Raw genomic sequence first — 105,603 nt, 5'->3', positions numbered from 1 at the left:
GACCTTGCTCGGCGGGGGCCTCGAGCGGCCCGCCGTTCCGTCGCCTGATCGGGGGCGCGCGGGCTGGCACGAGGACAGGACCAAAGACCCGGAATGAGTTTCCCCGCAGTTCCGCTGGGCCGTGCTGGGCTGTGCCGGGCCGGGCCGCATCAGGGCAGGCGCGGGGAAGGGTCGGCGCCTGAGTCGGCGGTGCCGGGAACAGGCGCTCGGGGCAGCCCGCACCGCTGAGGTCCCCGCCCCGTCCCGGCCGGGCCGGCTTGCCTGTCAGTCACTGGGGCGGAGGCAGCGGCGGTAGCGGGGCCGGAGCGGGCGGTGAGAAGAGCGCGGGCCAGGCCGAGCGGAGGGGCCCTCCCACAGCCCCTCAACATTACGGACTCTTCGCCCCCGAGTGTCGAAGCTGCACCCCCGCGCTTCGTTGGAACGCCTTCCGTAACCCGCTAAGGGCTCTCTCCCTCGTGACCTCCCACCCTAGTGACCTCCTGATAGGACCCAGGAGCGCACTCAGCCGAGGGTGTTGTGGGTACCGGCCATCGACCCTGTGACCCCTCACGGGCCAGGGGCTCGGTTTTCCCCACAGGCCTCCCTCCCCTATGACTCCCTCCTCACAGATTCTGAAAACAGAGCCGTGACCTACTACTAGGACCCCCGCCTGAGATCTCCTCACTGAAGGGTCCTCCTTGGAGCCCCCCCTCAGTGGGTTTCCTCCTAAGAGCACTCCTTTTGGTTTCCGGCAAGCCCTTCACCCCCAATCGAGGTGGGGAGGCCTTGGCAGCCATGCCCACCTTGGGTCCCCTGTCACCACACTACTTCCTGGGCACCCAAGCCGGGGTCTAGCAAGGCGGCCAGCAGCCAAGGGGCTGGGGCAGGAGACAGGTCAGGGTCCACCTCCCTGCTGGGGAGGGTGCAAAGATGGACCGGCGGGAGGAGCAGCCGGGGGCTGCAGGGGCTGGAGCAGCACCAGCCTTGGACTTCACTGTGGAGAACGTGGAGAAGGTATGAGGGCCCTGGGGTGGGCACTCCAGTGACAGAGCAGAAGTTCTGGGGACTGACACTAATGCCAGAGCCCAGGCCTGGGCTGGGTGCCCGCTGGGATGGTGCCCCCTGGACACCTGGCATTTGCTGTCTCTGGGCAGGCAGGACAGCAGTGTTACAGTGTCCTAATGGGCTATATTTGGCTTTCCTTAGACATGGGTCCTCTGTGGATAGATACTCTGGGGTCTTGGGATGGTCCCTCCAGGGTGCTGATGGCATATACCTCCAGCCAGATTGGCTATTCTCCAGCTCCGTGGGAACTGCATGAGCAGTGCAGTGAGAAACCAGGAACCCCAGGAACCATACTGATGCTGAACCATCCTGGACCCTTTTTGTTGAGCCAGGATCTCAGAAAATAATCTGGGTTATGTTTTCACTCTTTCTTAGAGAGGAGTCCTTCCTTTATTCGATGAAGGCAGACAGGAGTATGGCTGGCCCCCTTTGTTTTGTGCTGGGTCCAAAGGGCCTGGTTTTGCTGGCAGCCTCGGGGTTCTTTCCTACTCATCTGCCCATATAGCTTCCTGCCATGGTCTTCCCAGATTTCCCCACTGCTCAATCCATCTCTTTTGAAAACTACTTCTCTGGTTCTCTTCTGGGTTCTGCCTATACAGGCTTGGAATGCAGAAATGCTCCCTCTTCCCCCTGGAATTAATGGGGAGGTAGGGCTACCTTCATGGAAAATAAGGAGTACTTACAGATACTCTTGTTATTCTTGAGCCCTGTTTGCCATACCAAATGGTGAGGATGCATCCCTTCTGATTCTCTTCTCTGCCTGCCTCTGTATCCCCAAGCAGCCAAACAGGGGCACTGGCCATAACTGGCTGTCAGAGGGACAGAGAGAGCTAAGCCTACTTGGATGGAGACTACTTAGGTGGTCAGAGCCCTGGTCTCTTCCAGCCCCTGGGGCTGGGCAGTGTTGGCATGGTGGCGCACTGTTCTATGTGCTACCAGGGAGATAAATCTGTTTTCTTACTGTGTGAAGTCCCAGTGGAATTGGGACCCTGGGGATTTGTCTAGTTGAGAGCTCCAGGCTAGGCATTTACCAGGGCTGAAGGCTAAGACTTCTCTGGACCAGCTCTTTGGACCCTCCCATGTGCTCTCTGAGAGGTCTTCTTATCCCCTTCTCCAGTATGTCTCTGCACAAGGGCTGCCTGGCAAAGTCTTAATCCTTCTCAGATTTCACACTGACTTTGGTGCCAGCATCTGGAGTGACCTAGGGATGATCCTGGGGGAGCTGAATGGAGCTTTTGGAGTTGATGGGAACAGCTGTGCCTGGGAGGGTCAGGGCCCCTCAGGCTGTTTTATGCTCTTCTCAGGCTTAGCTTCATCCCTATGGAGCCATTCCTTCCACCTGGGCCTTGCCCTTTACCTCACAGGCATCCCCTTTGGTGTGTTCAGCCTCCTCTTCGTGTGGTTGCGTGTGTGCTTTCTTGTGAAGGTTCACTCTTTGAACCCATAATGTTTTGCTGTAAGGAGAAGAGGATAATGGTAGAGCATGGACAAAATTCAGGTTTTCAAGGTATCTGCAGGACCCCAGGCCCAGGAAACTACAGAACCCTGAGCTCTCCCTTTCTGCTCAGCTCCCCAGTCAGAAAGAGAGAGCAGTCCTGCAGGACCAAGTCACGCCCTCTTTTCTGGGCTCTGGCAGGATCCAGAGTGGCCAGCACCTGCTCAATCCTGTGCTGTCCTGCAGGCGCTGCACCAGCTCTACTACGACCCCAACATTGAGAACAAGAACCTGGCTCAGAAGTGGCTGATGCAGGCCCAGGTCTCTCCACAGGCCTGGCACTTCAGCTGGCAGTTACTACAGCCTGACAAGGTGCCTGAGATCCAGTACTTTGGGGCCAGTGCCCTGCACATCAAGATCTCTCGCTATTGGAGTGACATCCCCACTGACCAGTATGAAAGTCTAAAGGCACAGCTCTTCACCCAGATCACCCGCTTTGCCAGTGGTTCCAAGATCGTGCTGACTCGACTATGTGTGGCGCTGGCCTCGCTGGCTCTCAGTATGATGCCTGATGCTTGGCCTTGTGCTGTGGCAGATATGGTACGACTCTTCCAGGCTGACGACTCACCAGTGGATGGCCAGGGTCGCTGCCTGGCTCTGCTAGAGCTGCTGACAGTGCTGCCTGAGGAATTTCAGACCAGTCGCCTGCCCCAGTATCGCAAAGGCCTGGTGCGGGCCAGCCTAGCTGTGGAGTGTGGGGCTGTCTTCCCATTGCTGGAGCAACTGCTGCAGCAGCCCAGCTCACCCAGCTGTGTGCGTCAGAAGGTACTCAAGTGCTTTTCCAGCTGGGTGCAGCTGGAGGTGCCACTGCAGGACTGCGAGGCGCTCATTCAGGCTGCCTTCACTGCTCTGCAGGACTCGGAGCTCTTCGACAGCAGTGTGGAGGCCATTGTCAATGCCATCTCACAGCCTGATGCCCAGAGGTGAGCTGGTCCCCACCTTCCCAGAGAGGGACATTCTGCTTGGCCATCCATCCATCCATCCATCCATCCATCCATCCATCCATCCATCCAATAAACACTAACTGAGTGCCTACTGTGTGTGTGGTCCTATGCTGGAGATACAGCAAGGAACTAATCAAGACCTGGTCCCTGTCCCATGGTTCAGAGAGTGAGACAGACATTAAACAACTAACCATCCAATGAATTATTCAATTAAAATAGTTAACTCTTCTCTTTTTCTCAGCCAAGTTCTAGTTGTTCTGCCCCTGACCATATTGCAAATCTATTTTTTCCATTTCCACTGCCACCACTCCAGTTCAAGCTGTCAGCACGTCTTTCCAGATTGTTGTAAAGCTCTCTCACCAGTCCCCTGGTTTTTACTCTTGTACCCTTCATTGTCCACCCAGCAGCCAGTGTGATCTTTTCAAAATGAGTATCTTTCTTTTCTGCTCAGAACCCTTCAGTGACTTCTCACTGATTATAGGGTAAAGTTCGGAAGCCTTAACTGATTCACAGAGCTGCTGCACAATATGGCATCTCCAGCCTCATCTCAAGCCATGCTCCTTGCTTTCTTCACCCTCAGTCTTTTAATTTTTTGAATGCCCCATGCTCCTTCCAGGCTCTGAATCAATACATGTACTTGACATATCACCTCTGCCTCAGCTTAAACTTCATGTCCGTCATGATTTTTAAGACTAAGTTTGGTCTTCTCTATTATTTTATCTCAGAGCTCCCAGTGTTTTTCCTTCTTGGTGCATACACGATTTCATTATATATTAATGTATGTCTCCCCATTAGTCTCTGAGCTCTGTGAGGATAGGCACTCTGTCATTTTATTTTGTCACATTGTGCCTGGTAGCAGTTGGGTGGCATTCAGTATTTTTTGAATGGATGAAAAGTAGGAGTTGCTGAAGTGATGAGGTGGGAGCAGGCATGGAAGAGGTTGGAGGAGGAGGGAATGTTGCAGGCTTCAGAAACAACAGCAAGTACAAAGGCCTGTGTTGGGCAGCACCATGGTATATTCCAACACTCGAAAGAAGGTGAGTGTAGTAAGGTGTTCAGCAAACGTTTGTTGAGCACTTGTTTGTGTGTTGGGCCCTGTAGTGAGGACTAGGAGTATAAAGATGAATGGGTTGATCTCTGCAAATCAGGAGCTCATAACCTAGTAGCTACATGAATGGGCAAGTATAGTCAATGTGATGAATACCCTAATGGAGAGAGCAAGGGGACTGTAAGAGCCCAGAGGAGGCATTTACCCAGTCTGTGGGTTGTGAAAGGCTTCCCAGATGAAGTGACAACTGCGTTGTGCTTCGAAGACTGTGTAAGAGTTAGATGTAGGTGATGGATATGGCAAGGACATTTCAGATAGATGAAAGAGTCCAGGTAAGGGTATGAGAGAGTGAGTGGGTGTGATTAGACAGCAGGGTTTAAGGGCCAGTTGTAGTAGATCTGGGCCCCAATCATGTAGGACCTTGTCAACTACCTTAAGATTTTGGTCTTCATCCTGAGGGTGATATAAATATATTAAAGGATTTTGAGCAGAGAAAAATGGCATGATGAGATATTTGGAATAAGGTGGATTGGCCTGGGCAAGACTAGAGGCCTGACACTAACATTTTAGAGATAGAGCTTTGGGAACCCTTGGCAGAGTTGGAGGGGAATAAAAACACTAAAAGAGACAGCATGGGGGAGTGGTTGATGGTGCTAGCCTTGGCATTAATCACAGCTGAGCTTTAATCCCAGATGGTCCATTTACTAGATCTGAGAACTTGGGTAAGCCTCAGTTTCTTCATCAGTAAAATGGGTGTGATCATATTGACCTCACAGAGTTGTAATGATTTAATTAAGATAATATGCACCAGGGCCTGTCCCTGGTATTCTATAAAGAATATTTTGTTATGGGAATTAAATAAGAAAATGACTGTGAAAGCTTTAGCATGGTTCCTGTGCACTCCATAAAAAGCAGTTACTAGATTTCATATCCTAACTGCATTAACAGTTAGTATTATGCCTATCCCCTGGTTTCCCAGGTTTTCAACTTAAGATGGGTAGCAAGTCCTAGGTCAAGGCCTTTCTTGGCAGCCAGAAGCTCAGATAGTGGCTGGGCTCAGACAATTGGCCAGGGCCAGTGCGTGGGTGATGTGGGATGTCCTTGGATACACCCAGGATTACCCGCCCAGCCAGTCTCCAGGGCTTTGGCAGGTAATTGATGCCTCCTCTTTGAACGAATGAGCAAGCAAGAAGCCAGTGAGGAAACCCACAGCCTCCTGAGTGCCTATTGGCTGTAGCTCCCTTTGTTGCTTAGCAACACTCCCCATTTTCAGCTCTGCTCCTGGATCTCTAATTGCAGGTCTGAGCTGAGCTTGGTGTGAGTGACAGCTAAGGAGTCCCAGCAGCCCTGCCCCAGCAGCTCAAGCTGACCAACTGGAATCAGCCCTCTTGAACCCAGTTTCAGCCATGGCCCTAAAAACATCCATCCTCTCTTATCTTTCTCCCCAAACCTAGAAACTTCTGGGGGCCTTGGGTCTGTTTTCTTGTCTACTCACAGTTCTCAGACACAGGTGCCCAGGGGTAGGAAATCTATGCAAGAATTTACTCGATAGGTGGGCTGCACCCAGCCCAGAGTCAGAGTTCGGACCTTGCTCTACTGTAATCTAGTTTCCTAGCTTTGTCTTGAGAAAGTCTTCTTCAGTGGTTTTGACTTCTGGGTCATCCAGCCACTGTCTTACCCAGGTTTTCTGACATTGGCCCTCCCCTTGACTAAGCTTGCACTCATCACTCTTTTCCTTCTCCTCCACTGCTACTGCTGCTTGCCTGGCTCTCTCCTTTGAAAAAAATTTTCCCCCTCTGTAATATGGTTTTAATTCTGGAAAAGCTTTTCAGTGAGGGCTGGGGGAGGAGAGAAGGTGAATTAGACAGGTTCTTGGAGCTCTCTGTCAGTTAGGACTTGAGCCATGGGCTGAGATCAGCGTAGATCCTTTGGGGAAATTCGGGTTGGACCCTAAAAGAGAAGCAGACCTATAGCAGTATAAGGGCCTTTCTCAGCCCGGAACCTATTTGCTGTATGACCTTGAGTAATACTCTGATTCCTTCTGGGCTATATTGTCCTTGATTTATCTTATAAAGCTCAAATGAGGCAAATTAAGAAACTTCATTGAAGATCTATTGTATATATGAATTTTGGCAAGTGTGAGGCAGCTTTATAATGAATTGGAGGTACTATGGGGGTAGAGCACCACCCCTTGCCCCATCACAGTTGCTGGGGAACTCATGGGTCATGGCCTTGGCCCTGCCTCTGCTCTTTGTGCTAGTCTGGCCTGAAGGTGCCCATTGTCTGGTGGTACAGCCCGTGACAGGGTCATGAGACTAAAGCTATCCCAGCTGTCTCTAGGCAGCTCCCTCTGGATCTGTCTCTGGGCTGGGCATATCCTGGTATGGATGTCTTAATCTTACCAGAATGGAGATGTGCAGGCCAACATATTGAACTGGTTGCCTCTGTCTACATCTTACCCCTAAAGTTATGAAGCTACTTACCTAGCAACCTGCTTGGGGAAAGTCTAGATAGAACTCCTTCTGCACACTCAGTATCCCCCACCACCACCTCGCCACAGACTGGTATGGTGACACTATGATTGACAGTAGAGGGGTCCCAAGCACCTGATTCCCCCTTGAAGTGTCACTTCTGCTTAATCTCGTCTCCACAGAGCAGGCTACTGGGGAGGAGTCTGATGGGATGGAGCTAGTCTTCTCCTGGTCTCTTGTGTACTGTGCTTCCTCTGCTCCTCCTTTAGGGATCACTGTGCTTCAGGGCTCTGACCTGAACTGTCTTCTTTTCTCTCATTCAACAATTTCTTCCTGAGCAATCCTCATTTACTCCTATAACTCCAAATACCAACTGTTCTCTGATGACTCTGAAATCTGTGTCTCTTGCTCTAACCTCCCTGTTGGGTTTCATGTTTTTATATGCAACTCTGGACACTTCTACCTGCATATCTCACCAGGTACCTCTGATTCAACATGCCTAACACTAAACTTATCACCTTCCAGCCTCCCATTACATTTGTTACTGTCCCCCTCCACACCATCCCTCCAGGTCTCAGTAAATAGCCCTACTATCTACCTACTTGTTTAGCCAGTAACCTGAGAGTTGTCCCTGATTCTTTCCCATCTTCACATCCAATCAATCATCAAGTCCTGTTCACTTTGCCTCTTAGCTCTCTCTGAGTTCATCATCTACTTTCTTCCTACTGTCACCAGAGTAAATAGGAGTTAGGATTTGGTAGGGAGTGGAGTGAAAGGTGGGGATTGATGCTCTTAGGAGCTGTTGCTGCCTTTTAAAGTCTTTAACAGGGTTCCTGAGCCTTTGTTAACTCTTCAATCTCCCATCCTATTCAGTCTCCCCGAACAGTATCTGTGTTAGTTTCCTAGAGCTGCTATCATAAAATGCCAGACACTGGGTAGCTTTAAACAGCAGAAATTTACTGTCTCACAGTTGTGGAGACTAGAGGTCTGAAATCAAGGTGTCAGCTCCTCTGAAACCTATAGGAGATTCCTTCCTTGCCTCCTCCTAGCTTCTGGTGGTTTGCTGGCAATCTTTGGTGTTCCTTGGCATGCAGCTGTATAACTCCAATCTCTGCCTTTGTTGTCACATGTCATTCTCCCTGTAGGTCTCTGTCTTCATGTGGATGTCTTCTTATAAGGACACCAGTAATATTGTTAGGGGCCCCCTTACTCTATGACCTTATCTGCAATGACCCTATTTCCAAATAATATCACATTCTGGGGTGGGGGCAAGGGGAGGAGGGTGTCAATGGGGGAAAAATGAGAAACATCTGTAACAAAAACAAATTAATAAATTAAAAATAATATCAATTTTTTAAAAAATAAAAAAAATATATTTTTTAATCTAAAAAAATAAACTTGACTAAGTGAAAAAACAAACAAACAAATACTATCACATTCTGAGTTACTAGAGGATAAGACTTCAACATTTTTTTTTTAGGGGGACACAATTCAACCCATAACAGTCTGCCCTCTGGCCCCCAAATTTATGTCCTTCCCACATGCAAAATGCATTCACCTCATCCCAACCTCCCCCAAAGTCTTAATGTATTTCAGCATCAACTCTAAGTCTAATAAAAAGACACAGTTCAACCCATAATACTGACCTTATGCTTCCTTTCCAGAGTTCTCCCGGAGGTCTCTGATCTAAGGTTCTTCCCAACATGGGCAGCTGCTGTGTAGGCCCTGACCTTTTTTTTGCTTTGGATTTGATGTGGGGAGGGAGTCTTTAATGGAACACTGGGAGAATGTACCTTTCTTTCAAATCTAGTGAGGGATGGGCAGACAGTTCTGATGGGTCTTCTCTCATGCCTCCAGGTATGTGAACACACTCCTGAAACTCATCCCACTGGTGCTGGGACTGCAGGATCAACTACGTCAGGCAGTGCAGAATGGGGACATGGAGACCTCCCATGGCATCTGTCGCATTGCTGTGGCCCTGGGTGAGAACCACTCTCGGTAAGGAGTGGGAAAGTTACGGGTGGGATAGCAGGGCACCCTAAGGGGGGAAGGTTATAGAGCTCTCTTGGGGGCAGTGGAGTGACCTTACTGTATCTCCTCCTTCCAAGGGCCTTGCTGGACCAAGTGGAGCACTGGCAGAGCTTCCTGGCCCTTGTCAACATGATCATGTTCTGCACGGGTATCCCTGGTCACTATCCTGTCAATGAGACTACCAGCTCCCTAACCCTCACCTTCTGGTACACACTGCAGGTGAGTCTCTGTTACCTCCAGTAGGAGGGGGCCGTGATGGAAGAAGGTGGACAATGGGCTTCTCTGGCTGCTGGTGAGGTGGCTAATACTCTTCCCTGGCTCTCTCAGGATGACATTCTGTCCTTTGAGGCAGAGAAGCAGGCTGTGTACCAGCAGGTGTACCGGCCAGTCTACTTCCAACTGGTGGATGTGCTTCTGCACAAGGCCCAGTTCCCTTCTGATGAGGAATATGGATTCTGGTCCTCAGACGAGAAGGAGCAGTTCCGAATTTACAGGTGATGGTAGCAAGCCTATCTTAGCTCTAAATGGAGTTCTGAAATAATGATGGCAATGAGGGGAGGGGCACAAGTCCAGGCTTTTTGAATCCTGGGGCTTCTTTCTCTATTCTCTAGGCACTTTTACAGGGTTGTGAGGATACCAGGGTGGGTTTCTGGGCTTGGGGGCAGGATCCAGGCTGTGTATAAGCCCTTTATCTGCTTCTCAGGGTGGACATCTCAGACACGCTCATGTATGTTTATGAAATGCTGGGAGCCGAGCTGCTCAGCAACCTCTATGACAAGCTGGGCCGTTTGCTCACCAGCTCAGAGGAGCCCTACTCCTGGCAGGTACCCCTCAAGCCTGATTCCCTCAGCCCTCCCAGATCTGTCACACCCTGCTCTTCAGCCAAGCCAGTGGCACCCTCTTTCCCCAGCACACAGAAGCCCTGCTCTATGGCTTCCAATCCATCGCAGAAACCATTGATGTCAACTATTCTGATGTGGTACCTGGGCTCATTGGCCTCATCCCACGGATCAGCATCAGCAACGTGCAGCTGGCGGATACCGTCATGTTCACCATTGGTGAGACCTGGTACACACCCATGAGCACATTCTCAGAGCCTATAGGCACTCATCCTCAGCTATAGCCAATTCTATCCAAAATAAGAAAGACACACATGCCCACACACACAGTCAGTGTTGCAGCCAACTAAATGTCCTGGCACGTCTAAGGGTCCTTCCTGAGTATACTGAGCTGTAGTTTAATGAGGCCAGTTCACTGTCAATGGAATAGCAGTGTTGGGCCTCTACTGAGTAACTTCTTCCTGCTTCTCAGCTTTAAGGATCATGTTTGATCATGTGCATGCATATTGGCCCATTCAGTCCTTTAAATGATCAGTGCTCTGTACTAGGGCTGCAACTTGACCCTGCCCGGGAGCTCTGCCTACCTCCCAGGGGCATGGCCTGCCTCAGATGTCCTCTCCTCTCTCTCCCTTCTTCCTCCAGGAGCTCTTTCTGAATGGCTGGCTGACCACCCCGTCATGATCAACAGCGTTCTTCCCCTCGTACTACACGCCCTAGGCAATCCTGAGCTCTCTGTCTCTTCTGTGTCCACCCTCAAGAAGATCTGTCGAGAATGCAAGTATGATCTGCCGCCCTATGCTGCCAACATCGTGGCTGTCTCCCAGGTATGCGGGGCCCTGGGTGGAGCTGGGCCTCGGGCACACTCTGCACTGCTCTGATATCATACTTCTTTTTATCTCCAGGATGTGCTAATGAAACAGATCCACAAGGTAAGCTCAAAAGTTTCTAGGGAGCTCCCTGAGGATATTGTAGGAACTCACAGAAATCCTGTCTTTTGTCTTATTTCTTATTCTCTGTTCTTGAAAGCTTCCTCAGTTGGTTCATTTTTCCCACCCATAACCAAATGTGTCCAGGACTAACTCTCCATGTTCTGTCCCACAGACAAGTCAGTGCATGTGGCTGATGCAGGCACTGGGCTTCCTGCTGTCAGCCCTGCAGGTGGAGGAGATCCTTAAGAACCTGCACTCGCTCATCTCACCCTATATCCAGCAGCTGGAGAAGCTGGCAGAGGAGATAGTGAGTGAGCTGGGAGTGTGTGTGTGTGTGTGTGTGTGTGTGTGTGTGTGTGTGGCCAGGGAGGAGCAGGGGTGAGATTCTGGTGCTTCCTTTTGTGTGGACTGTGTTGCTGAGGAGTGGGGTTGGAGCTGGCAGTCAGGGATAGGGCCATGGGGCCCAGCTGGAGCTGGGAGATCCAGAACTTAGTTCACTTCTCCCCATAGCCTAATCCCTCCAACAAGCTGGCCATTGTCCATATCTTGGGGCTTCTCTCCAACCTCTTCACCACGCTGGACGTCAGTCATCATGAGGATGATCATGAAGGCTCTGAGCTCCGGAAGCTGCCAGTGCCACAGGGACCCAACCCCGTGGGTGATGTTGTCATTGCCATTGCCCCCACCCCCAACCCTGTGGGAATGTCATTGTCACCTCCAACTCTATGGGTAATATTGCCATTGTTCCCTGTGGCATGATGCATTTGGTCCTCTGACCCCGTGAATGATCTTATCATTGCCCCCCACCCTCTGGGGAGTGATGTCATTGTCTCACCCTGTGGGTGGTATCTTTGTCCCCAGCCCAACTGAGGTGATGTCATTGAGGTTCCTCCACCCCACAGGGGACACTGACCTTATCCTTCAACCCCTAAGTGATGTAATTATGGGCCTCTCTTTAACCCCCGTCTCTGGGGTCTTCTACTTCAGCATTCACTATTCTCTGTGGGCACTGAGGATGTTTACATGTTCCACATGTAATAGTTCTTACCAACGAGTTGTTCCCAGTCTAGAGGAAATACATGTAAACAGATTGTCACATAGCAGTGTGATAAGTGCTGTGATCAGCTCGGGCAGGCATGGGGTTGGTGACCACTTATAAGCTGTATGATCTGGGACAAGCCTCAGCTTCCCACTCAAACTACAAACATCAGAATATTGGCTTGCTCATCTCATAGAACTGCTGGGTAGCAGATGTGGTCTTGAGTGAAAGTACTTTGCATTCTATGCAGTTTTGTACAAATGTGAGGGACTGCTTTGATCATTGTTCCCACTACCTCCTTCAGTTTCTCCTGGAGAAAAGGAAGCCACAATGTCTTGATCTCTCTGCTCAACTCCCCACCCTAGTTTCAGTTACCCTTTGGCTCCAGACTAAATCTCTCCCACAGAGCCCCTTTTTCTGTGGTGGTCATCATCCTTCCTTCCCTTACCTCCCAGGACCTCATTCTGCTCTCTGGTCCTCAGTAAGCTGTTTGTATCTGTGCATACCCTGGGGCTGTCTACCCTAAGCCTATCTGGGGCTAGCCAGTAGCCTTTGGCACTAAGAGTTTTACGGGCAGAAATGGATAGGAAATGATTTTAAAGCTGCAATATTTTAGTAATTTTTATTTTTCTCTTTATTTTATTTTTTTCATCACCATTTATCCCCCATATACCTTCCTCCACCTCTACCTAGCCCCTTACCCCCCACAATTTAGTAATCTTATGAAGCCCTCGTAATTTCCCTGCTTTGCAATTTGAGGGTTCTTCTAAGAGGATTCTTAGAATTCTAAATATCCTTTTTCGTTCATGGAGCATTGAGCAAACAGTCCTTCCACTAGGATTCCATGCATTGAGTCTTCAATACACAGTCTGGGGTGATAGGTTTGAATTTGAACTCTTAGCCTACTTCCTACTATGAAGTCCTTCTCAGGTGGGTGACAGTGGTGGTGGGGGCATCTTACTTCTTCCTGTGTCTCCAGGTGGTAGTGGTGCTGCAGCAGGTCTTCCAGCTTATCCAGAAGGTGCTGAGCAAATGGCTGAATGATGCCCAGGTGGTGGAGGTGAGCCCCAACCCTTGCTCTCTGCCCAATGGTGTCTTTTCTCAAGTGGAGCAGAAGGAAGGTGTTGTTGCCCCATTTAAGCTTGCAGTGGTCTTGAGGAAATAAAGGAGGTGAATCCTGTCCCATAGATACAAGGAATCTTTTGGGAAGGCATTCAGAACTTCCCAGTATTACAGGAAGTGCTCTATCAAAGGACTATGATGTTGTGGCTGAGTGACAGTCAGGGATCCACTTTAGCATCAGAGACCTGCTTTTGGTCTCTTTTTAATTCAGGATTTTGTTGCTGTTGCTGCTCCCTGAGGGGAAATGGTGGAGATGTAAGTAGGAATAGTTGAGTTACAAAGTTCTATCCCATGCCCCTCTGAAAAGGGCCTTTTTGCCTCCTACCTTTCAGGGTGAGGGTCAGACTTGTTTACCTTCCTTGGTTTGCAGAGCCAGGCAAGGCTTATAGGTAAGGGCCCCTTCTTAGGCCTCCTCTGTGCCAGGCCTCCATTCTGTTCCAGGCAATTGTGACTTGCTGTCCAGGGCCCCTTTGCTTTTTTTCTTTTTTTTCAATTGAAATATATTTGCCATATAACAATGTGTAAATTTAAGGTCTACAACATGTTAATTTGATACATTTCTATATTATAACATGATACAATTGCCATTATACCCATAATTAGCGCCTCTATCATGTCACATAATTAGCATTTCTTTTTAGTGGATAGAATGATTAAGATCTAGTCTCTTAGCAAATTCGATGATCATAATACAATATTGTTTTCTCTTTCACGGACCCCTTTGCTTCCTCCCAAGGCGGTGTGCGCTATTTTCGAGAAGTCAGTTAAGACGCTGTTGGATGACTTTGCCCCCATGGTGCCACAGCTGTGTGAGATGCTGGGTCGGATGTACAGCACTATCCCCCAGGCCTCTGCTCTTGACCTCACTCGACAGGTGGGCCTTCTGATTGGGACAAGTGTTCTGGATTTCATTCTAGTTAGAGATCTGTCTGAACCAGGATGGGGTAGGTGGGTGGAAAGGGGTTGATGGTTGCCATGGCAGGGGTCCTCACCTGCATTCTAGGGATGCTGGCCTATCCTGGTGAGACAGAGCCTCAGCTGACCAGCATTCCCTGCTTTGTTGTAGCTGGTCCACATCTTTGCTCATGAGCCTGTCCACTTTCCCCCAATTGAGGCCCTCTTCCTGCTCGTCACCTCCGTCACACTCACTCTCTTCCAGCAAGGTAGGTCCTGACCAGGGTCTCTGCTGCTGCTGCCACTGCCACCGCCTCTGCTTCCCCGATTGGGGAGCCAAAGCTGCCCACTCTGTTCTCCTCTGTCCCCTGAGTTGCACATGGAACTTGATGGGAAACTTATGGGATCAAGCACAGCATAATTGTCACCTTACAAATAGTGGACACCTTAGGTTGAAGTGGATAAGAGAGTGAATGATGTCTTCTACTGGCCTGCTGGGCTAAGGGTCAGTCTGGATGATGGGTAAGGTGGGGCCAGAAGCTCTGAGGGGCTTGGGGTACCAGGCTGGCTCCTTTTCTTTGGGATATAATGAAAAGTAGAAAGAGTATGGGCTTTGAAATCAGGTACTCCTAGATTCTAAGCTCATCACCACCAACTAGTTGTGTGACCTTGGGCAAGTCACTTACCTTTGCAGAGCCTTTGTTTCCATATCTGTGAAATGGAGATTTCTTATACTTGATAGGATTGTTATAGGCATTAAAATAGCATCTCTTGGGCTCTTGGCTTGGGGTTTTTACACACAAAGGTACTCAGTGAGTACTGATTCCTTTCCCTGCATTGAGGTTTATTCCCTTCCAGGCCAAAAGCCTATGGCTGTGGTCCCATCCCCATCCCCATTCACTGTGGCCCTTAGCCTGAGAGAATTGGGAAAAGGGGGCTCCAGCCTTCCCCTACTGTCTCACCAGACTTCTAACTTGGAAATGAAATACACTGCTTTCCACCCGCCTCATGAATCTTTCCTGGACTCATGGTCGCAGGTTTGAGGCTCACCATGGGTCTCAGCTGAAGCCAGAGTGTTCTTGGCTTATGTTCTCAGAATCTGGTCACATGATGCTAGCCTATGCTCTAATGGGCTGTGCGGAGGTTCAAAGTGGGGAGAAACCTGAGCCAGAAACCCAGGTGTGGTCATCCTCAACTCTACTCCTTTCACTCCTCGTGTTCAGTTGGAGACAAGTCCTGGTCATCCTGGCTCCTGATTATCTCACAGTCTGCCTGCTGTCCCCACCTTCCATGTCCAAAGTTTCAGTATAGTGTGTCTGAATCACCTCAACAATTTTCTGACTGGTTTTCCTGACATCTGCCCTTCTCTCCAATCCATTCTACACCCTGCAGCTGTAATGTTCTTTATCAAACCAAATCTGAGCATTTTCCTTCCCTGGCTTAAAACCCTTTCATTACTCCTCATTGCCCTCAGGTTATCATCCCATTCCTACCCACATGATGTAGCTCCTGCATACCTCTCGACTTCCTCTCCTGCCAGCATCCCCATGACTCCAGCAGTCCAGCCACACTGACTTTTCCCTTACTATGTCCCATTTGATCCCTGTGCCTTGCTCCTCTGACTGGAATACCCTAAGCCCTTTACTGGGTGAGCTCTCACTCCTTCATGCCTTACCCATGCATCATTCCCCAGAAGCTTTTCCGAGACAGAATCTAACTTTGTGCTGAAACTGCATCATGTACACACTGCTGATACAGGACCAGTTACACTCAATAATCAGCCTTCATGTCTGTCTCTCTCCATAGACTAAGCCCCTCCAGGGCAGGGCTGGGTCTCTTCTCTCTGCATCCCCAGTGTACAAAATGAGGCCAGCATGGAACAGGCACCATTCACTGTTGAAGAAAGGAGGATGAGGGCTCCCTGCTCTTGGAACCTTTTTTCTTCACTGTCTGGCCCACCGCTAGCAGGGTGCTGTTGAATGTCAAACCTGTTGTCTGCAATGCGATCCAGGCACGGGGCACATTGGGCCCCACTTTCCAGGACTTGAGTACCTCAGGGCTCAGATGTGAAAAGGGCGGGCTTTATCAGTCGCTCCTCATAGCCTGGAGAAGGAAACAAGGAAAAGATTATTATCTGCTTTACAGTGGGGAAACTGAGTGTTTGTGGCTTGCGCAAGATCACACAGCTCCTTAGTGGTGTCTCAGGCAGGTGTTCCTGCAGTGCCTCCTTTTAAAAGTGGAGTGACCCGGCAGGAGCTCCAGGCGCATACCTTGTCCTTGCCACAGATAACATCAGAACTGGAAGCAGACTAGTGTCCAGCATCCTATTTGTTGGGCTTGTTGGTTGTCTTGCTGGACAGGATGGTCCCCTTACCTGTATGCTGTCCCAGTCTTGCCATCCCTTCCTCGGACTCTGCCCTCCCACTGCACCATAGGGCGACACATTAACTGGTTTCCCTCTTTCTTCGTGTGGGCTGATGGTAGGAGCTGGTCCTCAGCCCTGAGCCTGGCTCTCTGCTGAGTCTGTGTCCATGTGGGGGACTTTGGTGGGTGGGATTTTCATTTTTGGTCTCATAATATAGTTTCCTTCCCTAGGCCCTACCAGTGGGTTTCCTGGCCGTCCCCACTACATACTGGGCACTGCCCTACCCAAGAAGGCGTCCTCTGGTTTAAGTGGACCCAGTAGGTTCCCTTCCTTGGCCAGACCAAGAGCCCTAAAGCCCCCCTTGAAGTGAGGGTACCTGCTTAGGTCCTGATGCCCTGGCCATTTCAGGGCCTTCAGCCAGGCCTCCAAAGGAAGTAGCAAGAACCAACCATTCCTGCCTTCCTGTTCGATGGCTAGTGATGGGGAGGTATGTGCTAGGAAGCAGTGTAGGGCCTCCCCAGCCTGCCAGAGGCCAAAGCAAGAGTGCGGGGGCTGTATGTTCAGCTATGTGGAGTCCAGCATTGCTCAAGCACCACAGGATCACTTGGGGAACTCACCTAGGAGGAGTGGGGAGTAGGTGGAAGGCCCCTTGGGAGGGAGCTGGGGCAGGCCCGTCCTTCACTTTGCCGTCTCTTTCTGTTGGGCTTCTCCCAGTTCATGGTTTTTGTATGTTTTGTTTTTTTATCTTGCTTCCTGCTGCTCATGTGCCCCCACGCTGTCTCCCTGCAGGCTCTCAGTCCCACATAACTATATGAGGTTGAGTTGCTGTTTGTATAATTTTTTCTTAAGTTCCATCTTTATTATATTTTAGGGCCCAGGGATCATCCTGATATTGTTGATTCATTTATGCAACTCCTGGCACAGGTGTGTTTTAGTTTTATTCATTCACGTTCTGTTCTCTCTCTCTCTCTTTCTCTTATGTTGAAATTCAATTTAAGCCTATTTTTAGCTTTCTGTTGACAAATTTTTTTTCTGTTCAGTTGAATAGAGTTTCTTCATCTGTTTCCGTGGAAGTTGACAACCCAACATCCTCCTTTAGTGCCCCTTTGCCTCAGCTAGCTCAGTATTCTACAAAGACCAGGGAGAGGCTGATCCCAAAGGGAGGGAGTTGGGCTGGCCTGGTGGGGGTCGGGAAGGGAGGGGGTGGTAACTGCCCAGCAGCAGTGCGGCTGGGGTGCCCAAGAAGTTCAGGGGTAGAACTGGAGTTCAAGGGCCTGGGGTTCATTGTCCCCGTGCTCCTGCCGGGAACTGCCTGCCTCAGTACCCCCTGCTCTTGAGAGGTAGGCTGGGAGGAGCTCCAGAGGGAGAGGCTGAGATGAATGTGCTTCAGTGGAGCTCAGAGTTGGGCTGTTGGACAGGTTGTGCTGCTGCTGGGAGGCGGGTTGCTGGCTCCATTGTAAGACTGTGTTACGATGTGTGTGTGTTTAAGTGTGTTGAACTTTGTATGTTTTGAGTTTGGTGTGGGAGGAACCGAAATCATGTAAGTGCTGTAAGTAGTATGTGTATTATGTTGGATGTATAGTTGAAATGTGGACACGTGCATTGATGTGTGTTTTATGTTGATGTGTATTAGGCATTGATGGGTTTTGAATATTGATTTGTGTTGGAGGCGTGTGTGTGTTGGGCTGTGGGAATGTGTATTATGGAGGGTAGGCGTATATATTGTGGTGTTGGTATGTCTGTATTAGGGTATGTATGTTTTGGAAAAGATATGTATTGGGCTATGGGAATGTGGGTTTAGTATATGGGAGTTTTGTGTGTTAGGGGGTTCCTGCAGATTGGGGGGAGGGGTGGTCTGGTCCTGTGAGTTAAGGTAAATAATGTGGGGTTTTTTTGCTTAATCATTTCACAAATATTTGTAGAGTATGTAATACCTGCTTGGTACTCTGCTAGGTGCTGAGGATATAATGATGTGCAAAAGCAGGCATAGTTCTTACTCTCTTGTAACTTATAGTTTATTTGGGGAGCAGGGTGAAAGGAATGGGGAATAGGGAGAGTGTTTTGGATGTGTGTATGTGTGGGTATTGAGGATGTATCTTTGGGGGTGAGGGCATTTGAGTGTGTATCTGTGGATGGGTATGTGGGAGAGTACATGTGCTAGAAGTCTGGTAGATTGAGGGTGTGGGTGTGGAGCTGGTTTGGGGATGTGGGGGGGTTTGGGTGTTTGAATATGTAGTGAGGGTGTGCTGCAAGTGTGGGAGAGAGTGTGTGTGAGGAGTGTGATAGAAGTGTGTTTGAGGGTAAGTAGGGTGTTTCATTGAGGGTGCGTGTGGGTGAAGATGGCAGGCTGGAAGGCATGTGAGAGGCTGGAGAGTTAGGGGTCTATATGTTGTGCGTTGGGAGGCTGCTGGGGAATAGCAGCATTTGATCACTGTGGGAGCTGTGCAGAGCATCTCCTGTGACCTGAGGATGTGCCAGTCATGTCCTGGTACCACTTGGGGTGGGCTGTCTGCCCCCTGTACTTCATTCGTTCCCTGCAAATGGCAACATGGCTCCTGGGCTGGGTGTGGCTGAGAAGGCCCTGCCACAGGGTACCCTGGGTGAAAGGTAGGGCCATGACTCCAAGGCTCCTGCCCTGTTTTTCCTCTTCCTGATCTGAAGGGTATCTGCGGAATGACAGGACATGGGAGGGGGCTGTTGGACTGTGTTCCATGTCCAGTTGCCATCTCTTCTTCCTGCTGCTCTGTTAATAAATACAGGGGGTCTAAACTGCCTCTATGAATCAAAGCGAAATCACTGCTGGCTACCTGGAGTCTGCAGGAATCTGGCCTTGATGGAGGGAGAGGGGAAGGTGTCTGCTCAGGGAGTAACTTGGGACCCAAGCTGTCTGCATTCTCTCATATACACCTGTGCATTCATGTACACATACATGTACATAGCATTCCTTGACTGCTCCTCTCCTGGCCTATGGAACTCTGGAATGGTCTGGGTCACCCAGAGATGGCTGGGTAGCTGGTTTTGACAACCTCTACCTGTGGTGCGTGAAGTTGGGCCCTGGGGTGGCAGGTGAGTGGGCGGATGGGGATGGTCCTTGCAGCTGGCTGGGGCTGGGCTTACCAGCTCCACCCCCTGCAGGCTCTGAAGCGGAAGCCAGATTTGTTCCTGTGTGAACGGTTGGATGTCAAAGCTGTGTTCCAGTGTGGTAAGTGGAGCCAGTGGGAGAAGTGGGCCTGGGCCCTCCTCAGAAGGGTCCTTAGGCCCTATCTGATCTGCCTCTGCCTCTCCACAGCTGTGCTGGCCCTCAAGTTCCCTGAGGCACCTACTGTCAAGGCCTCCTGTGGATTCTTTGTGAGTCCCATGCTGATCCCTGAACCCCACCACCCCTGTACTCAGCCCTGCCCTGCCCAGCACTCCAGAGGGTAGGGGTATGGTGTACAGGTCTTGTCTCCACGATGAGGGGGGAAGTAGCTGGGGCTGACAGGCCTCTCTATCCTCTGCAGACAGAGCTACTGCCTCGATGTGGGGAGGTAGAACCCGTGGGAAAGGTAGTACAAGAGGATGGCCGTATGCTGCTCATAGCAGTGCTGGAGGTGAGAAGGAGCAGGTGGGGGCTTGATGGGGATACAGTGGCCCTCACTGCTATGGCAGCTGCCCTTTTGAGAATCTTGAGCCTTTGGTTCCCTAAACTCTGATTCTGTTTCCTCATTTAAGTATCTGAAAGTTGTCAGAGTTGCGGTGAGGATGACCTGGCTCTCAAAAAGCAGCACTCACTGGTTATCTGCAATTTGGCTGAGGAACTGTTGGAGGGGGGTGGGGAGTGACTCAGCACCCTTGCTGCAGAAGGGGCAAGGCGCTGGGATACTGAGAACTCGTCTTTCTCAGGCCATTGGGGGCCAGGCCTCCCGCAGCCTCATGGACTGCTTTGCCGACATCCTATTTGCTCTGAACAAACACTGCTTCAGCCTCCTGAGCATGTGGATCAAGGAGGCACTGCAACCTCCTGGTTTTCCTTCTGCCCGCCTCAGCCCTGAACAGAAGGACACCTTCAGCCAGCAGATCCTTCGGTGAGCAGAACTGGTGGGGCCTGGGCTCAGGTCTGGAAGAGGATGAGTTAGTGGTAGATGGTACTAACCTGCTCTCCCTTTTCTCCTTCAGCGAGCGAGTGAACAAGAGGCGGGTAAAGGAGATGGTGAAGGAGTTCACACTGCTGTGCCGGGGGCTACATGGCACAGACTACACAGCTGACTACTGAGGGGCGTTCCCGTCCCACCCACACCTCCTCCTCACTCCTTCCTATTCCCAAAGAGTAAACCTGGACCCTTACTGCACTGTTGTCTCTGCTTCCTTTCTACTGCCATCACCACCACTTACCCAGAAGGCCTAGGGTAAGGATAGGAGGATGCTTGGACCCAGCCCTTGGTAGGGAGTGGTGGAGCCAACCTCTAGCTCCTAGAGTGGAAAGGGTACTGCTGGAGCTGCTCCTAGGCTGGAGCCATTCCGAATACTGCCATTGCCCTTGGGTTGGAGCAGGGATTGCAGTAGTATCAGCACCACACCCCTTTAATTTGTCTCCAGTGTTCATGGATGCATATATTTATGTAATCAACAATGTTGAGCACTGGGTCCCTAGTTCTGCCTTGCTTTGTTCTGTTAAACAAAGGTTGATCTAGTGCATAGCTATCATGCTAAGCTGGGAAACTGGGACAAGTGAAGGAAGGCTGCATGGAGGAAGTTTATTTCTAATGGGAATGGGAGGCTTCTGAGGTGGAGGACCTGGGACTCGGGCTGGGTCCAGCTGGGAGCGAGAAATTGGAGATTGGCTTTGAGTTCCAGGATGGGTTTCTGGTGTGGAGTTATGGAGGCACCCAAACTTTCACATGCTTGGTGAGAGGTATAGAAAGTGGAACTGAGCATGTGTTGGAGGAGGCATTGCAGACCCCAGAGGAAGAGGAAGGCAGGACCTAGTGTTTGTGTACCCATAACTCCCCCACTCTATGGTACCTGACCATCTGGTGATGGTTATTTTTAGGGAGTGGGTGTTTCTGAAGGTGGGTAGTGGGCTGAGCCTGGAACCAGCGCGCGATGGTCAGGCCTTGGTCAGGACCAGGGACAGCTCCTGCCCTGTTGCTCTCCTCCCTTTGCCAGTTTCCCTTCCTTTCTGTCTCCTTGGTCACAGTTCCACCTGGGCTGTCTCTCAGGCACCCCAGGTTTCTCCTCAGTGAGGTCTGAGGAAGAGGCCTGGGTTCTTCCCACTCCTGCCTAAGAGCCTGAGTCTCCTTAGAGGTAGGACTGGTTACTTTTATAAATCGTCTCCTTCCCGTTTTTTTCCCCAATCTTTGCACAAATTCTATGTCCATTCTTCATTCTCATACAATCTCTTCCCATGTCAGCCTTTCATGTGCCATCCCTCGAGGCCACTCTGTCCCCCTGCCCCACTCTCATTGTACTCTTGATTTCTCACTTAGTTCTCTTATCCTGCTACCAGCTGTCCAGTGTCTTCCTCCTTTTCTCCCCTTCCCCCATGACCAATGTAGTGCAAATAAGCTAGGGGAATGAGAAGTCAAAAAGCCCAGCTTCTGAAATCAGACCTGGGTTTGATACTGATTGTGCCACTGACTTGGCATACCTTATTAGGCATACCTTATTAGGTAGTTAGCTTCTTTGAATCTCAGTCTCCTCACCTGTAAAATGAGACCATTCTTACTCTGAAGACTGTAAACTCTAAGAATGTAATGCCTGGTGAACAGTAAGTGCTCAGTGTTTGCCTGCCTGACCGATTGTGGGGGTAAAAGCAATGCTTTCAGTACATGTGACATGGAAAGGACAAAGGACTACTTTGTAAGGTTTTATGTCTAAACTGTTTTGACCCAACACTTCTATTAGGAGTACTATTGCTACAAGCCCCATTCTGCAGATTAGGAAACAACCATGGAGATGTTGGAGCTACTCGAACTGGAGTTATTTTTAGGGAGTGGATGTTTCTGAAGGGGGATAGTGGGCTGAACCTGAAAACTCCCAGCGCCTGAAGAGGAGAGCCAAAGGAACTACAACACCCACAAAGCTCTGCGTCTCTCCCTGAAGCACTTCCGATTGGCCCCTTGGCCTCTGAGGCCGACCATTGGTTGTGGGTGGTTTGGTGGCAAGGATTGGAGGGTGGGAGCTGTGCTGGTTTAAGATTGGTAAGATTGCTATCGGCCCGCCTCAAGAATCCGGAAGTAATCTCTCCGGTTGGTTCACGTGTAGTGAGGAAACGCAAGTTTGGATGCAAGGATGGCGGGTCCACGGGCTGCGGAGTTACTGACTCCCTAGCTCCCCGCCCTCACTATGTGACTGACCCATTGTGGGCCGCTTTTGAGGACGTGGGGACCGTGGGAGGTTCCCGCTGCTTCCTGCCACCTAAGCCGCGCCTCATGGAGTCTACATTTAGCAGCCCGGCAGAGGCGGCGCTGCAGCGGGAGGCGGGGACTGCGGGGCTGCTCACTCCTTTTGCCGACCTGGACCGAGTGTACGAGCTGCAGCGAGTCGTCGGATTTGTCCGTGACCTGGGGTGTCCGCAGGTGAGGGCAGGTTAGGGAGGAGTGGCTCGCCTCTCTGGGGATTGGTCTCCCAGAGGGTCGGGATCTTGGGGTAATTTTGTGAGCACTGGGGAGTGGGGCAGATGCTCCTCTGGGACGAGGGGCTTTGAAGGTTGGCTGGGTAGGGACTATGGGAAGGTTTTCCTTGAAGACACCTTCAGTGAAGGAGATGCCGTTCCTGACTCCATGATGTATGCTTACAGGTGGCCTTGCAGTTCCCTGACCAGCTATTAGGAGATGCTGGGATTGTGGCTGCACGACTGGAGGAGACCACGGGGTCAAAAATGTTCATTCTGGGGGACACAGCCTATGGCAGGTGTGAATTTGAGCTTAAGGATGGAGTGTAGGATAGGCCTAGGGATCCAGGGTTTGTAATGTTTCTCCTGTATGAGAGTGCCTGCCCCTAATGGCTGTGTTTCTCTTTGATGATGATTGATGACTGCCCTCCTGATACTATTCCTTTCAATAACAGTGTCTTTTCATAACATCATTTTCTTCACTGACCCTATTTCCTATTGATGACAGCAACTTTCTTCCTGATGAAACTCTTCTCACTAATGGTATCTCCCTTGCAGCTGCTGTGTGGATGTGCTGGGTGCTGAGCAAGCTGGAGCTCAGGCCCTTGTACATTTTGGCCCTGCCTGTTTAAGCCCTCCAGCCCGCCCACTGCCGGTGGCCTTCGTCTTTGGTCAGCGTTCTGTGGCCTTGGAGCTCTGTGCCAAAGCCTTCAAGGCCCAGAACCCAGACCCCACAGCCCCTGTGGTGCTGCTGAGTGAGCCAGCCTGCGCCCATGCCCTGGGTGAGGGATTTTGCCTGTGCATGCAGGGAGGGTGGGTCAACTACTTTGTGGCTTATTTCCCCGGTTCAGTACACTCCCGTAGAGTTCTCGATATGGGCTTAACCCCAGCCTTTGCTTCTGGGGCCCACTCAGTATTTGGGAATAGGGGAGCTCTTGCTTTGCCAGGCCCTAACTCTGACACCACCTCCTTCTTCCAGAGGCGTTGGCCACTCTCCTGCGCCCACGGTACCTGGACCTGCTTGTCTCCAGCCCAGCTCTTCCCCTGCCAGAGGGCTCCCTCAATCCAGAGCCTGAGCCCCTAGAACGTTTTGGGCGTCGCTTCCCCCTAGCCCCAGGGAGGTGTCTGGAAGAGTATGGTGCTTTCTATGTGGGAGGCTCTGGGACCAGCTCTAACTCTGACCTTGACCCTGACCTGAGCCGGCTGCTCTTAGGCTGGGCACCAGAGCGGCCCTTCTCTTCCTGCTGCCCAGATACAGGGCAGACTCATGATGAAGGTGCCCGGGCTGGGCGGCTAAGGGCACGTAGACACTATCTGGTAGAGAGGGCCAGAGATGCTCGTGTGGTGGGGCTGCTGGTAGGCACATTGGGTGTGGCCCGACACCGTGAAGCCCTGGCACACTTGCGGAACCTGACTCGGGCTGCCGGCAAGCATAGCTATGTGTTAGCTCTGGGGCGGCCCACACCTCCCAAGCTTGCCAACTTCCCTGAGGTGGATGTCTTTGTGCTGTTGGCCTGTCCTCTTGGTGCCCTAGCTCTCCAGCCTTCTGGTAGCTTCTTCCAACCTATATTGTCACCATGTGAGCTGGAGGCTGCCTGCAATCCTGCCTGGCCATCTCTGGGCTTGGCTCCCCACCTCACACACTACGCAGACTTATTGCCTGGTGAGTGGTGGGGGGCACTGCTTGAGCTGGAAACACTTGGGGCATGGAATCAGGGGGCCAGTATGGATCATCTTTTTCCCTTCTAGGCTCTCCCTTCCACGTGCCCCTCCCGCCTCCTGAATCGGAACTGTGGGACACCCCAGATGTGTCACTTATTACTGGTGAGCTTCGATCCCTATCTGCTTGGAAGCCATCAAATGATGCTGGATGCTCAGCCCTGACCCCGCGGCCTCAGCTGGATCTGGTTGAGAGCAGCCCTGCAGGTAAGTATGCCAAGTCTCCACTCCCATCTGAACTCTTCTCCCAGATTCAGCCTACTCAGCTTCAGTCCTTTCTCTTTGCAGCCTCCTTCCTTAGTTCCCGGAGCTGGCAAGGGCTGCAGCCTCACCTGGGTCAGACACCAGTGACAGGAGCTGTGAGTGGAAGACGAGGAATTGCCATCGCCTATGAGGATGAGGGAAACAGCTGATACCATGTGGGCCCAGAGACACAGATGGACTTAAGAATCACTGCTAACTCTTCTGGTTCCAGGGGCTTTGGGAGCTGTGGGCTTCAGTGCAGATATGGCCAAGTCCAGGAACCACACCATGCACAACCAGTTCCAAAAATGGCACACAAACAGCATCAAGAAGGAAGTAGACCCCAAATTCCTGAGAAACATGCTTTGAAAGAAGCACAATAAGAAGGGCCTGAAGAAGAGGCGGGTCATAACGTCAAGGCCATGAGCACACTTGTTGAGGCTATCAAGGCCCTTATAAAGCCTAACTAGGTCAAGTCCAAGATCTCAAAGGGCAGCAGCTGCAAGCTCAATCAACTTGCCTACATCACTCACCCCAAGCTTAGGAAACGTGCTTGTGTCCTCATCGCCAAGGGTCTCAGGCTCTGCCAGCCACAGTCTAAGGCCAAGGCAGGGCTCAGACCAACCTTCAGGCCGCAACTACAGCTACAACTCAGACTCATGCTCCCAAGGGTGCCCAGGCCCCCATGAAGGCTCCACAGTAGAGGCCTCTGTCTGCCAACGTAAAGACAGAAGGACTGGTTTGACCCCTGGACTGCTGTCTGCATGGAGCTGTTGTTTCCTGTGCTACTTGTACAAATAAACCTGAGACAGGATCTGAGAAAAAAAAAAATCACTGCTAAGACCTTTTAGTGCTCCCTGTATCAACTTCATCCTTCTGCCAGGATCCTTGAAAGAGCCTAGATGGAGGGAGGGCAGGCAGCCCCTCATGAAAGCTGCTAGGCCCATCTGTCCTGGGAGCAGCCCAGAACTTTTTGTCAGTCTCAGTTCTTGGTGTACAACTGAGAGTCTGCCCTTTTCAAAGGCTGGTTACAGACGGTCTAGACTAGGATTTCTCAGCCTTGGCACAAGGGGCCAGATGATCCTTTGTTGTGAGGGGCTGCTCTGTACATTGTAGCATGTTCAGCATCATCCCTAATTTCTGCACACTAAATGCCAGTAACATACCTTTTCCCAATTTTGATAATCAAAATATGTCTCAGACATTGACAAATGTGCCCTTTGTGGGCAATATTGCCCCCAGTTGAGAACCACTGGTCTGTACTTGTGCTGCCCAGTACACCAGCCACTAGACACATATGGCTATGTTATTTTATTTTATTTTATATTTTTATCCTCACTCGACATTTTTTCATTTTTTGTTCAAATAGAGTGGGAGAGAGGGAGAGGAAGAGAGAGAGAGAGAAACATTGACATGAAAGGGACACATCGAGTGGTTGCCACCCAACCAGGGCAGGGGACAAACTGCAACTGAGGTACGTGCCCTTAGCGGGAACCAAACTCGGATCTCTTGGGACTGCAGGCCAACACTCTAACCACTGAGCAAAACCGGCCAAGGCATATATGGCTATTTTAAACATAATTTAACTCAGTTTCCTGGTCAGACTAGTCATATTTCACTGTTCAGATAGCCAGGTAAGAGGACAGCACAGCTGTAGGACATTTCTGTCATCACAGAAAGTTCTGTTGGACAGTGCTGGTCTGGACTGACTGATTTGTTTCTCAGGGAGATCTGAATTGTATTTGATTGGATTCCTGTCCTCCCAGTTAATTGAGAAGAGAGGCAGTTAAGTAGGCAGTTACCACACAGTGAAACTTCTCTCTGTGAGGAGGGAAGCCCACAGGAGCAGCTGGAGCCTAAAAGAGGCTTCCCAGAAGGGGTGAAACTTAAGCAGAATCTCTTGGAGGAAAAAAAAAAAATCAAGAGAGGAGTTAAAAGGACATTTGGACAAAGGATACACCATGCTTAAACACACAGGCATGAACCAGCATGATGGGTACGTCAAGCAGAGTGGAGTTGCTGGACCCTAACGGTTGAGGGGTGAAGTGAATGAACTCACATCTTCATTCCACACATTTTCTGAGAATCTTGGCAGATTAGCATTGCCCAGGGTGTTGAAGAAACAGGTGAACAATGGAGATGTGGTCCCTACCCTTAGGGATTGCCCAGTCTACTGGTAGAGGCAGATCTGTAAACTTACCATGGTAACTGGGACACGGTAGGCACCAAACATGTATTCTACAAATATGTTTTTTTGTTTTGTAATCGAATTGTTAAATCTTTATGTAAGACACACCTCATAAATACCTGAAGAAAACAATGAAAAATGTAACTTCAATATTATTAAAATGCATATCACTATATAGCAAACCAATACATCAAAATTGGAAGGGCTCAACCAGTTGAGAAATAATATAGTGCAAATGTATAAACATCTTTAAAATATATATAAAATAAAAAGAAAAACATTTGAGTGCAAAAAGCAACACAAAATATGAACAAAGTAAGATATTTAGAAAATGATAAATGGGTATAAATATATAACTAACAAATACTTGTAAAATGGATAAGTTGTTTATAAATAGTAAATATGTAGAAATTAAACATTTTGGCCCAGCTGGGATGGCTCAGTGGTTGAGCATCGACCCATGCACCAGGAGGTCGCCAGTTCAATTCCAGGTCACGGCGCACGCCCAGGTTGTGGGCCAAATTTCCAGTGGGGGGCATGCAGGAGGCAGCCAAGAGATGTTCTCTGTCATTGATGTTTCCATCTCTCTCTCCTTCTCCCTTCATTTCTCTCTAAAATCAATAAAGATAAAAACTTTTAAAAAAATTAAACACTTTATAGATGCAAATTAAGTTAAAATACAAATTTTGTATATGAACTGGAAGAGTTTTTTATTTTTTGTTTTTTATCCTCACCCGAGGACATTTTTTTCATTTTTTGTTCAGATAGAGTGGGAGGGAGAGAGAGGAAGAGAGAGAGAGAAACATCGACATGAAAGGGACACATCGAGTGGTTGTCACCTGCATGACCCAACCAGGGCCGGGGACAAACTGCAACCGAGGTACTTGCCTTTAGCGGGAACCGAACCTGGGTCTCTGGACCACAGGCCAGTGCTCTAACTGCTGAGCCAAACTGGCCAGGGCTGAACTGGGAAGAGTTTAAAAGAATAGAAATATAGGTGATGAGTATGACTAGATATTTTATTTTGTAAATTTAAAATTTTTAAATATCAAAAACAATTTCAACATGTAATCAAAATAATTTTTTTCAATTACAGTTTACTTTTAATATTATTTTGTATTAGTTTCAGTTGTATAGCATAGTGTTTAGACAATCATACTTTACAGAGTGTTCCCCCCATACTTTCAGTACTCATGTGTCACCACACATAGTTATTACAATATTATTGACTATATTCCCTATGCTGTGCTTTACGTCCCCTTGACCATTTTGTAACTATGAATTACAAACATGTATTGAGCACCCACTGTGTGCCAGGCACTGGAAATACAACAGTGAGATCAATAGAAATCCTTTCATGGTGCTTACATTCTCAAGGGTGGGGAGAGATGGATAACCAAAACACTCAGTATGCTAAATGGTGATAAGTGTTATGGAAAAAGAAACCTGGGAAAGGCAGTGTAAGGGAGAGGGGGTGACAATATTAAACAGGATGTTCTCACAAAAGGCCTTTCGAAGGTGAAAGAAGACTGAAGAGGGGACATCTATAATACTGTCAATAATAAAATATATATATATTTTTTAGCCCTGGCCGGTTTGGCTCAGCATTAGAGCATTGGCCCACGGACAGAAGGGTCTCAGGTTTGATTCTTGATCAAGGGCATGTACCTGGGTTGCAGGTTTGATCCCTGGCTCTGGTTGGAGTTGTGTGGGAGGCAACCAATCCATGTGTGTGTCTCTCTCTCTGCCTGCCTCCCACTTCTCTAACAATCAATAGAAAAAATGTCCTCCGGCCATGGCTGGTTTGCTCGGCAGTTAAGAGTGTCAGCCCACGGACCAGAGAGTCCCCAGTTCGGTTCCCGCTAAGGGCATGTACCTCAGTTGCAGTTTGTCCCCTGCCCAGTTGGGGTTGTGTGGGTGGCAACCAGTTGACGTGTCTCTCTCACATCGATGTTTCTCTCTCTTCCTCTCTCTCTCCCTCCCACTCTATCTGAAGATAAATGCAAAAAAGTGTCCTTGGGTGAGGATAAAAAAAAAATTGTCCTCGGGTGAGGATTAACAAACAAAAAGATTGAAAGGAAGTTGTGGAGTGAGCCACATGGATAATTAGGAGAAGCAGAGAGAACAAGTGCAAGGCCAATGCGGTGAAGGTATGGCTGGTATGTTCAAGGAATACCAAGGATTCCAGTGCCAACAAGAAGAGTTAGTGGGGGAGAAATAGAGGTGAAGTCCAGAACCACACTGGTAGAGGCCTAGTAGGTCTTTAAAAGGACTATGGCTGGCCCATCGCTTCTCTGCCTTTTGGCTGAGATCAAGTGTAGGGTCTGTTATCAGTTTGGTGTCTTATGTGTCCTCTATCCGAGGACAATGTATTGAATGGATTTTTGGGATTGGGGGATGGAGTGGGAGCTTGTTCTGTCCGCTTCACGCATCGACCTGGTGTTGTGGTACCTCCAGGAACGGTACACTAAAGAATAATAAATAAATAAATAAATAAATAAATAAATAAATAAATAAACACTGTTTTTTTATTATTGATTTATTTTTGTTACAGATGTTTCTCCTTTTTCCTCCATTGACACCCTCGTCCCCACTCCCCCCAAAATTGTTGTCTATGTCCATTGCATATATGTATATAAGTTCTTTAGTTTATCTTTCCCCCACTCCTCTGAGGTTTGTCAGTCTGATCCCTACCTCTATGTCTCTGGGTCTATTTCGTTCATCAGCCCACCTTGTTCATTATATTCCACAAATAAGTGAGCTCATGTGATATTTGTCTTTCTCAGATTGGCTTATTTCACGTAGCATAATATTCTCCAGGTCCCTCCATGTTGTCTCAAAGGATAAGAGATCTTTCTTTCTTACAGCTGCATAGTACTCCATTGTGTATATGTACCACAGCTTTTTTATCCACTCATCCATTGATGGACACTTGGGCTGTTTCCAGATCGTAGCAACTGTAAATAGTGATAGGGGTACATATATTCTTTCTGATTGGTGTTTCGGGCTTCTTAGAGTATGTTCCTAAAAGTGGGATCACTTAGGTCAAATGGCAATTCAATTTTTAATTTCTTGAGGGAACACCGTAGTGTTTTCCATAGTGGCTGCACCAGTCAAAGGACTATGGCTTTTAGAGTGAAATGGGAGCCACCAGGGCATTTTAAACAGGATAGTGACTGGTGCGGCTGAAGTTTCATAAGGATGACCAGGGCAGGGGCACCACCTTGCCTCGGGGTTAGGGAAGGCTTCCTGGAAGAATGATTTCTGAGGACCAAGCACTAGGAAGCGTGCTTCAGGCAGAGGAAATGGCTGGAGGACTAGAGCAGACACCCGAGCGGAACTGGGTAGGCCGGCGAGGGGGAGGCCGTGGGGTCCGCAGCTCGGAGGCTGAGCCAGCGAGGCCCGCCCGGGCTCCGGTGTAAAGGAGGAGCCGCGAGACACCCGAGAGCTCGCGGTGCTTAGTGGGAAGGGCGCCAGGGCCTCTCCGAAGCCCGAGACCACAACCACCACAATCCTCCGCGCCTGCTGTTCCGGCGCCGCCGAGCCTGAGCCCAGCAGCGGCGCAGAGCCGGGCGGGTCACGTGGGGCTGGCGCGTCACGTGGGCGAGTCAGGTGACGGTGCGGGCCGGCCGACTGCGGGGCGGACGGCGGATACAGGGACGCGGTTTCAGCTCTGCCCCCCGACCCGTGCCCCGCCGTCCTGCCGCCATGACGGGGCTGGCGCTCCTCTACTCCGGGGTCTTCGTGGCCTTCTGGGCCTGCATGGTGGTCGTGGGTGAGGCCGGGCCCTGGCGGGCGGGCCGGCGTCCGGGTCGAGCTGGCCGGCCTGGAGCCCCGCGGGGGGCGTGGGGGCCACGGGGCTGCAGCGCGACTCTGCGCCCGGGCTCCGGGACTTGCCTCGGGCCTGTCGGGGCCTCTGACCCCGACTGAGGAGAACCGGGTGTCCGGCTGCTTGAGGAGGGGCGCGGGCGGGGCAGGTGGGGGCCGCAGGAGCGCCCTGGTCTCTTTCTGTCGGCGTCGGCGTCGGCGTCCCCTCCCCCGGCTCGCGCTGTCGCTCCTCTCGCTCCTGACCGGCCTGCTCGGGTCGGGGCCGGCTGCCCCAGTTCCTCTTTTCGGTCGTGTCCCCCCCCGCCCCCCGCCCCAGTGTGTTGGGTAAACAGCGGCGCGGACTGGGCTGGTGGGATCCGGTGGATCCTGGCCAGGGCGCTCCTGTCTCCCCTCCTCCGTGGTATTCAGGCCTGCGAGCTGCTGCCCAGCAAGGGCCTTGGTCTGGGAGGAGTGTCACCAGTGACATGTTGCTGAGGGAGTGGCGGAAAATGGAAGCTCGAGCAGAGGCTCTGTTGGCAGCCTGCTTTCGCGCGGGGGGCCGGTCCAGGGACTGTCCCTTGACTTGGGTGTAAGCAGACCTTTAAGGAGGTGGCCCATCAGCTGGGCAGCAACTTCCGGTCTCAGTTGGGGAGTTTCTCTCTAGAGAGCAGCCCCTAACCCCTTTTTTTTTCTCACTGCTGCAGGGATCTGCTACACCATTTTTGACTTGGGCTTCCGCTTTGATGTGGCATGGTAAGGGAGGGCAGGGAGAGGATCCCCTGGGAGCTGCTTCCCTGCAGCCCTCCTCTGGTTTGAGCCCGCTCCACCCGTCCCCAGCTGCCTGGGATGTGGACCTTTGTGAGATAGAAGTCTTTTCTTTTAGCAACCACTTCTGGTGGGGTTGGAGGTGTGGGGGAGTGAATTTTGTGCCCACTTCACCAAGGCTGAATTACTGTCCTCCCTGTCTCCACACCAGGTTCCTGACGGAGACTTCCCCCTTCATGTGGTCAAACCTGGGCATTGGCCTAGCTATCTCCCTGTCTGTGGTTGGGGCAGCCTGGTGAGTGTTGGGGTGGCGTGATTTAGGGGAAGGGGGATGAGTCATGGTGTTGGGTCCTTAGTCACCCTGGGGACAGGGGGTGCTGACAAACTTGGCCTGTGCTCATTGGTTTCTTATCCTTCCACCAGGGGCATCTATATTACTGGCTCATCCATCATTGGGGGAGGGGTGAAGGCCCCTAGGATCAAGACCAAGAACCTGGTCAGGTAAGTTAGGGCCCTTGGGAGGCTGTCAGAACCAGCTGCACTGGGAGCTGCCCAATTGTTTGACCTGACATTCTGCTCAGCTTCCTGATAGGGTGGGATGCTAGTGGGCAACTCTGTAAGGAGGAAGGTTGGTTTCTTCCTCATCTCTTTCTCCTCTCAACCCCCTTTGCTCACCACTACCACCACCAGCATCATCTTCTGTGAGGCTGTGGCTATCTACGGCATCATCATGGCAATTGTCATTAGCAACTTGGCTGAGGTATGGAGGACCAGGGTGGGTTGGGCATCCATTCCAGTGTGTTCTGTACATTACTTGGGGAATGGAGAGGGGTGTAAGGGTGCTTTCTGATTACTTCTCTGCCTTCCTCAGCCTTTCAGTGCCACTGACCCCAAAGCCATTGGCCATCGAAACTATCATGCAGGTAGGTGGGTATGTGAAGGCAAAAAGCTAGGGCACTTGCTTTCCCCTTCTCACCCCCAATTTAGACTCCTCATTTTGATATTCTGTCACCTACTTCGGCCTGGTTTGCACAGTTGGGCTGGTGATTGGCCTCAGTGCTCCCTTTCTATCCCTCCAGGCTACTCCCTTTTTGGAGCTGGCCTCACAGTGGGCCTGTCTAACCTCTTCTGTGGAGTCTGCGTGGGCATTGTGGGCAGTGGAGCCGCCCTGGCTGATGCACAGAACCCCAGCCTCTTTGTGAAGATTCTTATCGTGGAGATCTTTGGCAGTGCCATCGGGCTCTTTGGGGTCATTGTTGCGATCCTTCAGGTGCTGAATACTGGGGAGCCTCTGCACTTGTCCCTAACCCAGCCTCACCCTCCTTCCACAGAAGCTACAGTGCTCCCATCTCCACCTGTAACCATTGAACCCCTGAACAGCTTTCACCACTTCATTCCCATCTGGTTTTCTCCCTTTGAAGCTTTCAATTTAATTTTGTTTCTAATCTGGAAACACTAACAACTCTCTGCCCCCCCTCCCCCTTTGTGTCTGTATGTTTCATTTAGTCTCTCTCCTTTTGCTTGTCTGTATGGGTTGGGATCTTGTCTGTGTCCAGATCACTCTGTCTCAGCATGCTTGCCTGTTTAGCAGGGCCTGTGTGTATCTGTGCTGTCAGTTGGACAGCATGTCTGAATTGTGTGTGTCTTATTGGTCTAACAGTGTGTGAGTTTGTGGCTAATGATCAGCTGGGGGATCTGAGGGTGACTGTGGGTGCTTGACTGAGGTGACTCTTGGTGACTGGCACTGTCTATATGCCTTTTCTCTTCATCTATCTGTCCCACAGCCTAAGTGTGGTTGTCTGATTGTCCCTATTCTGTGTTATTCTGTCAGAATATCTGTGTTATTCTGTCATAGCATATCCATTTTGGTCCAGTCATTCATCTGTTGTCATCTGTTCATCTCACCATGAGTGTGATAGGTCTGATTTTCTGTTTTTTGTCACTGTCTTATTTGTTCTTCTGTCTCTAACTGATTTTTCCTGTTATTTTTTTTTGCAGACCTCAAGAGTGAAGATGGGTGACTAAATTATCTGAGTGGGTGGGGCCGTGCCCTACTCTTATTTATTTGTGGTTTTCCTGGGACAGCTGGAGCTGTGCCCCTTTCATAGGGCTTGGTGTTCTGGGCCCTCCCTGCCTGTCAACTTGGAGGCACTGCCTGGCTGGATCCTCCATGTGGGGAGTGGGCTGCTAATGACTGTGCAGCTGTGCACCTGTGTCCCACTTCCACCCCCCAACCTGTCTTCCCAGTGTTTGTGAAATAAATAATGTGATATTTGTCTGGGTCAGTGCCGCTTTTGTTGTCCTCATTCATCACCTTTCACAGAAGGGTAAACAGGCCCACGGGCCTCAACCTCATGCCACCCTCTTGCCACTCATACATACTGTCTCTGCTCTGGATAAAACTGGCTCCTGGGTGGGAGTAATACTGGGCTGAGGACTCTGTACCCCCTACTCTGTATTGAAGGGCATGAGGGTGGGGGGTATGGGCCCAAGTGTTTGTCTGCAGGAGAATGGGGAGTGCCCTAGTCCCAAGCTCTTGGGGCTCTGACTGCAAAATCCAAATTGGCCATATATACTTACTGGTTCTACCTTTAGGCATCCATCACTTCCTACCCTTTTGGGCTTGGAGCTCATTCATTTGCCTCCACCTACCCCAGCACCATCTGCCAGTGACTAGTTCGATCCCTTGTTCCTAGGGCCTTGTCCAGCTCCTCCCACTACTGTCCAGTCTAAGCCAACCTCCTGTGACTTTTGAAACCCAGCCACCTCTAGGCCCGAGCCACAAACTTTTGTCCATGCCTTTAAGGGTCCTGCCCAACTAGCGCACCCTCCGCTGGCCCCTGGCAGACCGTTAATAATGCTCCTATCAAGGAGTTGCTATATCGCTAACCTCCTTGCCCTAGTCAGCCCCTTCTTTGGCCAAGTTCTCGCTCCAACCAGACCCCGCTCCTCCGTGATGGGATTGACCTATCCACACCCTCTCTGGTCCGGACCTCGAATCCAACCCCTAGGATGAGCCTGACCGATTTCTTACGCCCCTCCTGGGTCCAGTGCCACCTACGTCCCCTCGCTTGGCCGCGGGCAGGAGCGGGAGTCAGAGGCGCGCAGCGGGTGCGGGCGCGCTGGAGGCGGGGGCCGCGGGTGCGCGCGCGCGGGTGCGCCGGCCGGGCCTGCCCCTCCGAGGCGCCGTAGCGCGGGAGGGAGGTGGCGGCACTGTGGTCCATCGGCCCGCGGGTCCGTGGGTCTGCCCGGCCGCCCGGCCCCGCCCTGTCCCCCGGGCAGCTCCTCACCATGGCCCGAGGTGGCGGCGGGAGGCGGCCCGGGGGCCGCGGGGGCCGCTGACCTGGCGGCGGGAGGCGGCGGGGCCCGGCCATGGGGGACGGAGCCGTCTGCAGCCGCCGGAGCCGGGAAGCCAGCCCCAGCCAGAACAGCGCCCCCTGCTGAGCGCCGGGTGAGAGGGGGGCGCGCGCAGCCCCCAGCGCCGGGGCCCGAGATTCCAGACCCGGCCCCGCGATCCCCGCCCAGGACCCGGTGAGAGAAGCGCTAGCGGCCAGATCCCGGCCTTAGCGTTACCCCACCCCACCCCCATCCCTCGGCTCTCCCCCGGGCTCCTCTGCCCGCCCCCAGCCAGCCTCCTTTATTGTCCCTGCTCACCCCGACCTCGTGGTGTGGTGAGGGGAGGCGCTCCACTCACATTTCCCCTTTGCCTCGGCCCCCCGCCCCACATCCACTCCCCCAGTCCACGCCCCCCCCCCAACCCCAGGCTCCACACCCTCCGGGTCTTTGCTGCCTCCCCCGTCCCGGGGTGCCACGTGTTCAGGCAGCTCAGCTTTCCAGCCCTGCACAAACGAATCTCGCTGGGTGGTCAGCCTGACCCAGAACCCCTGCCCGGAGGAGGGATGGGAATGTTTGCACGTGGGGCCAGGTGTTGTGCGACGCCCGGGAGCTTGTAGGTATGGCTGTGTAAGTGCAGGATCAGCGGCTTTGTTTGTGAGTGTGTAACTCGTTTACTGTCATCTGGGTGTGTCTGTATGTAGTTCTGTGTGTGTCTGAGTGCAGGTGACTATAGCTGGGACCAAGAGTGTCTGTATGGTTGTGTGATACTGTGTATCTGTGAGTGAGGCTCACCTTGCAACCTGAAGCACTGCTAGAAGTGGCCACAGAAGTCTTGCTGCTGTGTTAGAACCACAGCTGGAGCTGTGACCCAGGCAAGACCCTTTCCTGCCATGCCAAGTGCTGCACCTCTGTCTCCAGGGCTCAAGTGTTCCCCGTTCTGAGAATCAGAACCAGCAGTGATAGGCAGGCCCCAGAGAGTTCATACCCAGTCCTTGAGGTCTTATAGAGGGGTGTCCTGTGCCCCACCCTGTATTTTGACCTCTTGCTCCAGAAGGAAGGGATCCCATAAACATCCTGTATTTGGGCCATCTGGACGCTGAGGGCCACTTCCCAGCCTGGTTCCAGCTGGCCTGGCCTGCTTGCCACTGGGACGTGTTTGACCAAACCACTGCCCACCATGTTCCTGGGAGGACTAAGTGAAGTCATGAGTACAAAGCACTCCTGCATGGTAGGTGCTCAGTAAATGGTCTCCCTTCCCCAGACCACAAGTCCTGGGATGAGGATGCTGCCCTGTGGGGTGTCTGTTCTCTGGGGCACAGGTACACATGTGGTTCTGAAGGTACACGTGTTTCCATGTTTAGGTATGAACCAATGTGGTCACAGGTCACATGGCCAAGTTCCTGGGAATACATGGGTGTATGTGTGTATGTGAAGTTGTGCAATAAGGGCATGTACCTGAGTGTGAGGGTGTGTCTGAGGCTGTGCTTGCGTGTGTGTGTGCATGTGTGGGTAAGTACTCAGGTGTATGAAGATGTGTGAGTAGTGAGTTGCCAGGGATTGTGTCTGTGTCTGTTTGCAGGTAGAATGTGAGTCCATGAGTGTCAGAGGGTATAAGTAGGAAAGTGTGAGGATGCAGGTCCATGAGTGTGAGCGGCGGGCAGGGGGCGGGTGGGTTGCCTGGCCCATCCAGCCCTGACTGGCTGGGTCGGTTTCTTTCTACCTTTGCTCAGGCCGGCAGCCGGATGCCCGGGCCCATTGGGCGGGCCGGAGGCCGCCTGCGGGATGAGCAGACTGCTGGGGGGGACGCTGGAGCGCGTCTGCAAGGCCGTGCTCCTTCTCTGCCTGCTGCACTTTCTCGTGGCTGTCATCCTCTACTTTGACGTCTATGCCCAGCACCTGGCCTTCTTCAGCCGCTTCAGTGCCCGAGGCCCTGCCCGTGTCCTTCACCCAGCTGCCAGCAGCAGCACCAACTGCTCCCGGCTAAACACCACTGCCCCCAGCTCTGGACTTCCTGAGGCCCCCAGTGTCCGGCCTGGCTCCACAGCTCCCAACCTGCCGCCCTGTCCTGACTCGCCACCTGGTCTTGGTGAGCCTGCAGGGTAGGGCCTGCCTGTAGGGGTGGGCAGAGGACCTAACCATTTTGACTGGGGGAATGGAGTCTTGTCCAATGGGGTGCCAAGGGTCCAGGTCTGCTGTGAGAGGGCTATTCCTCGGGTTCCCTTGCCCACCCCCAGGCTGAGGGAGAGGGCTGGTGTCCCTGGATTCTGATGAAGGCCTGATTCCTGCCACCGTCCTGCCTGCAGTGGGCCGACTGCTGATTGAGTTCACCTCACCCATGCCACTGGAGCGGGTGCAGAGGGAGAACCCAGGTGTGCTCCTGGGTGGCCGCTATACACCGCCCGACTGCACCCCAGCCCAGACCGTGGCAGTCATCATCCCTTTTCGACACCGGGAGCACCACCTACGCTACTGGCTCCACTATCTGCACCCCATTCTGAGACGACAGCGGCTGCGCTATGGCATCTATGTCATCAACCAGGTGTGCTGTCTATGACCCCCCACGCTGGGTACTGGTCACCAGGGAACCCACAGGCTCCTGTGGGTGTGGAGCCCATGTGCCTGTTGGTGTATATGTAGGTTTGGGGGCATTTGTGGTCCTTGTTTGACGATGGTTGTGTGGATATGTGGATTACCTGCGGGGATGCATGTATGTCACTGTGCACACAGGAAGGTTTATGTACGTGTGAAGGGGAATACATGTGTGTGAATGTTGGTATGCACACCAGCAGGTGTGTGCATGGTCTTAATGGGGATGAGCCCCATTGTCTGCCTTCGGTGGGCCCCATTCTGTGGTGGTGGAGGCCTAGGGTCCGCTGGCTATGAGGAGATGTTGAGGGCCTGAGGAGAAAAATTAGCTCCTGAAAGAGGTATGAAGTCTACCCTAGGGCCAGTGCTGATCCCAGCTGAAGCCCAGGAACTCAGCTCAGTGTCAGCCCTGCCATGGGCCTGGCCAGGGCTGGCTACCGGAGCCTAGAGAGGATCTGACTTAGGCCCTCCTTCCCGCAGAGAACTCCCAGGCTTGGACTTGGATCCCTGGAGACTCCAGGACGATGCTGTGTGTCTGGAGTTGGAGCAGGGGGCTGTGGGAGCACAAGGGACCCCGTCTAGCCCTTGGCTTGGGAAGTGACAATGGAGATGGGTCTTGAGGGATGACTAGGCATCAGCTGGCAGAGGACTGGAGGAAGCAGGCATTCTGAGCAGAGGGACCTGGAGGTCCCAGCAAAGGAACTGGTCTCGTGTGTTCAGGAATTGTTGGCTGAGGTGTGGGGTCCAAAACGAAGGGTGGGTAACACATGTTTGGCTGGAGGAGCTGATGGAGGCCAGTTCCATAAGGGTCTTAGGAGGCATGTCAAGCACTTGAAACCCAGTCTAAAGGTGATGGGGCACCATTGTAAGGTTTTAAGCAGGGAGCAAAGTGTGTGTTTGCTTAAAGATCACTCCAATTGCATGTGGAGAACGAACTGGAAGTGGGAGACTAGAGGCAGGGTGACTAGTGGGAAGAGGCTGTAATGTTGAGGAGAGAAATGGGAGATGCACGTGAGTCGGGCATGTTGTGGGATTGAAGGGAAAGATGTGACATGGTGGTGGAGGGTAAGGAAAGGGAGGTGCCAGGACAGCTTGAGTGCTTCTGTCTTGGCTGTTTGCCGAATGGATGGCTGCACCTGGGAGCAGGGTGGAAACCCAGGAGCTGGACCAGGTCTGGGGGAGCGTGACTCTGAATTCTTTTCTGCGTGCAATGAGTCGAGTGCCTCGGGGAAGTGTGAGAGGAGCAGGCAGTTGGACAAATGAATTGACCTAGGAGTGAGGTCTGAGGTGGAGAGAGGGATCTGGGAGCCACCAGCATGTCGATGGTCCTTAAGACCAGTAATGCCCGACCTGCCCAGGAAGCATGGCACCTGAGAGGAGAAAGCCAGCGTAAGAGACGGGTGGAGAAAGAGAGAGGTCGCCACAGAGGCTGCTGAGGTCGGCAAGAAAGGGTTGAGGAGACCCAGGAGGGGGCAGTGTGCTGGAAGCCCAGAAATAAGTGTCAAGAAGGAAGTGTGGCAAGTGCGTGAGCACTGCCGGGGGAGGAAGGAAGGATGTGGCCCAAGAAGCGTCCAGTGGATTTAGCAACAAGGTGGGCCCAGCAAGAGCCATTTCAGGGGCATGGTGGGGGTGGAAGCAGATTGCAGTGGGTTGAAGAAAGAATCAGATTTGACAAAATGGAAATAGGCAATTGGAGACAACTCCTTAAAAAAACAAAACAAAACAAAAATCCCTCTGTCAACAAGGGAAGGCAAAAGGTAGGGCAGTGGCTAGAGGGAGGTTTTCTCTGCCAGGTGGGAGAGTTGAGGACGCTGTATGCCCTGTGGCAGGAACCTGGGCTCCTGGCTGGTGGGGTTGGGAAGGAGTTCTGATGAGCCGGGAGATAATGGACAGTTGCTGCAAGGGCTAAGGGGAGAAAAGGTGCAGGGGGAGAAAGGAAGAGAGCAAGTGTGGCTGGGCAGTTCAGGGTTCCAGGGCAGCAGCTTCCACCCCATCAGGCCCAAGCTGGCTGGTGGAGAGGAAGGGCTCCTATTCCTTCTCTCCCAGAAGGGCCCACTCAGAGACCCCCCTACAGGAGCCTCTCTGGGCTCCAGCCTGGGACCCCAGGCTCACTGGACCATGAGTGCCTTTATTTTTTTTATTTTTTAATCTTCACCTGAGGATATTTTTCCATTTATTGTCAGATGGAGTGGGAGAGAGGGAGAGAGAGGAAGAGAGAGAGAAACATCGATGTGAGAGAGACACATCGACTGGTTGCCTCCCACCCAGGGCTGCAGACAAAACGCAACCGAGGTACGTGCCCTTCACCGGAATTGAACCTGCGACTCATTGGTCCGTGGCTCTAACCGCTGAGCCAAACCGGCCAGTGCAACATGACTGCTTTTAGAGCCCGTGCTTGTCCTTTTGTTGGGAGACAAGAGAACCTGGCCCGGTTCTGTCCTGGTCTCGAGGCTCCTCAGGGAGCCAGAGGGGACAGGTGGCTGAGGCATGGTAGCTCAGTCCCCATGGTTTCTGGTCATTTGGGGCATCTGTTGTTCGTCTCGCTTGGTGACCGTGCTCAGCAGGGCTGCCGTGTGCTCAGGGCTGCTCATCTCCAGGATCCCCAGTGGCACAAAGAAGACGCCTGGCACAAAGACCAGGGCCACGGGGCACGTTTGAGTGAAGGGCTGATTGGAATAAGAGCTCTGAATCACAGTTTAAGTGGACACTGGCCTGCGTGAAGCGCACAGGAGGGAATGAGTAATGATACTGCGGCGGGGAGGTTTGGTCAGCGAGGCCTTCCAGACATGAGTTTGACAAGCAGAGGAGAGCATTCCAGGCAGGGGGAACTGCTGACACCAAGGCCAAGGCAAGAAAGTCTGGCTTGTTCTGGGGCCACTGAGGAGTGTAGTGTAGCTGGGCCTTGGCATCTGAGGGCAGTGGCCAGAGAGGAGACAAGCCAAATCATGGAAGGCCTTGGAAGGAACTTGACCCGATCCTTGGAGTTTGCAGGAGCCACGTGGGGTTGGAGGTGGGCAGTAGGTCAATGGGGAGCACTCTGGACAGCGCTAAACTGGCAGGTGCTTGCCAGTCCCAGGCCCAGAGCTGACCTGTCCCCTCCACCGACCCCAGCATGGTGAGGACACCTTCAACCGGGCCAAGCTGCTCAATGTGGGCTTCCTAGAGGCTCTGAAGGAAGATGCCACCTATGACTGCTTCATCTTCAGTGACGTGGACCTGGTCCCCATGGATGACCGCAACCTGTACCGCTGCGGTGACCAGCCCCGCCACTTCGCCATTGCCATGGACAAATTTGGCTTCCGGTGAGAGTTCCCCTTTCAGCTGGACCCGGAACTCCCCACACCCATTGTGCCCACTTTCCCCACCACGCCCAGGCCCTCACTCCCAGCCCCAGTGTCCCCCTTGCTCCTGTCCCTGGGCACACTCTCCTCCACCCCATCCCCACCCTCCATCTGGAATCCCCTCGGCCCCTCACTGACGCCTGCCATCCCACACAACAGGCTGCCCTATGCTGGCTACTTTGGAGGTGTGTCAGGTCTGAGCAAAGCCCAGTTTCTGAGGATCAATGGCTTCCCCAACGAGTACTGGGGCTGGGGTGGTGAGGATGACGACATCTTCAACCGGTGAGTAGGGGCGGGTTGGTGAATAGCCTGGGTACGTGAGAGGGCGTGGTGCAGACTGGGTGGGGCTCCTTGCCCTTCCTGGTGCCTGCTCCAGTCCATCTGTCCCTGTTCGCAGGATCTCCCTGACTGGGATGAAGATCTCACGCCCAGACATCCGCATAGGCCGCTACCGCATGATCAAGCACGACCGGGACAAGCATAACGAGCCCAACCCTCAGAGGTGACCCCCAGCGCTCCTGACCCCATGGGCCCCTAACCCCAGACTCCTTGGGATGACCCCCAGTGCTGTGGATCCCCAGAGGTGATCCCAAGGCCCCTAACCCTTGACACTTAGAGATGAATCTCCGCATCTCTGATCTCTGTTCCCCACCCCCCAGTTCAGCCTCAGCCCGGACAGCTCTCGCCCCTGGCCTGGTTTCCTAATGCAGACGGCAATGTAAAGGCAGGGCTCAAATCGTCACTGAGCAGATTGCATTCCCATCAGTGTCCTTGCAGATCTCACTTGTGCCGGAGCAGATAGGATGAGAGCTTGCTGGGCTCAGCTCCTGGGGTGCGGCCCAACAAAAGTGGCCTGAGCACTGGGCGTTGGGGTGGGGGTTGGAAAGAGAGTACTGACCCCTCTGAGATTGGAGTAGGCGGCTCTGTCTCTGAGGATATAGCAACATTTGGTGTCTGGTGCTGGCTGGGAGAAGTGCCTGAGAGCATGCGAAATGGAGATGAGGGCTTCCTGACACTGTTCAGGGACTGTCTGGTGCCAGACCTTGCGGGGGAGAAGGGCCCAGCGCTGAGTTTCCCACATGAAGCTCATTCTAGGGAGGCAGGCAGGCAGTTGCGGCACAAGGGGATCAGGGCAAGGTGCTGTCCTGCAGAGTGATGGTGGGAGGCTTCCTGGAGGATGAGATAGTAAACTGGAGTTTGACAGGAGCTATTCATTCAGTAAATATTTGTCACACATCTGCCTTGGGCACAGTGCTGTATTCACCAGGCTAATGGAGGAGGCCAGTTTGGATAAAAGGAAATAGCATGTGTAGGGGTCTGGAATGTGAACGTGCATGGTATATGCTGAGAGTCCGAAACTCATGGGTGTTAAAGCTTCTGAGGGCTGAGACTGATGATAGAGAGGGTCGTAGCTGGGTGTTCGGGGTCTCAAATCCCAGATTGGCAGTTTCACTTTTGTCCTGGGGCTTTGGGGAGTCATGGAAGGGCTTTACACAGAGAAGGAGCAAGATCAGATTTGGGCTTGGAAGAATCACCTTTGGAGCTTGAAGAAGGTGAAGGGCTGGCAGAGCTGTTGGGTGGAGCCAGAGGGAAGCTGACCAGGCCTGAGGGAATCGGGGGGCCCCAGGGGTATACTGGGCATGAGGCTGCTGTGCCCTAGCTGGAGCTCAGGGTATAAGAGTGGGGGAGTGCCACAGTAATGTAGGGGTGACGTTTGGCAGAAGCATGAAGCACCAGGTGCCCAGGGAGCTGATAAAAAAGCTGTTCAGATAAACATCATGGTGGGCAAGGAAGAGACAACAGACAGAGAACAGGGCTTCAGAGCATCCTATAGAGTGCTCAGTGTTGGGATGGCTGCAGAGAGGGATCCGAGGGATCTGAGCTGAGCTCAGAAGGACTGGCAGGACCCAACCAGTAGGGATGAGGATGGGAGTGGAGCGCTGCTGGAAGCACGTGCCAGGAGCCTTGTTCCCGGTTCAGGAATAGCCGTCATCAGTTAGTGATGTGCGCCTTGGGTGGGGAAGTGGCAAGACAGTAAGACATTCTGGTGAAAGGCACTCTGGAGGATGATTCCATCGACCTTGCTGCTTTTGCCTCAAATCTAGTTCTGAATTCTTCTTCCCCTCACCCTACATTTCCCAATCATCAGCAAGTCATATCAAAGCCACCTACAAACACATCTGAGCCCATCCACTTTTCCCTTTACTACCTCTTTGCCTGGACTACAGTGATTTCTCACTGGTTTCCCTGCTTCCCGCTTGCCCTTCTGTAGTTCGTGTCCCCCAAACGGATAAAAATGCCTCAGTGTCTTCTCACTCACAGAATAAATAAAACTACTTCCTCTGACAGAGACCTGCCCATGCATGCTGTAACCTCTGAGCTAATCTTACTGTGTTTCTTCCCTTGGCCCGTTAGGATCTAGCTACTCAGCTGTGCAAATTCCCATTCCCAGTTTAGGGTCAGCAGGTGCTGCTCCCTCTGCCTGGAATGCTGTCCCCTCTGCTGTCAGTTTGATGTCACATCCTCACCCCTTCTAAGTCAATCTTCTTGGTCTCCCTCTCCCATGTCCCTTAGCACTCTGATGTGTTTCTTGTCTGTTACCTGTCTCCCCTGGTGGCATAGACTTGCCACGAAAGGAAGGTCCTTGCTGTCCTGTTTATGGTTGTGTCTGGTACTTCTAGTAGAGCCTGGCACATGAGGACTGCTCAATAAATAAATAGTGGAGTGACTAAAGGATGAGGAACAGAGAAAACGGCACAGAGGTGATGGGTTTGGGGAGTAAAGATGACACATGTGATACAGGACACATTGCATTTGAGGTGTCTACAGGATGCCCCATGTCTGGGTCTAAAGCTTAGAAGGAAGGTCTGAGATGAAAGACTTGTGAGGATGTCACAATTCTGGACTCAAGGGGGTGAGATCCCCGTTTTGAGGGCAGATACAAGAGCAAAAAAGTTCCAGGCAGGTGGAGGGTGGATTGGTGGCAAGGAGAACCGAGTCACCCCTGGAAGAAGCCAGGATGACTTGACCCTTAGCCCCAGAAATATTGGGCTTGGCGGCTAGCCTTGAACTGGATTCAATTCCATCCTATCTAGGTTTACCAAGATTCAAAATACGAAGCTGACCATGAAGCGGGACGGCATCGGGTCAGTGCGGTATCAGGTCTTAGAGGTATCTCGTCAACCGCTCTTCACCAACATCACAGTGGACATTGGACGGCCCCCATCATGGCCCCCTCGGGGCTGACACTAAAGGACAAAGGCTCCTGTGCCAAGGATTGCCGGCCAGAGGACTGACCTACAGCCTGGCTGGCAGCTGCTCTGTTGGGGGATCCCCCAGGACTGAGACTGTGGGCTCTGTTTCTGAGGGTCTTCAGTAGGCCCCCCAGCTGCACCTGGAAGTTTCAGAACCTACTTTGGGGGGCTTCCATCCTGAGCAGGCCCCTCAAGTGTGGCCCTCTGGGGTCATCCCTCTTTGCCACTCCCTCCCCAGCCCAGCCCCCCTCACTGTCAGGATCGGGCCAGCCCCTGCACTGCCTCACCGAGTGGCCTGGGCTAGGTCACTCCACCTCTCTGTGCCTCAGTTTCCCCTCCCTTGAGTCCCCTAGGGCCTGGAAGAATGGGAGGTGTGACTAGGGTGTAGTGCCACTTCCAGGGGGGACTTCTCAGACCTGGGGATCCCCCCTGCTCCCAGGGGAGGGGAAACCTTTTTCATTCAACATTGTAGGGGGCAAACTCTGGTGGTCCGCTCCTGAGGAGCAGCCCCAGGAGGGGACCAGAGGGGGTGCTGTGCTACTGCCTGGGATTTGGGGGTTGGGCTTTGCATGGGTGGCAGGTGGGGCTTGGATCAGTCAGTCTGGTTCCCACCTCTCTGTCTCAGAGAGAAGGCAGTAGCCCCAGGGCCGGCTCGTGTTTGTATATTGCACAGAAACTTGTGTGGGTGCTTTAGTAAAAAACGTGAATGGAGCAGTCCCTTTGTCTGTTTGGGGATGAGAATCCGGGTCCCTGGATCTAGACCCTGGGTGTGTTGTGGGAGGGCGCCTGGTCCAACCTATGGGTCTGGCCGGGTCTACCCCGGGCTGTGCTGGCTCCCCAGGTTCCTCGAAGCCCAGTGTTCACTAGACTTCTGCCAGCTCTAAGGGGAAACGTTTCTCTGCGCTGCCTCTGAGCCAGAAGAGGCAACAAAGTAACAAACCCAGTGGGCTCAAATTTCTCTGTTCTTCCACCTGTCCCGAAGCCGAAAGTAGCCAGGGACGAGCCCAAGGTACTTAGGGTCAGGACCCTTCGGATAGTTCGGACTCCAAAACCAACCATCAGCTGTGGGCCGGACTCCCAGCGAGCGGGTGGGTGCTGCTTCCCAGACTAGGAAAAGGCGGGGGCGGGGCCTGGGGTAGCGGCCCAGTTTCCTGGGTGACGGCCACACGGAAGAGGCGGGACTAGGGCCCTGGTCACTGTCCGGCTCCTGGGGGCCGTGACTAGGACCCGCGATACTTGAGAGTCAGCCAGAGTAGGGTAGATGAGGGCGCCAGAGACGTGCGGCTCCGGACCGGGTAATTCAACTGTGGGTCCTGGCGGCAGAAGGAGGGTGGTGGCTGGAGGGGGCCGGCGAGCGTGGGGGCGTGGCCTGCGGGGCGTGGCCCGCGGGGCGTGGCCTGGAGGCCGGCGGTCCGTCCCGCAGGTCGGAGCGTAGGGCCGCGCGTCCGCGGGCGGCGCCGGCGCGCCATGTCTGGGGGTTCCCCGTCGCTCTGGGAACTGGTGGAGAAGCACGTTCCGCTCCCAGAGCAGCCCGAAGTGAAGAGGATTCTGGGGGAGACGACGGTGGACCTGAGCCTGGAGCTGCGGGCAGAGGTGGGGCGAGTGGGAAGGTGGGCTACGCCCAGGCGCGTCCCACGACTCAGGTGATTTCCCCACTTCCTCCGGGTTCCTAGCTCTGCCGGGTAACTCGAGGTCCTGTCCCATCTCACAGTCCGTCTGTCCCTCTTCTGTTTGACTCCCCGTTACCCCCTCAATCCTCCCAGCCGTTCTCACTTTCCTCCCCAGTCGCAAGGTGTCAGCTCTCCTTGCAGGTGGTGATGTTACGGTCACTGCTGCGGGAGGCTCGATCCTCCCAAGCCCCTGGCTCCCACTCCACCTCCGACCCCTTCTCCCTTCTGGCACCACCGCCCCTGCTAAGAGACCTCGTGCGCCAGGAACTGCGGCAGCTGCTCCAAGGTCTCCGCCAGAAAGCCATCTATGAGGGCAGGTGGGGAGCCTCAGACCGGGGGTTGGATCCTGTCCCCAGAACTCAGATGGGCCAGCCCTGCACCTGACAAGGGGCCAGAGTTGCCTTTCCTGTGGTTCCCTAGAAGGAGCCCCCGAGTTTCCTTCATGTTCACCTTCTTCAGGGACCAGACCCAAGCCTGGGCCCAGTATAGCCCCAGGGTCCTGCGCTTCGCCTTGGAGGAGCCCAGGTGTGATTTTCCAGAACAGGAGATATTCCAGATGAGAGCTAGTGAACCCAGGTAAAGTGGTGATGTGAGAGGAGGGATCTGTCCTTGCTTGGCAGAGAACCCCAGCTAACTGGTGGGTTCCTCCTGGCTCCATGCAGGAGCTCCTGGTCTGGGGCTGGACACTTCTGCAGCCACTTGTGGTAGGCATGGGCCCATGAGGGCTGCAGAAGGCCAGGGGACACCTGCCAAGTCTGGCGGCAGGCCAGGCTTCCTGGAGAAGATGACTGGTTTGATCTGGGTCTTGGAGTGCCAGGAGCAGATGAAAGAGAGAAGAGCTTTTCAGGAAGAGGGGGCACTATATGCAAACATGGATGGGAGGAAAAGAGTGTATGTCCAGTAATCACTTGTTCTTCAGGCTTACAAAACAGGAGTGAAGGCTGGGCTAGAGAGGGCTGCGGAATGAATGAGATAAATGAGCAGGGTCATGTTCACAAGAAGTGAGTGGCAGCAACTTCTTTTTAATTCTCACACAACCCTGTGAGGTGGGTGATATCCCCATTTTGTGTGAAGAAACTAAAGTTCGGAAAGAATCATCGATTTACCCAACAGTAACAGCCCATTTGCAAACCTACACTCCAGAACTCCTGTTTGCACTATATCATATTGCTTTTTGTGAGAAAAGACACAAAATTATCTAGAAGTGGCATTTGTGTCCTGAAGGCCTCTGGTGAAGCAACATGTAGTGATATTGACCTCATCTCCCAGCAGCAGTCACAGAAACCTCAGTGTCATCAAGGACCAACTGAACGTGTCCAACATTGACCAGGTTGCCCAGCACCTGCGGTGAGGCCCCTGAGTGTGCAGTGGGGATGGAAACAGGGAGGGGGCTGGATGGACCTTGCAGTACTGGGACTGTGAGAGGAGAGGCAGCACACCTGAGTGGAAGGGGAGCTGGGTGAGTACAGCTGAGGCAGAAAGGGCAGGCTGCTGCGGGGCTGGCGAGTCGTTGCCAGAAAAGTGGGAATGTCAGCAGGGGCCAAGGCCCGAGGATTTTTATCCTAAGTGAAGTGGGGGGAAACCACAGAAGTTTTAAGCGGGGAAAGGAAAGGGCTGTGATGTGGGAGAGGATGGAGGCAAGAGGGGTCGCAGGCCCGTGCAATGGTACAGAAGAAATAATGGTGCCTGTCAGGGTGGGCACTGCACGGTACTCGAGGAGAGGACACCTTCTGCCCAGGAAGAGACTTGGCAGGGGGTGGAAGGCTGTGCTGGGCAGCAGAGGGCAAGGTGGGCTGAGGAAGGAGGGCCTGGAGGTTGCGATTGTATGGAGAGTTCAGATGAGACCCGGTCCTGTGGCACTGGTTCTGGCTGCTGCACCCCCACGTGTCCCAGGGGCCTCCTGGAGGAAGAGTGTCGCACCTTGGAGAGGGAGATCCTCATCCTGCAGGTGAGCTGCAGCTCTGGGCCCCCATTACCTAACCTCCCCCCCCAAGCCTTTCTACTGACCGTAGACTCAGCACTTCTCACCTGATGTATGAGCCCATGTGCATGTGTCTGTGTGCGCACGTGCATGTAAAGGCTGTGTGAGTCCTGTATCCATTTCTCATGTGTGCACTTCTTGTGTGAATCCAGAAGCCTACAATTCTGGTTGAGCCTCTAAGGCCAAGGTCAGCACTTTTAGATGAACTTGGCTGGATTTGCTCCCTGGTCTTTTTTTGCCTTCTTCCCTTCCCTTCCCTAAGTCTGGGTCTAGGCAGGCCACCACCTCATCAAGCTGGGCTTTTCAGGGGGTGTTGCTCTCAGGTGGTTGAGATGAAGGTGCTGGCATGGGCTGGTTCTTGGCCCCTGCCAAGGAGAACTTGGCCTTTGCATCCTGCCCTGTCCTATCCCATCTCTACTGTGAGGCTGGGACACTGAGCCAGCTCTCCCTACAGCGCTGCTTGGAAGAGGAGTATAGAGGGGCACCCAAGCCCTCTGAAGCAACCCTAGAGCCCACCCTGGCAGGTGAGGAACCTGAGCAGGCCCCCGAGTACCCAGCCACCTCCCCACCCCTCTCCTAGGCATACCCTAGCAGAGCTGGCTACTGGGTCTCAGATATACCTCTCCCTCAGAGCTAAAGGAACAGAAGGCAGCCATGCAGCAGGAGCTACAGACAACTCTGAGGCCTTCCTGTGTGTCCCCGAGCCACAGGTAAACCAGAGCAGATGGATGGCTGCATAGGGGGTGCTAAGGGTTAGGCTGTGGCCCTCTAATGGCTATTTCTTGTTCAGGCAGCGGCCCTTGGGGTCCTCCAGCCAGGGCCTCAGACCCTTGCCTTGCCTCTGTGGAGCTGCTGGAGTTCAGGCCAGGCCTCTCCAGCGCTACCTACCTGCTCCTCCTCTGGAACGCAGGCCTCAAGGCCTAGCTGCCAACTGCCGTTGGGGCCGGAAGCTTCAGTGCAGCCCGGGGAAAAGGCCAGCTTCCGCCTCAGTGTCCAGTGCAGTGCCCCACGCCCCGACCTGATGGCTCATCATGAAGTAGGCTTTGGCTTCTGCTGGAACTTGCCCTACCTGCTACTGCCACCTCCCAGTTGCCATGGCCCCGCTTGCTTCAGTCCTCCTAGTCTTGGATAGGACCCAAAGGCTGTCTGTCTGCTGAGCCTTGTCCCACCCCCTTGCCAAATCCCTGGTATCTGGTCCTGACCATCACAGCCTTTGGCCTTTCTCCTCCCAGGCCTCCAGAAAAGCCGGATGAGTGTAGAACGTGCAGAGGTCTCATCCCAGCCCCAACTCTTGTCTCTGGAGGACCCAGACAAAGCACAGTAGCAGCTCGGAGACAGGAATAGAAATTTCATTAAAACCTATGGACTTTAAAATCCTAGTGGTGCACGGATGGGCAGGAGTGGGTGGCGCACCGTTATTGCTACAGAAAATTAGAGGCGGCTCTTCCGGGGCTGTCGCTGCACAGAGGGCACAGAGGATGGACAAATGGACACTGCAGGGTTTGGGGAGAGGAGCTCTGGCTCCAGAGAGGGGATGCACGCAGGCTGGAGCCATTTGGCACATGAACAAGGGCAGCCCAATTTGGGAAGGCTGGGCCTTTAGCCTGGTGGAGGGAGGGCAAGGGGGTGTCATGTAGGGTCCCTTCCCCAGGGCTCTGGGCTCAAACCTCCTGCTGAGCAGCACCCCCCCTGACCCCCAGGAACTAGTGCTTTGGGCAGGCTGCTGAGTCACGCCTCTGCTGGCTAGGCCTGGCAGCCAGGGCTGGAATGAGGTTCGGAAACCCCAGAGCAGCTGAGTGAGGTGCAGGCAGGCCTGGAAGACAGATTGGACCTGAGGCTGGGGGCAAGGGAGTGGCAACCACAGATAAGACAATTTTTACAAAAATAATTACACAGACAAACAGGGCTGGGTGGCACAGTCTGACAGGTAACACTGCACAGCCCCTATCTCCCCCCCCCCCCCCCAGGTAGGAAGATCCAAATATTCCTGGGCAGAGGCTGGGGTCTGCTCAGGGCAGGAACACTGGTAAGGAGGCTGAAGGTCCGAGGACAGGGAAAGGTAGGGGCCCACCCAGAACCTTAGCTCAGGGCAGAGTATGGCAGGCCTCTGGGGACCTGGCCACAGACCCCTTCAAAGTGCTTTAGCCCCGACCTGGCAACCCTGCCTTCTCCCTCCCCTGCTCCCCCAGCTTCCATCTTGGCATCCAAAGGACCTGTAAACACTGGGGATGTGAGCACAAATGACCGCACTAGCAGTGGTGGCCAAGGTGACGGCAGCCGCCCTGGTCAGGGCATGGTGGGGGCAGGCAGCGACACCTGTCCACTGCCTCCCCAGTCTCCATGGTGAGAGCACAGGGTGGGGCTGGGGCAGTCCCCGGCAGCTGTGCTCATATCCGGGAGTCCTGCAGGCGGCTGGAGCCATTACTGCCCACCATGGGGATCTGGGCCTTGTCCGGATGCAGTGGCTGGACCTCAAGCCCATCTTCAGGAGAGGGCAGTATGGTGGGGGCATAGCGCCCAGTCCGGTGCTCCAGGAGGGCGGGGCCCCAGTCTCTGCTTGGCTTTGTGGCATTTTTCAAACGCTACAGGAGAGGTGAGGGTGGGGCAAGGCATGTCAGAAGGGAGCCCTTAAACCCCACCCAGCCACCCCTTCCCATTTCATCTGGCTGTCCCCTCCCCCCACACCTCACCTGGAGGAGGGTGTCCCCATCTGTGCGGCAGAGCTGGAACAGGGCGTAGATTGGGATGCAAATGACGGAGGACAGAGCCATGAGGAAGCCGACAGCCACTGCCCAGCCTGGATACTGGTAGTGGTTATAGGTGATTGGCTGGTACTGGATCACCGTGAAGATGAGAATGAACTGCAGAGAGTGGGGGATGGGAGTGGGCATGAGACCCACCCAGCCCCACCCAGGCCTCCTATCAGCACCCCTCTCTTCTTCTCCAGTTTCACAAGGTACAAAGAGGCATTTGGGGGAGGGCAGGGCCAATGTCAACGTTTGGGTGGCGGAAGAAGCAGATGGAACCAGGGGTCCAGGACATGATGGGTAAGTGCACACCATGGAAGGGGACAGGGCTGGCTTCGCTATAATTCTAAACCAGCCAGGGAATAATCAAGCTGCTGTCACCTTTGGAAGTCAGTTCTGCTCAAAGACTTGAAATAGCTGCCTGTTACCTACTGAAGTAAGGCCAAGTTCCTGGCCTTTGGGGCTTTTCCGTCCTCACACTGAGACCTCAGCTATCTTTCTGGACACATTGCCCTTGTCTTAATGTCTCAGCTACGCCCAGCATTCTCCCCCCTTTTCATCTACTCTGGAGAACCCTCTGCTGGCAAGCCCTGTCTGTGCAAATGTACCTCCTTCACCAAGCCTCTCCAGCCGGGCCAGCTGGCGCAGTGGGGTGTCGTCCAGTATGCCGAAAGGTTTCGGGTTTGATCCCCAGTCGGGGTGCATGCAGGAAGCAACGGATCACTGTTTCTCCCTCACACTGATCTCTGTCACATCGATATCTCTCTCCCCTGCCCCCTTCCTCTCTCTAAAATCGGTAAAAAAGCATATCCTTGGGTGAGGATTTAAATAAAGGAAGAAATAAAAAGCCTCTCCAGATTTCCTGTCTCCTCCTCCTGAAACGCACTTTCCATCTGCTAAGCATTTGTTTAATGGCCCCATAGACTGGGAGCTCCAGGGATTGCATCAGCTCTGTTTCCAGTGCCCAGCACAGTGCCTGGCACAAGCTTATGTGCTGATTTGAACGTGTGCAGAGAGGTGGGAGCAGTGGGGGCGGGGGGGGAGTCCTGCCTGTCTATGGCTGGGGACAGCCTGGGGAGGCTCCAAAGGCTAGAAATGGTGAGTGTGGGCTGGGGATGCTCTCAAGAGCTGTTGCAGAAAGAGGTGAGATGGGAAACAGAGCCGGGCTGCCTCAGCGACAACAAAACTAGAGGAAGCAACAATACGCATGGTGTCAGGTGGGTACCAGGCTGGTCCGGGTGATCGTTTCGTAAGGTATGTAAATATCTAATTGCTATGTTGTACACATGAAACTAATATAATATTGTATGTCAACTATAATTTAAAAATAAAACTAAAGAGCCCTGGCCGGTTCGGCTCAGCGGTTAGAGCGTTGGCCTGCGGTCCCGAGAGACCGGGGTTTGGTTCCTGCTAAGGGCACGTACCTCGGTTGCAGTTTGTCCCCGGACCTGGTTGGGTCGTGCGGGTGGCGGCCACTTGATGTGTCCCTTTCACCTCTCTCTCTCTCTCTCTCTCTCTCTCTCTCCCCCTCTCTCCCTCTCATTCCATCTGAACAAAATATGGAAAAATGTCCTCAGGTGAGGATAAAAAAAATAAAACTAAAGAAGGCAGAAAGATGATGGGCAGGTGGCTCACAGGCCACCCAGAGGGCCTGGGTCTGTGTGCTGCTCCCAGTGGGGTTCGGCATTCGCCCCGGAGCCCTCAGGTGTGTCCTCAGCTCAGACTCCTCCAGCCTTCCCAAGGACCAAGTTCTGGAGGTCAAGACCCACATGCATTGTGGAGCTCCTCTGGGACACTGCACATAGTAGGAGCTTCTAAGAAGTTTCCCGAATGAACCTAGATCCTGACCTAGGTGTGGACAAATCCCTTATCTGAGCTGGCAAAAGGACAGAGTTTGTCAAAGAGCTTTTCAGAAATGTGAAAGCGTGTGCGCAGAGCCTGGACGCCCCCCTAAGGCTGGCACCGGCCTGCCTTCCTGCGCACAGACGGGGCACGGCCGCGTCGCCTTACTCTCCCAGACACTGGACCCAGGGCCACGCTGCTGCTGTGGATGCTCCTTTGCTCACCTCCTTCCTGCCCTGCCTGGGCTGGTGTCCCAGGTCTCACCCCAGGATGACAGCCTCAGGCAGGGCCGGGCCCCAGCACCCAGAGGGCACAGCACTCGGGGCACAGCCTGCCCTCCTGGCCTCTTGCCACTTACAGGGACTTCCGCGCCTCCTGTTTCAAAGCTAGGCCAGTGGCCAGAGCTCGTGCCTGTGCCAGGCTCGGGGAAAATCCCACACCCAGTGTGGTGGAGGCCTCAGCCCTCAGGGGCCTTTTGTTCAGAAACATGAGCCAAAGTGAAAACCTGATGCTGAGCTCCCGGTGGCACAGAGGAGTCGGGTGTGATGGGGCATGACTGTGGACATTACCCTCGCCATGGGCTGACTCCTCTGTCACTCAGAGATGGCCCTGCCTCTCCTCTGTGGAGTGGAGTGACTGGCACTGTCAAACCCTGTGCCCCTGCTTCCTACCCTGAACATAAAGGAGCACAGGCTAAAGGAAGTAATGACTCCTTCCTGTGGAGGTTTCTCAGGAGGCACCGGCCCATGCGCAGGCTCCAGGCTAGACCACCTGCTTTGGACAGTGGCACTGTCTCCTTTCAGCCGAGTAACCTTCGTTTCCTCATCTGTAAAGCGGGCATAAGAATGATACCTTGGAGAGTTGTGGTACCTGAGTTAATATATAAACCACGTACAGAAAGTGCCTGGTTCCGGCCACAGTGGGAGTCTGCACCACATTACAGCTCCCAGGTGGATTCCCCAGGTGCTGAATATTGGTGGCAACCAAGCCCAGCCCCTCCCAAGTCAGCCCACTTCAGTGCCTAAAAGGTTTATAGGTCGCCCTTGACCCTGAGCTGACACCGACGCGTACAGCCTGTTCCCGAACACTCATGCGGTCACGGCACAGACCGAGCACCCAGAGCATCCGGCTACAAAGGACGGGAGACGATGCTCAGAGAGGCTCACAGAGGCTGCCACCAATACCAACAATGGTTCCTGAGGCCCCTCTGGGGGTCCCAGGGACGGAGGGCTGACTCTCAGCAGCAATCTGCTTTCCCTTCCAGGCTGGGCACTGTCTTCAGTCAAATTCTGTGCTCCCTTCCTAACCCAAGGCCAGAGTCTCCACACGCCTGACTCTGTGCAACCTCCCCTGGCCAGCGCTGTGGCACTCCTTGGGAGCTCGGGCCAGACGGGTGGTTCCTGTTCTCCCTCTGCTGGTTCCTAAAAGAAGGACACTTGCCAAGAGGCAGCAGGGTAAGGGAGAGCCAGCCCAGGAACTTACGAAGATGATAGCTGGAGAGACAAAGCGCCAGCAGATCTGGAAGAAGAAGGGCGGTGGGAATCCCAGCATCATCTGGATGTCCTGAAAGTATTTCTGGTGCCCTGGAGAGAGGGGCATTAGTGGCTGGGCAGGACAGTGTGGGCAGCCCAGGGCTGGGGCTCGGGAGGCCATGGAAGGTTGGGCACTTACCGTAGATGTACATGATGGACACACACATGATGCAGGAGATGACAACCAAGGAGAAGCTGGCCGCATAGTTGTCCATTAGCAGTAGCCAGTAGATGCCTGCCTATGGGCCAGCAGACAGCTGAGTCTGGGGATGTGGCGAGGCCCCCAGACCCATTACCCCCTCAGACCCTGGCACCTCCAGCCCAGCCTTCCCCTCAGTTCTTACTTGGCTGGTGAGGGGAATGCCCAGCAGGAAGCCAGCCACAGCCACGCCCAAGGTCACATAGGTCTTTTTCTGCAGGATCCACTCATTCCCAACCTCATCCACAATGGCTGTCACCAGTGTCTCTAGAAGGCAGAACTGCAGGGTATGGCCATCAGAGCAGGGGCCTGAGCGCGGCGCCTTCCCCGCTCTCCCCAGTCCCGCGTCTCCTACCTGAGTGCCCAGGCCCAGCAAGATGAGCATGAAGAAGAAGAGAAGGGACCAGAGTGGGGAGATGGGCAGCAGTGTGAGGGCCTCTGGGTAAGCCACGAAGGCCAGGCCAGGGCCGTGGTCTGCCACACGGGACACGTCCACACCCAGGTGACTGGCCATGAAGCCCAGGATGGAGAAGATGACGAAGCCGGCATAGACGCTGGTGGCACAGTTAGTGATGCTGATGATGATGCTGTCGCTGGTGGGGGGGAAACAGGCCAAGTTCAGGCAGCTAGCTTGCTTCCCTCGGCCCGATTTCCCCACCGTCCCCACCTCTCTGTTTTCTCCTGCCAAGGTTCTCTCTCCATCCTCCGATGACTTGATCTAGACCCAGCATTCCCAGGACCTCAAGGGGCTGCACTGGACCTGGTGGAGCTGGAGGAGCTGGGGCCAGACCGAGGGGAGGGCAGGGAAGGGGGCAGCGCCAGGGCTGGCAGGAGAGGCTCACCGGTAGCAGTTGTTGTGGAACTTGTTGTAGGAGGCCATGGTGATGAGGCCTCCCCAGGCGCAGCCCAGGGAGTAGAAGATCTGGGAGGCAGCGTCCCCCCAGACCTGTGGAAGGGGAAGCCGGTGAGGAGCTGTGGTCAGAGGCAGGCACCTCTCTGCCCCTCCCCATCTCTTCCAGGCTGCCCTGCACATCCCACCTTGGCCTCCAGAATCTTGTCCCACTGTGGGGTCAGGTAGTACATGATGCCCGTGAAGGCTCCTTCCAGGGTCACGCCGCGGACAAACAGGATGGTCAGCACCACGTAGGGGAATGTGGCTGTGAAGTACACCACCTGCCAAGACAGGGCCCCTGGACTCCTCTGGGCTCTTCCTGCCTGCGTGCCACCCCCTCGCCCAACCACCACTCGTCCCCTCCCATGGCCCTTCATACCCTCTACACCACCCCCCCAGAGGCAGTACCTTCCTGGGTGGGCACAGACCCTGCCAGGGGAGGGGTACTTACTTTCCCTGAAGACTTGACCCCTCGGATGAGGCAGAGGAACACAACCACCCAGGAGACGCCGAGGCAGCCGAGGAGGGGCAGTCTCACCTCCCCAAAGTTCCCGATGTCGTTTGACAGCTTCAGCACGTAGAGCCTGGGGAAGGGGACCCTCTGTCATTGAGCGGCAGCCCCAATGCCCAGCAACAGATTCCCAAGGCCCAGGGCCCAGCCTGGCAGCTTCCTTCCTTCTCAAAAGGGAGCCCACTTGTGAGATGGACGCCACTGTGGGGCCCCAGCTCCCTCTCCCGGCTGCCCCCAGGGATCCACTGCTTTCGGCCTCTCCCAGGATCCCCAAAGGCTCCTGGTGGCTCCGCCCTAGGCCTGGGCCAGACCTGCTCAGCCCTGGGGTGTGGTCTCTCTGTCACACTCAGGCCCACTCCTGCTCGTACATTCCTCCTTTCAGGAGTCCCTCCAGACGGGACACATCCTATCAGGCATCACCTCCTCCAGGAAGCTTCCTGTGCGCTTTTACCCACATTAGTCTCCTCCATCTCTGAGGAACCAAGGGAGGCAGTGGATTGCTGAGTAAAGACTAGAGGCTCTGGCCTTGGCTGGGTTGGTTCAGCAGTTAGAGCGTCGGCCTGCGGACCAGAGACATGGGTTCGGTTCCCGCTAAGGGTATGTACCTCGGTTGCAGTTTGTCCCTGGCCCCGGTTGAGGTTGTGTGGGTGGCAGCCTGTTGATGTGTCTCTCTCACATCGATGTTTTTCTCTCTCTCCCTCCTGCTCTATCTGAAGATAAATGCAAAAATGTCCGCGGGTGAAGATTAAAAAAAAAAAAAAGACTAGAGGCTCTGGAGCCCGTGGGCCGAATGTCTCCCCTTCATATGCATGGCTCTATCTGCCTCTGTGCCACACCAGCTGAGTCTTTTCAATCACCTGGGCATTTATCCAGGCTCTGTGCTAGGTGCTGGACACACAGACCTGGATCAGGCTTGTGGGCACTGCCAGGAGGGGCATCTCAACCCCATGGAGAGGAGCACACCCCTTCTGGGTGAGGTTGAAGCTAAGGCTTGGGGATAGGAGGAGTGGAAGGGCATGCCAGGCTGAGGCAGAGCATATGGCAAGACAGGGGGTCACGAGACAGCACAGCCCAGCCTGGGCATGGTGGTAGCTCAGAAAGGCTGGAAGAGAAGGTGAGAGGAAGAGAGAATGACAAGGGATAGAAAGAAGCCAGGTCATATGAAGCCATGAAGTCAAGACTAAGTTTGAATTTATCCTGAGGGCAACGGGAAGCCTCTGAAAGGTTTTTATAAAAGCACTCTGAGTCTCTCCTCGGCTCAGAACCTGGCAGCAGCTCTCATCTCTGGCCGTGGAAAAGCCAAAGTCCTTACAGGGGCTATGAGGCCCTATGTGACCCATTGCCCCCTACGTAATCCATTGCCCCCTATCTGCCATCTCTCTGATCTCTTCGCCTACTCTCCACCTTGCTCACTGCTCGAGCTGCACTGGGCTCCTTTTCCTCAACCATGCCAGGCATGCTCCCACCTCAGGATCTTTGCACATGCTATTCTCTCTGTATAAAGTGCTCTTTCCCCAAATATCCATATGTACACATAGGTGTGTACATGTGCAGTAACACAGGACCCCACATTTAAAAAGGCCTAGTGCTTACTTTAATGTTCTGCCATTGCTATCTTGAAATTCTTAAAACATTTTAACAAGGGCCTCATATTTTCATTTTGCACTGGGCCCTCAAATTATGCAGCTGGGCTTGCCAACATGGCTTCCTCCTTGCTCACTTCCTTCAGGTCTTTTTTTAAATATGTATAATATGGTTTTTTGTTTGTTTTAGGAGAAAGGAAGGAAGAGGGAAAGAGAGAAACATTAATGAGAGAGAAACATCGATCAGCTGCCTCTTGCACACCCCCTACTAGGGATCAAGCCTGAAACCCAGGCTGGAATCAAAATGGTGACTTCCTGCTAGATGGGGCGACACTCAACCAACTGAGCCACAGCACCGGACAGTTCCTCCAGGTCTTTACTCAAGCGCCCTCTTTGCCAAGTGGCCTTTCCTAGCTACCCTGCCCAAAACTGCAGCCCTGGCCCCAGGCCAGTGCTCCTTATCCCTTTCTTTTCTATAATTTGTCTGCAGCACATCTCTTTCAATCCTACTACAAATTTTACTTATTTATTTTGTTTGTCACCTGTCCTCTCTGAAGGCAGGGGTTTTTGTCTGTTTTGTTCATTGATGTATCTCCCAGTGCTTAGCACAGTGCCCGGCACAGAGCACTGCTCAATAAATATTTGTTGAATGAATGAATGAACATTGTTGGGAAAGAACTGGTATGGCCTGGCTGGTTTGGCTCAGTGGTTAGAGAGTTGGCCCACAGACCAAAGGGTTGCAGTTTCAATTCCAGTCAAGGGCATGTACCTGGGTTGCAGGTTCAATCCCTGGCTCTGGTCAGGGTCGTGCAGAAGGCAATCAATTGATATGTCTCTCTCACATCAATGTTTTTCTCTCTCCCTCCCTCCCTCCTACTCTCTCTAGAAATCAATGGAAAAAATATCCTTGGGTGAGGCTTAACAAAAAAAAAAAAAGAAGAAGAATTGGGGGGTAAAAAGGGAAAACCTGGAGGGAGACCACTGTAGTTGGTACAAATGTCCAGGCTATAAATGATGAGCAAGAGATAAGCTCTTGAGCCTTGGTTTCCTCATCTGTAAAATGGACATATTAACACCAACCCAGAATAAACTGTAGATAAATTTAGGTAAATATAGGTTCCCTTCTTTCCCCTCTTACAGTTAGGACCTTTTAGCATAACTCATATTTTCTTTTTTTTTTTTATCCTCACCCAAGGACATTTTTACATTTTTTTGTTCAGGTAGAGTGGGAGGGAGAGAGAGGAACAGAGAGAGAGAGAGAAACATCGATGTGAAAGGAACACATCGAGTGGCTGCCACCTGCACAACCAACCAGGGCCGGGGACAAACTGCAACCGAGGCACGCGCCCTTAGCAGGAACCGAGCCCGGGTCTCTCAGGACCGCAGGCTGATGCTCTAACCGCTGAACCAAACCGGCCAGGGCATAACTCATATTTTCACCTTTTCCCCCCCAAATCAGATCTCAAACCTCATGACAAGATTTTTGATACCTTGTGATAAGATGTTACTCTGTACCTCATGGGACAATGTTGCCAGACCTGGGATTTGGTATTTGCTTGGCCAGTCTGCTGGTTTGACTTGCCTGTACTTGGGCCTACTTCTCTGTCAAATTTCCCCCCAGGGTGCCCTTCACATAGTGACCTGCAGAGGGCGTTGTCCAAACTTGCCTCTCCTGCCCAACGCCTGTCATTGCCGGCGTTCATTCAACAGGCATCTGAGCCAGGCCCTGGGCTAGGCCCTCTCCAGGTCCTTTTGTTGATGGAGGAACCAAAGACAAAGGGATGAGAGTTCAGGAGCTAGGGGATCACCAAGGAGAGGCTCCTAGTCCCTTTTAACAGTATTCCCCAATCATTTTTCCTTTGTGGCACATACAAAAAAATATGTTTGGCTCATTGGGGTAAAGAGACAAGGTCACTCAAACCTGAAGTCAACTGGGTTGAGGACTCTGGGCTGCCCAGGCCCTGCCCCCACGGAGGGCACATCTATATTGAAAGCTCTGCCCACCAGAACAGCCAGAGGGTCCTTCTGCTGCCAGTACTCAGAGTCATTTTACTTCAAACACCAGTATTCAAGGTAAAGAAATCATTGGTTCAAAAGATTTTTTTTTTTTTATCCTCACCAGAGGATATTTTTCTATTTATCTTAGATAGAGTGAGAGGGAGGAAGAGAGAGAGAAACATCACCTGGCTGCCCCCTGCTCAACCCCGACCAGGGCCAGGGACGAACCGCAACCAAGGTATGGTGCCCCTGACCGGAATCGAACCTGCAACTCTTTGGCCCGTGGGCCAACGCTGTAACTGCTGAACCAGACCGGCCAGGGCTCAAAAGATTTTTTAACATTAATTAAATTTTAAAATGATAGTGTTTTATACAATTATTTTATTGCAATACTAGGGATTACAATACTAGCAATATTACATTACATTAGCATTACAATACTAGGGATTAAAGAGTTTAGAAGAAACCTAAGAACTCTTGGAACTCAACATGTTTATAAGGTGGTTCTTGAAGCTGCACATACTGGAAGAATTCTAAATCAGTTTTAAATTTCCCAAACCACATGGTAAACACCTTGAGAACAGAGCCTTCTAGTCTACTTCTCTGCATCATTGTGCCTACTGTTCTTAGCGATTTACACTGCATTATCTCATTTCATCTTTATAACAATAGGTAGGTGCTGTAAGCATCTCCATTTAATGGATGAACAGCTAAGAGGTGTGATGACTTCTCAAAGCCACACAGCTGGTAGGCGGCAAAGCCAGGATTTGAATGGGGTCTGTGCGACGCCAGAGCTGCCATGAAGACACTGGGAGAGGGGTGTGGGGTGCTGTGCTGGGCGCTTCCGGGGTTGTAGGGGGAGGGCATGGTCATGAGCTCAGGGCCTATGAGCAGGAATCAGACCAGCACATAGAGGACTGTAAAACAAGACTAAATAGTTGGCGAGGGAGGGAGAACTGTGGGCCAGAAGGGGGAGCCAGAGGCCGCCATGGGTTCAGAAATCTGCCCTCGGGGCTTCCTCACTTTCGAGGTGTTTAATCTTTCTTTTGACTTGTTTCCTCCTTTATAAAATGGGAATCTTTTATAATATCTGCACAGGCTAGCTAATAAAGTTGTTGTGGGGCTCAAATGAGATTATGCAGCTTTCCAAGGGGTGTTGGAGAGTGTGGACCCAGAACACCTGCCGCGTAGTATCGGCCTAATTAATACCAGGCACCAGGCACAGAGGAGCCAGATGGGCCTGGAGCACATGTCCCGATGCAGCAATGCCACCAGTTCCTTAGCCTCCTAATGTCAGTCTCTGAATCGGAAAACTGAGATGATGATACTATCTGAAATAATATGTCTGGCACACAGTAGGTGCCCAAGAAAGGGGGGTGCTCACTCCTCCCTTTCAAAGCCAGCCTGGGCAGCCCTCTCAAGGGTCATTTTCCCAGGCTCTCCAGGAGGGGGCAGCAGGGAGCCATCCTGCAGGCAAGGACTCCTGCCTGGTACCGCAGCGAGATAGGCAGGCCTGGCTCTAGCCCTGGCTGAGTGGAGTTCATCCGGCCACCCAGTGGGCCCTCCACTCATGACCAGTTTTCTTCTTCCCCTCTGACTGCACTGGATAAACTCTCCAGAGCTTTGCTCTGGGGGCCCGACTGGTCTGGGAAAACCTGGCAGACAGCCCCATGGCACCATCTTCTGGAACATCCTGGGGGGTGTGGGTGGGGCTTTGTGCATCTGGGAGCTTCTAGGGAGGCTCACCCCCAGTCTAGAACAAGGTGCCCAGTCCACACCATGCCTCAAATGCAGCAGAACACATACGTGGGCACTTATTTGCTGAGTTCCCCCATCAGATGTGAGCTCCATGAGGGCAGTGTCTGCGTGTATTACTCCCCTCTCCGCCTCCCCTCTGAGGACAATGCCTGGTACCTGGCAGGTGCTCAGGAAATGATCTGTCCAGCCCTGGCCGGCACAGCTCAGTGGTTAGAGCGTCACCAAAGGGTCGCAGGCTCGATTCCCAGACAAGGGAACATATGTGGCACGTGTGGGAGGCAACCCATCAATGTGTCTCTCACATCGATGTTTCTCTCTCTGAGTCTCTATCTCTATCATCTCTCCCATCCTCCTTCCCCCTTTCCACTCTCTCCAATAAATCAATATCGTCAGATGAGGATTAACAAAGAAAGAAAGGAAGGAAGGAAAGAAGGAAGGAAGGAAGGGGAGGAGGGTGTCTGTGGGGGAAAAGGAGAAACATCTGTAACAAAAATAAATTAATTTAAAAAAAAAAAAAGAAAGGAAGGGAGAGAGAGAAAGAAAGGATCTGTCCAGTGACTGACTGGGTCTGCCCTGTTGTCTACATGGTGAACCCCGCACCCCCAAGTGTAGTGAACCTTCCGGCCCTTTTGAGTGTCGATAGCCCAGCACAGAGGCTGGCACAGACGGGAAGCTGGGCCAGCAGAGTTTGCGCTCTGGGACTGGGCTTAGAGGATATGGACCTGCTAGGACTTCAAGCCTCACTGGGGTCTTGGCCGTCTCTCCTGTGGCTCTCATGACCTGGTGGAGAAAGCCCCTTAGCCTGCCTGAGGAGCCCTGCACCACGACGCTTACTGGCTGCTTCTGTCTTAACACCCAGTGTTCCACCTGCCGACCCCAGCCACAGTTTGCCATCTCCTCGCCTCTGCTTACCTGCTCATGGCCCTCCCAATCCCTCCTCTTTCTCCTCCTCTCCCTCCTCTGAGAAGCCTTTTTAGGCACCTTGTCTTGCCCTCATCCCCTTAGGACTGACTGCCACCCTCTTCTGCCCCCAGCGTACCCCACATACCTGCACCGAAGCACCTGCCCCTGATATGACTGGCTCCTGACTGCCCACTGGACTGTGAACTCCTCAGGGCAGGAGCCCTAGGCCATTCACACCCCAAGGACACACAGGCTGGCAGAGCTGCAGTGAAGGTTTGTGGAGTGACTGAATGAGGCTGACCCATCAACCCCCAAAGTCAGCCCAGGATCCCCAATAGGACATGGAGAATTCCCTCCAGGATGTCCTACTGTGTCCTCATGCCAACCTAGTTGGGACAAGTGTTCCAGAACACCTCCAGCAGCAGCCGTCCTTCAGACAGCGTTCTCACCAGGAAGCCACCCCCCTTTCTCTGACTCTCCTCTGCAGACTCGCCTGACGGCTACTTCATAAGGACTCCACAACTCAGCATCCTGTCTCCCACTGTTCTCTGGTGTGCCAGCCCCTGCGGAACAGGCTGTGGGCTCCTCACACCTCTTCATCACCTGTCACACTCGGAGCCCAGCAGGGGGCTGACCGTGCAGCAGGCACCCTACCGAGTCTGCAGACTGGCCTGATGGTGACAGAGAGGGCTGGGGGTCGGCACCAGCATCCCCAGCCCAGGTCCCGTGGGGGGCCTCACCTCCAGTACTCCTCACTGGGGCTGGTCCTCTGGAGGGTGCGGTTGAGCAGGTGGGAGAGGTTGCTGGGCAGCGAGGCAGGCTGGGAGCCATTGGTGAGGTTGGAGGCATCCAGCACGCCGGCGCAGTCGGGGGAGTTCCAGGGGTTATTGCAGTAGGCCCAGGGCAGCACGTGTGTCATGGACGAGAAGAAGTAGTAGAAGGCGATGCAGATGACCACGTTGTAGTAGATGCCGATGTACGTAGACACCACCATCATGCCGTAACCCACACCTGGGGGGGGGCGTGGGGGAGAGCAGCCTCACACATCTGGCTGAAGGAGGTGAGGTTAATTTTAATGGGCCAAAGGAGCAGGCTTCCATGGAGCGCCACAGAAGGGGCCAAGGCCTTGGCAAGGGCAAGCTGGGCGGTGAAGGGGTTTCGTGTATATACGTGGTAGGAGGGAAGGTTGGAGGCCAAGCAAACATGGATCCCAGCATGTGTCCACGGCCTTGGCCACTGATGTGAGGCATGGGCTCAGCATCAGGGCTCCACAGGGGTTGGCAGTGTTTGCACAGATGGGTGAGTCCACACAGCCCCCATTGGCCCGTGTGTGTGTGTGTGTGTGTGTGTGTGCGCGCGCACACACGCGTGCGCACCCTGCTCAGGCCTCACCTTTGAACATAGGGCTGATCCTCCAGACCCCCAAGCAGCCCTGACTTGCAAACTGGCCGAAGGAGAGCTCCATGAAGAAGAGAGGGATCCCGCAGAATATCAGCATGATGAAGTAGGGAAACATGAAGGCTCCTGGCAGGCAGGGGAGGGCTGGCTCAGGGGCAGGTGGGGGTCCCTCCCTCTTCCTGCTTAGAACCCAACAGCCAAACCCTTGGAATTGGCTAGGACCCGAGGAGGGCGTGCCGTGCGCTGAGCAGGAGCCCGTCCGAGGCACACTGTCCATGGCCTGTCTTTGACCTTGTCAGAGGCTCCCAGAAAGTCTGCTCTGGGCCGAATCCAAGCCCCACAGCCACCAAGTTTAGGTGGAATTTGATGGCTTAATCAAACAATTTCATAAACATCAGTTGCTGGGATCCTCAAATGTCCCTGAACTATTTACGGGGGGCTATTGAAACACAGGGGATAGAAGACAGGGAAACTCGAGAGCTTGGGATGCTTTTCTCCACCTCCCTTCACCTTGAGGGAGCAGGCTGGCAGGTCAGGCCCCAGCTGTAGACTGCTAGGGTCAGGGGTGGTCTGTGCCTCAGGTAAAGGGCATCTAAGCCAGGCATGGGGCTGAAGGAGGTCAGAGCCAGCCTGCCTGGAGGGAGGTCTGTGCCAGGGAGGGGCTGGCCTTGGCCCTGGTTGATAGGCTCTCGTCCGAGTGGGTGCTCCCTGCCCTGTGCCCACTGGGTACCTCCCCCGTTGCGGTAGCAGAGGTATGGGAAGCGCCAGACATTGCCCAGGCCCACGGCATAGCCCACGCTCGTCAGTACAAACTCGATCTGGTTGCCCCAGTTGCCCCGTTTGAGGTTCTGGTCCCTCTTGGTGGCCTCGCTGGGCACAGCACCATTCTGTGGGGACAGGAAAGAAGCTACCATCAGCAAGGCATTTGCTTCCATGCTCAGTCCTCTGTTCCTCCCCCAGCGGGGACCCCATGGACCTTCCAGGCTCCCGCCCCCCACACTGGGCTTCCTCTCTGCTGGCAGGGGCCACAGGCAGGCCCGGCAGAAGAGGGTGCAGGAGGATGGCTGCCAGGGGGTGCCAAGTGGGGCTCCCCTCACCGCCCCTGAGCACCCATGCCAGGAGCACCAGCCCACCTCAGGAGCTGCTGCCAATATCTGACGGGTGAGATCCAGAGGGAGCTAGAGGAGAGAGCACCCCAGCCCCAGCCCCAGCCCCAGCAAATCTTCTTTCCCCTCTGGGTGAGGATCTGGGAGCAGCTGAGCTTCATACCAAGCAGCCAAGTCAGGCTGGGCACAAAGGGGCCTGTGTCCAGACAGCACCCCCCCACCCGCCGCCACCACATTGCCAGGCTGAGCACGCTGCCCATGACAGGCGGCTGCAGAGGAAGGGATGCTGGACCCCTCTTCCAGCTGAAGTCTTTTTCCTGGGGGCACTGGGTAGGCAGGGGTGTGGGGTAAGGAAAGGGGAGCAACTTAGCTGGGCCAGACCTGGGGAGGGCATTCTGGGACTCAGGATGGAGAGCCCAGTGGAGACATCTACATTGCCCACGGCGAGGGAGGGGCCCTGGGGCGGCTGACCTGAGCTGGGTGGTGCTGGCCCTGAGTTGGGGAAGGAGACCAGAGTGGTAGGCACCACGCCAGAATCAAAGGACAGATTCTGCTAGGGGAAAACAGGGTACGACTCCCAGCAAAGGGTCTCTGAGATGAGAGGGGGGAGCTGCCCCAGAGGGGGCTGTTCAGGAGGGGTTGATGAGGGGATTTGTCCCAAGGGAAGGATGCCAGACCTGCCTGGGGAGCTGCAGGCCTGGGCTGGGTGGCCTGTGGCCTTGGTCAGGGCAGCCCCTGCTGGAACACCACCACCACAGCTGGAAGTGGCTCAGCAAGTCCCTTTATAAGAGTGACTGCTCTTTCCCCAGGCCACGCCCCTTCCACCCTCCCAGGTAGGCAGGAGATCCAGTCACCCTGCACCAGAGCCTGAGGGGTCAGAGGGGTCTCACTAAGAGACATAGAGACCCCAAGAGTCACCAACAGAGAAGCACGAACAGAGTCCTTGAGTGACAGAGACAGCCTCGCAGAGATGGGCTATTCTCCCGAGAGAAACAGACAGGAGTCCCTGGAGAACACCCAGGATCAGAGACAGAGCAGCATGGCCTCTGGGGAAAATAGGCAGCGACGCTGACCCTCAGCTTGAAAGAGACATATTCAAGGACAACAGTCACGGTCACGGTCACGCTGGCCAGTAAACAAAGAGGCCTGGTGCTTTGAAATGCTGTCGGGCCCTGACACTGACTGACAGATGCCAAGGGAGGAATGGCTTCATGGGGACCTGCACGCCGTCCGGAATGGCACGGGCAGTGCAGGCACAGGGGCCCCACCCCAGCGGAGGCCCGCAGTCACCCCTTGCTCCCACCGTGAGCACATCTGGTCCCTCCAGGGTGCACCCCATGGGCACTATAGCACAGACACTCCTGCACACCCAGTCCAGCATTGCCCCAGCAGAGATGCTGACCCTTGCACCCTCTTGGGGGTTTTGGGGCATAGCCCTAGGAACTGTGGGGTCTCCTTCGAGAAGCACCCAGAGCAACCGGCAGGCTGAAAGAGACTGCGTTCATTCATTTATTGATTCATTCATGCAACCATGGAGATGTACTAACACCTGCAATGCACCAGGTACTAAGAATTCAGCAATAAGCAGACACACCACCCACTCGGAGCTAGAAGTCTAGTGAGGAGTCAGCCATCAATGAAATAAACAAATACATAACTTTTATATGCGGCTGCAACCTGACCACAAAGAAGTATTTCTCAAGTCACAAGATTATGAAGGAAGATGAGAGGTGGGCGTGGGGCAGAATGGGGTCACAAAAGGCCACCCTGACGCAGAGGCTTGAAGGCCAGCTTGGCTGTGGGAGACGGTGGCTCACAGCCCAAGTGTGCCCTCTGTGACAGGCCCCTAAAGAATCCTGTCTAGGCCTGTCACCACCTCCCGGGGCCTCCTTCGGGACAAGTCCAGCAATACCGCAGGGTCAGGGGGCATTTTTTCAGAGGGTGTGAGGCCTGCCTGGGGTAGTTTATTCATTCCCAAACAAATCCCAGTCAAATAGGGTTCCTATATATTGACCCTACAATAACAGTTTCATTCTGCCCAAGGCTTGTTTACTTAGGGACACAATGGGAGACTGTGGCAGCTGCAGAGTACATGGGTAGGGTCACAGTGCAGTGGTTACAGCTGTAGAAGAGACAACCAAGGGTCCAGGATGGCCTCATGGGCAGGGTGAGGGTAAGGCCCCTGGCAGACAGCTAGGTCCCCAAGGCTTGAGGTTTGAGGCCTCTCTCCTGGCCCCAGCCAAGTGCAGCAAGAACAGACCTGGATCTCTGCAGTCTGTGCCTCCCTGGCATGGAGGGTACTGGGAGGGTGGTGATGCTCCCAGCCTCGTGCCACAGGCAGCCGCGGGACCGAGCCCTCAAGAGCCGGCGCACTGTTAATGAGCAGCACATAACTGAGCATGCGCTAACCAGTTCAGCTGTGCTGGCTGCCACACCCAGAGGCGGGAGCCCCCAGGACAGGGGCCTGGAACTGGGGAAGTTACCCACAACACTGCGGTCTGCTGCTCAGGAGCTGGAGGTCAGTGAAGACACGCTGCAAGTGGCCCCAGAAGCTCCCGGCAGAAGCAGCACCCGTGTCTGCTCCCTGGCCCTGGCCCTCAGCACTGTGCTGCCCCAGCTGTGGGAGCTGTGGATGCGATGGTCCTGGCCATGGGAGCCTTGCCCACCGTAGGCCTCTGACTTCAATTCAGCATAAGCCACTTGGAATGTTCAGGGGTCTTGGCTGGTGAGGGCTTCGTCCTCAGTGGAAGACAGAGCAAGCCTGCCTTTCTCCAAGAACATGGAGGAAAGGCTCTCCAAAACACAATGAGCAGGGGAGGAAGGGTGGGGGTGGTTCCCGGAACTCTAGTTCCCTTCCTTCTCCAGCTCCCCTCGGGGACTTCCTGCTACTTCCTTCCTGGGCAGCGAGGTCCATGGCTGGCAAGCCTTTTTCAAGGCCGCATAGTTTTTTCCTCCTTGTACAACCTTCCCAAACTAAGACTCATTTTTTTGATCTGCTGGGTGGATGGCTGTGTCGCGGCTTTTAACTCTCCACGCAGTAGTCGCCGTCTCTGTTGCCCACGAAAGAACCCCTTTGTGCTCACGGTTTGACCCAGACCGGTGGCCCAGCTGCCTAACCTAGTTCAGCCCCGCCAACTGGCCAGGCTCCAGGCCTCTCCTGCCCATCACCCATTTCCCACTGTCTACCCCTCACTGCTCTCCCTTGCTCCCTCGCTTACACCTTGGAGGTGAATTAAACCCTAGTGGCTGGGGCCCCTCTGGGTGGGCACCTCCTCCCCAGGCTCCCTGATCAGCCTCTACCCTCACCCCTGACTCCCCCACCACTGACCTGGTGGGTGGCCTCCAGGATGGGCCAGGCAGAATGCAGGCTTTGGCGCTCTCTTTCCAAAGCAACCCCCACCATGCACAGACACACACATCAGACCCTCAGATGCCCCTTCCCTGCACAGGACTTGTGGCCTGTCTTGGGTTAACAACCCCCCACCCCCAGCAGTCACTTACATAAGTCCTCCACAGAGCCCTCCGTCCGGCTTATTCACTGCTCTGGGTGAGCCTCTGGGATTAAGGCTGCTCAGCTTTGAGGGCAGAATCTGGGTCTCCCACTCTGCCCTGGGCTCAGCAGGGCTGAACCCTGAACCGGGGGTCAGAGCCCTGGCATTCTGAAGCCTGTTCCCCAGTGACCTTGGGCAGGTCACTTTCCCTCTCAGTGTCTCAGCAGCCTTACCTAGGAATCCAGGGGCCAGACCAGACGACCTCAACAGACCTAATATTTTGTAGTTCTGTCTTGCTTGGAATTTTGCTATTTCTGACTCTCTCCTGTATTTTCCATTAGATCCCGCTAACTTTCTAGACTGCTTTTAAAAATGCCATTGCTTTTCTTTCTGATTATAAAAGCATTATAAGCTTATCACACACCCAAACTGGAAACTGCAGAAAGCGTAACAGAGGAAACACAGCCGCAAAGGCCGCTCAGAGGTGAGCAGCGCGGCGGCGGGGCCCTCCTCCCCAGGCGCGGACTCGAGAGAACTCAGGTTTCCACCGCGAGCTCCGGCTCTGCTCCGGCTCCGGCTCCCGCCCTCCCAGATCGGTGTCCACTGGATATTTTTGTGAATGTGAGCTCCCTCCTCCTGCTCTCGGTGGACACGGGAATCCTGGAGCTGCCTGGCTGGGCGGCCCCTGGGACCCAGCAGGCTGCTTGTTTGGGACTCTGCGGCCCCAGGGTTTGCTCATGGGATGAAGTCCAGCCAAGACAAACTTTATGGAGGAGAACGGGCAAGACCCCACATCCCAGACTGACCTGGAGCCAAATCCAGATCACTGGCAACTTTCTCTGAGCCCCAAGGGGACATTTAAGCAGAACAGCCATTGCGATACATTGTGGCTGCCTCAGAAGAGCCCACGACCTCCTCACACCCTCAGTTCTTGTTCCCCAAGTTCTCTCCCAGCAGTCCAGGGGCCCGGCTGGGCCTCAGGCAGCACCTGTCTGCAATGACAGCGCCCTTGGTCCTTCACCTGGCCTCTCTCATCCGAGCGTGGGAGTCAGGGTCGCAGCCAGAGGAGCAGGATCGTGGAAAAGCCCCTCAGGCCCAATCAGTGCCCAGGGGCGATTAGTTACTCCCGCCTCAAGGAGGACATCGAGGTTGACTCCGGCACCTCCCAGGAGTCCAGGCCCATATAGCAGGTGACAGGGCAGGAACATGCCTTGTGCTATCGCACCCCAGAGCCATGATTGGCAGAGAGCGACCCGCCAGTTTTGTGAACAGCAGACAGAAGACACCCTCAGTCATGCCAGGCTTTGCTCCCGGCCTTGGGGAACAGAAATGGGGGACACTGGGTGAGCCCTACTTCTGTCCTAGAGAAGCCCAGCAGCTTGCTCTATGCTGTGGCAGCTGTGGGCATCTCTACCCCAGTTGGTTGGCAGCGGGCTGGCACTTTGGAAGTGGCTTTGGTTTTTGACCCTGCCGTCCTGAGGTTTGAGGGCAGCCCTGCATAATGCTTCTCCCCAAACTACCCTCATCCATCCGGAGGACATTCCTTCTCTTGCCTTCTGAAGGTCAAGTTGAGATGCCCTACAGGGTGGAGGCTGGCTTTCCTGGTCCTCTCATTCTTGCCGCCATCAGCCCCATTGTGCCCGACAACCCTGCCCATCCCTAGCTTCCAGGGATAAGGGCACACCAGCACCCACCCCACCCGGGCACTAGCCCCAGACCCTAGTGAACATTCCATAGGTGTCTCTCCTTCCAGCTGAGAGTCTCGCCCTGTCCCCTTCCCCCACCCTCACCAGTGAGTCCATGTACCATGTCCCCCTGCCCCCTCACCCACTCTCCCCATAGGAGTAACTGCCGTGGCAGACAATGGGGCTGTATTGATTAGTACAATTCCTGGGCACCTCCGGTCCGTCTCCCCGGGAGCTAGGACAATGCAGCTTTGATACACAGAGCAGATTCTCAGCAGGTCCTTGGGCTGGGGGAGCCCTCACACCCCCACTCTCCTCCCCCGTGTCCCCACCACACAGCTAACTCTTCCCGCACTCCTTTGCACAGTTGCAACTTTCTGGGTCACTCTGGCTGGTGTCTGTCTCACTCGCTGGCTGTGCCTGACCCTCCCTGGCACAGATCACTCAGCCCCTGTCTCCTCACCCCAGCCAGCCTCCCAGACTGCCTGGCACCAGGGAGAGGGCTTGACCTTCTGGAAGGTGACTGACCTGTTCTGGGGAGGTGGGGGCCACAGGTCCGTGAGCTGCGGCCATCCCAGGTGAGCACTCAGAGAGGAGCACGCGTGTCCGCCGCTCATTCACACCTCTGCCAGCTCCAGGCGACACTGCCGCATCCCCTGCCTCTCCCACTGCTGGCCGGGCAGCAGCAATTACTTTCACCTCATCTCCTCCCGAAGCGCTGCCTACCCCTCCCCTGGCCCTCCCCCTCCGCCAGTCCCCATGCAGCCCAGCGAGGGTGCTCCAGAGCTAGAGCGAGGCACGGGGTTTGTTGTGTTTTCCTCTTGTTCCCAGCAAGTTATTGGAACAAAACCCACACTCACAACCACAGAGTGAGGCAGAGCGAGCGCAGGAGACAGTGAGAGGGCGGCTCACTTCTCGCCCCGAGCTGGGCCTTGGGGCTCAGATGCTTCTGAGCCCATAGACCTGGCATTTGGTGGGCTCCTGGTAGGGTGGTTGGGTGCCATTGGGCACTAGAACTGGGGGGCAGGAAGAGAGGGGGTGCAGCCCACGGGGTACTACCAAAGCATCTCAGACTTCTTAGAGTGGTGTGGGCTGGGGATGCTGGGCCCTGGAGCTATCTTCCTGCCCCAGACTTGGGGGACCCCAAACAGCTAAGACGATGGGGCATCCTTGTAGGAGACTGTGCCTGATGGTGCGAGAGAGCGCTGGCCTAGTGGACCGTGCTGTCGCCTGTCCGAGGAGAGATGGCATTCGCTAAGAGCACCACAGACTCCAGACAAAGGGGCGTGGAATCAGGACCCCTGGGATTTGTACGGCATTGCCCAGAACCAGAGGTGTTGCTCTGGGAGTGTGGCTGGTGGGCTGGGCAGAGTCCGGCAGGTGTCACCGTGACTGGGTGGGATGTGACTCAGACCCATCCGATCCCTCTTCTATGAGGCCACACTCGCTGGCCAGTCTGCAGCTGAGGGTGAACACCACAAGCCAGTGGCCAGGAAGGTGGGCATGAGTGTTCCGGGAAGGCATCGCTCGTTTTGGAAATTCATACGCTGGCAAGGGGCCTGGCACACGGCCGGATCTTAGTAAACATCCATCGAGTGGAAGCGCGTGAACTCTGAGGTAAAGAGCAGCGTTCCCGTGAGATTGGTGAGGGGAGCGACTCCGAGGGGAACAGTGAGGCAGGATGACGCTGGAGTGAAAGGGGCGCAGGCTTTGGAGTCGGATGGGGCTGGGTTCCACCCCCAGCTCTGTCAGTCTCTCACCAAATATAACCTCAGGCAAGTCACTTGACATGTCTGGTCTTAGTTTCTTCACCTCTAAAATGGGGATAATATCCACCCATTACTGAAGCTAGTGAGAATTAGTAATAATATAACAGATAACACATATTATGTGTTTACTATGAGCCAGACACTGTTCTAAATACCATATATTTATATATATATAAATAAATCTATAATATACATATATATATAAATATATTTCAACTCAATCCTCCCAGAAACCCCTTGAAGTAGGTACATTTTTAAAAAATATATGTCTTTATTGATTTTTTTAGAGAGAGAAATAGAAACATCGATATGAGAAACATTGATCAGCTGCCTCTCGTACACCCCTCACTAGGGATCGAGCCCCAAACTCGGGCATTTCACTGGAAAGGGGATAGTTGAACATCTAGGCTGTCCTGGCTAGGGACCTCCTCTGTGCTAGGCCGTATATAAAGCACCCACTATGGGCCAGGACCTGTGTTAGCAGAGTGCCCTGACCAGGAATTGAACCAGGTCCTCTCAGTCCATGGGACGACACTCAATCCACTGAGCCACACCAGCCAGGCGAGGTAGGTACATTTTTATCCCCAGTTTGGGAGAAAAGATGGAGATCAGTCTTGGCTCAAGCAAGTATTCTAAGAATGGCATCAGACCCCACTGACTCAGCTACTCACTGGGCCAGCCTCATGCAGCCAGGTCCCCAGACATGCTCCACTAACTTCCTGCAGGCACAGACTGAGGGCCAAGGTCTGGCTGGGCCACTGACTCCAGGAAGGCCCAGTCACCCATGATGCGCAAATGCTCACTTCTACCCAGGGTGGGCTCTGGGCTCTGGCTGCCCTGGCCTGGGCAGTGCGCCCAGAACAGGCAGCCCTGGCTGGATGGCTTTCTCTGGCTCTGGCCATGGGGACAGGAGACGGCAGCAGCCCAGCTGGGCCCTGGCCGTAATGAGGCCTCATTAGTGGGATCCAGCTGCTCCAGCCCCACTTAGGGAGGCCAGCTCCCACCTCTGACTTTTCTTAATAAGAGTGGGCATGCTTCCCGAGGGGCAAGGAGTCTAGGGGCTTTGTTGTGCCCTGTGACTCCGAGGGGAGGTCCTGCTGAGCGAGGACTGAGAAATGCTGAGGATGGGAGGAGGGCTGCTGGGAAGCCCTATGAGGGGAGGGGAGGGCATAAGACTGAGTGGGTGGGTTTCTGGGAGGGTGGAGAGGGGAAGGAGACGAAGGGGAAGGGAGGGCAGGGTCCTAGGTCCAGAGAGGAAGTTTGGGCCTTATCTATTGGCTCTAAATATTGTTCATTTCACTGGAGAGGGGATAGCTGAACATCTAGGCTGTCCTGGCTAGGGACCTCCTCTGTGCTAGGCCGTATATAAAGCACCCACTATGGGCCAGGACCTGTGTTAGCAGAGTGCCCACTGTAAGCCAAGTCCAATGCTGGGAGAGCACCCACTGTGTGCCAGGATCACCATGTGTCAACCCCATGCCAGCGGGCCCCTGTGGTACACTACTAGGTCCTGCACTAGGTGAGTGCCCCATGTGTACCAAATTCTATGTCAAATAGGACCCAATGTATGCCTCGCCCTGAGCAGATGAGCTCCCACTGTGTGCCTGGCACTGTGCTAGATGAGTGCCCACTGTGTGACAGGCTCTATACAAAGGAAGTGGCCAATGTGTGCCAAATCAGTACTAGGTGAGCACTTGCCACCTGCTGGGACTCGTGCTAGGTGAGTGCCTAGCAAGCGACAGGCCTTCTACCAAGGGAGTGGCCAATGTGTGCCAAGCCTATGCTAGTTGAGCACTTGCCACATGCCAGGACTTGGGTGGGTGAGTATGTACTGTGTGCCAGGCCCTGGGATGGATACGGCAGACAAGAGGTATTCAAACTCTCCTGTTAAAGCCAAACAGAACAGGTCAGGGTGGGGCAGCCCCAGGCGACCTGTGGGGCTCGCAAAGCCTTCTGGGATCATTGAGATGCTCTGGCACCCAGGGCCCTGGCCTGGGTGACTCTGCTCTTATTTGTCACAAGGCTTCCCGGTGTAGAAGCAACCAGTGAGTTCTGGAGAGAGACCACAGAGGCCCATCAAGGCCTCTGTTGCCCAAGACACTGCATGAGTGGTGAGCGGACATGGAGGAGGAGACTGAGTCAACTAGCTTGTGAACTTGGTGTGAGGCCGCAGGGTTAAAGCTGATCTGGTAGGCCTTGGCCAGTTTGGCTCAGCAGTTGGAGCATCAGCCTGCGGACCAGAGTCCCAGGTTTGGTTTCCGCTAGGGGCACGTACCAAAAAAAAAAAGCTGATCTGGTGGGACTCTTGGGTCCTGACATCCTCTCCTCCAGCTCTCTGTCCTCTGAGCCCCAGTCAGCACCCCCACACACACGCGTACAGAGGTATGAGGTCTCCATGGAAGGACCACCCCACCTACCCCCCAGTGCCCCTGAGCATCCCAGCTGCTCCCAGGCTTGGAGGCACCCTGGCCAGCTGGGTTCTTGCATGGCCCTGTCCTAGGAGCTGCTGAGGCGTGAGGGAGGCAGCTGAGCTGGCCTGGCAGAGACCATCTGGGCTGGGAGTGGGGGGAGGGGCACGGGCAGCAGGCATGTGGGCCTGAGCACGTGCTGGGAAGTGGCTTGTTCCTCTGTGGGGCACCTGCCATATGAAGAGCCAGGCAGAAGCTCCAAGGATGACACAGGATGTCTGTGGACACTGAAAAGACCCAGGGGTCCCATGTCCTCACACCTAAACCCAGAGCAAAGGGGGTGGAAGTGACAGCATTCTCATAGTGAGGCCCACTCCCTGCTACCAGGGCACAAACAGCATCAAAAGCCACTGACTTAGGATGGTCCGAGTGCCACTGGCTTACACACATGGCCTTCGGCACCCTGTGTCCGGCCCCGCCCTGGCATCCAGAGCAGGGGCATGTCTGAAAGGAGCATCCGTAGCCATGTGTTCTTAAGGAAACACAGCACCTGATACAGTGCAGGCTCGGCTTCCTACGTTAGCTAGGCCGCTCCTCCAAGGCCGAACCCTAGAGATAAGCACTGCATGTTGGAGGCTTCGGTTCCAAACCGGGGCCCGAGAATAGCAGGATAGCATAGCCCAAGATCACCAGCAGAACTGAAAGGGAGGCAGGAATAGAATCTCTGCAACCACGGGGGTGCCCAGGGGACAGATGCTATGAGCCTAAAACGAAGCTGCAGCGGGCAGAAGCCAAAGGGCAGAGGGCACGAGGAAACCAAGCCCCAGCTATCTTTAGGCACATCCTGGTGCTGGGAACGGAGTCCCAAAGCAGCATTCCCTTCCACAGACAGGCTGGCTGGCCCGCAGCTCCGGGAAGCTCAGCTCTGGCAGGGATTCTGGGACTCTGTGATTCATGCTCCCTACGGCCCACTGTGGGTCCCACATCTCTCCTGCCTGCTTGTCTCAGTCCTTTCGGGGTCACTCCAGAGAAAGAAGGGCAGCCAGGGAGTGCGCAGAGGGGTTCTTAGGTTTCATGGGGCTCAGAATCTCCAAGCTGGAAGGGGCAGAGCCACACCTCACTTCCGAGACAGGCCCAGGGCCATTCCAAGACTTCTCTGGGAAAGTGGAGGCCTTTCTTGGTTCCATCACAACAGCCTCCCCTAGCAAGTGTTCAGGTCATGAGGCCTCCATCTCTGCCCATTTCTGAGCACTCGGAGTTCAGGATGGCTCAGCAATACTTTCAGAAGCTTGGCTCATTCACACTTGTTCCTACCAGGATGGGGCCAGACCAGAGCGGGCCTGAAGGGCAGGATGGAGGGCTGAGCTTAGAGCAGGTTAACCACTGCGGAAGAAAAAGGGGCCACATGCAAAACCTGACCAGCTCAGGGGAGGTCTGCATGGCAGGCCCTACAAAACCAGAGACTGAAAGTAAACACATAGGATGGTCTGAACATAAAATTCCTAACTAAAAGTGGGCTGTGGTGGGTCGTCATGTCCTAGGTCTGTAGGACCTTGACCAAGGTCAATCTTCACCCAAAGTGAGCCTGTCTATTGTCTTTTCACATCTACGCTAGCACACCTGTGAAATGTTAGAGTAAACTCCTTTTCTGCACTGATCTGGGCACAACCCCCATAGCACAAGGCCCCACACCCCTCTTTATTATCTTGTTCCCCAAATACCATCTCTATGTGCTGTAAATGTTCATTGTTAACTCTCCTGTACCCACCAACTCCGTTTTACTGATGATCTAATCTCAGAGTTTTCCCCGATTTGCTTCTCCAGTCTCCCTAATCTACCATGATGGATTTCACGTGACCCCCTCACACACCCTCCTTTGACTGGGATGTATAATATAAACTGCAAAGCTGCCGTTCTCCAGAATATTTTCTCCAGCCATTGAGATTTTTCTTCCCAGCAATGTTGTCTGTTTGGCTCAGATAAACTCATAAAAATTTTCTGCAGGTTTGGATGTTTCTTGCAACACCACCTAGCTAACCTCCTCCAAACCATTCCTTTGGACCAGGTAGGTTAAGTGCCAGAAAGTTTTGGTGACAGACAGCTTGTTTTGGGAGGGCTTAGCAGAGACCCTAGGCCAATTAATACTTAACTGACTGAGCAAAGCAGCAGAAGGAACTGATGTGGGGAAGGGGAGCAGCGAGGGAGGAGCCCGGCAGTCACCAGCTGCCTCCCGACAGTGCCCCAGTCCAGCTTGGCCCCGAGGCAAGATCCCAAGAGAGAAGGAATATAAGCGCTGCCCTTGGGGTAGGATCTGGCATCTTTTCCCTGGTCCCTGTTGCCAGTGCCACCCCATTCGGTCCATCAGCGCAAGTGGGAGCCTCACCAGCCTGCTCTCACCCTCTGCCTCTCAAGACACCTCCCCGCCACCTCCTGTGCTCTGAGGCAGTGGGCAGAGGAGGGCCATGGCTTGGGGTAGGGGGAGAGGAAGGTTTTCTGAGAGGCCTCAGGAGAGGAGTTAAACAAAATATTCTTTGTTATTTTTCAGAGGGGAAGTACAGAAAAGCCAGCTAGGGTCAGAGGACCCCATAATCAACACATACTGAATGTTCCCTATGGCAGGCAGAGCACTGGGTCGGGGCGGGGGTCTCAGCCCCAGGACTCCCCAGGGGCTCCGCTGTCCTCCCAGCAGGAGGAGCTGCAGCCCTCTCTCCAGGGTGGGAAGTGGGCCTCTGGCCTCCTCGCCGGCTCTGTGGCAGAATCTACCTGCCATGGATTCAGAGCTTCGGCACTATCTAACCAGACAGGTGAGGGGCTGCCTGCCCGGGGCCTGGAACAATCCTAGCACCCAGGAGCCTGGGTAGTGCCAGACTTGGGGCCCATGGAGCCTCCCAGGCTCTCCTGTCATATGGCAAGCAGCTGGCAGAAGGCCTCAGAGGGGGCAGTGCTCATGCCCCCTCCCTCCCTGCAGTCTGGTCCCTGTACTCACCAGCATCCCTTTGGCACCTTTTCCCACCATGGTGGCAGTGAGTTGGGGGCTCTGGAGTCCCAGGCCACAGTCACAGGCTCTGCTTCCAGCACCTTTCAGGCCACAGACTTCAAGAGCTGTGGAGAGAACAGAGAGTGAGGACTGAGCCGGGCAGGCAGGGGCGAGGCCCGTGTGGCCCCCGGGGCTCTCAGGAACAGGTAGTGCAGGGCTCACTTCCCTCTCATCCTGGCCACCCGCTGATAGGCCAGTTCTCCTCTTGCTCCTTTCTCGATGACCTTGGATCGACTCTTCCCTAGTCCTTCTCCCAACCCTTTCCCTGAATCCTTTAGACTCTGGGCTTCTTGTCTCAACAGGCAAAGGTCTGTTTTTGACTCTCCAGATGCCCAGTTCTATGAGAGATAAAAAATGAACACTAAACTTGGACAGGGTCCAATTCCTTTGTGGTCTTGGTGAATGGCTCCAACCTTTCCCCTGAAGAGGAGTCAACTTGGATCAGCACACTCACCCCACCCAGGCAGCCAGGATGGTCCTTCCTCAGCCTGTTGCCACTCAGCTTGGGCTCCAGGGCAGCTGGGCTTGTTGTTATATCACTAACTTGGACCATAAGCTCTGGACACACCAAACATGCCATGTGCGGGCATGCTTCCCTGCCCTTGCGCAGGCTGTCTCCCATCTGCAACACCTTCCCTCCTGTGCATCAGGCGAAATTCTACAAATCCTTCAGGACTGTGCATAAATGTCACCTCTTGTCTGTAGCCTTTCCCACACCAGAATGAACAAATTGCTTCCTCTTTTCTATTTTGTGCAGAAGTCTACTAGTGTCCACATCAACTCACACTAATTTGCTTTTAAGTCTGTCAACCATGAGTCTGCAAGTTGCCTGAGAGCTTGGGTCTGTGTTTCATTTACCCCTCTGTGCCCAGAACCTAGCACAGTGCTCGGCTTGCAGGAAGTATGGGTTGAATCGAAGGGAAATGGGTAAGGCTGAGGCACTGGAATGAGGGTCCAGGTCTGCTAAGATCTTTTTTTTATTATTATTTTTTTCTTTTTTGATTTTAGAGAGAGAGGAAGGGAGAGGAAGAGAGAGCTAGAAACATCGATGAGAGAGAACATCTATTGGTAACCTCCTGCACAACCCCCACTGGAGATCGAGCCCACCTGGGCATGTGCCCTGACTGGGAATCAAACTGGCGACCTCTTGGTGCATGGGTCTACACCGGCCGGGCTCAGCTGAGATGCAATGTGGGGCTGGTGAGCTGGAGGGGCAGCTGACAAACGGAAGGAGCAGACTAGGGCCATGCAGGTGTTTACAGATTTAATGTTAGATGCTGATGATAGAGGGCAGTGTTATTGTTGACCCTCACCTGAGGATATTTTTCCATTGATTTTTAGATCAAGCGGAAGGGAGGAAGAGAGGGGGAGAGAGAAACATCCATGTGAGAGAGACACATCGATTGGTTACCTCCTACAAGACCCCAACCCAGGCCCAGGTTCAAACCTGCAACCCAGGTGCGTGCCCTTGACCTGTGCCCTTGACCTGCGCCCCGGACTCCGCCTCTGAAGCTTTCCTAACCTTCCAGCGAGCAAGCTCTCCTCCAAAGGTTGTTCTGTGCCACTCTGCCCCACCCGCAGTCATTGGTCAAGGGCCACCTCTCGCCCACAGGCCCAGGAAGTCTTTGAAAGACTAAAGAGATCAGGAAACAGCTCTTTGCTTATGCAAATAAGCCTTGGCTTCTTCAGGTTGCCCTGGCCACTAGGTCTCCTGCATAGTCTGCAGCAGGTGCGGATTTAATTTACAACCATTTCCCTTTTGTCAGTCAACCAGGCTGGCCTCTGCTCTGGAAGCAGGTCCTTGCTCATGACTTTGGTCTTCTGGGGGTCGTCAGGGGGCCAGAGGGGGGATTGTGCTCTCTTAGGATCATACATACTCTTGTCCTGACTCACCACACCCCTCCCTCCAAGCCGTAAGTTCTAGATTTGACTTCCCCAAAGCTGTCCCTCTTCAGCCAACAAATAATGACAGTGATGACAGTAATAATAGCAGATGGCATTAAGAACCACCTCATGGGTTGGGAACTACTATGCCTTCCTGTCAGGTGACCACCATTGACAAGAGTGGGTCTGAAATTCAGCATGAGATGAAGAGCTTGGGCTGGGATATGGTCGCTCTGGGCTGAATTCTGGCTCTGCCGTTCACTCGGTATGTGACTTCAAGCAAGTTACTTAACCCCTCTGAGCCTCCGTGTTCTCAATCTAGAAGATGGGGCTAATGATCCTTCGTAAATTCTGAAGTTTTTGCTTCATTTTTGACTTGACTACAACTCCTTCACATTTTCCACCCCTCAATCCATAAATCTTCCCAAACCTCTGATTTTGTCCAATAGTTTTCCACAGCCAACAGGATATAGTCTAAATTGTTTATCAGGCATTTGAGGCTGGCCACAATTCAATTCATTTATTTCACAAATATTTATTTCAGGCTTGCTCTGGGCCAGACCTGTGCTAGCACCAAGAACTCAGGGGTCTCTGCCTTCCTGCAGCTTACAGAACAGCGGGAATGAGTGAAACTGATGTCTCAAATGTATCTAATTAAAGACAGAGATAAAGGGTGTGAAGGAGAAAGATCCTTAAAGCAGGGGGTCCTGACCTGTCTGAGAGTCACAGAAGGCTTCCCTGAGGAAATGATATTTGAGAGTCAGTTAACTAGGCAAAGTGGCAATAGTGAGGAAAGGAAGAGAAAGAAAGATTTAAGCAAATGAAATAACAGAGGAAAGACTCTGGCCCTGGCCGGTTTGGCTCAGCGGTTGGAGCTTCGGCCTGCAGTACAGAGAGACCCGGGTTCGGTTCCCGCTAAGGGCGCGTACCTCGGTTGCAGTTTGTCCCCGGCCCTGGTTGGTCGTGCGGGTGGCAGTCACTCGATGTGTCCCTTCACATCGATGTTCCTCTCTTCCTCTCTCTCCCTCCCGCTCTATCTGAACAAGGAATGGAAAAATGTCCTCGGGTGAGGATAAAAAATAAAAAAAAAGACTCTTGGGGCTAGGGCTCAGATAGCCAGAGAGAAAGCTGCCAAACATGAAGGTGGACAGATGAACAAGGGCAGGGCCATCGGGACCTGGGCTTTATTTATCCTTTATCCTTTATAGAGGGCAATGGCAACTATTAAAGGCTTTAAAGCAAAGCTGTAATTGTGGAGGAGCAATTGGTAGAATATGCATTTTGAAAACATCACCCTAGATACAGTGTGGAGAAGGGACTGGAGGGAAGGGAGAGTGGAACAGAATAAATCAATTAGGAATAGGCCAACCCAAAGATGAGGTCTTGGATAGCAAGGTGACAATGAGGTGGGGAAAGGTGTACAGATTTGAGAAAAATATAGAAGGTAACATTGGTAGAAGTTAGTACAGAATTGGACTTTGGGAGTGAGGGATACCAAAGGGTCTTTGGTTTTTGCTGGTGCATCAGGAAAAAGTCAGAGCCAGTCCCAGAGATAAGAATACTGCAGGTTTGGAGGGCGGAGAGGATGGGCCGGGTTGAGTAAATTGGGTTCGAGTTGCCTGTGAGCCACCCAATGGTGCATGGTGAGAGGGTAGTCACAGGACCCAGCCCCTTTTAGTCTCATTGCTCAGTCTTTCCTCTCCTAAACAGGGCTGCCAGGTCAGTCTATTTTAAGGGTCATCTGGGCCAAGTCCTGGAGTCCTCTCTGGGGAAGCAAAGGGGTCAGGTTCTTTCCCTGCTTTCAAGGACCTCACAGTTGAAGAGAATGAGGAGGAAGCATAATCTCCTTCACCGTGATGGAGGGAGTGGAGGGGCTGTGGGAGCAGGGAAGGGCCCTTGGCTCTGCCTTGAGCCCAGGTTGGTTATCCAGGGCCACCTGTGGCCACGTGGAACTATTCATCATTCCCAGAGGGTTTGCCTCCAGGCCTTTGCTCAGGTGGTTCCCTCTTCCTTTGTCTCCATTTCCATCTGTACATATCCCATCCATCTTCAAAACCCATCCCAAAGCCACTATCTTCAAGGAGACTTTTTTTCCTCCTCCCAGTTGCAGTCAACCTTTCCACTGTACCGCCAAAGCTCCCTGTGTACATCTGATTAACACTCTCGTCACACACAGTGTAGCAGCACAGTTACTTGTGTCCAAATCTGGCTCCCCACCAGCTGGAGAGACCTTCAGGGCAGTAGTGTGATTCTTCAGTGTCCTCAGGGCTGGGCACAGAGGTACCACTGTAGTCGCAGTATAGGCCAAGTAAGGGGGCATTTTCTCTGCGGTCCTTGTAAATATTTGGGCATGCTCAGTGTGGCCTATTAGTCCCTTCCTAGAACCATCCCCTCACCCACTCACTACTCTCCAACCTTCCGTTGGACCTTCACTTTGGGAATCTTCAACCTCTCAGGTCCTTCTCTCTTCCACTTCTTGACTCCCAAACTTTACCTAGCAGCCACAGCAGCATCAGGCTTGTTTCAGCAAAGAAATAGACCCAGGCTTTGTGCGGAAGCTGTCAGAGAGCCGGGGACTTGGCTCCTTTAAGAGAGACCAACGAGAGGGCGTGGCCTGCGGAAGCAGGCCCGAAAGGAGGCGCAGCTCCTCTAAGCGGCCCGCAGACTGCTAGGAGGCCCCCGGCCCGGAGGCTGGGGCGCGGTCGCTTTCGGGGCTGCGGCGCCAACCACAACGCCCCGATTCCTCGAAGCGGGGCGCGTCCGCCTTAATCGGGGTGCCAGGTGGGCAGTGGGGACCGCGTTACATCAGCTACCACGTGTGGGCCTCTCAGCTGAAGAGAAGGCGGCGGTCCCGCCCCCACCCCCTGCCGTGGAAAAGTACCGGGGCGCCCAGGTACCCGCCCCCTTGCCCCGCCCCCGAGCCGACTCCGGCCCCTCCCGACCCTCCGGGCAAGCCCCCCTCCCGTTTGGCCCTGGCAGGGTTGCGTTCTCCCTCCGGGCCTTAGCTTCAGGGTGCGGGGCGCCGGTTGGGGGTGGGCACTTTGGGCTGCTAGGCCCCTGCCCTCACCTGTGGCCGCCCGAGCCCGCCCTACAGCACCCAGAATGAAGGTTGGGATGGGAAGGGCGCAGATTCTTCCCCGGGTAGCAGCCAAAAAAAAAACTCAGCGTCCAGTCCCTTTCCAAAGACACGGCCAGGAGTCGCGGACAAAGAGAGCCGGAGGGCGCCGGGACTCCCTGGCGTGGCTTCCTTGGACCCGCGAGCGCGCGGATCCCGCACTGGGCCAGCGGGTGGGCGGGCAGATAGGGAGACAAGCCGGCTGGAGGGACCAGATAGGCAGCCAGCGTGGCCGGCTGGACGAAGAGATGGAGCCGGAGCCAGCACGCGGGGCGCAAACACGGCCCGCCAGTTCCTGGCCCCCGCAGACCCCCAGCACGCAGACCCACTGGCGCCCAGATGGACAGTGACACGCTCTGGTTCTGGTGCTACCCGCACAACCCTGCGCCCGCCGCCCCCGACCAAGCAGGCATCGGCAAGCAGCGCCCCCACTCTGGGAGCGGCCCCCTACCCCGCCTTTCCTGCCTGCTTCGGCTCCTTGGTAACAGCGGTGACACCCAGACGCGCGCACCTACCCAGACCTTAACAGCAAGACACACATCCCCGTGCGTACACCCATACTCATCCACAGATGCCCGCATGCATGCGCGATCACACACACACACACACACACACACACACACACACACACGCCGCACGCACACTGGTCCTGGGACTCAATCCCTAGGAGCCACCAAACACCCAGACCGACGGCAGGACAGAGGTGCGGGCCGCAGCGCCCCCTTCCCCAGCCCCCTTACCATGCTGCAGCCCCCGGCCCAGGCGTGCTGGGTCCGCACCGCGGTGCGCCCAGGTGGCTTTCTTAAAGGGAAAGTTGCATCAGCCTCCGAGGCTTAGTGCCGCCCAGAGTCCGCCCGCCCCGCTGCGTTGCTCGCTGCTTCTCCAGAGCTTGTTGTGTTTTGGTTTCGGGGAGGCGGGGGCCAAGACTTTGGTGAAAGTTTGGAGACTGGAGAAGGCTTGGGAGACCTAGCCAAGTCCCTCCCCTCCCTGAACAGCTCCCCTGGCTGCCCAACCCGCCCCCCCAATCCCCACCCCTCCTGGCCGACTTCTCAGGCTCCTCCTCCCAGGGAATAAAATTACAAATCGCTCCAGCTTTCAGATGATTGATCCCCTCTAACCCCTGGGAGTGGACTCCACAAAGGACTCCCCTTCTCCATCGTCCCTGCCTCTCTGCCCTCCAGCTGGGGCCCTTGAGGGAAGCAGATGTCGTCCCCTTCGGGCTAGGCTGGAATGAAGCCAGAAGGCCTGGGGCACTTCGGGGGACTGGGGCTCCAGTTAGCCTGCCAGGCCCCCGGCCTTCTGCGCCTGCGTTCCCCCTAGAGAAGTCAGAGCAAATTCCATTCCCTCTGGAGCAGCGCCGCTAGGGACTGTGGGCACAGCTGGGTAAGGCCTGGGTCCTACTCCTTGGAACGGGAAATCTAGGGGTAATCTTTTCCCCAGGGACCCTCCCTTTACCACTGGCTTGGTCAACCCTACCCTGTGTTACAGGGACTGCAGGCACAAACCTGGGCAGGCACAAACCTGGGCAGGCACAAACTCTTTCCTCCCTGCGGAGACAGATCAGGGTTCCAATATCAGCTAAAGGAGACTGCCAAAGGAGCGTTGGTGAGCCTCAGTTTCCTCCCTGAGAAATGGAGAGGATAAGTTAGGGTAATGCAGATGCTTATATGTGAAACACATTGCTCCAGGCTGCCTACAGGAGTGATGTTTGGCAGTGGTGGAAAGGGGCTCCACCTTTGCTTACCTTGTGAGAGCCACCAGCTTTCAGGGAGAAAGACCAGGAAGTATTGGCTGTCAGAACAACCCTTGTCCAGCCTTAGTGGGGCATCCACTAGGGAAGAGGCTGTCTGGAGAGATAGTCACCCCCTGCACCGAGTACATTCTTCACTGTTGTCTGTCTGGAAACAGGTTTTATTTATTCTCTGGGGACAGCCTCTAAGAAGCTGAGGTACATGTGCCAAACTCACACAAGATCAATTGACAAGTGAGAATCCTTTTTATTAATTTACAATTAGGGGCACTGAGCAAGATAGCTGGTATCAGGCACAGACACTTCCTGCTGATTGGACTTTCAGGCCATACACATTGTACTCCACAGACCTCCCCCAGGGCCCTACCATCTCAGAACTTACAACCTATTCATATCGGCGACTTGCTCAGATCCAGGAAAACAGGCTGGTCTCATCAGCAAGATTTTCATTTTTACTTTGTCCCCAAACCTAGCACATATAGCAAGTTTTGAATTTATATTCTATGAATGAATTGTACGTGTCTTGTGTGTGTGTGTGTGTGTGTGTATCTACCTGAGTGGTCTGTTGTGCCTGAGGATTTGTGTAGGTGGATCTGTGTGGAAGAGTGACTCTGTGCTCTGTAGCAGCTCTGTGTAGTGGCGTGTGTGTGCCCAACTCCAGGGACTGGGCAGATCTGATCCAAGCCTTCCTTGCTTCTCCTTCCAGGACATATATTCTGCTTCTGGTCTCTCCTTCCTGCCTAAGGCTTGTCAAAAAGGGCCACCATACAGGGAAAGCAGAAAGGAGGCTGTTGGAAGACACCCCCACTTAGTGGAGTGGGGAAAAGGAAGAAAGTTGGGGGCAGGCCAGCGGCTTTCTTCCCCCTTGACTAGGGGTGGCGGAGCAAGAAGAGGTCACTGTGTCAGTGAAGGTGTTACCAGGGAGACAACAAGTCCTCTGTTCTTGTCTTCTTGAAGGAAAGATTTCAATCAAGAGACAAAATGCAGCAAAGCAAACACGAATTTATTGGCCGCAGCAAAAACACACTTAGGACAATGAATCAAGGAAGGGTATAGAAGTAACAGGGGAGCCTAGACTGGGCTGCTTTGGCTCACTGAGAAGTCAGAGAAATGGAGCCTTGGAGACAGGTTCAGGGGGTGAGCTTGGGATGAGCTGCCGTTGCCCATTGCTCCCCTGGTTGCAAGTCTTGTGGGTCCCTTAGAGGGAATAAGGGGGAAGGGAGTGGCATGAGTGTACTCCTGGGTCCTTTGTGTTGAGGGTATTTATCTCCCTCTTGCAGGTGGGAATCTTAGGGGAGGTTTGCCAGGGGTAGGGGGTGGGGGTGGGGTCTCAATAGAATATTCATCAGCTTTCCAGAGTGCACTTTCAGGGTCCTGGTCTCCACTGATTGGTCAGTGCCAGGGCAGCGCATCATTAGCCAATGCAGCTGGTCCTGAGATATCCACTGCATCATTTGTCTGGTTTTGCTGCTTTTCTGGGCCTGGAGCTGAAATATACTGAGGCCTAGATGTTATCCTTAGGGAGGAAAAGGTCGGGGGGGGGGGGCGTCTAAGCCACATGGCCAGCAATATGAAAAGTCAGGGGTCCAAACCACATGACCAGTGATATGCTAGGGAAGACAGGTTCCTCTGGGGGCCAGGTTTTTGTTTTCCCAGTTTTGCCCCTTGCTAGACATCCGGGACTTTCTGTACCTGGCCTGTCATCCTTGCCCTGCTCATGTCTAATTGCCTATGACAAAGGTTCTTAAAATTGTCATGGCCCACCCTCATACTTGGAGACACCATATGAGGGAGCCTGGAGATCATTCAGATGCTCAGAGCCAGACCCCCAGGAGCCCTTCAGGCCTGGCTGGGGGTGGGGTGCTCAGGATTCAGCCTCCTGAGGCCCTACCAGAAAGAAGAAGACAGAGTTTGGGATTAATCTGAGGTCAGGGATGCAGCCTAGAACCTTAGACTATGGGGTGGGGAAAGAGATTTTCCCCTGGGATTTTTTTTTTTTTTTTTTTTTTTTATATCCTCACCTGAGGACATTTTTCCACCTTTTGTTCAGGTAAAGAGGGAGGGAGGGAGGGAAGGAGGGAGGGACATCAATGTGAAAGGGACACATCGAGTGGCTGCCTCCCCACTCGACCCATCCAGGGCCGGGGACAAACTGCAACCAAGGTACGTGCCCTTAGCGGGAACCAAACCCGGGTCTCTCTGTACCGCAGGTCAATGCTCTAACTGCTGAGCCAAACCGGCCAGGGCATCCCCTGGGATGTTTAGAGAAGTTAAAAATGTTGCCCATGAGGGTTTTGCTAGATAAGCAGATGATATAACACAAAGTATATTTGTATACATATAGAAAGATTTATGGATGTGTGTATTTTCCCCATCTTGATCCAGGAAGGGTTTCAGGAAATCACACAATGAGTTGAATCCCTAGAAGCTTGTAAGAAAAGGTTCTAGTTTGAAAAGTTGTTTCCACAAGACAGGGACTAGAGCAGCTGTTTTTTTCCAAGGAAAAAGAGGTCCCAAGGGAGTCAGGTTTGGGCTGAGCCCAGGCCAGAGCTGGGATGACCTTTGTCCTCTGCTGTGAGCTCCTGGCTATGGGCAACTGGCTCACAGGGTGGGAAGGACATGTGGATGGAGTAGGGGGGATTGGGCCTGAGTACAGACAGGAGGTCTTCTGGGATCAGATATCTGGCCTGCGTCTGCCTGGGGCAGGGCAGCAAGAGAACAGGCAGCTGGCTGGGCCCCACCCACTGTGGGCTAGGGCGTGTCTCAGGAACCTCCAGTTACAGTGCTATTTCCTTGGAGGACTGTACCCAGCATCAGATCCCCAGTGCTGGCTGGTTTCCTCACTTGTCATCAGCCTGCAGGATCAAGGCCTCTGTTGGGACTCAGAATTAGTATAGGTGTGTTTCTGGTGGACATAGGGGTGAGGCCAGATGTGGGCTACTTCTGGAGGGCACCGGAGGAGCTGGCAGCATTCAGCACCTTGGTGGGGAGGTGCTGAGGGACCCTGGTGAGAAACTGGGGGAGGGTGGACATTGCTTTGAGTTGTAGCCTGGACTAACCAATGGTCTCCACCTCCTTGGAGCCACAGGAGCTGGAAAACATTATTGTCAGTGGCCCATCCGGGCTCTGCTGTTAGGTTCTTCCTCCCTTGAACTTGGAGCACAGGAGGCAGGGGTGGGCAGGCACCTGCCCAATGTAGAGGAGCAAGTTAGATTGGTTCTAGATGTAAGAGCTGTCTCCAGGGCTCCATGTGCCCCTCAGGACACTCTGTTGTGCTTTCTCAGCCCTGGTCCATGGGGAGCATGAACCAATCACGGGGCTCAGAGCAGGGTTCCAGGCTGGACCTCTGGCTCCAGGTAAAATTAGGCATACAGGTTGGAAACACTGACTTTGGCCCTGCCTGGGGGTAGGAGAGGCAGTCCCGATGTCCAGAGCATTTAGTGCCCAGACACCTAAGCATCTTAGAGCTTCCAAAGTCCAGAATTCCTAATGCGGTGCCAAAGCTCCCACACTGTAGAAAACCCAAACACAGACTTCCCAATACTCAGAAGCCCCCATGCTCAACATCTGGGGGGCCTAATGCCCAGGATGCCCAACATCTATACCACTCAATGTTCTTAACACCCAATTTTCAGAGAGCCAGTGCCCCACTTCACTAGAAAAGAACCTGGAAAGGAGGGAGCGGTGCCCTTGCATGACCCAAGTCCCTTAGTGACTGCTGCTATCTGGGGAGTGGCCATCACTGAAGTTGGGGCTGGGGGTGGTGCTGGAAGCAGGTGCAGTGCTTCCTTGATGCCCCCTTTCTGGGTCTGGAGAGGTCAAGAGGGGCTGCAGGAGGGATAGCTTTTCCTGCAGCCGCTGCCCCGCCCAGGCTCGCAGGACCTGGGTAATGAATGTGCATTTTCTCACCACCTATGAGGGTGTGTCTACTGTGTGCTGGGAATTGTGCTAATCTCCAGGAATACAGTCATCAATGAAAAGGGTTTCCTGTTCTTCTATATGGGTCATGAGACAATGTGCTTGTTGATGTCTCGCTGGGGGTCAGTGTCGCTGTCTGTCGCCCATGTGTGAGAATGAATGGCTGTTGGCATGTGGTGATGTTGGTGTGAGGCTGTGAGCACAAACTGTGTCAGCAAGTTGACATGTGTGACTGTCAGAGTGGGTCTGATTATGTCCATCTGTCTGGCCATCCTTATAAACCCTCCCTGCCTCACTGCTTTCTCAAGGGATGGGATGTAAGGCCTCTCTTCTCTCAGACTTCCAGGTCCTGAGGCTCAGGCCTCCCTGTGGGGAGCAGGGGGCTGACCCCCAGAGCCACCAGCAGCAGGCCTGAGGTTCCTCCCACGGCCTCTTGGACTGGGAAATCAGGAACAGTGGTGGCTATAAGTGGAGCAGCCAACACCAAAAATAGCCATCCACACTGGGGAGCATCCTGTGACACCCCCTCTACCCAGCCCACCAAGCTTGGCCTACTGACCTGGAGACTGGTAGGACTCCTGTCTAACTCGACTTCCCCAAATCCCATGTAAGTAACCCCTTCAGATTTGAAGGAGGAGCAGAGCAATAATGTCACTGTAAATTATGACATCATAGGGAATTACACGTCACAGGGATTGACACCAGGCTTGGGTGTGGATGGCTGCCTTGGTGGGTGGGGCCCCATCTGTTGGCACTTCCCCACAACTCCCAGCAGCTGGGGATGGCAGGGCTGGATAAGACCACGCTCAATGGCCCTGCCTTATCTGTCCCCCAACATGCCTGATAAGCCTCTTACCATGGGTTGGCCCACGGAGCAGGCCGGGAGCTGGCGGGAAGAAGGGAAAGGGTCAGCTGGGGCTGGCTGAGCTCCAGGGCTGACAGCCGGGGGTCAGAGTCCTGGCAGAGCCCCAGGAAGAGGGAGGGGAAGGGTCCCTGGGAGAGCAATGTAGAGCAGTGATTAGGAACATGAGTCTGAAGCCAGGCTGCCTCATTCATAGCCTAGGTCTTCTACTAGATCGGGGGTAAACTGGGACTCCAGTTCCTTCAGTATTCGTCAGTGAGAATACCATTAGTAGTGACTCGGTCATAGTATTGTTGTGAGGATGAAATGTGTGTGAAGTAGGCACAGAGGGGGCCTGGTATATAGGAAGTACTCATCCTCTTTCCTAGGTGAGATGTTCCCCAGGAGGTGCCCACCTTACCCAGAAGCACATGTGGGTGGCTGGGCCTCACTGGGGTGTCCAGAGGCTGTGCAGCCTCATACACATCCCCACACCTGGCCTTTCCGACTTAGTTTCTTCTAGCAACCCCACAGACACCTGGTGCCCTCTGGTGAAAAGTACCATACGCGGCAGTTACCGCTGGCTCCCCAGGCTACATCTGGCCAAGATGATGTTCACTTGTCTGGTTATTTTATGTCATCCTCACATCAAGTTTACAAGGTAGGCATTATTTTCATTTTCTAGAACAAAGGCTCAGACAGGTTAAATAATTTGCCCAATGTTACAGAACCAGTAAGTGGTAGAACTTGAACTTGAACCCAGGTTGGCCTTTCTTCAAAATGCATGCTCTCACCTTCAGAACACTATGCACACATAGACGCATGGTGACCCAGTAGAGGTTTTATGTGCCATGCTGATAGTTTGAGTGAAACTATGATCGGGTGTATGGACATTGAAGTCCTCCCACTCAGTTATAAAACAGTGTGAATTGGTTTTGAGCACAATAAGATTGAGTGTTTGGCTCCTGGGACTAGTGGAGCTTTGCTGTGGCTGTATGATTGCATTGTGTGAGTGTAACTGTGATTGGGCTTGTCTTTCTGTTGTGTGAAATTAGTCTGTGTGTGAGTGTGTGTGAGCTGTGGAGGGGCGTGGTGTGGCTAGTGAGACTGTGTGGGGGAGGGTGACAGAGGGCCCCGAGTTCCCAGAACCACTTGCCTTTGCAGTCCCAGGACTGTGTCTGCTCACCCTGACACACATGATGGATGACTTCACATGCCTGACACACTCCCATGGGCCTGCCTGGATCTTATTCCTCCCCTAGCCCCTGCCTTTATTTATTTATTTATTTATTTATTTCCAGAAGTGAAGCAAATAGAACCACGAATGGAATTGGCTTTCATTTTTTTTCCCATGGGACATTTGCGAAAGCATTTTTACAAACTTTTGAGTGATATCTTTAAAAAATTAATTAAAAAAGGAAAATAAATATGGCTATTCTAATTCTTTCATTTGAATGTATCAGTTATCATTGTTTCTCAAGATGGTGTTCATGATTCTGGGGGTCTCCAAGACCCTTACAGGGGATCCACAAGGCAGAAATCATTTTCATAGTAATACTACATTGTTACTTGCCATTTTCACTTTGTTGATATTTGTGCTGATGACACAAGAGCAGCAGTGGGTAAGACTGCGGACACCCAAGCAGGAATTAGGGAGAGGCCCCAGCTGGACTCGCAGCTCTGGCATTTGTCAAGGAAGGAAGGAAGGAAGGAAGGAAGAAAGGAAGGAAGGGAGGAAGGAAGGGAGGGAGGGAGGGAGGGAGGGAGGAAAAAGGAAGACCAGGTTCATTTAGAAATTTCCTTGGTGAAGCAGTAAAATTATTAATTTTATTAACTTTCAACCCTTGAGTACATGCCTTCTTACTATTTTGTGGCTAATGGAAAGAATATGTAAAGCATGTCTGCTGCCTACTGAAGTGTGGCCATTATCTCAAGGAAAAGCACTCTTGAGGTTGAGTTGTGAGCCCCAAGTCACCTTTCTCAGTGAATGCTAGTTTTACTTAAAAGAACAAATGACAAAGAATAGTTATTCAGACTTGGATGTTTGACATACATTTTCTGGAAAGTGAATGGAGTGAGCCTGTTACTTCAAGGGGAAAAAACTATCAGTGTTGCCAATGATGAAATGAGAGCTTTCAGACCTGGCCAGATTAGAGTGTCGACCCGTGGATGGAAGGGTGGCAGGTTCCATCCCTGGCCCTGGTCAGGGTCATGCGGAAGGCAACTAATCGATGTGTCTCCCTCACATCGATGTTTCTCTCTCTCTCTCCCTTCCACTCTCTCTATTTATTAATTAAGAGAGGAAGAGAAGGGGAGAGAGATAGAAACATCAATGAGAGAGAATATTGATTGGCCACCTCCTGCATGCCCCCCACTGGGGATCAGGTCCACAACCTGGGCATGTGCCCTGACTGGGAATTGAACCGGTGACCTCTTGATGCATAGGTCAATGCTCAACCATTGAGCCACACTGGCTGGGCCCTTCCATTCTCTCTAAAAATCAATGGGAAAATATCCTTGGTCCTTGGGTGAGGATTAAAAAAAAAAAAAAAAATTAGAGCTTTCAAGTGAAAATTAGAATTTAGAAAACTTTTATCTGCTACTATGAGTTTGAAAGCTTCCTAATTTTGATGAAATAGGTAATGACATTAATGAATGTGGGTGGGGTTTTTTGCATTGTAAAATGAAATGTGTTAATATTTGGAAGATTGCATAACTCAACGAATCAATATTTGTCAGTGAATAAAATAACTAGTACTAGAACCAAACCACACATAGATATAATATTTATTCAACGTGCAAGACTTGTACTGGCCAGGTGGCTCAGTTGGTTGGAGCGTTGTCCTGCACACTAAAACGGTTGTGGGTTCGATTCCCAGTTGGGGCACGTACAGGAGGCAACTGATCGATGTTTCTCTCTCTTTCCTGCTCCCTTCCTCTCTCTCTCAAATCAATGAAAAATTCTTGGGTGAGGATTAAAAACAAACAAACAAAAAGTGCAAGGCTTCCCCCACCAAATAACATAAAATAAGATAAAGAGGATCAAAGTGCAAGACTTCCCAGTGGACTTTAACAGAATATGAAAACTTGCCCTGGCCGGTTTGGCTCAGCGGTTAGAGCGTCGGCCTGCGGTCTGGAGAGACCTGGGTTCGGTTCCCGCTAAGGGCATGTACTTCGGTTGCAGTTTGTCCCCGGCCCTGGTTGGTCGTGTGGGTGGCAACCACTCGATGTGTCCCTTGACGTCGATGTTTCTGTCTCTCTCTCCCTCCCACTCTATCTGTACAAAAAATGGAAAAATATCCTCGAGTGAGAATAAAAACAAACAAAAAAAAACAGAATATGAAAACTCATTGATTTAGTTTCAAATTCCACACTGAAATTGACTGTTAAACTATACCTGTTGAGTTTTGGTATAGTATCAAAGAGGACTATCCACAATTAACTAAGAAGGCTGTTAAAATATTTATTTCTTTTCCAGCTGTACATGTTGTAAGGCTGGGTTTCCTTCCCATATTTCAGCCAGAACCATGTATTGCAACAGATTGAATGCAGATGTAGATATGAAAATCCAGCTGTCTTCTATTAAGCTGGACATTAAAGAGATTTCCAAAAGTGACACTGTTCTCACTAAAGTTTTTATTTTGGAAAATACGTGACTACTTTTTACGTTGTTTTTTTTTTTTTCTTTTTCTGTTAACATATAATACATTTATATTGTTATTTTGAATTAATAAATATTTTAAATTTTTCACAGTTTTAATTTAGAATACAATAAATATCAATAGATAAAACCCATTTAAATAAAACGCTTTGGGTCCTGAATTATTTTTAAAAGTGTAAAAGGAGTCCTGAGAGCAGAAAGTTTATGAACCACTAAATTAGAGTTTTATTTTTAAAAACAACAACTAAAGTGTATTATAAACACTAAACTTACTAAGAGACTACATCTTAATTATTCCTACCACTAGAAGAAATGATAATTATGTAATGTAATAAAGGTGTTAGCTAGCACTACAGTGACGATCATATTGCTATATAAATGTATCTAATCGGTATCTTGTTCCCCTTAAACTTACACAATGTTATCTGTAATTATATCTCTATTTTAAAAAGAGCCCTTAGCCCTAGCTGGTTTTGCTCAGCAGTTAGAGCGTCGGCCTGTGGTCCAGAGAGACCGGGGTTCAGTTCCCGCTAAGGGCATGTACTTCGGTTGCAGTTTGTCCCCGGCCCTGGTTGGGTCGTGTGGGTGGCAGCCACTCGATGTTTCATGTTCCTTTCATGTCGATGTTTCTCTCTCCCTCTCTTCCTCTCTCTCTCTCTCCCGCTCTGTCTGAATAAAAAATGGAAAAATGTCCTCGGTGAGAATAAAAAAAAATAAAAAGAACACTTATTTTTTTGCCCTGGGTCTTTGCTATTATTTATGTACTATTAGAGAATAAGCTTATTTTACTACTTACATTACAGTGCACGTGAGCTGTAGAGTTTCAGCATGTTTCCAGTGTGGTTGGGGACATTCTCTCTCCCTCGTGGAATGTGTATGTTGTCACCTTCTCCCTGGTCTTCCTTAATGAGAAAAAATTGTGATCCCTCAATAGCCACGGCCCCGGGGACCGATAACACTGGCTGGCTGGGCTCTACACAATTACTGGTGTTCTTGCTTCATTTCATTTCTTCCATTTCTAAGCACATTTTTTAAAAGGCTATTATTTATTGAGTACATTCTGTGTTAACTTTAATTCATTTTCTCATTTAATCCTCACAATGACTCTGCTAGATGCTATTTTATAGATAAGAAAACTCAACCTCAGAGAGGTTACGGGAAGCCTCTGGGGATGTAACTGACCTTAAATCCCTTTTAATTTATACATTCAAGAAGTTATTCATCTAAAGTTTAGCACTTCGACAATTATTTTTAGTAACAAGTTACCACTAACGGGAGAGACCAGCACAGATCCTTACCCGAGCCCCACCTGAGCCCTCACATTGGGCCCTTAACTCTGAACCTCCACTGAAGCCCATGTCATGTCCAGGGCATGTCTTCCTAAATCCGAACTCTTGCACAAATGACTTGCCTGGATCTTCCCCCAGAACCTCTACAAAGACCTTCACACCCCATCCTCCCCACTGGACTCTCTCTGAGTCCCTACCTGAGCCGAGATCCTGAGCCCCTTGATTGGCCCTCACAGCAGAAGCCTCCACTCAGGCGCTGAGCCGCAGGTGGATTCAGACTCGGAGACAGCCCCTCTCGGAGCAGTGGCGGGTGTGGAGCCTGGAGGTGACAGGAGCTGGTGGAGATGGGCCCGAGCCGAGACAAGAGGGAGTAGAGACAAACCATGGACTTTCAGCCCCCATCACAGTCAAGAATGTTCCCAGACAGCACTGACCTCTCACCCCAACCCGCCTCAGCTCAAGGATTCACTGCCCCACCACCCCCACTTCAAGAACCAACAGCCGCCTCTGGAGCAACTGGGGCATCACCATGGCAACCAGGCCGGGCCAGCATGGGTGCAGGGTGGGCCTGCTTTAAAGGCTTTTATTGCCCCCAAACATAGGCCTGATTCTCTCATATTGGTAATGCTGAGGGGCCCAGTGGATTAGGGGATCCAGAAAAGGAGGGACCATTCCCTCCCCGCCACGTCTCTCAACTCAGAGGGAGAAGTTTCTCTGGTTCCAGCCAGATCCTTCCTGAGACAATCTGGTGGGAAACTCAAGCCCTCTGTCTAGACACCTCAGGCCCTCGCCAACACACTAGATGCTGGTGGATGTCTCTTGCTCCTCCTGGCATTCTGGAGGCAGAACTGGAGGAGAGGCTGGGGTCGGACCCTTGCCTCCCCCGTCCCCGTCGTGTGTCAGGGGTGGTTTTGTCAGTGGAGTAGCTGATGGAGGAATAGAAGAGCGAATGTGGAGGTCAGGGTTGCTCAGGGCTTGATGACCCAGACAGAAGCCTTGTGTGGGCGATTAGCTGTCACGTTGGCTCTAAGCTCCTTACCCTCAGAATCTAGCCTCCCCACCCCCAGATCTAATCCAGAGGGGAGGGGAGGGACCTTGGTGGGTCCCCAGTGACCCATTTAGCATAACCAGCTGTGGCCTTGTGGGGGTCAGCCTTCTTTTTGTCTCCATCTTTGTGGGTCTCTCTGCTTCTATGGGTTTATCTGCCCTCCATGCTTTGTGTTGTGTGTCTGTGTTTCTGTCTCCAAGTGTATTTTGTGCCTTGTCTCTGTGAAGAGCTCTGTGGCCCTGACTCCATGAAACTTGTTGGGGACAGAAGGCATGAACCACTGGGTAATGGGTTACACAGATATCAGCGACAGGACAGTGGGCAACAGGAAGTCTTAGGACACAGACTGGTAGGTGACATGGGGTTTTAGACAACACAGGTTCTAGGTGACAATGCATTGTAGGTGGTCCAGGATTTGAGGGACACTGGGTTGTTTGTATTTATCACAGATTTGGTGACCCTGAGTTGTGGCTAACACAGGGTTGGGTGACTCAGTGCTAGCGATTCAGAAAGGATTTGTGAGGCAGCAGTGGTTTTCAACTGGGGCCAATTTCCCCCTCCCCCGGGACATTTGGCTATATCTGCAGACATGTTAGGTTGTCACGCTAGATGGAAAGTGTGCTACAGGCATGTACCGGGGAGAGGCCAGGATCCTGCTCAACATCCCACAAGCACAAGACAGCCCCTCACAACAGAGAGTTACCTGGCCCAAATGTAGAGTGCTCACGCTGAAGCTGACTGCCCAGGCTGAACTCAGCTCTTACACTCTGAGACCTTGGGAGTCTTCTCATCTCTAACATCACGTTCCCAAGTAGCACCCTCCTAAGGTCATGTCGATACCTGTACAGTGTTTAGAATAGCATCTGGTACATAATAAGGGCTGTCTATTGACTCCTCTTGGGAGAGAACAGTAGATCTAGATTCAGGGAGTCCAATAGTCCCTCCCTTTTTACTTACAGTTTCTATTTCAGACAAGCTTCTTCCATGGCAGGAAACCATGTGACCAACAGCAGCTCCAAAAGCCTTACATCTTGCTGGCTTAGTGATATCAGAGGACAACACCTAAGCTTTTCCCTGCTTCAGGACTTACAAATCTGGAAGAGCAGCTCTGATTGGCTCAGCTTGGGCTTGTGATTGCCCACATTTTGCAGGGAAATCTGATTGAGACTGGAACCAGCTGAGTGGGAGGGACAATTGTTTTCCACAGGTGAGGAAGGGCCCCTGAGCAGGCCAAGGTGACAGATGCCCCTTCCCCAGGGGTTGTGGACGAACCTGGGTTGACACAGTATCTGATCCATAAGGTCATGGGTGGCACAGTGGCTGTGAGCAAATTGTCTTAACTTCTCAGAAATATTCAACTCTGTTGACCACTCTCCTTCTTATAACACTTTTTCCTCTAGCTTTTCTTGATAACATAATCTCTTGGTTTTCCCTCCTTTCTTTCTGGTGGTAACTTCTCAGTTTCCTTTCTGGTTTTCTCTACCAATCGCAGAAACGGTAGAGGTGCTCAAAGCTCCATTCCAGACCCTCTTCCCTTTCTCAGCCCTTTCCAGGTGGCTCATTATGCTCTCTCACTGGTGGCTTGCAATTGCCATTATGGGATTATTCACACCACAGAATATGAAAATGCTACAGATCAGAATTTCCTGTTTTTGTTGGAGAGACAATAGTTAAACAGTTGCCAGCATGCTACGGCCCATTGACGTGAAAACTTGGTTGTATCTAGACCTTGCCTTATCCATAACTCTGTCACTCAAGTTCTTTCTCAATTTTAACCCAGTTTCACCCACAGCCCAGTGTAACACTAAAACTATGTGAACCCCAGTTTAATTAATCCTAAATCCATTTTCATCCAGAGTATGGATTTTCCAGGCCTTTTACCATCCAATATTCGCTAGACGCAGTCATCAGCACACAGAATCACTCATACTAAGGTGCATGTAACCCAATCCATCGCTGGTTAATATGACATAGATTTGTGCCATCCAGACATACTTTATCATCACCCAATCTTTTTGTGTGTAGAAAGTTATTCATATTCCACTTAAGATGAGCTTACTTGGAATTAAAGATAGAGAAGCCCTGGCCGGTTTGGCTCAGCGGTTGGAGCGTCGGCCTGCGGTACAGAGAGGCCCGGGTTCGGTTCCCGCTAAGGGCATGTACCTCGGTTGCAGTTTGTCCCCGGCCCTGGTTGGTCATGCGGGTGGCAGCCAGTCGATGTGTCCCTTCACATCGATGTTTCTCTCTCTCTCTCTCCCTCCCGCTCTATCTGAACAAAAAATGGAAAAATGTCCTTGGGTGAGGATAAAAAAAAAAAAAAAGATAGAGAAAAATAAAACAGCCCTGGTTGGTTTGGCTCAGCTGTTATAGTGCTGGCCCGCAAACCAATGAGCTGTGGGTTCAAATGTGGCCAATGGCATGTACCTCGGTTGCAGTTTGTCCCCGGGCCTGATCAGGTTGTGCGGGGCGCAACCAGTCGATGTGGCTCTATCACATCGATGTTTTTTGTTTGTTTGTTTGTTTGTTTGTTTAATCCTCACCCGAGGACATTTTTCCATTTTTTGTACAGATAGAGTGGGAGGGAGAGAGAGGAAGAGAGAGAGAGAGAGAGAAACATCGACGTGAAAGGGACACATCGAGTGGCTGCCACCCGCACGACCAACCAGGGCCGGGGACAAACTGCAACCGAGGTACATGCCCTTAGCGGGAACCGAGCCCAGGTCTCTCCGGACCGCAGGCCGACACTCTAACCGCTGAGCCAAACTGGCCAGGGCCACATCGATGTTTCTCTCTGTCTCTCTCTCTCTCCCTCCCTCCCACTCTATGTAATGATACATATAAAAAAATAAAAATAAAACAGATATCAGCCTGTGTCTGAGGAATTTTCCACAAGATTTGGTGAAAGATAATAATAACAGCCAACACTTATTGAGTACTTACTAGTATCAGGTCATATACATATATATTAACTCTCTGATCATCACAACAATCCTGTGGAGTAGATATTCTTTTTTCTCTTTAAACAGATAAGGGAACTGCCCAGCCAGTGGGGCTCAGTGGTTGAGCGTCGACCCATGCAACAAAAGGTCGCCAGTTCTATTCCTGGTCCAAGCACATGCCCAAGTTGTGGGCCAAATCTTCAGTGGGGGACATGCAGGAGGTGGCCAATCGATGTTTCTCTCTCATATTGATGTTTCCATCTCTCTCTTCCTTTTCCTTCCTCACTCTCTAAACTCAATAAATAAAACAAACAAACAAACAAACAGATAAGGAAACCAATGCACAGAGGTTAGGTAACTTGACCAAGTCCACATCCAGTAAATATCAATTCCAGGATTTGCTCCAAGGCAGTCTGGCTTTAAAATATACACTACCAATCTTGAAAAATGTCAGTGGAGTGAATGGAATCTACACTGACCATCTCCCAGGACCAAGCTGGAATGACAACTAAAATAAAGAAAAGCATCTGGAATAACCAACTAAAGACCACCTGGAGAGAAGCCTTATAACCAGGGATGTAAAGAGGAACCCAAATTGAGACTGGTAGGAGGTGCAGAGGTGGGAGAGGGCTGGCTGGACGATGACAGGCAGCAGCTGAGAGCTATCTTAGCTGTGAGAAGCTCCCTCTGAGAAGTCTGGGGTTTAAACTCCAAGCCGACTCCCCAGCACAGAGTGGCAGAACAGGCAAAGGCACCCACATAGCACCTGGCTGAGAAAATCACCAGAGCAGAAGTTGTGTCCAGCAGGGAGAGGCGCTGGGAACACGGACACCTGCCTGAAGTGCCAGTGCACTATATTACAGCTACAGCCACTCACCTTGGGCTCCTGCAGGGGGAGGGTGGACTGGATTGGAGCTGCGTGAGGAGAGTCAGAGGTTCATGGCGCTGGGGAGGAGGCCATCAGGAACCCTATAGCTGAGTCATTACCCCATGTTACAGAAGCCATTTTTCTCAGCAGTCTTTTCCTATCAAAGTGGCTTTAGCCTGGAGAAAGCAACTGCCCCACCCACTGGAATCTAACCCCACCTGAATGGGAGAAGCACAACCTGAGGTTCATTAACTGTCAGAGACAACCAACCAGCCAGTAGGCAGAGATGAGTCTCTGAATGCTTTGAGGTTTGGACCTGGCTCTTGGTTATTGGGTTTTGTGGATCTGGTGACTAAGCTGTGAAGGTGGCTACCAGGGTCGCTGGGCTAAGCCATTAACCTATGCTACAGAACCATTTTTCTCAGGCAGAGTTTTCCCATCAAAGCAGCTGTAGTCTGGGGAGGAAGCAACTGCCCCATGCATTGGAATTTAATCCTGCTCAGCCTGGAGGAGTCAGTGCCCAGCACAGAACTGCAATCTGAGGCTCATTAAGTGACTGAGACTAACAGTCAGCCTGCAGGCAGAGGCAGATATCTGGGATACTTGAATTATTGCCTGGCCTGGCACTCTACCTGAGAGAGTAAGACCAGATTTTGTGTTCAGCCTGGTTCCTTCTATACACATCCAAACCCAGCAGAGGGAGCCACAATCTGCAGAATACCAATATCCATAGGGAGATTTTGACAGACTCCAAACCCTGCTGAGTTAGCCAAAATGGTGAAACAAAGGAACAAATCTCGAAAGAGCAAGAATTTTCCAGAAGAGGGGCTAAATGAAACAGAGATAAGTAAGTTATTAGATATGGAGTTCAGAGTAATGATTATGAGGATGCTCAACAGCATGAGAAAAGATATAGAAACAATAAAAAATGACCAATTGGAAATTAAGAATAACATAGCAGAAATGAAGAACACATGGGAAGGAATAACCAGCAGATTAGAGGAAGCCGAGGATTGGATCAGTGAATCAGAAGACAGGATAGAAGAAAATCACTCAGTCAGAGAACAAAAAAAAAAATATTTAAAACAGGAGGACAGTGACTTCCAGTCAAGATGGCAGCATAGGTAAATGCGGTATCGCGTCCTCCCACAACCACATCAAAGTTACAACTAAACTACAGAACAACCATCATTCAAACCTGCCTGGAACCAAGCTGAATGGAAGTCCTACAACTATGGAATTAAAGCAGCAGCCACATCGAGACTGGTAGAAGGGGCAGAGGCATGACAGGCTGGTCCCACACCCACGAATGGTGGATAAAAATCAGGAGGACACCTCGGCTGGGAAGGTCCTCCCTGAGGACTGAGGGGTCCTCGTCCCACACCAGATGCCCCCTCAGGGTTCCAGTGCCAGGAAGAGAAGTCCCCATAACTTGTGGCTGAAAAAACCAGTGGGAACTGAGGCTCAGGGAAGCTGATGCGGCTAGAGCCCCAGGCAGCTCCTTAAAGGGCCCGTGTATGGAATTATTGGACTCACTCCCTCTAAGCTTGGAGGGGGAGGCAGCTCGAGGGGCACCAGAGACATACAGGGAAGAACTGAGCTGTTTGGCATTGGAGTGAGGGCTGGAGAGGGGGCTTTCTCAGAGACAAACGTGCTGTCAGAGGCCTTTGTTCCTTTGGTGAGCCCTTCCCTGGGGCAGCAAACAGTCCCCATATCTGGGACTCCAGCAACCTGGCTCACACTGGTAGCCCCACCCTGGTAATTCCCTGAGGCCCTGCCCCATCCAACTTTCAGGCCCACCCAAGCTGTTGCCAGTTGCTTAACCATAGGATTGGCCTGTCTTGAATCCTGCTTCAGGTTTTCCTAAATTCTTTCAAACAAGCAGCATCTGGTCTCAGATAGCCCCATACCTCTCGTTAAGCAATACATAGAAACAAACACAGGAAGGCAGCCAAAATGAGGAGACAAAGAAACAGGTCCCAAATGAAAGAACAGAACAAAACCCCAAGAAAAGAAGAAAGCAAAATGGAGATAAGCAACCTAACAGATGCTGAGTTCAAAATACTGCTTATAAGGATGCTTAATGAACTCAGTGAGGGCCTCAAGAGCATAAAAAAGGACCAGTCAGAAATGATGGATGCACAGTCAGAAATGAAGGAGGCATTAACTGAAATAAAGAATAATTTACACAGATTCAATAGTAGAGTACATAAATCTAAGAAGCAAACTATTGATTTGGAATATAAGGAAGCAAAAAATGCCCAATCAGAACAGCAAAAAGAAAAAAAGAATCCAAAAAAATGAGGATAGTGTAAGGAGCCTCTGGGACAACTTCAAGCATGCCAACATTCGCATCTTGGGGGTGCCAGAAGGAGAAGAGCGAGAACAAGAAATTGAAAACCTGTTTGAAACAATAATGGCAGAAAACTTTCCTAACTTGGTGAAGGAAACAGAAATACAAGTGCAGGAAGCACAGAGAGTCCCAAACAAGATGAACCCCAAGAGGCCCACACCAAGACACATCATCATCAAAATGCAAAAGGTTCAAGACAAAGAGAGAATGAGAAAAGCAGTTAGTTACCTACAAGGGAGTTCCCATAAAGTTGTCAGCTGATTCTCAAAAGAAACTCTGCAGGCCAGAAGGGAGTGGCAAGAAGTATTCAGAGTGATGAAAAGCAGAACCTACAACCAAGATTACTTTATCCTGCAAAGCTGTCATTTAGAATCGATGGCCATATAAAGAGTTTCCCAGACAAAAAAAAGTTAAAGGAGTTAATCACCACCAAACCGTTATTATATGAAATGATGAAGGGTCTTTTTGAAGAGAAAGATAAAATATATGAACAAACAAAATGGCATTGAATACTTATTTATCGACAATGGAATCTACAAACAAAATGAACGAAGAACAGAAACATTCTCATAGAAACGAGAACATTTTGTTGGTTGCCAGATGGGAGGGGAGTTGGGGGAATGGGTGAAAAAGGTGAAGGGATTAAGAAGTACAAATTCATTGCTAAAGTGACAAACTTCAAAGGGAAAGGGGTTGGGGGGTGGGAAGAAATAAACCAAAGAACTTATATGCATAACCAATGGACAGAGACAACAGTGTGGGAAAAAGCGGGAGGGGGGCAGGAGTGGAGAGAAAGGGGTCAATGGGGGAAAAATAAGGAACATCTGTAATACAATCAACAATAAAGATTTTAAAATAAAAATAAAAACAGGAGGACAGTTTAAGAGAGCTGTGGGATAATATGGAATGTAACAACATCTGCATCATAGGAGTACCTGAAGAAGAAGAATGTGAGCAAGGGTTAGAGAACCTGTTTGAAGAAATAGTGGCAGAAAACTTCCCTAACTTCGTGAAGGCAAAAGGCATACAAGTTCAGGAAGCACAGAAAGTCCCAAGCAAGAAGAACCCAAAGAGGTCCATGCCAAGACACATTATAATTAAAGTGCCAAAAATTAAAGACCAGTAGAGAATCTTAAAGGCAGCAAGAGAAAAGCAACAGGTTACTTACAAAGGAGCTCTCATAAGCCTGTCAGCTGATTTCTCAACAGAGACACTACAGGCCAGAAGGCAAAGGCATAAAGTATTCAAGGTAATAAAAAACAAGGATCTGAATCCAAGACTACTCTATCCAGAAAGGCTATCATTTAAAATAGAAGGTGAACTAAGAGCTTTCCAGACACACACACAAAAAGGCTAAGGGCTCTAGAGTCACCCCCATGCAGAGCACTTGTAATTTGTGAGCCAAACATAGTGCCTGCTCTCTTTAATACTTGGATCTCTTCATCTTCAAGATGCCTGAGGAAGTGGTGCACCACGGAGAGGAGGAGATGGAGACTTGCCTTCTAGGCAGAAATTGCCCAATTGATGTCTCTCATCATCAATACTTTCTATTCCAACAAGGAAATTTTCCTTTGGGAGTTGATCAGTAATGCTTCTGATACCTTGGACAAGATACGCTATAAGAGCCTGACTGACCCTTCCAGTGGTAAAGAGCTGAAAATTGACATCATTCCCAACCCCCAGGAATGCACCCTGACTCTGGTGGGCATAGGTATTGCCATGACTAAAGCTGATCTCATACATAATCTGGGAACCATTGCCAAGTCTGGTACAAAAGAATTTATGGAGGCTCTTCAGGCTGGTTCAGACATCTCAATAATTGAATAATTTGGTGTTGGCTTTTATTCTGCCTACCTGGTGGCAGAGAAAGTGGCTATGATCACAAAGCACAATGACGATGAGCAATATACCTGGAAGTCTTCTGCTGGGGGTTCCTTCACTGTGTGAGCTGACTGTGGCTAGCCCATTAGCCAGGGTACCAAAGTGATCCTCCACCTTAAAGAAGACCAGACAGAGTACTTAGAGGAGAGGCAGGTCAAGTAAGTGGTGAAGAAGCACTCACAGTTCATGGGTTATCCCATCACCCTTTATTTGAAGAAGGAGTGAGAGAAAGAAATTAGTGATGATGAAGCAGAGGAAGAGAAAGGGGAGAAAGAAGAGAAAGATAAAGATGATGAGAAGAAACCCAAGATGAAGACATGGGCTGAGATGAGAAGGATGATAGTGCTAAGGATAAGAAAAAGAAAACAAAGATGCTTAAGGAGAAGTATATTGATCATGAAGAAATGAACTAGACCAAGCCCATTTGGACCAGAAACTCTGATGATATCACCCAGGAGGAATACGAAGTGTTCTATAGGAGCCTTACCAATGACTGGGAAGACCACTTGGCGGTCAAGCACTTCTCTGTAGAAGGTCTGTTGGAATTCAGGGCACTGCTTTTTATCCTCTGCTGGGCTCCCTTTGATCTCTTTGAGAATAAGAACAACAACAACATCTATGTCCATAATGGACAGCTGTAATGAATTGATACCAGAGTATCTCAACTTCATCCGCGGTGTGGTTGACTCTGAGAACCTCCCCTGAACATCTGAGAAATGCTCCAGCAGAGCAAAATCTTGAAGGTCATTCGTAAAAACATTGTTAAGAAGTTCCTTGAGCCCTGGCCAGTTTGGCTCAGCAGTTAGAGCGTTGGCCTGCAGTCCGGAGAGACCCGGGTTCGGTTCCCACTAAGGGCACGTACCTCAGTTGCAGTTTGTCCCCGGCCCTGGTTGGTTGTGCGGGTGGCAGCCACTCGATGTGTCCCTTTCACGTCGATGTTTCTCTCTCTCTCTTTCTCTCTCTCCCTCCCACTCTATCTGAACAAAAAAATGGGAAAATGTCCTCGGGTGAGGATAAAAAAAAAAAAAAGAAAGAAAGAAAAAATGTCCTCGGGTGAGGATTAAAAAAAAAAAAAAGGCCCTGGCCGGTTTGGCTCAGCGGTTGGAGCGTCGGCCTGCGGTACAGAGAGACCCGGGTTCAGTTCCCGCTAAGGGCACGTAGCTTGGATGCAGTCTGTCCCCGACCCTGGTTGGTCCTGCGGGTGGCAGCCACACATCGATGTTTCTCTCTCTCTCTCTCTACCTCTCTCTCCTCCCGCTCTATCTGAACAAAAAATGGAAAAATGTCCTCAGGTGAGGATTAAAAAAAAAAAAAAAAAAGAAGTTCCTTGAGCTCTTCTCTGAGCTGGTGGAAGACAAGGAGAATTGTAAGAAATTCTATGAGGCATTCTCTAAAAACCTGAAGCTTGGAATCCACGAAGACTTGACTAATTGGCGATGCCTTTTTGAGCTTCTGTGCTATCACACCTCCCAGTCTACAGATGAAATGACTTCTCTTTCTGAATATGTCTCTCGCATGAAGGAGACCCAGAAGTCCATCTATTACATCACTGGTGAGAGCAAGGAGCAAGCTGCCAATTCTGCTTTTGTGGAGTGAGTGCGGAAGCGGAGCTTTGAAGTAGTATATATGTTGGAGCCTATTGATGGGTACTGTGTGCAGCAGCTCAAAGAGTGTGATAAAAAATGCTTGGTCTCAGTTACCAAGGAGGGTCTGGAGCTATCTGAAGATGAAGAGAAGAAGAAAATGAAGGAGAGTGAGGTCAAGTTACAGAATCTCTGCAAACTCATGAAAGAAATCTTGGATAAAAAGGTTGAGAAGGTGACCATCTCCAATAGGCTTGTGTCTTCATCCTGCTGCATTGTGACTAGCACCTATGGCCGGATAGCTAACATGGAGCATATCATGAAAGCCCAGGCACTTCGGGATAACTCAACAATGGGCTACATGATGGCCACAAAGCACCTGGAGATCAACCTCGACCACCCCATTGTGGAGACTCTGTGGCAGAAGTCAGAGGCAGATAAGAATGGCAAGGTTGTCAAGGACCTTGGGCTGGGTTCGAAACTGAGTCGCTCTCTTCTGATTTCTCACGTGAGACTCCCCAGACCCACTCCAACCGCATGACTGCGTGATCAGGCTAGGCCTCGGCGTCGATGAAGATGAAGTGACAGCAGAAGAGCCCAGTGCTGCTGCTCTGATGAGATCCCTCCTGTTGAGGGTGATGAGGATGCCTCTCACATGGAAGCAGTAGATTAGGAGTTTCTACCTGCAGACTTGTGCCCTCTGTGTAGTGTCTTCATGTTTCCCCAGCAGCCCTGAGCGGCCCCAGCCCAGCTGGTTTCCTCTGGTGATGTTCAGTGTTTTTTTTCTCTCCTGTCTTTGCCTAAAGCAGGTTACAAGGGCCTCAAGCCTGCTCATTTTTGACATCAGTTTGGATATTGTGTATTGTGGTTTTTTCTTTTTCTTATTTTGTTCTGAAATTAAATGCAAAATCAAGAAGATACAGCTTTTGCCTGGCCACTGTGGCTCAACGGTTGAGCGTCGACCCATGCACCAAGAGGTCGCTGGTTCGATTCCTGGTCAGGGCTCCTGACCAGACTGTGGACCCGATCCCCAGTGGGGGGCATGCAGGAGGTGGTCAATCAATGTTCTCTCTCATTGATGTTTATATATCTCTCTCCCTCTCCTTTCCTCTTTCTCTAAAATCAATAAAGGAAAAATAAATAAATAAATAAAGAAGATGCAATTTAAAAAAAAACAAAAACAAGGGAGCCCTGGCCGGTTTGGCTCAGCAGTTAGAGCATCTGCCCATGGACCAGAGAGACCTGGGTTTGGTTCCCACTAAGGGCACATACCTGGGTTGCAGTTTGCCCCTGGCATTGGTTGGGGTCGTGTGAGTGGCAACCAGTCGATGTGTCTCTCTCAGACACATTGATGTTTCTCTTTCTCTTTCTCCCTCTCTCCCTCCAACTCTATCTGAAGATAAATGCAAAAATGTTCTCGGGTGAGGATAATAAAATAAAATAAATAAAAAGGTCAAGGGAATATATTACCACCAAACCAGCATTGTAAGAATGTTAAAGGGACTGCTGTAATAAGCAGAAGAAATAGAGAAACATAACATAATAAATTAAAATGGTAATAAATAAGTATATATTAATAATAACCTTAAATGTAAATGGATTAAACGATCCAATAAAAAGACACACTGTAGCTGAATGGATAAGAAAGCATAACCCAGCCCAGCCGGTGTGGCTCACTGGATTGAATGTCGCCCCATGGACTGAGAGGTCCTGGTTCAATTCCTGGTCAGGGTACATCTCCGGGTTGTGGGCTCCATCACCAGTGAGGGTTGTGCAGGACGCAACTGATCAATGTTTCTCTCTCACATCGATGTTTTTATCTCTCTCCCTTCTTCTCTCCCTAAAAAAATCAATAAAAAACCTATTAAAAAGAAGAAAAAAAAAGCACGACCCATATATATGTTGTGTACA

The 105,603-nt window shown here is 52.4% G+C and overlaps 6 protein-coding genes, 1 long non-coding RNA gene, 1 other non-coding gene and 1 pseudogene across 28 annotated transcripts; 8 read left to right on the top strand and 1 right to left on the bottom strand.

Moving 5' to 3' along the window:
* Positions 1-244: 244 nt before the first annotated feature.
* On the top strand, positions 245-20,788 carry IPO13 (importin 13). 4 transcript variants are annotated; one of them, XM_036255501.1, is made up of 21 exons: positions 292-993; positions 2,726-3,462; positions 8,667-8,720; positions 8,860-9,000; positions 9,111-9,252; positions 9,361-9,527; positions 9,737-9,857; positions 9,944-10,091; positions 10,515-10,696; positions 10,775-10,801; positions 10,974-11,108; positions 11,312-11,455; positions 12,820-12,900; positions 13,699-13,836; positions 14,029-14,125; positions 17,093-17,145; positions 19,357-19,423; positions 19,511-19,569; positions 19,722-19,811; positions 20,104-20,285; positions 20,377-20,788. In XM_036255501.1, exons 1-21 carry the CDS (start codon positions 910-912, stop codon positions 20,471-20,473), a joined length of 2,946 nt encoding a protein of 981 aa, XP_036111394.1. In that variant the 5' UTR covers positions 292-909; the 3' UTR covers positions 20,474-20,788. The 4 variants fall into 4 exon arrangements, with proteins under 4 accessions (XP_036111395.1, XP_036111394.1, XP_036111397.1 ...); XM_036255502.1 differs by lacking the exon at positions 8,667-8,720 and having other exon boundaries at positions 245-993; positions 20,377-20,542; XM_036255504.1 differs by lacking the exon at positions 11,312-11,455 and having other exon boundaries at positions 20,377-20,574.
* A 1,535-nt stretch (positions 20,789-22,323) lies between these two features.
* Positions 22,324-26,058, top strand: DPH2 (diphthamide biosynthesis 2). 3 transcript variants are annotated; one of them, XM_036255505.1, is made up of 6 exons: positions 22,617-22,778; positions 23,000-23,112; positions 23,372-23,595; positions 23,793-24,476; positions 24,563-24,739; positions 24,821-26,058. In XM_036255505.1, the coding sequence occupies exons 1-6, from the start codon at positions 22,632-22,634 to the stop codon at positions 24,943-24,945; spliced, it is 1,470 nt and encodes a 489-aa protein (XP_036111398.1). In that variant the 5' UTR covers positions 22,617-22,631; the 3' UTR covers positions 24,946-26,058. The 3 variants fall into 3 exon arrangements, with proteins under 3 accessions (XP_036111400.1, XP_036111398.1, XP_036111401.1); XM_036255507.1 differs by lacking the exon at positions 23,793-24,476 and having other exon boundaries at positions 22,324-22,778; XM_036255508.1 differs by lacking the exons at positions 22,617-22,778; positions 23,372-23,595 and having other exon boundaries at positions 23,034-23,112.
* A 3,190-nt stretch (positions 26,059-29,248) lies between these two features.
* Positions 29,249-29,436, top strand: LOC118627449. Its single transcript, XR_004959185.1, has one exon. It is a non-coding gene; the product is annotated as a U2 spliceosomal RNA (small nuclear RNA).
* A 1,142-nt stretch (positions 29,437-30,578) lies between these two features.
* ATP6V0B (ATPase H+ transporting V0 subunit b) lies at positions 30,579-33,820 on the top strand. Of its 2 annotated transcripts, XM_036255857.1 has the most exons (8): positions 30,579-30,738; positions 31,475-31,523; positions 31,747-31,830; positions 31,959-32,036; positions 32,226-32,295; positions 32,407-32,458; positions 32,615-32,805; positions 33,534-33,820. In XM_036255857.1, the coding sequence occupies exons 1-8, from the start codon at positions 30,672-30,674 to the stop codon at positions 33,558-33,560; spliced, it is 618 nt and encodes a 205-aa protein (XP_036111750.1). In that variant the 5' UTR covers positions 30,579-30,671; the 3' UTR covers positions 33,561-33,820. The 2 variants fall into 2 exon arrangements, with proteins under 2 accessions (XP_036111750.1, XP_036111751.1); XM_036255858.1 differs by lacking the exon at positions 31,475-31,523 and having other exon boundaries at positions 30,597-30,738; positions 33,534-33,614.
* A 1,170-nt stretch (positions 33,821-34,990) lies between these two features.
* Positions 34,991-44,763, top strand: B4GALT2 (beta-1,4-galactosyltransferase 2). Of its 3 annotated transcripts, none has more exons than XM_036257055.1 (8): positions 34,991-35,066; positions 35,926-36,099; positions 36,602-36,957; positions 37,175-37,410; positions 40,569-40,759; positions 40,958-41,080; positions 41,196-41,300; positions 43,894-44,763. In XM_036257055.1, exons 3-8 carry the CDS (start codon positions 36,654-36,656, stop codon positions 44,042-44,044), a joined length of 1,110 nt encoding a protein of 369 aa, XP_036112948.1. In that variant the 5' UTR covers positions 34,991-35,066; positions 35,926-36,099; positions 36,602-36,653; the 3' UTR covers positions 44,045-44,763. The 3 variants fall into 3 exon arrangements, with proteins under 3 accessions (XP_036112948.1, XP_036112950.1, XP_036112949.1); XM_036257056.1 differs by lacking the exon at positions 35,926-36,099 and adding an exon at positions 35,299-35,488 and having other exon boundaries at positions 35,009-35,066; XM_036257057.1 differs by lacking the exon at positions 35,926-36,099 and having other exon boundaries at positions 35,004-35,066.
* A 743-nt stretch (positions 44,764-45,506) lies between these two features.
* Positions 45,507-49,048, top strand: CCDC24 (coiled-coil domain containing 24). Of its 5 annotated transcripts, none has more exons than XM_036257585.1 (9): positions 45,507-45,645; positions 45,864-46,039; positions 46,182-46,298; positions 46,995-47,069; positions 47,616-47,670; positions 48,158-48,227; positions 48,335-48,413; positions 48,494-48,739; positions 48,936-49,048. In XM_036257585.1, the coding sequence occupies exons 1-8, from the start codon at positions 45,520-45,522 to the stop codon at positions 48,723-48,725; spliced, it is 930 nt and encodes a 309-aa protein (XP_036113478.1). In that variant the 5' UTR covers positions 45,507-45,519; the 3' UTR covers positions 48,726-48,739; positions 48,936-49,048. The 5 variants fall into 5 exon arrangements, with proteins under 5 accessions (XP_036113478.1, XP_036113477.1, XP_036113479.1 ...); XM_036257584.1 differs by having other exon boundaries at positions 46,992-47,069; XM_036257587.1 differs by having other exon boundaries at positions 45,542-45,695; positions 46,992-47,069.
* SLC6A9 (solute carrier family 6 member 9) lies at positions 49,037-83,142 on the bottom strand. Of its 5 annotated transcripts, none has more exons than XM_036257583.1 (14): positions 83,083-83,142; positions 76,512-76,627; positions 63,880-63,953; positions 63,061-63,192; positions 62,409-62,679; positions 55,367-55,499; positions 55,062-55,196; positions 54,866-54,969; positions 54,379-54,616; positions 54,169-54,303; positions 53,964-54,063; positions 53,775-53,875; positions 50,394-50,564; positions 49,037-50,285 (listed from the first exon to the last, which is right to left on the bottom strand). In XM_036257583.1, the coding sequence occupies exons 3-14, from the start codon at positions 63,950-63,952 to the stop codon at positions 50,091-50,093; spliced, it is 1,788 nt and encodes a 595-aa protein (XP_036113476.1). In that variant the 5' UTR covers position 63,953; positions 76,512-76,627; positions 83,083-83,142; the 3' UTR covers positions 49,037-50,090. The 5 variants fall into 5 exon arrangements, with proteins under 5 accessions (XP_036113476.1, XP_036113473.1, XP_036113474.1 ...); XM_036257580.1 differs by having other exon boundaries at positions 63,797-63,953; positions 83,083-83,136; XM_036257581.1 differs by lacking the exon at positions 83,083-83,142 and adding an exon at positions 82,302-82,476 and having other exon boundaries at positions 63,797-63,953.
* Positions 81,132-89,361, top strand: LOC118627283. Of its 5 annotated transcripts, none has more exons than XR_004959047.1 (5): positions 81,132-81,339; positions 82,654-82,944; positions 87,568-87,836; positions 88,584-88,731; positions 89,235-89,361. It is a non-coding gene; the product is annotated as an uncharacterized LOC118627283 (long non-coding RNA). The 5 variants fall into 5 exon arrangements; XR_004959048.1 differs by adding an exon at positions 83,050-83,166 and having other exon boundaries at positions 88,584-89,361; XR_004959050.1 differs by having other exon boundaries at positions 82,743-82,944; positions 88,584-89,361.
* Positions 89,362-101,679: 12,318 nt separating this feature from the next.
* LOC118627114 lies at positions 101,680-104,365 on the top strand (annotated as a pseudogene).
* Positions 104,366-105,603: the final 1,238 nt, after the last annotated feature.

Source organism: Molossus molossus, unplaced genomic scaffold (genome assembly GCF_014108415.1).
Source record: "Molossus molossus isolate mMolMol1 unplaced genomic scaffold, mMolMol1.p scaffold_m16_p_12, whole genome shotgun sequence".
NCBI lineage: Eukaryota > Metazoa > Chordata > Mammalia > Chiroptera > Molossidae > Molossus > Molossus molossus.
The sequence above is the reverse complement of the archived record's forward strand: the minus strand, read 5'-3'. Positions and strand labels throughout refer to the sequence as shown.

Excerpts from the sequence above, each read along its gene's own strand:
- B4GALT2 (XM_036257055.1), top strand. The coding sequence starts at position 36,654 with ATGAGCAGACTGCTGGGGGGGACGCTGGAGCGCGTCTGCAAGGCCGTG. Across the intron at positions 36,958-37,174 it reads TGACTCGCCACCTGGTCTTG|TGGGCCGACTGCTGATTGAG; the intron begins GTGAGCCTGCAG and ends TCCTGCCTGCAG. Across the intron at positions 37,411-40,568 it reads GCATCTATGTCATCAACCAG|CATGGTGAGGACACCTTCAA; the intron begins GTGTGCTGTCTA and ends CACCGACCCCAG.
- CCDC24 (XM_036257584.1), top strand. The coding sequence starts at position 45,520 with ATGTCTGGGGGTTCCCCGTCGCTCTGGGAACTGGTGGAGAAGCACGTT. Across the intron at positions 46,299-46,991 it reads ATGAGAGCTAGTGAACCCAG|CAGCAGTCACAGAAACCTCA; the intron begins GTAAAGTGGTGA and ends CTCATCTCCCAG. Across the intron at positions 47,671-48,157 it reads GGGAGATCCTCATCCTGCAG|CGCTGCTTGGAAGAGGAGTA; the intron begins GTGAGCTGCAGC and ends CTCTCCCTACAG.
- IPO13 (XM_036255501.1), top strand. The coding sequence starts at position 910 with ATGGACCGGCGGGAGGAGCAGCCGGGGGCTGCAGGGGCTGGAGCAGCA. Across the intron at positions 9,858-9,943 it reads AGGAGCCCTACTCCTGGCAG|CACACAGAAGCCCTGCTCTA; the intron begins GTACCCCTCAAG and ends CTCTTTCCCCAG. Across the intron at positions 11,109-11,311 it reads AGAAGCTGGCAGAGGAGATA|CCTAATCCCTCCAACAAGCT; the intron begins GTGAGTGAGCTG and ends TTCTCCCCATAG.
- DPH2 (XM_036255505.1), top strand. The coding sequence starts at position 22,632 with ATGGAGTCTACATTTAGCAGCCCGGCAGAGGCGGCGCTGCAGCGGGAG. Across the intron at positions 22,779-22,999 it reads GTGACCTGGGGTGTCCGCAG|GTGGCCTTGCAGTTCCCTGA; the intron begins GTGAGGGCAGGT and ends GTATGCTTACAG. Across the intron at positions 24,477-24,562 it reads CTACGCAGACTTATTGCCTG|GCTCTCCCTTCCACGTGCCC; the intron begins GTGAGTGGTGGG and ends TTTCCCTTCTAG.
- ATP6V0B (XM_036255857.1), top strand. The coding sequence starts at position 30,672 with ATGACGGGGCTGGCGCTCCTCTACTCCGGGGTCTTCGTGGCCTTCTGG. Across the intron at positions 30,739-31,474 it reads GGCCTGCATGGTGGTCGTGG|GGATCTGCTACACCATTTTT; the intron begins GTGAGGCCGGGC and ends TCACTGCTGCAG. Across the intron at positions 32,806-33,533 it reads TCATTGTTGCGATCCTTCAG|ACCTCAAGAGTGAAGATGGG; the intron begins GTGCTGAATACT and ends TTTTTTTTGCAG.
- SLC6A9 (XM_036257579.1), bottom strand. The coding sequence starts at position 69,921 with ATGGCCGCAGCTCACGGACCTGTGGCCCCCACCTCCCCAGAACAG. Across the intron at positions 55,197-55,366 it reads GGGTCAAGTCTTCAGGGAAA|GTGGTGTACTTCACAGCCAC; the intron begins GTAAGTACCCCT and ends CTGTCTTGGCAG. Across the intron at positions 53,876-53,963 it reads GTCCATCATGTACATCTACG|GGCACCAGAAATACTTTCAG; the intron begins GTAAGTGCCCAA and ends CCCTCTCTCCAG.